Here is a 144,179-nt window from a genome sequence, read left to right as displayed (position 1 = left end):
CAGACAGCGCGGTTACCCCAGCTCCAAGCACAGCAGCTACACCACCCCCAGCAACAAGTACAGTTGCTACTCAAACCACAGTGATAATTACTGCAGCCAAACCAGAGGACCAATTCGTACCAATATCGGTTGTCCCTGTACGCAAGAGAACAAGCAAAAAAGAGGGAAGAAGGGTGAAGCGAGATGAAGAAACAATGAATTAACTACCCAGTCTAGCATCTGATCAGGAGTCATCATCACATGACGAAGAAGAAGAAGAAGAGGTAACTTCTCAACCTCGGACCTCAACCAAGCTACGGAATATGAAAAAAAGATTTTACCCATCAAATAGGGGAGCACATCATCACCTGGTTACTCCGATGCTGGGACAATGGGGCCGATGGTCATGAACTAGAAGGTACAGAAGTCGAGCAGCTGGGATCACTTGCTAGAGAAGGGGGAATTGACAAAGCAATTGCAAGAGAGAAAAAGTCCCTCAGTCTTCGGAGGTGGCTCTTGGCAGCTGTGAAAGAAAGGTTTCCATACAAGGGTGATGTTATGAGTTGTTCGGCCAAGTGGACTACTATAGACAAAGGCATCCAGTCTCTGAGGGAATCGGTCATCGTAGAGATGCTCTATCACATCAAGCCGAATAACGGGGATACACCTATAGATCCAGATGAAGTTGAATGTACATGACCCATGTGGCGAAAACTGACACGGAATGCACCGTCATCATATGCCCATTCATTGGCAACAGTAACCTGGAATGGCATAGTACCACTAACAGTGGATGAAATGGCTCATAAACTCCGAGAGTTCGAAGACAACCTCACCCCTTCCATCATCTCAGCTGTGGAAAAACTGTCCCAGGACCTCAAACAATTGAGGGACGATGTATCTGATTTATCCAGCTCCTCACGTGTACCAACACACGTCTCAGCTAATAACAAAAGGCGTCCTATTGTTCAAGAGAGGAGATACAGGAGGTATACGCCACGGGGTACCCTATGGTTTTACCTGCGGGATCACGGAGAAGACATGACAAAGTGGGATGGAAAACCTACTTCAGCTTTGGAGGAACGGGTGAGTGAACTGAAGAGGGGAGCAAGGGCCAAGACTGATCGTCCCATGAGAGCTACGGCTTCAGCCTCTGATGAGCAGTTTCCCAGACGGAGCGGAAGAGCTGATTTTACTCCAGCTCCTGTGATAACGAAGAATAATCCTTTTTACCATGACTCAAGTGTCGAATGCTGTGATGACCATTAGAGGGGCCCTGCCTCCAGCCAGGTGGAGGTAGGGGACAATCGGATTTATTGGACTGTGTGGATCAGATGGCCTGGCACATCAGTCCCACAGAAGTATAAGGCTCTAGTAGATACCGGTGCACAGTGTACCCTGATGCCAACAAGCTGTCAAGGGGTGGAACCCGTCTATATTTCTGGAATGACAGGAGGATCCCAAGAGTTGACTGTGCTGGAGGCTGAAATCAGCCTGACTGGGAGGCAAAAGCAACCTACTGTGACTGGTCCAGAGGCTCCATGCATCCTTGGCATAGAATACCTCAAGAGAAGGTACTTCAAAGACCCAAAAGCGTACAGGTAGGCTTTTGGTATTGCTGCGTTGGAGACTGAGGAAATTGAGCAGCTGTCCACCTTGCCTGGTCTCTCAGAAGATCCTTCTGTTGTGGGGTTGCTGAAAGTTGAAGAACAACAAGTGCCAATTGCGACCACAACAGTGCACCGGTGGCAATATCGCACCAACCGAGACTCCCTGATTCCCATCCATCAGCTGATCCGTAGGCTGGAGAGTCAGGGGGTGATCAGCAGGACCCGCTCACCCTTTAATAGCCCCATACGGCCAGTGCGAAAGTCTAATTGAGAATGGAGACTAACAGTAGACTATCGTGGCCTGAATGAAGTCACACCACCATTGAGTGACGCCGTACCGGACATGCTAGAACTTCAGTATGAACTAGAGTCAAAGGCAGCCAAGTGGTATGCCACGATTGATATTGCCAATGCATTTTTCTCAATTCCTTTGGCAGCAGAGTGCAGGCCACAGTTTGCTTTTACTTGGAGGGGTGTCCAGTTCACTTGGAACCGACTGCCCCAGGGGTGGAAACACAGCCCTACCATTTGTCATGGACTGATCCAGACTGCACTGGAACAGGGGCAAGCTCCAGAACACCTGCAATACATTGATGGCATTATTGTGTGGGGCGATACAGTGGAAGAAGTCTTTGAGAGAGGGAGGAAAATAATCCAAATTCTGCTGAAAGCTGGTTTTGCCATAAAACGGAGTAAGGTCAAGGGACCTGCACAGGAGATTCAATTTTTGGGAATAAATGGCAAGATGGATGTAGACAGATCCCCACAGATGTGATCAACAAGATAACAGCAATGACTCCACCAACTAATAAGAAAGAAACGCAAGCTTTCTTGGGTGCTGTGGGGTTCTGGAGAATGCACATCCCAAATTACAGTTCGATTGTAAGCCCTCTCTATCATGTGACCCGGAAGAAGAATGATTTTAAATGAGGCCCGGAGCAACAACAAGCCTTTGAGCAAATTAAATGCGAGATAGTTCATGCAGTAGCCCTTGGGCCAGTCCAGACTGGGCCAGATGTTAAAAATGTACTGTGCACTGCAGCTGGGGAGAACGGTCCTACTTGGAGCCTCTGGCAGAAAGCTCCAGGGGAGACTCGAAGTCGACCCCTCAGTTTTTGGAGTCGGAGATACAAAGGATCTGAGGCCAGCTATACTCTGAGAAAGAGATACCGGGAGCCTATGAAGTGGTTCGAGCTGCTTCAGAAGTGATTGCCACTGAAGCACAGCTCCTCCTGGCACCCTGGTTGCCCGTGCTGGGCTGGATGTTCAAAGGCAGGGTCTCCTCTACACATCATGCAACTGATGCTACATGGAGTAAATAGGCTGCACTAATTACACAATGAACTCAAATAGGAAATCTCAGTCATCCAGGCATTCTAGAAGTCATCATGGACTGGCCAGAGGGCAAAGATTTTGGAATGTCACCAGAGGAGGAGGTGGTGCGTGCTGAAGAGGCCCCACCATATAATAAATTGTCAGAAAGTGAAAAGCAGTATGTCTTGTTTACTGATGGATCTTGCCGTATTGTGGGAAAGCATCGGAGATGGAAGGCAGCTGTATGGAGTCCTGGACGACAAGTTGCAGAAACTGCTGAAGGAGAGGGTGAATCGAGTCAGTTTGCTGAGGTGAAAGACATCCAGCTGGCCCTGGACATTGCTGAACGAGAAAAGTGGCCAGTACTTTACCTCTATACTGACTCATGGATGGTGGCAAATGCCCTGTGGGGGTGGTTGCAGCAATGGAAGCAGAGCAACTGCCAATGCAGAGGTAAAACCATCTGGGCTGCTGCACTGTGGAAAGATATTGCTGCCCGGGTGCAGAACCTGGTGGTGAAGGTATGTCATGTAGATGCCCATGTACCCAAGAGTCGGGCCACTGAGGAACACCAGAACAACCAACAAGTGCATAAAGCGGCTAAGATTGAAGTGGTTCAGATGGACTTAAATTGGCAACATAAAGGTGAACTATTTTTGGCCCGGTGGGCCCATGACACTTCAGGCCATCAGGGCAGAGATGCAACATACAGATGGGCCCGTGATCGAGGGGTGGACTTAACAATGGACACTATTGCCCAGGTTGTTCATGAGTGTGAAACATGTACTGCAATTAAACAAGCCAAGCGGTTAAAGCCTCTTTGGTATGGAGGACGATGGTTGAAGTATAAATACGGGGAGGACTGGCAGACTGACTATATCACACTGCCACCAACCCGCCAAGGCAAGCGCCATGTGCTTACCATGGTGGAAGCAACCACCGGATGGCTGGAAACATACGCTGTGCCCCATGCCACTGCCCGCAACACTATTCTGGGCCTTGAGAAACAGATTTTGTGGCGACACGGCACCCCAGAGAGAATTGAGTCAGACAAAGGGACTCATTTCCGGAATAACCTTATAGATATTTGGGCCAAAGAGCATGGCATTGAGTGGGTATATCACATCCCTTACCACGCACCAGCCTCTGGGAAAATTGAACGGTACAATGGGCTGTTAAAAACAACACTGAGAGCAATGGGTGGGGGAACTTTCAAGCGTTGGGATACACACTTACCAAAGGCCACCTGGTTGGTCAACACCAGAGGATCTGCCAACAGGGCTGGCCCAGCCCAGTCAGAACTTTTACATATTGTAGAGGGGGACAAAGTTCCCATGGTGCATATGAAGAATTTGCTGGGGAAGACAGTCTGGGTTATTCCTGCTTCAGGTAAAGGCAAACCCACTTGTGGGATTGCTTTTGCTCAGGGACCTGGATATACTTGGTGGGTAATGCGGGAAGATGGGGAAGTCCGATGTATACCTCAAGGGGATTTGATTTTAGGGGAAAACAGCCAGTGAACTCAATTGTATGCTGTTGCCTGCTGTGTAATACTTTTATAGCTCATCAACTAGATGTCTCCAGCTCACCAGCGACTGGCCCTGACTTCCCTCCAACCATCATCCCAACAGAGAATGAACTTTGATAGAACCGGATGATTTCCGCAGTAAAGGAACAACCAGCATCAGCAGGCAACGATCCAATACTGCACACAGCCTTTCCTGCCCTGAAAGATTGTTACAAGAGATGGAACCTGACATCATGGACCGAATGGACTCGGCAGCATTATAGGGATTGGTCCATGCACTAAGAGAATGACTTTTTTCTCTTGGTCTCTGTGTATATGGATGTATATATGTGGGAGAGCGATGGTGTATTGAAAATGTGGGATCTGAGCATGACATGAATGGTATGGAATAAGGGGTGGATAAGGTCCTGGGTTCAGCAGTAGCAGTCATGTTTCTCCTTCATGGTAGCTGGTGCAGTGCTGTGATAGAATGCACTTCACAATGATACAGTGGTTTTAAGCAGGGTTACAGAAAGTAAGCAACCAGACTTCTACGCATTCCTACTAAACAAATGTGCACACAAACACTAGAATAGATGGAAAAGAGGAGAAATAAAGCCTCCCTATCAGTACTGTTCCTTGATAGGAGGAACAATATGAGCAATTTAACACCAAATTAGCTACTAGGAGAACCTAGTAGTTAATTCTTTAGACAGCAAATGAGAGGGGGGATGCAGCAATTATTCAATAGAGTCATATTTAAATAGATCTGAAGAGCATTATTAATGTCTAAACTATTTTTTTTCATTTTTGTGTAAAGAAAATCTGTGAAAAAATTAGATTCCTCAGCTGACTGAAATACATTATAGAGCCCTGCAGAAAGCTAGAATAGAATAAAAAACCTTTAAATACCACTAAGCACGAGAGGAACACAGTACAAGCTGGCAATCTTCAGAGCCCTCCAAGAGACACTACTCCTTCAAACTCAGGAGCTAAGTCAGGAACATTGTCCTTTATTGTTCAGGTGGCACGACAATCCAAAAATAGCCACTCTTTGATCAACACTTTGGGTGACGCATTTTTGTCTAGAATAAAGTTATAAAGGTTTCTTTTTAAACCATGTTAAATTTGATACTTCTAGACCCTTCCTGACACGTTAATCTGCGCAATTTCTTATGGTAGGAAAGACAAATTCAGAGAGATGTAAAGAAATCCTAACAGCAAATTTGTGCTAAGTCCACTGTTATCATACAAAGATAACAATTTTTCTAAGGAGGCTGTCTACAGTGAGATAGGTTTACTCTAAAATTTAATATCAGCTTTGATGACTGAAAGAGAAAACTGAAATAAAACATGAGCACAAATGAAAGAAATTATACAAAAATTACTATAATTATGAACATAAAGTTGCTTATCAAAACTCCATCTTCTTTATGCTAATTATTTTCCCAACAGATTACTCTGAATAGGATCAAGCCATCTCAGTTATGAAAGAAAACTAGTGTTTTCCCGTTCCCTGATAATTAGTCATTCATATTTAGATAGCCTTCATTCACTGCTGCACAGGTGCCTCAACCTTTGCCACACAATGTTGAGCTGCATTTAAAGGAATATTCTTTGAATACTTCTATAGGAATAATAAAAAACTGTATTAGCAGCTTAATCACCCTGCATCTTTCCAAACAAGAGATATGTCATGTGAAATTCATTTTTTTTTGTTAGAAACATGCACAAAACTGTTCTGACAGACTAAAATATGACAACGTTGTATCAGCAAGCCTGCTTCAGCAGCCCTGCTAATTTAACACCCTATTCAGTAGATATTCAATTTCCGTGGCTGCTGGCCATGAAGTTTCAGTGAACTTCTATGGCTTGGCACCTGCAAAGCTTAATTCCAATTCAATAAACATGAATTCCTGCCTTGCTCATTGCAGATATGTTAACCGCTGACTGTGGCTATAACTTTCCAGCAAAAGCATGTCCCATTCACATATCTATATATAGAAGTCAGCATTATATGTCCATCAGACTTGTGAGCATATGTTTGGGTAGACCACAAGTAATGACATATGAGTGGGAGGAAAGTCCATGAAGAATGCCAGAAATACAGATGTGCTCAGAGATGTCAAAAGGAAAGGTTCCTGGATCACTGTATTCCCATTCTGAAAAGGTTATTTACTTATGGCTATAATAAGTACTAGAAACAATTTTATATTTAAAAAAAACCCGACAAAACAAAAACAATCCCTCCTCCCCATGCCAGTATCTTCTGAGCTGCTACATAAACTCAACCTCATGGGTAAAGCAGTTCACCTGCATAACCTATTCATTGTTCCATGAGCCAGGATCTTCTAATGAAGAGCTATTGCTAGGATGCTCCACTGCATCACTACAATGCACCTTATTCTGGCATTAATTTTAGGCTAGGCAGGGAGTCTACAAAAGATTCAATTATGAAGAATGCTTCTAAATGCTAGGATGTCTGGTTGTGCCATCTCAGCAACAAACTAACTCAAAATCTCAAACCTGACTTAATAAGAAATAGCTAAACAGCACAATTCAACATTCCCATGGAAAACTGTCATGAGATATCTGATTCACAAGATAAAAAAGTCATTATTTTTACTATTTAAGCTGATTCGGGATTAAAATCTAGCAAAATAACCAATGAAATAGCAGTCTGTTATTTCAATATGTTCCTTAAATAAGCATCATCCCTGAAGAGAAAAAGCAATTGTTAATTGTCATCACTACTTTCAGTAAAAAATTAGACAAGGTTAGCTGTATCACTGCAAACACATAATGTGAATGAGCAGATCAGGCCAATTTACAATGCAAGGGGTAGAACTGTATGAGATCTACAGTGGTGCTCCCAGTTCAGTGCTGCTGGTTCTTTGCAGTTTTGAAGGCCACTTAAAAATATTTTAATATATTAAAATAATAAAATAACTATTTGGTTGCCAGAATAAGAAGGAGAAATATCTACTGTTTATATAGTCCAGATTCTTGAATTCTGTTGGGCCTGTTCAACAGTGTGTGCATAGTACAGGTTTTATGGTTGTAGAGATACTTAAATTAGCTTTAAAACAAGCTGTTTTGAAAGCTAGAAACTATCTAGCTAAGGCAGAAAATCTGTCATGGTCTAATTTAACCATGTAGAAATAAAAGCTGACATGTGGCATTGATCAATTTATGTATCTCGACTTTCACAAAGACGACAGTGAAACATCACTGCAAGCATCCCTACTGATGATCCAAAATGGCACCCTTTTGGGTGATCAGACAAGTCCCAATTAACTAAATTCTCATAGCTTTAAAGCCGGGATAACAAAGAACTGCATGAATTACTGCCTTTGGTAGTAAATAATGAAAGGGATGAAAGATTAATGTGCTGTTCCTAAACTGATCTGGTTTTATCTCCTTAAAGAAAGAATATAATTTTTGAATATACTTATTTTTATTACCCCTCTAAATATAAGAAGCATTTGTATTCGATTCCAATAGAAGATGGTTACACACAGAATATCTACACTACTTTCTTGACCATTGCCCCTGAATCACATGCCTGGCTGCTGAAAGACAAATGACCATCAGAACAAAAGCGAATGACTGGAAATTTGTACACCACGAATGCTGAACCATGACTGCTCTCTAGAAGATTACCATCCGTTTTGGTTTGCCAATAACCATTTGTCTATCTGAAACCTTTTGTTGACTGGTTTTGCAGTGGGTTGACCCTGGCTGGATGCCAAATTCCTACCAAAGCTCTATCATTTCCCTCAACTGCACAAGAAAGAAAATGTTATGAAAGGTTCACGGGTCAAGATAAGGACAGGGAAAGATCGCTTACAGGTCAGACAGACTCGACTTGAGGAAATTAGCTTCTTTATTACCAGTCAAATCAGAGTAAGATGAAGAGAAATAAAACTGCATCTTAAAAACACCTTCTTGCCACCATTCCCTTCTTCCTGGGCGTAACTTTACCCTGGATTTTCTCTATGTCCTCTCCTCCAGCAGCACAGGGGGATGGGGACTGGGGATTGGGGTCAGTTCATCATGTTTCTGCCACTCCTTTCTGCTCAGAGGACTCCTCTCATTCTTACTCTGCTTCAGTGTGGGGTCCTTCCCATAGAAGCCAGAACGTTACCAATGTGAGTCCTTCTTAGTATCTTAGTAAGATAAGAATATTATAGTGGACTGTCCAAAGGACTCTTCAAAGCTAAATTCGTATTCCAGTTCTGACTGCTGTCATTGATTGACATTGATTGACATTGATTGTCATTGATTGACATTGATTGATATTGATTGTTTTTTTTAACCAAGACCCTATAAGAATACCAGTAATCTTAGAGCTGGTAAACCTCACCATGGATGGGATCTGCACAATTTGCTGTGCCTTGACCACAGGTCTATCTAATACCGTATGCTTGGGGTTCCCAGCATCAGAAATAAGATTTTATAACTGGCTATCACCTTTTTTTTGCTACTAATAAATAGCTATCTTCTTTGTAAATGCTTGTGTATTTCTTAAGGGATGTGGAAGGAACTGGCACCTCCTCAGTGCAAAATGCCCTTCAGCTTCCCATTATGCGTACAAGAAAAATCTGACCTCTATGTTAGTAACCTGAACAAATTTAACCATTAAAGGTATATGTTATGTTAAAGTTATCATTAAAAACCACTTTTTCAACCCTCCCACACAGCATGATGAACTCTTATGATGAATTGCACATCCATAGTACACTTTTGAGCAGCACACATAGTAATATTGAACTGTAGCAAATACTGCAGTGGGGTATTTCTGGAACCAGAAAACCACCTCCATTTTCCATTGCACTTCAGTGGAAAATTCACAACCAGTCCTTCAGTCTTTCTTTCTTTTATTTTTTTTTTTAACTATTTGAAAATGAACAGCATGCTGAAGCTCCATTTTAAATGTTTTTCCTCACTAATTTGGCCTCATTTCATGAATGTAGACTGCTTGTGCCAAGATTTTATATACTGCTTTTTCCTTCTCTCTCCACTGTGCCAATAAAAATGTTTTTCATTTGAAGTCTCATATTTATTACTTTCAGTGTCACTTAAAGGAATAAATCTATTACAGAGTAAAGTGCAAGTCAATAAAGTAATGTACATACATCAAGCAAACTTTTTATCAGCTAAAGTACTATGGTACAGAAAATAGAATTCTCTGATATATATTGCAATGTTTTTAACTGTACTGTAAATTCCATGGTGAGCCAATAAAAGTGTGCTAATAAGTGTCAGTTTTTAAATACCCTAAGATGACTAAACCTGTTTTAACCTCATCCCTATAGAATTCCTCCTTTAAATTAGATGGGAAATATATTTTATCTATTTTTCCTTCAAAAATAAAGAAAAAAAAATCTGTATAGTTATTACAGCTTCCACAGAAGATCTGTAACGAAGACCTCTACCTCCTAATAGCTTCAGACTTACTGCAACTGTATGGCTACATAAAATAATTATCTGGAAGGCATCTGTAGAAGTAAAAGAAACATCCACAGCTACTCATGGAGTGTATGCTCTCTTATTTATCTGGACAGCCCACTGAAAGCCAGAATGAGCTGCGTTTGGGCCAGAACCTTACCTTAACAGAGTGATCTTTTGACTACCTAATGCAGTTGGCAGGAAGGTTTAATCATACATTTTTCAAATGTTTTGGTGGTAAATTAAAAAGCCCCAACAGCCAAGGAATCCATTTGGTGGACTAAACTCTCAGTGTGTGGGCTGACTGGTTGGCCAGACAATCTTCAGGCTGGCTTCTACCAAAAATATTGATGGAACCATCATGCTGTCCGTGGGAACACAATACAATCTGCAGTGGCCAGTACAAGTGCATTTAAAAACAGGCAGATGAATATGTATACATATAGATTTCTAAACTATTATTATGGTCAAGAAGATTCACCTTAGTTCACTTCCATTTTCAGGCAGGCATTTTCTGTTCGTTTTTCATATAGAACCTCTCCGTGACTTCTTTAAAATAGAACATAAGGAATGCTAGGCAAGACTTGGGTATTGCTAATAGCTTCTCTCAGACAGACCATATGTCCGTGCCACACCACACTGATTTCAGGCTTCTGGGGATGCTGTGAATCAGTAACTTTCTGGTCAAATGTGCTCAGTTCACATGCAAAATGGTGTTTTATTTACATTTTATTACTACCAGTTCTGTCAGATCATCCTTAAATCTGAAAGCCAAGCTACTTTTTTTTTTCCAGCTCATGCATTTTCCAGGAGAAATGAGGTCTCTAATGATCTCATGGCTTGAAGAGATACTAATTTTGTACTAGATAAAGTCTGCAACCTGTGCAATTATACAAAAGGTGCAAGATGAGGACATTACAGAAGTGAAGTTAAATATATTATGGCACTGGATTTACACAGGTGAAACAGTGTGTCAAAACAACACCCTCCCCCCCCCCCTTCAAAATTATGGACATAGCACATAAGAAAGTAAGAACTGACAACCAGATGTAAACCATCCTCCTTTTGGATGGGTATAAAGATCAAAAACAACAAAAAGAAACTGCAGAGCTTGCAAGACTTGCTCCCTTTAGATGTGCAACAGGAATACTTAGATAAAACAAAATCAGAAGTCTTTTTACTGTCATGGTTTAAAACACAGCCAGACAACTTGCTCACTCACTCCCAGTGAGTGGTGCCAGGCTGGAAGCAGTCAAGGCCTCCCCACCCGGGGGCTCTCGCCTTCCCCGCTCCCGGAGGGATGGGGAGGAGAATCGAAAGAATGCAACTCCCATGGGTTGAGACAAGAACAGTCCAGCAACCAATGTACAACACAAATCACCACTGCTACTACCAAATACAACAATGATAAGAGAAAATAACAAGGGAGGAGAATACGATACCACCGGCCAAAAAATGAGTCCAACCCAGAAGACCCTGTGTCCTTCCAGGTAACTCCCAGTTATCCCCCCTGGGCATGACATGCTGTGGTATGGAATACCTCTTTGGCTAGCTTGGGTCAGGTGTCCTGTCTCTGCTTCCTCCCGGCTTCCCCTCCTCCCTGGCAGATCATGAGTCTCACAAAGTCCTTGGTCAGGGTAAACATTACTTAACAACAACTGAAAACATCGGTATTATCAGCACTGTTCCTAGGCTGAAAGTCAAAACACAGCTCTGCACCAGCTACCAAGAAGGAGAAAAATTGACTGCTACTGCTAAACCCAGGACATTTACCCCGTCACTTTTCTGACAAAGTCTTAGTAACAGTTTGTGTATTTTGACAATGATCTGTGTACGTTCATCAGGGGTTTTTTGTTGTTGTTGGGTTTTTTGGTTCTTTTTAATATGGCATTTAACACAGTGCCTCCTTTAGCACAGAACATACTTTATGCCGTTACCATTTCTAGTCTTTCTGAACCCTTTAGGTTCTTTAGACTGATGTACAAAGCCTATGAGTACAATATACAGTTCTTCAAAAAAAAACCCCAAATAACTAAAATTCATTTCACTGGTTAGCGTTATGGTAAGAGCTGAGGTAGTAGGCAAGTGACTACAGATATGCGAATACTCAGCAGCTAACTTACAAATATTATAAATACAGAGATTTTTCAATATTGAAGACAGTAGAAAACCAGAACTGTTTTTTACTGTCTTATCTGTCAGCTGAAAATGCTGCCAAGACTTTCAAGAGCCTGATGAGATCCCAGTAACACAGGTCAGAAGATTAGCCAGCCAGACCAAATGGCTTTAAAAACAGACATTTTTCTCTTTCAGGAGAAAGGAGGCTGATTAATTTGCAGATGTAATTTTCAAAAGCAAGTATTCTGCTCTAACGTTCTACTTCAACTATATCAGTCAAGCACAATTTGCTAGCAAAGACAATACACACAAATTGCTAGTGACAAAAAAGAATCAAAAAGATCCTCAGAGTCTCTACACAAGCAGATACTCATCAGCTCTTCGCTAGAATGATTTGTGCTCAGCATTTGTGCTGCTCAGTTGTGCTGCTCAGTTGTCCAGAAGCTCTGATCATCATTGTTACCACCTTTGTTAGTATGATCCAGAAGGAAATCATGCCTGCTTCAAACAGCAGACTACTTTAAAAAGAAAATATAGATAACTGATATAAGATCAGTATGATTAACCTCAGTTTACTGATTGTGATCTGAAGTACTACCAAATCTGTTTCAGGATGTTGGAAAAGCTAGAAATGAAGCCCATCTCAAAGCTCGGTCTGGGTGACAAAACTACCCTCTCTCATCAGCTTTTCTTTTAACTGTTGTTAGAACAAGACTGACAACTGAAACCATGCTGACAGCTGCATCTGGTCTTCTGAATGCTAACATACTGTTATTACACACTGGGGAACTGGGTAGCTAGTTGGCTGGCTACACATTTCAAATTATTTGATCCCATACGAACTTGCCTTATAAGCCTTCACATCAGAATAGGGGAAGTTTGGGTATTACCAATTGATTCGTAATTAAAACAGAATATAATTTATGCAGTGCTACTGACTTACTCTGATTGCATACACTGCCTTAAAACTTCCACTGATGACACCAGCTTACAGATCACCAGCTGACTTAGGGAAATAGCCTTGTTTAGTGGATATAAGATGTTCACACTTTGAAATAGGCACACAGATACTTGCCAAAATATTTGACACCCATCTTCACAACTGTTCCTGGATTTTGACCTTAGATGCAAATCAGAACCTCAGTAGAGTGCTGGAGTTCGAGGGCATAAGTGGAGGGGAAATGTGAAGAATAGTCTGACCCATTCTGCCCTGCAGGCTGGGATGCTTTTAAAGTGCTGAAGCACAGATTTCTGAGAAGAGAGACAGGCTGAAGACAGCATATCCCTAATCCTCATTTCAACCCTCAAATTCCAGACTGTGTCCACGTAGAAACAAATCTAAGAAAAGGGCTACTACCAGTCCCAAGATAACTTCAGCTTTATATAGGATCTCTCCCTTCCTGCCCTCCTGCAACTTGTCTGTGTTTAATCTTTCTCATAATGTTGTCCCCTGAATTTGGTCACTGGCAAAGGTAGAGGCTTAGAAATTGTCATTCACTCCTGGGAGGAAAAAGTTCACTTGTTTTAATTTTCTTACTAGATGACTCCAGTGCAGTGTTCAATTTCAGGTTAATACTTCATTTTCATTATGAAATAGAAGTAAGGTATTGATCAGATCTGAAATGGACACAAACCTTTGTATTATACATTTACAATGCTGTTACTGCAGTTATTGGTCTTGAATCTTAATTTTTCTTTTTAGGATTTCCAGTAGAAAAATTAGATTATTTCTCCAGATGGAAAATTCTGCTTTCTGATCAAGTTTATTTCAAATTGTCAAAATTAAATCCACAGCATGCAGAGAAGTCTGTGTTCCAGAAAAGCACCTTTCCTAACTCAAGTACTTCTAACGACCATTTAGTTCACCTTTGTTCTCTTCCTCTATTTCATGAAGATGACGTGAGTAATGATTATTATATTAGCTCTGGTACCATGAATGCTACAACAGACTTGCAGCATAATTCTCTTCCTCCTTAGGGAACTGATATTTTTATTCATAGCACAAGAAAACCTAGTTTGTGGACAGAATATTTTTTCCCCGTTTCTGTTTCTTTATATGGTGTTTAAATGCAATAAATTGATTAGATAGACTAGCCAGCAGTTTCATAATCCTGTTCTGAGCCTACCAGAATTAATTACTGTTCACATAATACTATTCAGGAAGCATGTTTTAAAAAGCAGAATACTCATTATGGTATAATTTTCAAGGATGCCATCCACATGTTATAATTCCCAACAGTTACGGAGGTGGATGCTTGCATACTGCAAAAGGGCAAGATAGTTATCAGGTGAGGAGTTATCCAGTAATGCCAGACAGTGAAATGTGTGGTCCTGTGTGAGGCAGAGTTTTTCTCTGACCTTAAGATCAGATTACACCTGCCCTGAGTGTGAGTATCAGTGTTATGCCAATGAGTGCAGATGAGGCTAAATAGCTGCAGAATGGATCTGAACCCAGTGAAATGAATAATAGCGTTGCCACTGGCTTCATGACATCTTGTGTCTGGCCTTCAGTGTAGTCCTTTGCACAAAGTTTTGATTCAATTTCCTTGCCACAAATAATCCAAGGTTCATAAAAAAGGCATATGAAAGTCTATCAATCTGGAGACCCCTTTATCAGCTTGTTTGCTGTTTAGTAAACAGTTCTTAGCATCCACCACTGATGGTTGGATAGTTTGATAGTCCGATAGTTGCACTTACAGGTTGCAAAACTAGGGATTCCTTTTTCATCTTGTCCAGCTTACTTTTAATACTGCACTTTTCTGTGGTCTCTCCCTCAACTACTGAAGAGGGAAATCTCAGATCTTGTTAATAAACAAATACAAACAACTTTTGTAAGAACTTATTAGCACACCCTAGATTTCTTTATGATGGCTAAATTTATTGCCTAGATCAACACTGACAGGTTTTCTTTCACTAAAATCTCTCTGAGCTCTAAAAGTTAGCAAGTGCTGACTCAAGTCCTTTCTATTACGACAGCCTCACTGGGCTTTGTAAGTTTATCAGTGAAGCAAAAGGGTACTTAACCTACTTATATAGTACAAAATTTGGAACATGGCATCCATAGCATCCCTAAAGATGAATTGTTTGGATGACCTTTCAACGGATGGATTTCATGAGTTCAGAGAACTATTTCAATCATTGTAGAGATAAATGTACTTAAAGCAAGAAGCTTCGCAAGCAAGAAGCCTAGTAAACCATTTTCTAGACCTTACAGAATTACAACAATTACTTAATTTGTATTTCTTATACAGACAAGTGATCATATTTGTCCTTATACAGGCCTTATTGTCTTTGCAACGTTACTCTACTTTTCACTAAACAAACATTTGCAGATGATGTCTGGGTGATATTTGGAGAAGAATACACACATTTACAGAGACAAAAAAAAAAGCCTTGAAGTAAATCAACATTTATATTCCCTTGTCGCTTTTGTTTTGCACACTGCAACGATAGTGATACCCTTGAAAGAGCATCTACTGCACACCTGAAGAACTATATAGCTGTTAATGACCAAAACACATTAATATCATTGGAAGGGGTAGGGAATATAAAACACTATTACAGGAGAAGAGGTTGCCACAGTAGTGGTGTATAGCTAAATGTGACAAGATCTTCAGAGACTATTAGGTTGATGCTGTATCATATTGAACAAAGTGAAGTCAGCCAGTGATGACTCATGTCCTTTCCATCATAACTTAATAAATCGGTACAGAAATTGTATTGATTTTCATTGATAAGCGAGTAAATCTGAAATCTGAAAACTCAATGAAATATAAATTATGAAATCTGGACCATTTGTGATGATCTCATAACAGGGTGAAAAGTTCATCACTGCAAAGATTCGTTTCGACACATTATCACAACAGGTTTGGGTTCTTTTTCATTAAATAAAGTTTGGCAAATTTCTCCTTGTGACCTTAGGATTCTCCAAAGCCTTGACACTAATTATGGAAAGTTCTAATGTGGAATACCTACTTTAGAATTATAGAATCATAGAATAGTTAGGGTTGGAAAGGACCTTAAGATCATCTAGTTCCAACCCCCCTGCCATGCGAGGGAGGGGCACCTCAGACTAAACCATCTCACCCAAGGCTTTGTCCAACCTGGCCTTGAACACTGCCAGGGATGAAGCATTCACAACCTCCCTGAGAAACCGATTCCAGTGCCTCACCACCCTAACAGGAAAGAATTTCCTCCTTATATCCAATCTAAACTACCCCTGTTTAAGTTTTAACACGTTACCCCTTCTCCTATCACTACAGTCCCTAACGAAGAGTCCCTCTCCAGCATCCCTATAAGCCCCCTTCAGATACTGGAAGGCTGCTATGAGGTCTCCATGCAGCCTTCTCTTCTCCAGGCTGAACAGCCCCAACTTTCTCAGCCTGTCTTCATATGGAAGGTGCTCCAGTCCCCTGATCCTCCCCTTGGCCCTTCTCTGGACTTGTTCCAACAGTTCCATGTGCTTTTTATGTTGAGGACACAGAACTGCACACAATACTCCAGGTGAGGTCTCACGAGAGCAGAGTAGAGGGGCAGGATCACCTTCGACCTGCTGGTCACGCTCCTTTTGATGCAGTCCAGGATATGGTTGGTTTTCTGGGCTGCAAGCGCACACTGAAGCCAGCTCATGTTCATTTTCTCATCGATCAGCATCCCTAAGTCCTTCTCCGCAGGGCTGCTCTGAATCTCTTCTCTGCCCAACCTGTAGCTGTGCCTGGGATTGCTCCAACCCAGGTGTAGGACCTTGCACTTGTCACGGTTAAACTTCATGAGGTTGGCATCAGTCCAGCACACAAGTGTGTCAAGGTCCCTCTGGATGGCATTCCTTCCCTCCAGCATATCAACCGAACCACACAGCTTGGTGTCATCGGCAAACTTGCTGAGGGGGCACTCAATCCCACTGTCCATGTCAGCAATGAAGATGTTAAACAAGACCTGTCCCAACATCGATCCTTGAGGGACACCACTCGTTACTGATCTCCAGCTGGACATTGAGCCATTGACCACAACTCTTTATGTGCGGGCATCCAGCCAGTTCTTTATCCGAGTGGTCCATCCATCCATCCATTCATCAAACTGATGTCTCTCCAATTTAGAGACAAGGATGTCATGTGGGACAGTGTCGAACTGTCGGTCAGGCAGGATTTCCCCTTAGTGAAGCCATGCTGGCTGTCATCAACCACATTGTTGTTTTTCATGTGCCTTAGCATGCCTTCCAGGAGAATCTGCTCCAAGATTTTGCCAGGCACAGGGGTGAGACTGACTGGTCTGTAATTCCCTTGGTCATCCATTTTCCCCTTCTTGAAAATGGGGGTTATTTTTCCCTTTTTCCAGTCACCAGGAACTTCACCTGACTGCCATGATTTTTCAAATATGATGGCCAGTGCCTTAGCAACTTCATTCTCCAGCTCCTTCAGGGCCCGCGGATGGATTTCATCAGGTCTCATGGGCTTGTGCACGCTCAGGTTTTTAAGACGGTCTCGAACCAAATCCTCTCCTACAGTGGACCCAAGGTCTTTATTCTCACAGTCTCTGTGTCTACCTTCCAAGACTTGGGGGGTGCGGTCAGAGCATTTGCCAGTGAAGACGGAGGCAAAGAAGTCATTCAGAACCTCAGCCTTCTCCAAATCCTGTGTAGCCAGTTCTCCTGAGAGCTTCCTGAGGGGCCTATATTGTCCCTAGTCTGTTTTTTATTTGCTACATACCTGTAGAATCCCTTCCTCTTATCTTTAACATCCCTAGCCAAGTTTAATTCTAACTGGGCCTTAGTTTTCCTAACCTGGTCCCTAGCTTCCCGGACAACATCCCTGTACTCTTCCCTGGTCGCCTGTCCTTGCTTCCACCTTTTGTAAGCCTCTTTTTTCATTTGAATTTTCCTCAGCAGCTCCTTATCCATCCAAGGAGGTCTCCTGGCCCTCCTGCTGCACTTCCTTCTAGTTGGGATACTTTGTAATAAAGTAGAAAGTATTAATATGAAAGGAGTAATGTGAAAAGGGAAACTTCAGTCAATACTACAGAATGAAGAAATATGAAAGAAAAGCTAAGTATTTGCTGTTTTTAAATGAGACCTCGACAATCAGCTTCCAGATTCACTGCAATTAGAATCATTATGTTAAAATTGATTTGACCTAAAGAGATTTTTTTCAATAGTTTGCTCTGAATTTACTTTGTAGGGGATTTCAACCAATATGCCTCCACAGACAGATGTTTCTACAGAGATTTATTCCTATAAAAACAATTTTCATTTTTATAAAGCAGAACATTTTTTTTTCAATTTCCATCAATAATGATTTTATTATTTTTTTAATAAAATTTGTGCCGTGGATTTATTCACATTCACTACAGAGGAACCCATCCCTTTCCAGAAGGCTTCCTTCCGTTCTTCAGGACCTTAGACATTTCAGACAAACATGTAGTGTGCATGTACAGGGGGAGGAGCACCAGAGAAGATATGTGCAGAATATGACTTTTAATACTTTACATCTGCCAGTTACTCACCCCAGATTAAAGTAGACCACATAATTAAGTCCTGCATGCTTTCCTGCAAGATCACTAGCAGTTTTGGATGGATCATGTAGCTCAGGACAGTACCTAAGGAGAGGCAAGAAAACAAAATTTAAACTAAAAATGTATTTCCATTTAGATAGTCCTACAGCACTATTTGCAAATAATTTGCAAGTTCTCAAACATAACTTGCTGTTATTTTATTTTCCTTAACATGAATAGGAGAAGTATTTTACCCTATATGTAACTTAACTCATACCTTTTTCTGATGATTTTAACAATTAGACAAAACCAATTTCCTGAACTAATATAGCACCACCACATATCTATAGCCAATTCTGCCAACTAAGACCACTACTTCTAGGACAGCTCTCATGCAGCCACTTGGCTGCAATCCCTTAGTCCATCTTACTAAGGAACACTCTCAGGTCTTCCATATCAGGCAGCTGGCACAGCCACAAACACTAAGATGTTTTGCATTTAATGATTTAATCAATCTTTCTCCCTGCTCAGAGACCAGAAACATGCATCTTGTATATTCAGAATTACTTTCTTCTTTCAACTATGGCAAAATAATCCTACATTGCCAATGCTTTTCTAAAGGAAGGTTCTGTTATTAGCATTCTCTCTACAGACAGGAAAGAAGACCATGTGTAGAGAATTGCACACAACAAAAATTGGTGGAGTAGAAGTCAGGACAATGAAGAAGGGTAAAATGGAGGTAAAGCAGTATCTAAAGATAGAACTAGTGAGAGATTATGACACACTGAAGTGGATTTATCTCTATGAATGGGAAATTTAGTCTGAACATGAACGTTTAAACAAGACATATGAAAGAAAGAAAAATCAAGAAATCCCTGGATAAAACTGGATGGTTCTGTTGGGAGTGGGGTTGCTCAACTTCAGTGCAAGACAGGAGAGCATACTGGTCTCATGTAAAAATCTTGGCAGGAGGAAAAGGAGAATCTACAAAAAACAGAGGGGAAAATAGTCTAATATTCATATTTTTGAGGAAATAATAATAGATAGGAATAAGAAAGTAGTAATTATGCATTTTTAAGTGCAAAGGCACTTTCCTGCCACCATCCCGTGATTTCAAACAGGCACACTCTTGATTTTTTAATAATTTTATTAGTTATATGTATGTTAAGATTTTAGTTACCAAAAATCCCCAACCCGATCAAAAAAGTACCAATGACCAAAAAAGTACCAACACTATAAAAAGGCATGACTACCTACCATTAACCACTTGGCCAAAGTATAAGCTAAAATGCTACGGCAATCTAACGTTCCTGACTGTATCAGATATATCTCTAAAACTCTCTAAAATTCCAGAAAAAAAGATGGATACATGTGACAAATAAAATGATCAATTATTTTCAGTTTTATGACTGAAGCAGCTATATAGAAGACAGGAATTACAGGTTTTTGCATTTTTTTTGAGTCAGGTAAACTCATGCTTACAGATAGATACGGCCTACAGATAGATTATCATTTGACATTCAACTCTAGAGATGTGAAGGCATTCCAAATTCAGAAACTCATGAAGCCATGAGCCAGCTTGTGCAATATAATGTTTGACAAGAATCATTTTAACAAACAGATATCCTTAAGGTATTCCACTTATTTAAATTCAAAGTATGTTTTGTTTAAGCTTATTACATAGAGCTTTCATTGTAGTAAGTGTAACTGGCATTCTTGCCATGATGAGTATTCATTTTGCTTAGGTTTAGCTAAGACAAAATCTCCTGGGTGTTTTTGAAGTAGTATCCCGGGAAGTATATCCTCTTGCAGTAAAAATAACCTTTGCCAAATGTTCTCTAGGAACAGAATAATTTCCCCTTTCCTTTTATAAATTTACACACATTTTTCCAGGTTTTTACTAATCAAACTTTTCATCTAGGAATTCTTATTTTTTATATTTCTATATTTATTTTTGTTCTGCAGATGTCAGCAGTCCTCTTTCCTTCCTTCTTGAACAAAACTTTCCACTCCTGAAACAATTGAAGCTTTAATTCAACAATACACGAGATTATTCAGTCTTCTTTGTAAAGATGAAGTAAAAACTAGTGATAGAATTTCCGGAGAGAATGATATTGTATTTCATGCATGCTATCCATTAAACTAGCTACTGTGAGGTTTTGTGTGTGCATTGACTTTCCCCCTTCTCAAATGGTCCACTTCAGGAAGTTGCAGGGAGAAGGGAATGAAAAGAAAGGAGGAAAACATAACAATTTGGGATCAGTAGCATGTTCAGGCAGTATCAGTTGCCAAAGCTCAGTTTTGGGCAGAAGCATGAGAGCCAAGCCATCAGAGTTCCTGGCATTCCTAATATTGATTAGACCTCATTGTGAATGCAAGAACAGTAGTTGTAACTGGCATTCCTGCTTCTGCAAGGTAGGGAGGATCACAAATAGCTTAACTCATGAAAAGAGACATGAGTATGTGTCAACAAGAAAATGAATTCTGTTTCCTGCTGAATCAGCCACCTTATTGCTGCAGAGCTGAATTAGCAACAATTGACATCTGCAACTGAATTAATCCCAGCTCTCCAGGAATTAGAATTATGAAACAGCGAGGAGTCGCTGGCACCCTGTTATCTCTGTCTGCATTACTGAAAGTCATGAGACCACAGTAGTTCTTACTGTGAAGGGAGATCTGTGATGAAGCTACCCCTTGTTAGAGAAGCAATCCCTCAAGGTGTAGGGAACCTTAACAAACTTGCACCTGGAAACCACCACCATTCATTTATTCAAGAAAATAAATCCATGGAGATCACTGGTTTAGTGTTACATTACGTTAGAACAGCGGTATGATATTTGGTTTAGCTTCTTCTGGAGCTTCAGGATCACAGCTTATTTGACTCCAGCCAGAGAATTAGATCATGTTAATGAGCCATACTGTCCAGTCTTTCAAATTAAATGCTAAAAGGCCAGTATACAAGGCATGGAATATTATAAGTATAGTAATGCAGGATACGAATGAAAGGTGATTATTTTACTGTGCAAATCCTGAGCATTTTCCTTCACTGGAATACTAAAGGTTAGCCATGCTTGATCTAACAGGTCCACGCTTTTGCAGGTTTTGCTTTATTTGCAGTTAGCTACCTGCCGCTGAGCTCCAAGTTTTTCACCACCTCACCCTATTTCTCTTTCTCAAACTGTATTTATACAAGCAAGCCATCTTCATTACAGAAATCTTTTACTTTAAGCTGTATCCATCCACAAAAAGTGCAAATGTACACAAATCTGAAACACTTTCCGCTCAAGCAGAAAGGCCAACATCCAGCTGCCCTGGGATCCAGTTACCAGCAGCTAGCCAGAAAGACAGTAGGCCAGAAATGTGGAATTTTACAGGAACACCCCTGATCACCACCCCTTGTGCTTCCAGCAAGGGGCAGCTTTTGGGAGCCTCTGATTTGCAGGAGTTCTGGTTGAAACAAAGGCAGAGCTGTGAAGGACTTCTTTGTGCATGAAACATGTTTGTTCGTGGGGATGAAGGAGAAGACAAAGGCAGCAAGGGCAGCAGCACATAACTGTTAATCCTCCATGCTGAAGCCTGAGAATTAGGATGATTCCTTCTTTGAAGGAATTTGATGATTATTCTTTGAAGGGAGATTATAAGGATGCTGAGAAGGGACTCTTCATTAGGGACTGTAGTGGTAGGACAATGGGTTCAAACTTAAACAGGGGAAGTTTAGATTAGATATAAGGAAGAAGCTCTTTACTGTGAGGGTGGTGAGGCACCAGAATGCCCAGGGAAGTTGTGAATGCTCTATCCCTGGCGGTGTTCAAGGCCGGGTTGGACAGAGCCTTTGATGACATGGTTTAGTGTGAGGTCTCCCTGTTCATGGCAGGAGTGTTGGAACTAGATAATCTGAAGGTCCTTTCCAACCCTAAATATTCTATGATTTTGTGATACTTATAGAGAGGAATTAAAAATCTAAGCCACTGGATATGAAGTCCTCAGTGATCCTTCCGTTTCCTGTGGCTTTACTGTAGTGAAACAGCCTGCAAGGTCTCATACCTTGGCCTCTCTCTCCTCATATCTGGGTCAGAGAGCTCATACTACAGAGTATCATTCAGGTTGTCCTCCCCCAGACATAACTGGAGCTTTTTCTTAGTGGAAACTTGAACTAGGATCAGATCTGGTGCCTGCACATGAGGATGCCATGAGCTGGGAGGCAATGTAAAATTTTCAAGCAACAACTCTTTGCAAGGCCAACAAGGAAATGCAGGTCAGAGATTCAGGGATTTTTTACTTCAGTTTGTGCCCCAAGGCGACAGGCCTTGCCAGCCAGGAAGTTCAAGCAAGGTTGGGAAGCACCAGTGTAAGCTAACCTTCCTGTGACAGACCTTTTGTTCTAGCGAACTGTGGAGTGGCCTTGAAAGAAGGATAACAATTTTCTCCCAGGAACTATATTTTCTGTTTTGAGGTTTTCTAAGTAGTATTGTTAATACTAGCAAGAATGGATTAGAATGAGTTAGCCAGAAAAATTTGAAACATCAGCTGCTGACATCCAACAGCCTGTGGAGCAACCCAAGACAATCTTGCTCCTGTGTATTTCTGATGTCCCTTTCCCTCTGCTCTTGCATTTCTGTTTCAGTTAATCATGACTCCACTTACTGTCCGCACAGTTCAGCCAGCAGAGGTGAAAGACATCATCTCTGCACACACACTCATGTCTTGCACTGCAGTTGTATTCCTGAAAGCCAGGAGGAACAGACTCAAACAGTTACTTATATGAGGTAGATCTTGAGTAAAGTAGCCAGCATCCACATTGACTCTTTGTTCTTGCTAACAAATTGCATGATTTGATCTGAACACATTAAGAAACAGAATAAGATTACAAACCAAAGGTGTTATGTTATGCTACTTTACGTTACATTACCTTGTGTTGTTATGTTATGTTATGTTTGGCTTTGTTTTCTTCTACTCAGTGATTTGCACTAGAGCTACTTAGGTAATCAACAAGTTGAGACACCAATGAAAGCAAACATTGAATGACAGGCAGGACTCCTTGCTCTACTTAAGAATCATTAAGTCCATCCCAGAGAAGGAGAGAGAAAGACATCCCTACCACTCACAGCTGCCAGAGAACTCTCACCTCTTTGGCTGACACGTAGATCCCATGTCTGAGCCTTAGGAGGCAGTGGAACCTGGAAAGGAAAATAGACTTACTGGTGAATTGCGATGAAAAAGAATGGTGTGGCAAGGTACAAAGAAGGTTCTCTATGTGGCCATATCATTGCTATAGGAGATCAGCAAAGAGATCTCAGCAGCACTACAGAGTTGATTTCACAGCATTACAGGGCTTACGGAACATGATTCAAACTTATCAGGAGGAGCATGTAGTCCTCACTGCCAGCAGAGTTAGATATTCAAAGAAGAGGATCGAGGCAGGGTAACATAGCAGGTTACTTGCAATAACGGTCATAGAATTATCAAATTGGGATAACAAGGTAAGGAGTAAAGGAACAGGATAAGCATCGGTAGAGCTGAGAAAAACTGAAAACTGAGAGACGCGTTGCAAGAAGGTGCTTGGAAGGAAACATCATCCTCAAAAGTTAACATGCAATGTTTGCTTTGCCTCTGACAGCCTAGATGGTCCCCTTCTGCGGGTAAGTACAAATACCTCCAATGACAAGAAGAAACAGGAAGACACAAACCACAGCTCAGATTTCACAGGGAAAGGAAGGATTCTGTCAGGCAGCCTCTACTGCTGAGCAGACCTCGTAGTCAACAGTATTGGTTATCACATCTTCTTTTCAAATGTCTGAAAGCAGCTGAGAATGAAATAATGTGTGTCTGTGCCTAGTAGTCATACTTTAAGAAACAAAGATTTTAGGAGAAAGTAACACTTTGACTAAAGAAGTACAATCTGTACTCCCTCTCACATGGTTAATGATTCACCAAAGCACTTGATCAACCCTCCTAGCAAACCTCTCCTCCTAGTTGTCGAAGTAGTAGTTAAGAGTAAGCAGGAAAAACCCTATTTGAAAAATTACTGAGTGAATCTCATGACATTCTTGAACAAAGTCTGTCTAGAAAGTCTATAGAAAATTCCAGACTGCAAAGATTTTGATAAAATATGTAAGCACAAAATAAGATTAGAGAATCACAAAGGTCACAGCAGAAAGTAAACGTTCAGTGCATCTTTCATGTGAGGTACAGTGGCAAGGCTTACATAAATACTGCTTGTGTTTGTAACACATAGAGACCTCCACATCCAAATGAGGTTGTATCATCACCTCTGGTAGACAGGGAAAACAAATGCCTGTGCTCCCGCAAAGATATAAGTTAATGTCCTGCAGTAGAGGCCACCTAGAATTTGAAGCTGGGCATACATCTGATGAGAATATCACTGTGCACTCGCTGCTTCCCTGAGAGAACAGAGAAAGAAGTGGCTAGAAATTTGATTCAGCTGTGAATTCTGGTGAGCCACTATTTTTACCCAGAAAGATTAAGTTTCTAAGAGCAGTTGTTTTCAATTATGTCCTTGCCTTGAATCTGTTTCTGTAATAAAGCTTTAGAGTTGTCAAAATGCTCATCTTGGCAGTTGTGTTCAAAACACAATTTACTTTCTCATTTTGGGACAGAATTGCTGCTCACTTTGAATTAGTATTTTACATCTGGTTTGAGAATTAGGCTTAATTAACGCACAGTTTCATTCTACTGATTAGTCTGATCCAAACCCAAGAAATATTAATAAATTGGTCTGTAGCCATGAAGATTTTGATGAAGAACTAGCTTTAATGGGATTTTAAGGGGGGAGAGAGGGGGAGGACGCATCATGTTATTTTAGTAGATACAAGACAGTACAGTTTAAGAATGCTTAAAAAATCTGTGAACTTACAATTTTTGTGCTAATATGTAAAAAAATGTCCTGTGGCCATTAAGAAAAAACATTTCTCTAAAACATTTTTTTTTTTTGTTCTTTTTATTTTAAAGCCACTTCTGCTATATGTTACATTTAAATGGATTATAATAGAAGGAAATTAAATTACTTTGGCCTTCCTTGGCAGAACTTGGCGTAACTGTCAGTCACACTGCATTGCACATACAGCCACAACGGCTTTTTGCACTGTGCAATGCAGCACTATGCAGAAATACCTGAGTTAGCACTGAATTAGCTGGCTTCAGAGCTGGGCAGATTAAGGTGGGAATCATGCCATTCTAATTGGGGTATTGCAATTCAAGCAAGACCACTAACTTGCAAGTAGTTTGGGAATCTCTAAGGGGCATCATATTTTACAGGCTAGATACTCGTTCTTAGACACTTGGATAATGAACAATGGTACATCTCCTTCCTTCTCTCCTCTCTCCTCTCTCCTGCTCCCCTTTTTGTTTTGACTTCTATTAACTTTGTGGGTGGATGGTACCTTAGATGCTGCTAAAGAAGGGTGAAGTAAGCTTAAAATTTTCCTAATCACTTCCCTCCTCTAGTGCATCTTACATCTTCTCAAATGCTTTAAGCATCTGTACTGAATCCTTTTCCACAAATACAGAATAAAAAAAAAACATTAAAAATATAACCCTATTATAGTCCCATGGAAATTGGCAGAAGCTAAATAGCTTAAACTACTTTTGGAAGCCAATAAGATACCAAATTGATAGAGCTCTACCACAGTTATTTAATAAATTATCCATGTGCAAGCCATTGCACATGATAAATGTATAAAATTCCTTTTCCTGATTTCCTACTTTCAGTTGTATAACAGGGAGCTTCAGAGAGTGCATCATCTAGGCTCATGGGCAAATGACATAAGAGTTTTACATATGAGTGGGAAAACTATAAAGAAAATTAAAATAATCGTTGCTGAGAAATGAAGTGCACAAACAGCTGTAACTGAGATTTTAAACAGCACTTCATGAGAGCAATGTATAGAGCCCTATCACTCTGGTGAATGGCAAAATAGAGCCTAAAGGGCAACTATTACAACTTAAATTTCTTTTTTTCCCTTCTAGGCTTGTTCTGGAATTGGCTAGTGACACTAAATAGTAATCATATTTCAGACTGGCCAAAAGTGATCTTTAAAGTGTTTAAAAAGCAATAATGAGAAACACATCAGCATTTCATGATCATATTTATTCACAAATTGATAGGCTAAATACCATTAAGTTATCCAGTGATTCAGCTACCTTAAGGAACTGCTCAAATTTATCCATTTTCTTTTGTGATTTGGCAAAAAATTTGCCTTAGACTAAAAATTACCTCTGAAAAGCACCTATCACTGATTTGAAAATAACAATATGATATAATTATAATAATATAATATTTTTATTATAATTATATATAAATAAAAATATTATATAATATAACAATAGGAGAATAGCAGAACTATTCTCCTGGTACTTTTGTACTCTTCAAATTAGGAAATAAAACTTTGCAATGTGGCTAAATTATGATGCTAGAGAAAAGACAGTCCACTTTTCAGAGTTCTTTCATGGATGTACGAGTTATCAGGATTTTGTGATAAACATTACAAAACTTTTAATGCACTATAAGTTATTAATATTTTGGGTGACAGAACCCTGAATTATGCATTGCTGGGTTGCAATACAATTATTATAATTTGTTAAAATTCTAAGTTATTCAGTCGCTTCATAATGCCACTGTGTCTTATGTTCATACATTGTGGATTATACCGCACTATCAACAGAGTGAATGTATAATAAAGGCCATAAACCCAGTCCCAGCACTGAGTCCTGTTTCCATCATTTAGAAGGCCCAGATGAACAATTGCAAATTATGCAGTTGCCAACTCTGGGAAGCAATTATTTTTAACTGAAAGTGAAATCACCATTTCCTGAAAAAATAAGTATATTTCAACTATGAAAGGGACAGGGAGAAGCAGATTAATAGGTAGCTTCTTAGCTGGCACTACAGGAAGCACCTCTTAAGCAGCATCACAGGGCTCTGTGTTTTCTTTCTTCAGGACAGAAAGCAGCAAGTGGCTGCAAGTATGGTGAAGACAAGTCTGGAAAGTTTCTGCAGATAATTATGAAAATGCAGTTTGGTCTCAACACAACTGCACTTACTCTTTTTTTTTTTTTTTTTTTTTTCTTTTTCCCAAAAGACTTTATTGATGAGATGTGCAGCAAAGATCAGCAGAATGCCAGGAACAGTCACTCTATGTACAATTTTGGCGAATAAACCAGCATAAAGCATGTCAAAAAAGTGCTGCGTAATTTACTAAAGACAGAATTTGTTTTGTTTCCTTCTGCATGCTGTTAATTCCATGGCAAAAGAGATGGTGTTGTGGGTGACAGGAAAGTTTAGCAGTGTGAATATATGAGTATTTTATTTCAATGTGGCTTTTGGAGCTGGCAAGCTAACAAAGTTGTGCATAAAAAAAGACCTTTTCATTGCCTATGTGTGGTATTCAACATAAGATTCCCACCTATTTGGAGGGTTTCATCCCTGACTATCCATATGCCATTTTTGAGACAGGAGGAGGCTTTACACTTGGGAAAACTTGTAACATCTTTCTAATTTTTCCCATCTTCTTTTGGTGGGAAAACACTTGGGATCCAAGATGATTCAGACAAACTTGAACTCCCTCATATTTACAACACAGGAGCAAGTTACAAGCATATAGAGCTGAAAGGCTTTGATTACTGAACATGTTTTAAACTTCTCATTGCATTCATTACAGGTTTTGGTCATGCTCTTCTTTTTCTGCATACCATCAGCTTTACATGAAGAAAAGGTTGAATTTCAGGTGCCATAGGGATTTTCTCTGTTTCAGAATGTGTTGCTCAGTACAACAAGTTTTAGCTCACAGCTCAACTTACCTACAAATGTAGAAAAAAACTAATTATTGGCTTGGAAGCCTAAAGCCCACATCAAAATAATCTTTATCAGTCACACAAATGAATAACTGCTGTTAAATCGAAAAAGTTGGTAGCAAAGCACAACAGTGTTTGAAATAATTTCCCATTGCTACCTGAAAGTTTTTGTTGGTAAAAAAGGTAGCTATGAAATTCATCAAGTGTTTTGAAATCCACAGTAATCTGGGATGTACTGACTTCAAAATATGGCTATAAACATCTAAAGGGAAAATATCAGTACATCAAACATATATATATATATATATATATATATATACATGAATTCTAGTAGAGTTCTGAGTGGCAAACTGTTAAATGCATACAAGATGTCCTTTAAACCTACCTATAATGATCTATCTCATTTAAAATGAAAGCATTCACAAGTACACAAGTAATAAAAGAAATCTGCGAACTGTATTTGTAGAAAGAAACCTTAACAACATGACTTTGAAGAACAAAGTCTTCAAAGTGGTCCTTTGAAGAGGTCCAAAGAATCACCACAACACATTTTCAGTGACAGTAATGTGAATTTGACTACAGTATCTTCTAGGGCAGTGAGAGAAGGGAACTTTCCAGTACATATAGCAGTACATATACCTGTATATATGGCTATAGATTGATACATTAGTAACTTGGCAGTAGAACATTTCTATTCTTGCTAGGGAAAGCACAGACCAGGAAAGCCTATAGAGCCTTTGGCAGATAGAAAATGACAGGGACCCAGGTCTTGCTCGCACTCACCAGCCGGTAAACTACTAACCCAGAACGACCCGACAGCATGGGGCTGGACGGCAGGCGCCGCTCCGACAGCCTCAAGCCCAGGGCTGGAGGCGCTCGCCCTGACGGCAACGAGCCGGCTGCCGCGCTCCGGCACCTTGGCATCCCCCTTCTCAGCTCCGGCGGCCGGCGAAGAGGGGCGGCCGCTGGAGGGACACCGGTCCCCTCTCCCCCTGAAACCAAGCTGCTGCGCGGCAGGACCCGCGCCCCACGGCCCCCACAAGGGTGGAGCCCTCAGAGCCCGTCAGAGGCTCACCTCCCGGGCGGTATTTCCCCCCCGCAAAAAGGCTGGGGCTGGCTCCTGTCTCCGTCGGGGCCTGTCGGGGGGCGGGGGCGGGGGCGGTCCCAGGCGCCCGTCTGGGCCGTCCCTTTGCTGGGGAGCAGATATAGGCAGGGGCACGGCAAGGAGGAGAGGCGGTGGCGGGAAGCTGTGCGGAGCCCAGTGGGCGCCTCTTACTGGCGGGCGTCGGCCTGCCTCGAGGGCTTCTTGGAGGGGAGCGGGACAGGCGCTATGGGGTCCGGAGGTGGGCTGGGGCTAGCGGCGGTGCTGGCTGCCGCCGTGCTGTGCGGGCCCGGGGGTCTCGCTGGGCGCGTCCTCAGCGGTGAGTGCTGGGGCTGGTGTGCTGCGGGAGTGGGGCTTGGCGTGGAGCCGGGTGGTGTCCGGGGCCGGTGTGGGGGATTCATCGCAAAGAGCAGCAGCCACGGAGGGGAGCACCTGGGAGCGAACCCACTCGTTAAATGGATCCACTTGTTAGAGGCAAGCTGTGAAGTCGCTGCGGAGTGGAGCCGAGCTCCGGGCGCACCCCCTGCGCCTCGGCAGGTCCCGGGAGGCTCTGGCAGCAGACCGGGCATGGGGCAGCCTCCGCCGGCCCCGCAAGGCCCTTCGGGGCTAGGGAGGTAGATGTGACTCTTTGGGGCAGGAGCTCTGCAGCAGCCTTGGCTCAGCTCCCACCGATACGGCTTGCTTTCTTGTACAGGCAGAGTTTGGGATGTGATTGATCGCCTGCATAGTGTAGCTCTGTTTTAATTGTTTTAAAAGAAAAGAGCGTGTACTTGCTGCAGCGTCTTTCTGAGGAACAGCTATACATTGAGCTTTGTTTGCATCTATACAGGAATGTTTCTTCTTTGTTTATAAGACAGCTAGAAGGAAAAAGCAAACTTTTAAGGGCATACATTGTAAATAGTTTTGTTATGGGCAGATGTGTCTACACCTGTCAAAACTGAGAGGAAGACAGAACTTCAGAAATCTGTATCTAACATTTGAGCTTCGGTTTAACTGAAGAGCTGTGGGATCACATTGTGTGTTTCCAGCACACAGGTGCATATGTTTAGAAGCTGCTGAATATTTTTTTGCAAGTTGTGCTTTGGAGCAAACCCTGCAAGCTAGAGCTGACAGGCTGCTGGGGAGGCACATTGTATGTGCAAGCACATCCGTACATTTGCCTTGAAACAAAGATTTGCACACTTGACTGCACTTGTTAACAAATTGTGTGTATAAATCTTTGTGTGTATGTAAGAACATGCCTTTTTACAGACTGATTCCAGGGCAATGCACGTGATATGTATACAGTTGTTTCAGAGGCTGTAACGGTAGTATGTTGAGAAATTTTTTGTAATTATTTTAATTATTTTTTTATTATTATTTTTTCGTAGCAAACATTTGGTTCCTGCATTCAGATAATTTTTGTAGTTGCTGTTGGAGTACAGTCACTGACTATTTTGGTGATGTCTTACTCGAAGCAGGTTCCTGTGCAGAACTGAGATGTGCTGTTGGACTTTTGGTGAAGCTGTATCTTCTAGGAAGCGATAACTAAGTAGCAGTGCCTGAAGTGTATTCTGGAATATTTCATGTACGTCCGTTATGTGAATTATATAGCCATATATGATACAGCAAAGCTCTTAGTTTAACAATTTCTATGGATACTATGTAACACTGTTACTTCAGTGAAAAGTGAAGTTTACGCATCCACAAGATGCATTTTGCATTACTAGCCTCAGCACAAGAGTCCATGTGTGGCTGAGGAAGTCCCGTCCATTAATCTTCCAGCTGACACAAACTGAGCAGATGTGCAGCTTTTTAAACAATGTGTAGTATATGTATAGTGCTTAGTCAAGCTGTTCCTAGATGCATATAAGGCTTTGGGATTTTGAAAGGGTACAGGCTCTACCCCATATTTCCCTGAAACATTTCAAAGCATATGATGAGTCTCATGTCACTGTATTATGCAGCTTATACTTGGCTGGTAGAATATAGGAGAGGATTTTTAGCATCTTACAGAAGGAACTATGTATGTGCTATCAGGTATTAGCTGAAATTGTATTCACTAGATAAAGATTCTTTAGATTATAACAGCCAAAGATAACTAGCATGCTTATGCCAGAATATCCTGACAGACTGACAGGAGGACTTCTCCCCAACCACACACTCCTCCCAAGGACCACATCCCTTTCCTGTCACATGCACATGGATGGGTCTAGCACTAGTGGTAGCAGGTATTTTTCAAACAAGAAATAGTAGTTTTGAATCATTGGGCAGTTTTTGCTGTCCACCTGACTCCTGTCTGGCTTATCTTTCTATATTGTAGAACCATCAGTTTGGATTTAAGCAGGTTCTCATTTCAGATTTTAAGTCTACATTTTAACAGACTTGTTCCTGACAAACTGCTGGTTTATGCTTCAAAGATAATCTGGAATAAATAGAAATCTCACTGTTCTCATTCCAAATAAATTAAATGTGTAATTCTTATTGCTCACATTAAAAGTATGCCTGAAATTGACCTGAGTGCTGATTGGACCTTGTGGAAAGCCCATTTACTGCAGAAAGTTTGTAGCAGGCCTAAATGCAAAATTTCAACCATTTTAACCACAGTGTCAAGAGAGCAGAGAAGGAAAGATCTAACTTTTCAAAATTCCATTTCCTTAGGTAAAGATTTTCTGTTTCTTTTTTCAAAGTTTGTTAATTTTCCTAGGTTGTAATTTAGATGGTTATTGGCATCAAACAATTCACATTTAGGTGTTATTTCTTTGTCATCTTTAATTTGGGAATTGTTGGAGAGAAGCAATACAAATGCCTTGTAATTTTTAGTGCAGTTAGATAGATGTTTTGAGAGCAGTGCTCACAAGCCTCCCCATCAGAATATTTAGTGTTGCCAGAGAATTGATTCTTAAAGAAAAAAATCAAAGCAGGCTCAGGAGAAACTGCTGAGTCTGCCTTGCTGTCCCATGACATCACAATGAACATGAAGTGATGATAATGCAATTTGCAAAGATGCAATTACTTTAAGTATCTATTGGGCAGGAAAGATGCAAGCTAATATTATTACTAATCATTTAACTGCCTATATATTAATCATAGATGTTATAGCTTAATGACTGCTGTATGCTGTCTTTTTTTATTTCTATGGGTTTTAAAATTGGCTCTTTGTTACTGTTATTCATCACTGGCAGATTAAAAACTGATACATTATTTTAAAGCAATAGGTATCTATTTTGGTGTAAAGTATTTGTGTGAAGTATTAAATGAAGAAAAACATTTGGTGAGCCATGAAACAGCAAGAGTTGCCCCTAAACTATAGTTGCCTTTAAGGATGTGGATATGTTCATTCACACAGCTTATGACCAGATTTGAGTTGGTCATAAAATATTGTAAAGTAAGATAATTAAAGAAGTATCTTTAATGGTAATGAATTGAATAGAGATAACAAACCCTCTCTCAAAAAGCACAATTTTATTCAGTTCAATTGGCTTGGCCTGCTTATTACACCTGAGTTTTGTCTGTCAGACTTTCAGTATGTTTGTGGATGAAACCTTCTACCGTTTTTGTTCAGTGGGTTTTGTTTTTTTGTTGGTTGACATGGACTGTTAACTTTTAGCTACACTTACATTTGTAGCTCAGAATCTGAGAAAGTGTAATTTGAAAGCACACTGCTAGTCTTATCTACAGGATACATACACATTGTGCATTGAACGTAACATTTTGTTGTGAATGCCCAGCATTAATTTCCATGCTAGAAAAGCTTTTAATGGACATGCATAGCCACATGGTACAGGATCGTTTTGTTCAGTTGTAAGTCTCAGAAATCATTAAAGCTGAAACTCTGATGACTGCTGGGGAAGCTGGGCACTTAACTCCCCAGGATGTCTTCATTAATTCGTCTCCTTATACACCTATTCTAAGCAGTGTCTGTCTGGGGACAAATCAATGATCTAGGTTCTTAAAGTGAAATAAAGTGATGACTCTTGGCTATAATACATATTTCTGCTAAACACAGCTTGCTGCTAACAGGGAAATTCCATAATACCCTGTGGAAAGACACTTCATATTAGGTAAACTGCTATGACTCTTAGATAAGAATACAGTTTTGATAACCAGAGATGCATGATGGTAGATAAATACTTGGAGGTATTGGAAGACTGCTATGGGATCTCCCAAGAGCTTTCTCTTCTCAAGCTTCAACAAGCCTTGAATATAAGACTTTTGCAGGAAAACATGCTTTGGTTCATAAAGTGCTCTGTACAGCACTTTGAAACTGTATCTGAAACTAACTCTCATAATGACTTTCTACTTGGAAATCTCTCATGAATCAGAAAAGAATGTATAGTACTAATGTGAAATAAGTAAGGTGAAGTAATGCTTTGATAATTTCTACACTGTAATCCCATATTCATACCTGTCACTCATTAGTTGGAAATTATTTGAGCCTCTTGCTGAAGCAGTCCCTACTCTCACCACTCAGACAGTGGGACCTTCAGTTCCAAGCAGTCTTAAGAAATAATGAGTCCTAACTAAAAAGTTGGCATGGCTTTAAATCTAAATGTAGCTGCAGTAAACAGCTAATCACTCTTGACTCACTTTATAAGTAATGAAGGAAAAAAAAAAGGGTCACTTAAAAATAGGTCTGGAAAATACTGCAGCTACACCATAAAAATGCCCATTTCTTTCAGCTGTCTACCCAGTGAGGTCAGGGATCCAGCTCAGCTATAGAGAGGTACATTGTGAATAAATTTTGGTGGGGGTGAATCCCACTGTATATCTCAACAGTTCCATCCCATACAGGGTTGTATACATGTTACGTGAATTAACCAATTATGCTTTACCTTCATTTGAGTTTCATAATAAAGGATCATTTACACGAAGAAAAAATATTCTAACTTAATTCACTTCCTCTCAAAGGTCCCTTCTGTTTTTGCCTTAAGTGAACTGTCACAACTTCTAGGATCCTATGTGGATTGTTTTTTTTTTTTTTCCCCTAGTTTTTTAGTAGAAGGTGAATGCGCAAGAATTTGCCTGTTGTTTTCCTTTGAGCTTGAATTGTTGAACCGTTGCAGAAAGACAGGCACTTTGTTGTAATCATGTACTATGATGCATATAACTTGTTCCATCCAACTTAAGTCCATAAACCACAGAAATAAATATAATTTCACATCAATATACATATATTTTACCTACATCTCATGGCAAATACAGGTATCTTGGTAACAAATCCATGAAAGTACACTTACTTGGAAAAAGGCATTCAAATTCCACTGAAAAAGAATAAGAGAATGGATGATGCTTGATGAAGAATATTTTAATGACTAAAGTTCTATGAACTATTTTTTTCTAGAGACAAGAAATGAGCAATCAGCGGGAACTGTCAGAAGTGCTTAAGTTTATGCCTGTGAGAAATTCTGTTGAGGGAGTTTACTGAGGTATATAAAGTTAGGTACGTGTGAAAATGTCTGCCAGTTTGGGACAGGAGAGTAAGAATATTCCCTGCTCCCCTAGTCTGGTACACATTATTCTTAAGCCATTCAGACTTGACAGTTTTTGTCAAGTCTATTCCACAACATGCTAACAACAATTTACTAGCTGCCGTATTATGTCTGTCTTAAAATCTGGGAAGCCTGTTCTGGTCTTTACAGCTACACAGAAAGCTACTGATGAAGGGGCTTAATTTGCCAGTTTTGTCAGTACTTGTGTCAGTATTTATGTATATATATAGATATATATATATGTACATAAAAATACAGCTGAAATGATGGAACACTTGTGTGTCATTAGGCTATGATATATAGAAAAATTATATTAGTCTTTGTGTATATAAGACTTTTGGTTTTGTTTTTTTTCAGTCCTGTGTGAATAATACACGTCCTGGGGTAGTCTTGTAGATGTGTAGATCTATCTAACACATCGTATTTCATCTTATTTTGAAAAGGCTCAAAGAGATTCTGTTCACATTTGGGTTTTATCATTGACTTGTCTGCTTGGATCTGTGGAAGTGAATAGTGTTATTTACACCCATGAAGAGTGTTATACTTTGGGTAGTTTTTCATATTTGTTTTTAACAAAATTTGTTGTCGGGGAAACTGAAGTCCTGAGTATGTATATTTTTGTTCCATGTCCTATGCTCATGGTGACTTTTTTCCTCTTGCAAGTTGAGAAGATGCAGATTGTACCATGTTGAAATGCAAGTCTATCATCTCTGAGGATGCCAATGCTAAGGAGCTTGCATTGCTCACAGTGACAATGTTGCTAGACCTTGCAAAGACAGATAGGAGAAAAATATAGCTCTGACACCAGTCTTAGTTTCTTTTTAATATGGGAAAAGAGAAGGCAGCTTGCTGTTTTTAGGGTGTTGTCTTAGCAACTATGTTGGCACTTTTCGTGAACCCCTAGGACAGTGCAGTTGTGGACTGGCCCCTTATAGAAGCAAGTGGCTCTCTGCCATGATCAGCCCAGTGATAGATATATATATATACCTGTAAAGTTCACATGATCAGAAGAATGGAAAACTGCTGTTACAGGAAAAGCTAAATGGATCTCGGGCTTTAAATTTATGATGTGCTAGATACCTGAAATGGAGCTGCTGCCAAAAAGTGGGTATTTTTCACGTAGAAGAAAGGAAAACTGTCAGGGTTTTACTGATCTGACTGGGGAGAAAAAAACTAGTACTTGGGAAACACTTTATAGTTGGGCTTTTTTTTTTTTTTTTGACACTGACCTATCACTTGAGTTGGTGACTAGAACTGTTTCATAAAAATGAATATTTATTTTCCAGTTGAAAACACCCTGTATTGATTTACATAATTGAAATCGTATGTTTTCCTGCAAGGGTAATTGAAGTGTTGATTAACCTCTAATGAGATTTAGACATCAAGCTACTTCTTTACAGCTCCATTATCATTGGCCTGAGATCCCTGCCATGTGTGCCAGGGCTGAGAAGCTAACTAAGAAATAAATGTGTGTATTATTTTCTTTGTTAAATGACTGAATAATCCTATCACTGCTTGGTGAAGATGGCAGCTTTTCATGTGGGCAGGTATTCAAGTTGCCAGCACATCAAGAACAAGCCTTTATCTGAAACCCCACATCCCTGATTTTAAAAATCCAGACAAACTTGTCTGCTCTGGGGGAGATAAATCCTCCCAGCACTTTATTCAACATAACGAAAAGCTTACCTGTGTTTTGCAAGACAAGGATTCCTGGCTTGCATCTTCCCAAGACCTAGAATAGTGCAGGTTCTGAGCACATGGAGGCTTTGACAAACCTCCACCAAAATAATCTATTTAGTTCAGTACTTGTCATCAGTGTTTATATGTAATTTTTTTAACAGTCTATTTTAGTAACCAGCTATCTTGCAGCAATATGCAGGGAAGCTATCAGCTTTCATTTTAATTGCATTTGCATTCAGCCAGATGGCAAAACCTAGGTGTTAGTGATCAGTGATATTAACATTTAAATTAGCACTGCCCAATGCTCCTTCACAAACAGGCTTCCCTTTCTGATCACTTGTTTTTTGTAAAAATGTAGCTGCTCTGGATCTATTGAGAACAGTTTTGATTCGGAAATAACCAAAACAGCTACTTGTCCTCAAAAGCACTTGGAAACACAATAGCATAATTAGCTAGTAAAGACCAACATACAGGTGAAAATTTGCTCTATTTCAGCAAAAAAAAAAAAAAAGTGAAAATCGATTCCCATGGCAAAAGAGAAAGAAAACAGACTGGACTGGGACATGATTCTTGTCTAGCTTCATATTCTGAATCACTACTAAATCTATGTATGAATGGTTTAATGCAGTACTTTCTTTTTACTTAAAACATCCATCGTGCCCTGTTTTCTCTCTGCAAGAGTTGCATTAATCCTAGAGATGGTTGTTGTTTGGCTGGTGTCTGAAGATCTCTCTCATAATCTTTGCTAATTCACAAGATATGAATGGTTAATGGCTAAAGATAGGTTATCTGGCCTGTGACTGAGAGAGAATACAAAGAATTTGCTTTTTACCTATGATTTCACACATGCTGTCTATACATCTATAATTTTTACATGTTAATTCCTAAGAATTTATCGAGAAAGGGTCTCCCTTATGTTAAGTATTGTAAGAAGTCTGGCTGTGGATGAGTTTTGCTTAAGGGAGTTTGGAGCCAGCCTCTATTAAACCATCTTGGACATTGTCTACATGCTAATGGCTGTATGATAAGATGCATACAAATTGTCTCTACACATGTATACCTTAAATAAAGCTACTTAATAGGCAAATTTGGCCATCAGTTATTTTATCTAACCTCTTAAAAGGGACTTGGAACCTTTGAATGTTTTTCACAAAAGAAAAATAACTTTAAAGAAACTGATATGACAATTGAGCATAATCTCTAATCCAGAAAAAGTAGAAATTGATAACAAATGTATCTTCTCTGTTCGGGCTTGGTTACTAGGAGGTTAGGAGGAAAAAGGTGCCTATTAAGGTATGGAAGAGTTAGCTATGAAGATAGAAGTACAGATAGATACAGGCTAACACAAGATCTGTATCCCAGTTTGTATTTGAATGGCAAATTTTTGAACACAGAATTCCTTAAGCTGTGCAGAAGTGTGAGCTGAGCAACATCTGTGATTTGAATATTGACTCAACTGGAGAATGATGTGTCTTCAGTATTACAAATTTTGGTACAGAAGATGGCAATTTGCTTTTGTCATAATTCAAAGCAATATAATTATGAAATCTTATCACAGTAGTTTTTTTAAAAACTCATATGAATCATCAGAAAAAAAAAAATTTAATTCAGTAGCTGGATACAAATATGCAGTAGAATATCAACTGCAGTAACATAATACAGCAAAACATGATCAGCGGCTAAACTCATAAAATCTGACTGGATGATACAAAGGTCAATTGACAAAATGCATCAGCTTTGAATCAAAATGTGATTAGGAAAATGTAATATCTTTTAGCCTCTTACTGACCATGTTCTGAAGTGCATTACTGGGCCTTGGCATGGAGCATCCAGTGACACAAAGGTAGGTGTAAACAAATTGTGCCCAGTGTCCTGTGTGCTGGCTATACAGCCTTGGAGGTTGGTGTCATCACACAAGCCCAACACCAAGGCAAGCAGAGAATAATTATCATAATGCAAGCAGAGAAATATTATCTGGCCAGTGAAATATTTGGTTAATTCACATAGATTTATGTCTTACTATTATTTCATGATCACTTTCACTTAAGCCATCTTATTTTGTTACTTTATTTTCAGAGGCCTCCATCAGCATTATGCTGGCCTTTGGGACTCCGGTTAGTGTTAAATATTTCACATTTCTTTGTACCAAATGCTCCTCTGTTTTCTGCTGAACCCTTTATTTTAAGAAGAAGAAAGTTGCACTGTGAAGACATAATGGACTTTCCTACATTTGTGCATTCCTTATCTCCCCACATATGCTTTGCACATGCAGCAGCTATTCCCCTCTAATCTAGGTGGATGCTAATGGTAGCGGACCCTGGAGTGTAGGTTATTTTATGAAGTTGAAGAAGGATGGAATTTAGCAGCAGGGAGCTTATCTTCTATCTAACGTGTTCAAAACTTCCAGCTGAATCATGTGTATTACTCAAGATAGCCTTTGTGCCCCCATGGTTCTTGGGGATGTAGTAGTTAGGACTGAGTCTGATGCTCTTAGGGAGATGAGTCTTTGAGCCTGGATACTTTATCAGTAATTTTGCTTGGAAATAACATTTTGTTATAAATTCTGTCAAGACAGACCAAGGAACCTATCTATCATTTCTGTTTAATGAAGCATCATTATTAAAACACAATGGAGACATAATTGATTGAAATAATATATGAGAATTTGCTCATTTCTCCTTTTCTTGAAAGATTTTTTTTTTCTTCCTGCAGAAATGTTTTAACTAAGTATCCAGTATTTCAGCTAAAAGCTACCTTTGTTTTAATGTTGATATGAAAACATTCTAGTATGGAGCAGCTGTGTGACATGCAAAGACAAAAACTAATTCATATAGATGATAGCTAGCACTTCCTAGAGCAAGTACTGTACACTTGTTTTCTTCAGCTAATGGGATGATGAGACAAAGTGAGTGCAAGGGGTTTTCAGCCAGATCAGGTTCTCTGCAGTAGGCAGCTAGAGCTGCTAAGGCTGAGGGAAATGACCAAAGCTATGTCGTTTGGCTGGTGTTCACAGAAGGGATAGAAAGAACAGACCTGGAGACATTTCCGTGAAGGACACTGGGGAGATCCAAATGTGTGGTTTTGGAAGCAGGAAATACAGTAAGAATATGTTCTTAGCTCTTACTAAACTAAATTTTTGGTTTCGTGCTGAAGGGAGAACTAAATACAATAACAAGCATTTTCATTTCTGGGTAACCTGTGGTGAAACATTGTTTTCCTTCATGTTTTCTTCCATCTCAAGCATCACAGGGCAGATTTTGTGGATGGGTTGTAAATGCCTAATTTGCTAATATTTATTCCCATTGTGTAGTATCTTAGCCTGATTCATTCTAATAATAGACTTGCTTACAAACATAATTTCTATTAAATTGTGACAGGGAAAAAAAAAAGAATTCAATTTATTCAGTTGAAATAGCAAATGTTGCATTAGAATTAATGCTGGAGTGTTGTCTGCTGCAAGATGTTAGAAGGTAAAATAGTTAATAGTAAATGTTTCCATACTTAGCTTGTCTACTGTACAATGTGGTCCATTATTTCATTTTTCATTGTCAAATTATTTCTGCTTTGTAGTTTACAAATTAGTAGTGCAAGAAAGCTGTAAAAAATGAAGCTTGGAAACTTGACATCTCGATGTGTTCCGAGAAGAGCACTAAAATGTCAACTGATTTGCCAGCTATTAAGGCACAACTGCAGATTTCCATTAACACATTGAACTAGCTCTGCTACAGCAGATGAAAGTCCCCTTCAAAAGAAGAAAGAAATGATTCAGACTAGGTCACTGCCTAAACATGGGGACTAAATTAAGTAGAACAGAAAGAAAATCACAGCTTCTTCCAGAAAGCTTACTACTCTGCATCACATACTTCATTCACATTGGATTAATGCCAAATATTTCTTGGTTTCTTGCTGGTTTCCCTGTTGTTTTGTAGAGGTATATTCTTGCACAAGTGATCAGCCTCTAAGGAAATAATTTCTGTTGCCACAGGTATAGAGAGCAGCAAATGAGAGAAGTCATTTAGGAGTTAGATTGTATGCAAATATTCATTTGTTCAATTCTTTCACTTTATAATACTTGATTTTAGAGTTTGGGCCTTCACATCTGCATTCTGGATGACTCCAGGAGGGCTTCCTGTTATAAGTACACAACAGTCACAAGCTGGGCATGTATTAGAGACTGCAGTGACACCTACTGAGCATCTCTGCTGCCATTGTACATCACAAGTGCCTGTCCTCCTCCCTGCTCTGTACAGTCCCACCTGGTTTCCTCAGCTTGTTGTGAGTGATGGAGTTGAGCCTTAAGGCCAATGCAGCTTCCATACTGGACCAGTATACAGCGCAACTTACGGCTTACGGACACAAGCCTTACGGCAGCTCAAACAGCGCATGCCATTTGGGACCATGAGTCTCTGTGTGGATGTGTGTGTTACGGATGGAAAACTAGCTATTTTCCCATGAGTTGGAGGCAAGCACAAGAACTGAGATGGGTAGTGGCCAGCCCACTCATCTCAGTGGATTAGACATTCCTGCATAACTGAAATCATGACAGGGATACTTTGATACCTGAATTTGCTCATAGCTTACTACTTGGTGTCAAGGAGGAGTGTGTGTACAGAATAAAAGGACTCGTGAAGAGTTTATTTCTAAAAATTGCCTGGGAGATAAAAAGAACAAGGCAGTGGATAAAGCATTCTCCATAAATCTGCATACAAATCTTGAATTACTGTTCTGAATCCAATCTTTAGTTACATGGAGAGGTGTGGTCCCTTTTTCTTGTAAACAATTAGTGTCCTACATAATTCAGTGCTATCCTTTGGATGTTTGCATTGTCATGTGTACTCTGGCAATAAGCCATTGTCACTCACCCTGTTGTGAAGATAAAAATGTTGATCAGCTCCATTTTCACTGTGCTCTCTATCCTGTCAATGAGACAGAGGTCCTGGGGAAAATAAATGATCATGTTAACAAAACTGGAATTGCAGCATTATAGATGAAGTGAATGAGCTGTGATTTCACATGCAGCTTTCATTCTTGCACTTACTACTTTTGAGTATTTTTTTATCACTGTTTCTTTGATAATAGGGATATTTTTTCTTTTTGTTTAAATAAGTCTTATGGAGAAATCCACTGTTTTATATACATCTCTAGCAAAGGGTCTTCCTTTGATTCTTCAGCACCGTTGCTCAGCTAAGGCTATGGCTTTTACTACATTAGACTCATAAAACCATAAAATGGTTTGGTTTAGAAAGGACCTTAAGGTCATCTAGTTCCAACCCTCCTGCCATGGGCAGGGACATCTCACATTAGACCATGTCACCTAAGGCTCTGTCCAACCTGGCATTGAACACTGCCAGGGATGGAGCATTTACCAGTTCTTTGGGCAACATGTTCCAGTGCCTCACCACCCTTACAGTAAAGAACTTCTTCCTTATATCTAACCTGAGCTTCCCTGTTTCAGTTTAAATCCTACTGCTACAGTCCCTGGTGAAGGCATTCATTGATAGCAAGACTTTAACCTATATGGACAAAAGGAAATGACAGGAGAGGATCTGGGACATGCACAACATTGCTAGGACATTTTCAGAGGAAGTCCAAATAGGCGCTGTCTTCCTGATCTCAGATCCTGGCTTTTCCATGGTTATGTGTGGCACAAACTTGTCCTTACATTAGGTTATTCTTGTTCCTGTATTCTTTCGGCAGGTTAACTACCTGTAAGTGACTCTTCAGATATCTGTCTGCCTAGCCTAACTAAGAATGAGATGGTAAAGACACTTCTTACTGACATTTTCCCAGGTGAACTTTAATAGGGTATCATAAAGAATGGGTTTCAGAGGTTTTTTTTATTTTTTCAGCAAGATTACAAGCATTGTAGGAACCACTAGAAAACTAAGTATAGTTAATCCCTACTGCCCCATAGTTTAGCTTTCCATGATAAAAAGGATGCCCAAAATAAGAGTTACTTTCAGATTTAGCTAAGTCTTTAGAAAATCTTGGTTTTATGTTCCTGTATTCATGCAGCTTTGATACAGTCTCCTTATCCTCTGCAAATTCTTGAAACTATGCTCTGTGCAAGTATGCTACTCATCATTAGTTACAAAAATGAAGCAACATTGAAGCAAGAAGAATTAACTTTATTGTATCTTTTAGGCTTTTCTTTCTTTTTTTCTTTTTTTTGGTCCACTTCTGTGTTTATGTATAGAAAACACTGGCTTAAGCAGCTTAAGTACAGTTTAAGCTATAGGATGATGTTGCTGTTTCCCAGTGACAAATAACTGCTCCAATTATTTCTATTTTTACTTCTTTTTTTTTTCTTTTTTTTTTTTTTATACTTTTAAGGTAAAGCAGGGTAAAACCCATTCAAAGGTAAAGCCAAAGGGTTATTTGCATGAGTTCTGTATTGCTTAGGTATGGTTAGTTCTGGTTTGCTTAGGAATGGGAGATGAATGCAAGATTTTCAAATGCAAACCTGACATGGTATGAAAACATACTGTCCTTGCTGAATTTTCCAGTCAAATGATGAAATTTGTTGGTTTCTAAGTAATCTAGATAATGCCTGATAGTTCCTATTACTTTGCTATCCTTCAGTAATTCTTGGTTTACAAAAGAAACTCTTCCTCTTCTCTAATGACAAGTTTGCATCCTGAAAAAAAAATGATTTTACTTGATAGTTAGCTTATTTCCTTGTATTTAGAACCCTTCCCTGTCTCTAAATAAACAAACTGGAGTTCAGTTGCAGCTGATAGGTGAGTTTGTTCATTCCACATCTTGTATATGTTGAATAAACTCTAGAGACTCCCGCTAGTTGAAGATTATGATAATTTTTCCTTTTTGGGAAAAAGGCATGTGTCTTTCTCATCCAAAGAACTGGAAGGAATAAACATTACTTCCTCTTTTGGCTTTTGATTCTTTCTACAGACATAACTCTGAAAGGCAAGGGGAAACTGGTGTGAATGCAGTAATCTACTGCTTTCTGAAAGCATCACAGGGCTTCTTTACCATACCCAGTATTGTGATAGCTGCTAGTATCTGGAGTTGTTTTCTGTTTTAAGGGATGTTAAGAATGTGGCTGCCTCTTCCAGCACCTCCAGTCCCAGGACTCCCTCCTGTCTGGCTGCTGGTACTCACCATCATACCCAGGCCCCCCCCTGAGCGGAGGAATGTGGATGCTGCTTTTGCCTTTGCTGGTTCAACCAGCAGCAAAGCTGATCAGGTATCACAAGAGCCACATGCACAGGCATCACACAGATTGCACAGGCAAGGTGCTGCCTTCAACAGCACCCAGGTGAGGATCCCACGTAAACAGACAGCCAAAAGCCAAATCCTCTCCTCCTCATCAACTGGCAGAGATGGGTTGTCACTAGGAAAGATGAACATTCAGACACATACCCTGTTTTACATGACTGGCCCCTTTCTCTCTATTTCTGCTTTGTTCTTCCCCATTCCCTAACTCTGCATAGCCTCTCACCAGACTGCATAGTCCTACCAAACCCTGAACATCCTTATGAAGCTGCAAAATCCTGTTTGTCTTCAGTTTCTTGATAGCCCACCAATTAGTGTGTCTGATGAGTTTTTTTCTTCTTTTGGGGGTTTGTTTTTTTTTTTGTTTGTTCCCCCCCCCCCCCCCCCCCCCCCCCCCATGTTTTTCTGTCTGGTTTGTGCCTGTACATTTTGTTTCTTTGTATTCTTTTTTGCACTGAGAAAGCCATTGACCAGATAGCTTACAGGGGCAGACACTCTCATTCCACACACCCTTAGAGACATGATAGCAAAGAGAGCTGTGAGGTCCTCCTGAATACAGTCTCTCAAGATTAGGTACCAAAATCAAGAAACTGCTTGCATCTTGATGCCACTAAAATTGGGAAATTTAAGTACTTTTTTCAGATCAAATAAAAGTGAAGTTGGTCCATTAATATGAAATAGTTAAGAAAATACCCTTCAAACAGATCCTGGCTTTAACAGAGGGGCCTGATGGTACAGTCATTAAAGTCAAGAATATTTTTCTAGAAGTTAGTGGGAGTCTTTAGTGCCTTTCACAGGCCTTGGGAAGAAAGCCATGGATTCCTGTGAACTGTATGATATTTGCAATTTCAATTAACACTAAAGTTTTCAACAGTGTCAGCATCCTAAGTCCTTTCAGACAGGGGCATAAGAAAAAAAACTACTGTCCTCCATCACTGTATACGTGTTGTGCTGTATATATGTATTTTTTTTTTTCCCATTTGTGATATTTGTTACTATATTCTGAACACTCTTCTATTTATATTTTTCAGGTCAAAAGGTGTGCTATGGTGACTTCAAGCGTTCTTGTTACAAGTTAGCTTATTTCCAGGACTTGTCTAGACGTGTGGGCTTTCAGGAAGCCCGCCAAGCTTGTGAATTTGATGGCGGGACTTTACTGAGCTTGGAAAGTGAAGCTGAACAGCAACTAATAGAAAACATGTTGCAAAACCTCACTAAATCAGGCGCTGGGATTTCTGATGGCGATTTCTGGATTGGGTTGTGGAGAAGCAGTGATGGACTAGCCACCTCAAGTGCTTGCCCTGACCTCTACCAGTGGGCTGATGGAAGTATTTCACCATTCAGGTAAGTGTGTAAAACTGCTTATTGAGAAGGTTTCATGGAACAAAAGGGAGAGTGAAATGCCTAGCAAGTCAAGTCTTCTAGGAAGAAGCTTATAGACTTGCTGTCCCACAAAGTTAGTAGCATCCCTCCTTGACTTTTCCAGATAAAGGGGAGCTGGCAACCAGGGTTTTGAATTTGAAGTGGTGAAAGTATGTCATAATGTTGCTTCAGCCTACAATTCTCTTTACTCACATCTCATGGGTTTGCTTCTGAAAGGCTTTTGGAGTTTTTTCTGCTACACACAAGAGTCCTCAGGATGCGGTCTGAAAGCAGAAAGACAAATTGAGCAAGACTGGCCACCTTGAATCAGGGTGTCAGCCACCAAGTAAATTGTGCATGTTACTTAATGTAAATTACTATGTTTCTGCACTGTGTTTTGAAAAGCCTTTCATTTTCTGAGTAAGCGAAAGGCCAGAGTAGCAGCAGCTCACAGGACTTGGGACAATGGGACAGGTAAGAGAGTCAGATAAGAAGAAAAACAGCAGAGCAGCAGGGTGTTATTTCTTCAGAGGTGCTTTGACTGGACAGAGCTTTTGGTTGTTAAAATTCAGAGATGTGGAGCCCAGGCCGTAAACTCCTTTCACAGAGGAAATGCAGCATGTCTTGGAAGAGGATGGAGCCATTGGGGCTTGCACGTCTTCTCTGATGTAAACTCCTTTCCTCGGTGTCCTGATGAACTTTACTGTCAAAATTTGAAAGTTTGTCTTTGTGTACTGCTAGAAATTGGTATACAGATGAACCTTCCTGTGGAAGTGAAGCCTGTGTTGTGATGTATCATCAGCCAACTGCAAACCCTGGTCTGGGAGGGCCATACCTTTATCAATGGAATGATGATAGATGTAACATGAAGCACAATTTTATCTGCAAGTATGGTCCAGGTAGGTGAAACTAAAGTTCTGTTTCACAGGTGGGACACTGTCTTAGAAAAACAGTTGCCCTTTCTATAAGGGAATATGCAAATGTCTTGTGGCCTGTTGTACCGATTCTTTTGGTGTGCAGGTGCCTGAGCTAGCATTAACAGGGGATATAATATGTAAAATCTAGTGATAATTTAAACAAACCTATCTGAATCCAATTAGAATGTTTCAAAATTATCTTCACTATCATGCATTCCCAGGTTTACTTTGACGTAACTCATTCACTAGTTCTTTTATTCTCCACAGAGTGATTTAACTGGCCATTTTCTACTTCCCTTTCTTGCTGTCAAGTAGGATGACCAAGACATCTTTTGGTCCTACTGTAAAAAAAATAAAAAAAATAAAAAAAAAAAAAAAATGAGAGGAAGAAAAAGACATTGTCCTTGTAGGTGCAGACTTTTGTCATTTTATACCAACTTACGTTTGTAACGTAATTTGTTTGTTTCAACTTACATTTGTTTCAAAAAGTTTTGGCTTTAGGAATGAAGTTCTGAACAGCTGGAAGAAAATTCTGCATTTGTGCATGCATTTCATAGATATGAAAAGCAGATGCACACTAGTTCAGATGGTGACAGAAAAAGCTAGATCTTAGGCAGTTTGGCTGTGCTTGCAGACATGACATGGGTTCTGTATATGTCAGTAGAGGAAACGTGAACTGTAAACTAGAACTATGTGCAAACAGAAGGACCTGAAAAGTAAACTTTCAAGCTGGGTCTGAAATAGCTTCTACTTTTGGTGGTACTTATGGTAAATTAAAACATGTTTTTCAGCAGGATCATGAAAATATTTTCAAATAATTTATGGTGTGTCTGCTTTTAAAAAATTGAGCTGGAAGTCAGAATGCATGTGAAATCCTACCCTTAGCAGTGATTTGACCTATATAATTCTGCAGTTTCATACCTGCTTTCTCTACGCTCGTGATCTAGCAATAACCACACTCTCTATAGAGATCTGTCTGTCTGTAGAGGTCCAGGCTATTTTCTTCCTTGAGTTTTGGTGGGTAGATAGCTTTCTCACAGTCTAATATCTTAATGGAGATATTAATGGTAATTAATATTGCAAGTAAATATTAAATAATTGGAAGGCTTGATATACCTACACATTTTACCCCCATGCCCTAAATATGTTACTAGTGACTGTCACTATCTTATGGTGATCGGTAATTATCTTAGTCACTGTCGTGGTTTAAACCCAGTCAGGCAACTTGCTCACTCACTCCCAGTGAGTGGTGCTGGGCTGACAACAATCGAGGCCCCCCTCCCACACCCCCACCAGGGCTCTCCCCTTCCCCGCTCCCAGAGGAACGGGGAGGAGGATCGAAAGAGTGCAACTCCTACAGGTTGAGATAAGAACAGTCCAGCAACAAATGTACAACACAAATCACCACCGCTACCACCACCGACAACAATGATAAGAGAAAATAACAAGGGAAGAGAATACGATACCACCGGCCAAGAAACGAGACCCACCCGGAAGCCCGTGTCCTTCTGGGTAACTCCCAGTTACCCCCCACCCCGGGCATGACGTGCTGTGGTATGGAATACCTCCTTGGCTAGCCGGGGTCAGGCGCCCCGTCTCTGCTTCCTCACAGCTTCCCCTCCTCCCTGGCAGATCATGAGCCTCACAAAGTCCTTGGTCAAGCTAAACATCACTTAGCAACAACCGAAAACATCGGTATCACCAACACTGTTCCCAGGCTGCTACTGCTGAACCCAGGACAGTCACATAGGCCATTCAAAGAACTGTAACATATGCAATTTATTACTTTTGCAACTGACCACAATTTTTTTGAATAAAAACACAATTAAAATGTTTTAGGCTGTTAAACTAACAACATTTTTGTATCAGAAATATACAGGTTTGATTAACTAAAGGGCTCAGTTTCAAATATATTTCATGTCTTTAAAACCAAACAAATTTAAGTGAAGCAATCATTCTGTAATACCAAGTTACTTACCATTCTAGTTGAGATATGACAAATAATTGTGTTTTCCTATTGCTTTTACAACCTGAAAAAAAGTGCCAGGTATTTTGGATTTGCAGAAAACCAAGTGATAAAAGTAACAATGGAAATGAATTTTTATTTCTTTCACTATGTATAAGTAGATTGCGAGGGTGTAGTGGCACATATAAGGCAAATAACATATAGGTAGATTATTATGACTGGCATTGTTATGCAGCTAAATACAGTACTACTGAATTGTAGCTATTTATTTCTCAAGTTGTTGGAATTTCTGCTCTTTAGCAAAACAGACTATTCTCTAGAAATTTATTTTTTTTTATCACATGGAGGAGTAGATGCATTAATGTATATAAATAGGTACATGGTATCGCTTTCACTGCCTGAAGAAAGTTCCATAATATTTGTAAGCAAATGTAATTTGCTATATAAAACCTAGTGAGACTTACAAATGACTTTTTTCCCCTGCCCCAAATAACTGTAATGGCTTCAATGTCAACCATTTGCAGTACTAAATGCATCCATTTTACTAGGAGTATGAAAGTGCCACATGCATATTAAATTTCACTTTGTTACCTGAGTATATTATTTTTCACAGCTTTCCTGTCCATTTTAAGTATACGGTATACCAGGCACAGGCCAAAACACAGAGGTTGTAAGTGACCATGACGAAATTGCATCTAGTTGTATTGGTGGGAAGTTGAAGAGCAGTGCTCATTAGGCAGTCTTACTGAGTCTTACTAGATTTTTCTAAGCCTTTCTTATAGTACCTCCCTTGACAGCATTTACTGTTGCAATGTTCAGTCTGGCTTTAAATCATATTAATCATTCATCAACCTTAAATTTAATTATAGGTTGGTAATTGCAACCAGTTAGTTCCTGACCAGCTCCTGTAGGTTTGATTATATAACCAAATAAAAAGTTCACCTCCTCTTCTGCTGTCTAGAGCCAGCAACTCAGTTCTTTGTGGTATTTTTATATCTTCCTTTATGTATGCCAAACATAGTTCTTACCAGAGTAGATGAAATAATTGTCTTTGTTCTAGTAGTCTTTATTCTTTGATTTCTCCCAGCATTCTATGTTTATCAGGACACTTGGAACTGCAAGCTCATAGCACTATTATGTTAATATAATCCTACGGTAAAGGAATGGTATTGAAACAGTCATTCAGTTTCCAATTGTATGCCCAAATATGAAGTAATGAATTCTGTTGCCTTTGTAAACTTTTAGTTGTAACAATAGCCATCAGTAAACTTGCAAGCCTCTGTAATATAGCTCAAAGCCATCAATTGGTTCTCCAGTTTCTGATGCATTACAAGAAATGATAGGATCATTTATCTTCTTGTGATTTCATTTCCTTATATGATGTATTAGAACCAATTGCCCATGATTTGTATTTTTGGCTGCCTATTGCAAACCCAAGCTGCATGAAAATGACCTTTAACCTCACAAACCTGTGCTGCTATGTTTTGCTTCCTAGCCAACATTCTGCAAGCATTATTTTGAAAATCTGAAAAAGATTTAAGTATTCATGAAGAACACTTCTTTTCTTATACTGTTTTAGGACTGTCTGCACAGATGAAACTTTGAATATGTTAGGAGTTTTATTCAGCACGAGAAATTAAGGGATGGAGTGATTTAATCAGTAACCTAGCACAGGTCACCAAGAATTGGAACTAGAATAAGCTATAGTTGTTTTCTAAGGAGCACAAAAGTATGAACTAGAAGTGATCTGGCACTAGTTTGCAAATAAGTGTTTGGTAAGCAGATTAAATGCTGAAGAATTAAGCAATTATTGACTTTGGGAATGTATCTATTTCTGTGATACTGCATGCAAAATAATGAAAATATCTGTTTTAATACAAGCAGTTTTCATTCTTCAACAATCCATTTCAAATATTGATTTAACAGATATTGTCTTAGAAAAAGAGTTAAGAGACAGAGCGGAGCCAGATTACGGTAAGAAATTTTGAAACATTAAGTTGAATTGCAATGGTAAATACATAAAGTGATGGCTTACAAGAACCTCAATTACTCAAGTTTTACAGCCCATAGTTTAGAACTGGAACATAGGAAAAATGAATCCTTTAGAGAGCAATATCAACAAATATATGGCTGGTGTTCAGAATAGCACTGCTCATAATTCTTGTTCCAGATGTACTCCCAGTTTTGCAATAAAATGATGTTTACGTGTTTATAGCCAACAGTAAAAAAAAAAAAAACTGTTTGCTTTTCCAATTTAAATTAAGATGTAATTACTATTAATTTACTTAACAACATAAAAGCTGTATTTTTTACTCACTAAAATATCTGGTATCCTTTTCAGATATTTTTCCAACAGTGCCAGCAGGAAATCCTTATGACACAAGCAAACCAGAAGATCAGTATCATGTTATTGCTACTGAAACAGGTAATGTGATCATATGAGTTTAGTATTCTGGTAAAAATATTAACAGTGGACTCAGTTAAATTAATCTTTGACAATTTCCATTGTTGTCAGGGGGAAGAAGCAGTCTATTTCCCCAGGAAATGCCCTGAAAATTTACACTTTTGAATAACATTTCAAGAGTTTCAGTCTGTCCTCTTTGTAATTGTGGAAACAGATCATTTCCGTGTCTCTGCAGACTTTGATATAAAGCTACAGTCTAGCAGTCCTTGAAATCTGCACTATTGTCTCTGACCTGGTTAGTCTCTGTCAAGATCCAAGATTTCACCAGTGCTCACCCAGCTGTGGGGCATCTTCTTCTGGGCTGTGGTAACCAGTGCTTTGCCTCTCCATCTCCTTCCCACCTCTTCCCCAACATGTGTGACAAACATACAGTGCATCTCTTTTATATCTGATAGCCAAGGCTCACAAAAAGGCACAAATTAATCTTTCCTAACAGGGCATGAATTTTTAAGTTATCTGCAGGATAGGTATTGTGCTGTACCTATCCCAAGTACCCTGTGTTTTAAGGAACACCTAAGAGAATTTAAGTGCCTTGCTGAAATTTCTATCAGAGATGACACTTGGTATTTTGAAAGTGGATACCCACTGCCTAGGAGCCTGCTGTAATACTCCTAGCTACTTTATTTAGCAATTTATGTCCTGAGTGGAGTCCTGAGTTTCAAGGGTTATAGCATGGCCTTAATTCAAGGAATTGAACATCTCTAAGGAGCTACTCAGGATTTTACAGGATTACACCATGGGATTATGGAAAGGTGATGCTCCATTTTCACACTGGTTGGTTGGATATGAGCCAGTTTCCCATTGTTTGTAACTCGAGAGGAATGGATAAACTGATGAGCTGTATTTTGAAATTAATAATGATATTTATAAAAACCATGCAAAGACTCATAAACAAAACGAACCTGAACATTCAGATTTAGTCTTGCTAGTGAAAATATATTCAAACAGGACAATGTGTGAGAAAGTCTCCACAATTTGCACGTTATATGAATACTGTTAAACATGGGCATATAGTTATTGAAAAATAGTCCTTTTGTCAGTTTCAGACATCATCTATTGCAGGCAGATAACAGAGTCTCAGCTTGGACCATTTCCCATTCCTTTTGTCCAGAGACCTATAGAGCCCTGGCTTTAGCTCTCTCCTGGTTAGTCAAGGAGAGTGTATGTTTGCCTTTAAACGGTAGTAGGGAGACAAGAGCAGGGTTTGTTCCTCTTGTGGTCCTGCATGGGTGGAAATCCAACATGTAAGGGCAACTGAGTAGACAGATATATGGACTGTAAAAATAATAGGCTGTGAAATACACTCTTAAAATACTTGAATTTTCAATTACAAAATTGTAAGTCTTTCATGGATGCATACTGAAAAAGTCAGAATTCATGTTTCCTTAAGATATGTTTTGCTTGTCACTGAAGAAGTACTGTTTTATTCTTGATAGTGCCGAGTTATGGTTTTGGACCTCTTCCTATAGAAGGAATGTATAAATATGCTTTTGTTTAAGTCAATGTATTTCTGATATTTTACTCCAGAGTTTTACTCACATGAATACTCTTAACTCATGTTAAGAGTATTTCAACATGGGAGGCATTAATGAGACCTTTTGTCTTGTAGGTATAATTCCAAATCTAATTTATGTTGTAATACCCACTATACCACTACTGCTGTTGATACTGGTGGCTTTTGGGACTTGCTGTTTCCAGATGCTTCATAAAAGGTAAAAGATATTAATCCATAATAGTTTTATATCACAGAATTCATGTTTCCATTGGCAAGCTATTCATACTGAAAGACTGCTTACATCTGTCCGCAAATAAGCATCTTTTCATCTATTAAAATCCAAGTAGTTTACAGCTGTTACAGATGAATATTCACCTTCAGGCTTTTCCACAACATGCTGAAATAGTTCCATGTTCTCAAAGTATATTGCCATTAGGACTTCACCCGTTTCTGAAGAAGATATCTTTGCTGACCATTTGATAGGCTGAGCTACTACCAGCACTTTTACTTACCCTCTTCCACCATGATTACCACCGATAGAGTATGTGGGCTCTGGGAAATAGTACTGGGGTCCTCACTGACACAGCGCAAACTCAGGGACTCGCCTCACTTTGACATAAAGTCCAGTTTGTTCCAAGGATAAACCTCAGGGGCCTGCAGCTGCTTAATGTTGTTTCAGTGTGCATACCATACGAAAAACAGATGGACCGCTGGAGCAAACAAATTGAAAACAAAAAGCAAAAATATGTTTTGAGCCACACACCAGTGCAACTCCTTTGTACGTCATGTATCTGCCAACGAAAATGTGTAAATGATAAAAAAATAGATAAATATCAAACAGATACATATAGGAAACACTTCAGCGTATGAAACAGGATATGTATTGATCCATGCTTTAAAATTCTTTTTCTTAAAATATAATGTACCAAGATATGACAACATACTTTTTTTTCCTCCGAACTCATCTTTCTGAAACTTTCAAGGGTGCTTTTTACGCTGCAGATTTTTTTTTCCAGAAGCATTCTCGAGTAATATAATCCAGAAAAGTTTAAACTTAAATATATTTTATGGATAAACAATGTTTTGGCAAAAAAGCAAGATTCACAAACTGTTCTTCTTCTTGAAGAGCAGGAATATTAGTAAGGAATACAATATCACTTTTTTTAGGAAATCAGAAAATAAAGTTTCCTCCTTACTTTTAGTCTTTTTCTTTTTCTGCGTGCTTTTTTATTTAGCATTTTCTGTAAACAGCTGAAACACATTTCAGGTGAAAAAACACTCTAGATGTCAGGTCATCTTATATCTTTGTGAGGGTATAGTGATCACAGCACTCCTTAGTAATATGTCTGCTTGAAATGAGTAATTGTAAAGAAAAGATGTTATGAAGTCTGCATCATAAACTAGATTGTGTCTTTATTTAATGCACTTTCCTATAAAGAAAAGGAGAAAATGTGCACTTTCCAGTGTGTTTTATGGCAGACAAATTCTTGCTTGTGAAAGCATGCCCCCTCAGCACTGGGGCTGTAGAAGGCCAGAAACTCAAAGTAGTAAAGGAAGCATATGTATAACAGTAGAAATTATTTAAGTATTCTAAATCTGGAACCATTATAACAATGGACCTGGATTTCTTGGTAAGTATGACAAATGTGTTCATGCCTTTTCTGGCAGCTCTTTCTCTCCCCAGAAACGGTTCAGCTTTCAACTATTCCTGGGAAAACAATGAGAGTCGTGGCCCACTGAAATCAATAGAAATAGTAGTGTTGACTTCACTGGGCTTTGATCAGGCCTATTTGATGCTATAGCAGGTCATCCAGAAGTAATTAAACTGAACTTCCAAGACTTAAAAATTATATGACACATACTGGAAATTCAGCTCTGAAAATTGTATGTTTTCTGTTAGCCGATTAATTTGGTAGATCAAATGGTACAAAAATCAGAGAGAAAATTATTTAAATCAAACCAGGTTTGGTTTGTGGTTGTGGATTTTTTAATGTGTGTGTTCCCCCTCCCTTCCAAGTGTTCATTTTGGGTTGCACCAGAGTTTTTAATCAAAGAAAAACAAAATTTACTTTAAAATTCATTTAAGTCAAAAGATGATATTTTGGTATCACCAAAAATGAAGTATTTTCTTTTTTATCTGTTGAGAGAGAACTTTGTTTTTTAAAAAATATTTCCCCATCTGTTTTCAGTAATATTTCTGTGTATAACCTACCTTGTCAATCATTTTGGTTCACCACAGATGCCCAGTTCTTGGGCAAAAAGCAAATCAAAAAAAGAGGCAACCACTTGAACTTATCAGCTGGATGCTATAGAGCTTTAGGAAAGGGATTTTGTCCTGCTGGGGAAGGAGGGATCCCCAACTGTCAAAATGAACCTGACTTCTCATTCTTTTTTAGGCTTCCACAACATGGTGACCTTTCCTCTGAAAGCCACAATCCATGGCCAACCAGGACATGCCTAGCTTGAAAGGTCATGACTAATTTTGCCTAGTGTTGGGCTCTTAAAGGGTAGTAGTAAGGAAAAGCAAAACATCACCCCTGTAGCTAGTAGAAATGATCAGCTCATTCATTCTTAGATGCTCTCCCTTTCATTTCTTCCAGGGAAGCAAGGAGAAACTGCTTCAAAGACCCATCTCCATTATCATCTGAATGCCTTGCAGAAAGTTTAAATTCCAACCTGGTATATTTCTCAGTTTTATGGTTGCATTTTATGGTCAAAACAGCAATATAATCAAGCTATTTGATTGCATCTTCCTTACCTTTCTTACTAAAACCTATTTCCTGAACCATATGTATAGCTGTTGAAAATAAGTGTAGGTTTGCTGAAGATAAGCTCATTTTGTACAGCTAAAGTTCTGATCCAAGGTATTTAGAAACTGTTCCTGCTGTATGGCAAGGAATCTCCATTCAAAGCATTTCATCATTAATCTACACAATATGCCTGCTTTTGCTGTATTGATCTGGAAGGAAGTAGTGAATTTGTTTCATAAAGAAAGAAGTGCCGAAACTACTTGATTCATTGCAATTGCTTTGTTTATAGCATTGTGGCCTGATCTAAAGTCCACTGAAACCAATGGAGTTTTTTCAATTACTCCAATGGGCTCAGGTACTTAATGCATTACTTCATAGGACTTCAGAGGTAAGTCTGGGGGTACTAGAAATTACTGTTCTGTCCAGTTCCCTCAAAGTATATTTAAAATCAACTCAGACTCACATTTACAACCAGGGAAAGGAGTAAAACTGAATGTGTAAGACTGCTGGAATCTTGACTCTCAGGTTTACATCCTACAGAATTATGTAGAGCTACTTCTCTGGTTTTTATTTAATTGGGGAAAAAAAAAAATCACTGTGAAATATTCTGGCCAGAGACTAAAAGATTTTGATTAAAATACAGCTGCAGTTGCTCACAAAGCTCCTCTTCAGTAGACTGCAGTGCACTGTCACCTACCCTCTCTAACTGAGGGGAATGGGTGTGATGTACCTGTCACAGCAGAGATGCTAGCCATATGGAAAGACTAGCATCAGTTTACAGGGTGCTTCAGGGCTCCCTGTAAAGACTGGAGTGAACACTCTTGCAGTATCGCAGAGCAAGTAATTTTGTAAACAGTTTAAGCTTTTTTTTTTTTTTAATTAAAAAACCCCAAACAAACAAACACAGAAACTACTATTGACAGTTTTGAATGAAAACTGGCCTAAGGAAGCTTTCTACCAGTCATTCATTGCCAGAAGTCTGATTCATGTGCCATTACTTCATTAGAAGCTAGGTCAAGCCCTGAAGGAAGCTATACCAGTATGCACTGGAACTCATGAGCGTACTGCAGTCATGGCGTGCAGCTCCATGATGTGAATGTGCAGGGTTGCTGTAGCTCCCTGGGGGTGGGTGGGCTGCACCCTTGGCACATCCGATGTTGGTTCGCATGCTCCTGTCCCATGTACATCCCTCAGATGAGGGAAGTGCCCAACCTTCCACCACCCTGGTCAAATAGTGTCTGCAACCATCTCGTGAGAAGACCACCATGTATGTAAGTGTGGTTGAACATGCACTGAAAAACCAAAATGTGACAAGTCAGTTGTGTTCCTGGGAGCAGCGCAGCTGAGCAGGGTGGTCTAGTAACTTTGGTAATAGTTGCTTACCTCAACCCACCACCATAGTGCTATGCTGGGTGCAGCATGGGCATGACCCTTCTGTTGTTCCCACATGGGGAACCTATGCAATGAAAGCAACAAAGATGTCCTTCAAATAGGGGGTGGAATACCCAGGTCTGATCACAAACCTGAATCAGGACTGCAAAGGCATGCATGCGCTGAAAAGACTTTATATTTTTCCTTTTCAGTAAAGGAAGAACAAAAACCAGTCCAAACCAGTCCACACTATGGATTTCAAAGATGCCTAGGAAGAACAGTAGCATGGAGGTATAATGACTTACTGACTGAAAACAAGCAAAAATAACATTCTGCAGTCAGGCTGTATTATATTGTCAAAGAACATTAGCTTGGAATGGCTTGAAAATGCAAAGGATCTACAAGAATGAACTGTAAGCTCCCCCTTGAGGCAAATGTTCAGATCGTTTTTATATAATGTTTGATTATTAATTCAGTAACAAAATATGCCATGCTAAATAAAGGGTATGTGTTTATTTTGCTAAGAAATGTAAGTTAGCTAGTTGTGAGCAATGAAATGAACAGAGTGTTTGAAGTTTTTATGGGGAAATAGCTACAATGTATATCGGGTTTAAGACTGTTTGTAGTTAAACAAACCCTCTTTGTTTCCTTTAGTCTTTCATGCATTGTAACCTAGTTGACGTACTGTAAATGGAACTGACAATTTTACAGTGTAACAATTATTTATCTTTGCATAAATGTTTGATACAAAATATTTGTTTAATATTTATTCACACACTTAGCACCGTTTTTGAGCCTCAGGCACACAAATTATTAAGTATTAACATGGCCGCTAGCCATGTTGTGACAACGATCTGATGTGGCAAAATTCAAGGATTCATGAAAGTCATTTGATGCCATATAATGAATTCAGGGAATGTCTGTAACTTTTTTGACATAGTGGCCCAGGGTTAACATAAATGACTTGGCAAGTGATACCTCATTAATGAGGTGTTCTTTGAAGACAGCCATTAGTTGTTATTTAAGTAAAATGCTTTTTACTTTTACAAAAGAAAAGAAAAATCACACTGGACATGAGTTTAAGATGAAAATTACTGGTTTGAGTAAATCTGTAAAAAAGACATTAAGGTTCATTTAAATACAGCTAATAGTTTGTTAGGAATAATGTAAAGTTGGATCAAAGAAGACAAATGGATGTTCTTGGACATGGTACTAATAGATTGATCCAAACATTACTGAGACTTAGCTAGAAAAGCGTTAAGTATGTTAATTGACCGACATACTTACTGGTAACCTTGATGCACTGAAGGTTTTAAAAATTATTATTAACATTACTAATGTCCATTCTCTTTGGTTCCTTAAGAGCTTTCTGAGCCATAAGAGAGGTTTTACTAGTCATTAGGAGCAGATCTTGGGGTGGCAGCAATAGCACTCTGGCTGATTTGTTGGTGACAATCTGGTGCTGTAGCAGAAAGTTAAGAGGTTTTACTATTCATTAGGAGCAGATCTTGGGGTGGCAGCAATAGCACTCTGGCTGATTTGTTGGTGACAATCTGGTGCTGTAGCAGAAAGTTAAGAGGTTTTCTGCAATTGCAGCAAGAGTTCAAAAGCACAAGTTCAAGCCAGCTTGTTTTACATTAACACAGATTCAAAAATACCACTGGGTGGAAGTTGGGGAGAGACAAACAGAAGCAAAACTGTATTGCTCTTTGGATTGCCTAAGCTGTGCTAGCTGATGCTGATCACAGCTTTGACTTCAGAGACAAATGTGTATCAATTTCTCTGAGTAAAGAAAAAAAATAAAATGTAAAGTTCAATACCAGTAATACTAATGGTATCCATGCTATTGCTGAAGCATAGCATTTACTGTTATGCCCTGTTTCAACTTGCTTTTTGAAGAAGCTGTCTTCTGTATTCATTAAGTATTGCTATTCCTATGTCAAATATTCTCTAGTTTTTCCAGTCAATCACAACTCCATTGCACAATCCCCTACTTCAATATCTTTTGTAGTGATTGTAAATAGAGAGAAAATACTATGATTCTGTACCAAGACCAGAACTGGTTTTATCCTGATTTAAGCTTTGCTTAAGTCAAGTGAGGGCAAGAGATTCCTCTTTTCTGGGAACATTTGTGGTAAAAAACTTAGCTCTTTTTACAGTCTTGAAGGATTAACTCCCTTTAACACATTCCCTTCTCTGAATCTCTTCCAAATGACAGCAGTAAGTGAGGCAAGGAACAGAAGGATGAACAGTAAACCATAGCTAGTCCTCGGGTGGCATGGCTTCACTTTGCTATTTTACAGACTTTATACTCCCACCACCCCTATTTTCCCATGGGAAGAGAATTTTTATTATTTTTCTATTGTTTTTCTATTGTGCAAGAAGCATTTGAGAGAGCAACTTGAGTCCTTCTTTAATCTTTTAACCTTTTTGGGTGCAAGCAATGTAAATCAGTATCAAGCTTCTGACCTCTCTTTCAAAGCATTTTGGAAGAGCAACTTGTGGGCCGCATGGATTATTTTCATGTTCCAACACAGTAATGACTGGTTTCTCCACAAGTTAATATGCAAGCCACTGAAGTCATGGATGCTGAATGAAGGCCAGAATGAGGTTGATTGTTATGTTAGTTTTATGTAGACGTAAGTTAGATGAAATGAAAAATTTATTTTTAGTCATACTAGTCTATATTACATATAAATTTCTATACCAGTTTATAATAGGAATTTTTTTAGTCTGATGGGATGGTTTATTAATGTATACCTCAAAATACATTGATGCTTTGCATTTTGCGAAGCAAAAATATGTGTAAATAGAATTATATTACTGTCTTTTTGGGAAGCATGTTTTCTAGTAACTGGTTCTGCTTTGAGTTGGCTCTCGTATTTCATTAACAGACTGAAACACAATTTACAATAGTGATGTATGGTAAAGAATGCAGAAATCATGTCACATTTTAATTAAGCATTTTAACGTTAATTGCCTTATCGTAGAATCATAGTGTAGTTAGTGTTGGAAAGGACCTTAAGATCATCTTGTTCCAACCTCCCTGCCATGGGTAGGAGCACCTCACCAAATCAATTTACAGTGATAGCAAAATGCACTTGATTTTCAGTGGCTTTTTTCAAGTGAAGGAGAGTAACAGGAGAAAGTCCACCGTGAAAGCTAGGATTAACAGCTTTAACATTTTAATGTTAAAAGCTGCATTGTTTATATAAAAGAAGGTGTCTAAAATACCTTTTATTTTCTTTCTGGCTTAATCACAACTGTCTGTCTTCCTTGTGGTCACAAATGTATTGATAAACATTTTGGTCTGGACCTAGTCCTCTAATGCTTATGAAGACCTGAAAACAGTTTGGGACTTGTTAATTATTTTATCAATGACTGCCAACCTGTGTTTGTAAGCTAGCCTTTTGTTCTGAGCACTTCATATCTGCATTTAGTGTACTACTAAGTACTTACAAAAAAATCATACGTCTATATCTGTAGTTACATATACACGCTAAGTTAGAATGCATTTTGTATTTTCATGTAGTACTTTGGAATTAAAAATATATTAAATATCCTACACTACTCTAAAACAGAAATAAAGGAAATGCATCATATTGCACAAACATTAAAACATGATTACATTAAGGCATTTCAACAAATAGATGTTTATATTTTAATAGAAACCTATTTAGAAAAGAGCTCAAGAAGATGAAACCATTTCCATTGTATTCTTTCCTTTTTGGATAGTTCAGCTATCATGATAGTTTTTATACAAAGCACAAACTCAGTATTTAAAGTCATCACTACAGAGAAGCATATTGAAGGAACTCTATTACCTTTTATTCACTAGAAATAGCTGGTACTCATTATTGTCAGATGTTTTTAAAAGACATTACTGTTTGTAAGAGGACGTTGTAGTATTGTGAGTCTCTGCTTGGATGTACACAAGCACATATCTGTAATTGCTTGAATAATTGCCAAAGCACTTTCTTAAAAAGAAAACTAAAAAGCTATGTTCAATCCTTATTTAACTCTTATTAATTCCAACACATTACACAAGAGAGAACTTTTGGCTTACATTCAGTTTGTTCATTAGAAAGCAGTATGATATATGATCAGTTTTTGTGCACAATCCATAAACCTCATTCCAGAGCTTTTTGTAATAGACAAAACAGAAGAAATCCCATGAGCCCAGTTTAAACGGATAACATACCTTTGTTTTGATGAGTGGTGAGATTACTGAGAAGAGTTGACTATTCATTGGAATGAAAATATACATTGAAAAATACAGTGTAAAACATAAAACTGTGTATTGTTTGGCCTGGAATTAACTATCTAGACGATTTTTCAACAAAGCATTTGCAGTTTACAAACTTTTTTTATTTTACTGCCCATGGTTTGTAAAGCCCTTCACTATGCATTTAATACACTCATGTTCAAAGAAACTGTTTCCTCATGGTCTCATAGAAAAAGTAAAATGATAAAACTATTTGTTAAAAAAATCATAGCATCTGATTTGGAATATTACTCTCAATTGGTAATGGAGTTCTCAAATAGTAATGTTTTCCTCCCTGAAATTTAAATATTTATTCAGTTTCTCTAACTGTAAGGTTGAAATGCCAGTCTGGTTTACATTGTTATCTAATGGCTTATTTTCAACCTTGAAGTTCTATTTTTATCATTTAATAATATCATGCTAATAGATAATGTCTTTGATCCAGTCCACAAACATGGTGACTCGAACATACACTCCTGGTCGTTTGGAAAGTGCACACTTGTAGCCAAATGATGTTACACCAACCAAAAACCATTTGTCCCCATCTTCAAATGTCATAGGGCCACCTGAATCTCCCTGCAATATGAAATTCAGAAGTTAAAAGTGAACACTGTGAATTCTGAAGCACAGCCTGTTTATGCTGTTTTGTTTGTGTTGATCCTTAATTGTACCTGTTTGTCTTGGGCACCTGAAGCGAGATCAATATGAATACTTGCATGTGGAAGAATTCTTGAGATAGATAATAGATTTCTTTTCTTTTTTCTTTTTTTTTTTCTTCCTTTTTTTTTCCCTTTTTTTTAAAAGAATATGAACTTAAGCTCTTACCAGTTTTTCAGTACAGGACTGGGTTTCAAATTATTTTTCTGCTTCTTACTTTTAAATTTAGCCTTTCATCTTTCACAAAGCCTAGGTAAATGTGTAGGATTATTTTTTAATTAAACCTATTCAGACAACATGCAGTTATATTCTTGGTCACCCCAGACTTTCTGAACTTCAGATTTAGAGAAAAAATTGCAATATTACCAGAATAGGAGGTGTCCTTTTCTCAAGGACATCTGCTGAACTTCTCAATAGTTTAGCAGATGTAGCATTGCAATTGAATGTGGAAGACCAAATTGATTCATCCCACAGCCAGAGCAGGTGATGAGTCAGCCATGAGTGTCTTTGTTTTGATGAGAAGGAAAGCAAGGACTATTTTTTTGTTGTCTATCAAGTTAGTTGGGTATTGTCTATCCAGTATTATCTCTGTCTTTTCATAGCCCTGTGAATGGATCTTTATAGGAGAGATCTGCAGAGACTTGAGCATTAAAAGACTTCTGCCTGTAACTCTAGGGTGTCTGCAAATGTTCAAAGGCTGTGACAGCAGCCTAAAGGCTGAAGCACTATTAGGACTTGTTCATCTTTGCTCATGGTTGAATGGTCGTTGATCACAATGCTGGTCACTTGTACTCTATGTCATCCTGTGTGCTAAGCTGATTTTTTTTTTTTTTTTTTATTATGAGGTTCAGAAGGAAAAAAGGAAAGAGGAAAGCCACAGAGGCTGAAGGAATGGCAAGTAAATTTGGGCTTGCATACACTCCTTCTAGACTAAACTAGCCAAAGCCACTGTACCTGATGAAGTCTTAGGTCACCAGGGCAAGGCAGTTGCAATTACATGGGAGAGCTCATTAGACTTGATGAGACCCAGCCAGTCTCCATGCCACAGACTCCATATTGTTGGAAGAATTATGTGACAGCTAGCTCTGACTAAATCCTCAAAGGGAACAGTGCGCTGTAACCAGAGTTGGAATGGATAAAACTAGGTACCCAGGAAAAGAACAATGCAGAAAGGCAACCTCTCCAAAATACTGTGGCTTCCACCTACACAAGGTCTCCAGAGTCTACAGATTCTGGGGAAAGGCATCATTGATCTGTCCCTTTGGGAAACATTTCTGAGATTTCAGTTTATTTGGTATTTGTTTCTCTGTACTCTGCTTTTCCTTAAGCATGTCCTTTTTTTCTTCATGGAATTACTAAGCAGGAATTATTCAAAGCTTAGTGAAAGCTTAGTACAGAAAATTTCCAGTCCTCATATTTATCTTCCTCCAAGGCTGTTTATGTCAAGATGACCAAAAATTGCTTTTTACCTTTTCAACTTTTATCCTGATAGAGTATCAAATGGGAAAAATACTGTGAATAGAAATTACATTGGTGAAGTGATTGTCCTGGTTTTAATGATTGGAGGATTAGGAAGCATTTTATTCAGTAATGAGGTGTGGTCTATGCAAGTACGAAATGAGTCACTTGTATTTACCTGACAAGAATCTACTCCTCCTTTGTCATATCCTGCACAGATCATATTATTAGTAATATGATATTCTGGCATCTGTTGTTGGCATTTTTCATTTGAAATGAGAGGGACCTCTGCTTCTTGCAACATATCTGAAGTGGGACCTGATGAAAATACAAAGTACAGTTACCTGCTGTAATAAATATGTACATCCTGCTCAGAATTCTGATGGCTTTTTTTCTGTTCCAGCATGCTGGGCACGCTATGGAGCAGCAGGAAACTGCCTCACTGCTGTACTATTCAGGTTTATAAGCCTGTAACACAGTCACTGATTGAACATTGCTCATTAATTGAATCCTAGCTTTCACTTGTGTAATGGGACTGAATTTGGTTATAATTAAATCAAGATTACTAAAATCAATGACTATGAACTCACTGTGGGGAGATATAAGGGATAATAAAGGGTTTAGGAGCTTGAATTATCCTCACTTTGAGTATTTAAACTTTTAAAATTTTAAATGCAATTTTATTCGGAAAATGTAGAAGTGAATGCATACAAGTAACTGTGGAACTGAAATGGCATGTTTATTATTTCATAGAGACTTCAAATCTGGAGCATATGATATACAAACAGAACATAGATTTCACAATACAGTCAGTGTGCTTGGCTTCTGGGGAAAACTGTTTGCCCATTGTCAGAAAGACTAATCTTCCTCCTCCCCCACCCAATACCTGGAAAAAAGATGTATGTATTCCATGTTGAGAAAAGTTGTCATCATAAATTCTAAGGGGATGCAACAAGGTTTTTTCATGATTCAATTATCTTAGGTATGTATATATTTTTGAACAAGTAAGTTATAATTTATTTTGCTTTGGCGAAGAAGCAGTGGAGGGGGATAGTTCCCAAATTTTTATATGGGGGAGTATCTCTTTAAATTATTTTACTTTAGCAACCCCTGTGGAATCAGGAGCAAGCTTTCCTTCATGACTTCATGCCTATCATAATTTTCCGAGCAAATGACCCACCTTCACTCATAATAGTACCCCATCCAGCAATGGAGCAGTTAATTCCTGGTAAAAAGTGTTGATTTTTTTCTGGTAAGCAGATAGGTTGTATATAATCTGTGAATAAGAAACAAGCAATCAATTTCAACCTTTTCCCTGTATTCAGGTTTTTATAAAGTCACATAAGAAAATATTCATTAATTCAAGCCTGCTTTTTGGGCAAGATAGCCAGGAAGTACTGGACTGCCTCCAGAATGATTAGATTGTAAAAAAATGTACGACCACCCCATCACCCTCATGTGCTTAACACAGAGTTTTGCATAATAGAGTAAATCTGCTTTATGGGAAAAGAGCAACTCACCTGTATATTGCACTTCGTATTGCAAGTGCATGAGAGCAATATCACTATCTTTTGTAGATCTTGTGTAATGAGGATTTATAATTATTTGATCAATGTTTTGAACTACTGTTGAAGGCTGTGTCATATCTGATTGGTCATACAAGCCAAGAACTGCTTTCCACTGAGATGGTTTTAATTGCCTCCTAGAAGTTGCAAGGAATTCACAATTATGAATGATTAATGAAAGTTTTGAAAAATATGTTAGGTAAAATGCTAATTTTTAACCTCATGGTAATTCATAGCATTTGCACATTTTGTCAAAACAAATAGAATGTAGCAGAAGTGCTTAAAATTTTGGCATAGTAATGCTATCTTAAATATCCAGACTCTAGAAATACATGGTCAATTTTTTATGTTAGGCTTATAATGCATTATGTATGAAGAATTAATCAGACAGTAGTGCAGAGGAGGAAAATACATTAACTAAATTACTCTGTCTTTTTAAACACTGTGAAAAATATTGCTGACTGCCCACCAGGCAATTAATATTGGTCCCAGTTAGAAAATTATTATGGAATATCCAAAGAATAGTAGGCATAAGATGTCATTAGGAATGCTGCAGCTCATAGACTCAGAAAACTGATCTTTTATTTTTTTAATCTAAATAATAAAAAAGTAAAAATATGATATAATCTGCATTTTTTTGCTACACTATGCATGCTAGTTTGAGGCTGCATTTATGTTAGAGAACTTACTTATTTGCTATTTGTTAATCAACTGGTTCATAGTTCCAAAAATATGTTTTCAGTCTGATTGTTGTACTGAATTGGTTTGACACCAAGAGGTTATCTTGTTCTAAACTACTAGCATTTAAGTTGAATGCTCAGGATTAAGGTCTGAAACTACAAGCTCCCACTTGGGAAAATGCCAGTAAAGTCAAGATGATAAGATTTAAGTGAAAATAGAAAGGTGATTTAAGGGAAAAGGAAGTAAAAAGACAGGTGTGGATTTATTGTGTAAAAAGTAAGAGGGGCCTGATCCTTCTCATTTCAGTGTCTTTGTGTGGAATATGTCTCCTTGGAATATAGCTCCTGTCATGCAATGAGGCATCATTAATGTATCGGCATAGTCTCCACTGCCGTACTACTTAGTTATTTATAATGAAAGTTCAGCTGTAATTTTGAATGTTAATGTATCTTTTTTTTTGCCATTCCATTTTCTAGGTGTCTCAGCACTTGTTTTTATTATAGATGTTATGGAAGCAAACCCTAGAAAATATTTTCATATGCATCACTTCTCACTTTGAATAGTACAAATAACACCATCTAGAGGATATCCAATATTGCCTATGGACATAAATCAAGATTCATGCACAGTAAATCTTATCAATCTGTGATAATGTACAGTAGGAACAGACAATACTCAGTTTACCTTTCTAAGATATGATGTCATCCTTTCTACCACTGGCAGAGATTCAACTCATTAATGGAACATCACATTAATTATGGGTTAAGTGCAAATGCTCAGTATTAAGACCATATATTTAAAGTGCAATTCTTCACTGCTGTTTAGTTTCCATGATTCTCTGCTTTTAAGTAAGGACTAAGGGTTTACCAAAAAGTAAAGAAGCCTTTAGCTGAGCCCAAAAATGATTCAAACCAGCAATTAAACAGTGAGCTAGTTGTTTATTTTTTATATTGGTGTCAAAAATTATTCATAATATGATGTCTCGTTAGTGAACCTGCACATAAAATAAATGTTTCATTATCGTTAAAATAAAAAAGACGTGGCAAGGATATCATATGTCTGTCTCAGCTAGTTGGAAAGATGCCCTAGATTCAGTGGAGAGAAAGCAGCACTTGTGAATTTATAACCATTTCATGCTAAAGTAAACATCTAGAAAAATGCCTTAAAAGGTGTCACACCACAGTGATTTCAGTATGATCCTTTGAAAGAGTGTTTTGCTCTATACAGGATTGATTGATGGCTCAGGTCATACTTTAACCCAGCCTTACTGACAACTATCCACCACTTGGATACTTGAATGCTGTGGGAGTATCAGAATGTGTTAACTTCTGAGTGCAATGAACATTACCCATATACACAGTGTGCTGCTGTCACCAGCCATTCATCACTGACAAGGGAAGCTCCACAAACAGGTCTGGAATTAAAATGGAGTGAAACTATCCAAGGCCAAGCCTCTCTTCTGGCATCACTTCCACCTACAATTCTTGTTCTGTAGCTCTGAGTTACCAGGTGTTTTCCGCAAGCTAAAAAAACAAAAAAAAAATAAAACAATAAATTAAAAAAAATGCAGCTTTTTAGGGGGCTATAGCATGTTTTATTAGACTAGCTAATATTGTTGGGAAAATTGGCTTTGTAGTATCTAAACTGCTATTCAAAAATATTGTTACTGTGGAAAAAAATTGAGATTTTATAGCTGAAATCAAGATACAACTTTATAACTTGGATTTAGATGTGTTCTTTCCTCAGACCTTCTGGATTTTTTATATGTGTTTTCAGAATACTACCATCTCTAGTGTATACTTAACACTGAAAACAAGTGAAGACTTTAAATTTTCCTGTGTTTATATCATTACGAGTATAGCTTTTATAGTCCATTCCCTAACCTTTCAATTCAAACTATAAACATTAGGCTTTATGGACTGAACAATTTGATTTCTATGTGAAATATTCCCAGGGTATGTCTACTTACGTTTATTGTTGCATTGCAGATGAACCACCTGGTTGTTCAAACAGAATTCTCTAGAATGAAAATGCAATTAAATCACAAATATCTGCACACCAACAAACACTATATGACTGTCAAGTATACATACGTAGACATTTATATATAAATGTCTATAAGCATATATCTACTTACACACTTCTCTATATAAACACATTATCAGTATAACTGTTAAATATATTTATCCAACATGTTTTAATTATATTGTAATTATAAATACACAACATTATATATTGTACTGTATGTACATATTCCTCTTCAATGGACACCGAATTCGTATATTTTACAAAAATAAAAGTAGACACCTCTTGCTTTTTAGGGAAGTGAGTCATCTGTGACAGATTCTCAATTAAATTGTAACTGTGTATGGTATTTTTTCTATATTTTGAGATGTTTTTAATACCTTACCACTAGAGATCAGTGTGACCAAAGAATTTAAGAGGATAGTTTGATATCGTTGTATCTTTACTAAGGTTATAATGCACTGTCAAATATATAGCTGCATTTAAAAGGTTAGAAATTATTTAGCAGAGATATAAAGCCAGAGTCTGAATAGCGCAAGACCACAGATCAAAACTACTCAAGCATTTCTGATACCCAGAGGTTTTAAGATTATCTTCATAACTTGTAATGAATCTGAACACTTCAGACAGTATGTGTACTAGCAATTTAAATCTGATACACAGAAATATATCAAAGGAAAAAAAAAGTCTGCCAATGGCTAGTTTACAATATGCATCTCTATATGATTTTTAAATAGAAAAGGGGAAGATATTATAGGTATTATGTATCCCTCATTATGTTTGCTGTAAAATTTTATTATAATGCATGATGTAACCCAGCATTTTCACAATCGCATAGTGGTGCAAGGACAAGTGGAAACTATAACCACCCCCCACATTCCCAATTAAAACTTCACTACAACAGCATAAGAATGAGGTATGCCTCCAGCCCTGAGAGTCCCAAATAGCAATTTTCCCCTTCAAGATAGATTCATAATTTTAAACTAATTTAACAAATTACAATTTGTAGTCAAGTCTATATTGACTTCATAAGGGTGTCCCTTGGTAGCAAGACAAACGTTAAAGAGGACAACCAGAAATGCATAAATCCACAAGAAATCAATACCATTTTCTGCATAACATAGGAACTAAATACTCTTGACCAAGCTCCTCCCATAGGCTCTAAAAGAATGGTTGGTACTGTATATTAGCTTTTTTATCTGATCCTATGTTTTCTCTCAGGTAGATGCATAAACTAGCCAAAATAATATCCAATATGTCAGATTTGTCCCCATTTCTTTTTACATGGAAACAGGGAGTCACATGTATTGAGGGTCTTTTTCCCACCACCAATACCTACTGACTACTTTAGTAGAAATTATGCCTCTCTGAGTGCTCTCTAAGAAGCAGCATGCTGGCCAGAAATCTAGTATAGCTGGGAAATCTGAGACTATGATCTTCGCTTAGGACTGACAAAAGCAATTATACCTGTGAAATCTGCTCACATACATCTGCAAGGCAGGATTTCTCCCTGTTACAAAACTATTCTGCCAAGGATATACATTGCCTAAGGACATCAGAGAGCAGTTTTGCTGTCTCTGCCACCACAGCTTTCAAGTTTCATCATATAAGTGCCCTCCTTTGATTCAATGATAGTTACACTTGAATAAAGACCAAAGACAATGTGAGAAATACATTTTATAATTTGATGAATTTGGGGGTTTCTTAATTATCAAGTATGTGTGATCTTTCTATCATTCATTATATGTACAAAAAGCATGTGAATCTCTAACAGTTTCACCCTGTAAAATGATTCCTACCAGCTGTCCAGATGAAACATGGTAGAAGATACCTATTTTTGCAACAGAAATACATCTAAGATAAATGAACTTATTCTATTTCCTCCTGAATTAATCACTTTTTAGTGTTTAATAGATATTTACAGAAGACATCTTTAAATCATTACCACTTTTTAAGATCTCTTGTGGCAATGCTGGTTTAGCCATCCACTCAAGAGGAAAAGAAAAATAGCTTGCAATGATATTCCATTAATTGAAGATACTTTCACCACCAGTGAGAATGATAAATGTTTAGGATTAACAGGTTATAATAAGAACATAAACTGTACCCCTTTAAAAATATTTTTTTTACTGTAGATAAAACATGGCATAGAAAATTAAGAATTCTCTCCTGCTTAGTTACTACATGGTATGTCTATAAAGGAAACCTGAAAGAACACAGACTCTTTCCATCCTCAACATAGTTTCAGCATTTTAGCAATTAGACAGTAATTTTCTACCTCAGTGCTTTTGGTAGGATTCCAGAAAAAATGTGTATAATAAGTCCTTCTATAAGCAGAAAGACAGTAATTGAAGTAATTGTGTATATTTTACTTTTTAATTTGATGATGGCAAGCCTTTCTGCTTTTGGAGGTAAATTCCAGAATTTCCTGAGAATATAATCCCGTGCAAACATTACATTTTCATTTAATCTACAAGAAACTACAAGTCTGTAGGACACTTCAGAATCACTACAGATGTTATTTGGGTTGAAAGAGATCAGAATATAATTGACAGTATGCTAAAGTTCATTTCATGATGATTCATTTCTAAAGGTGGAGACACATTGAGAAGTCATTTATGAGTGGGACCAATTTGTCTAAATAAAGATACCTGTCTGTTAATTGCTTGCGTTAGCAATCCACATCAAGTCCTAAATCCAATAAAGTCAATGGATTATAGAGTGTGACAGTATTTCAAGAGATGCCTTGATGGAATGCTTATTTGTCCTCTGTTGATAACAGAGTACCTAGTATGACAACTACTACATAACTATGGGTATATGCCACTCCATTTTAATTCTCCCACTATATTACATATTTATAATTTAGAGACCACTAGATAAGAAATGATGGTTTTTTTTTAAATAGCAGTATTTATTGTTTCCACAGTAAATATATAAAGACTTCACATAAGGTTGTACTGAATGCTAGCTAAAAATGTAGCAACTACCTCTCTTCTTTTAATTATACAATAGACGGGCAAAAAAGGAGGGGGGAAGAAAGAGTTTCCCAATGTTACACAGAACTCAGTAGTAGAAAGAGAATAAAACCTAGGTATGTTTATGGTCCAGACCTCATGCAGAATCATTATACCTCTTGGACAAACTTGAGCTAGAAATCAGTATATAAATGATTGCCACCACACTTTAAGTTGTTCTTTGTATGAGGAAGAAACCACACTCTACCCACCTTTTTGTAAATATTAGGCTGTTGTTAGTTGCTTTGGCAATGTTGACAAACGGGCCATCTGCAGTGAATAATACTGTCGATGACACGTTTGCATCCCTGGAAGGAAAATACATACATGCATATTTTTAGATATTTGGGAAATTATTGCAGTACCAATTCTTACATATATGGAGCTAAAACTCAGTGTGCAAAACAGAACAGAAATGGCTGAGCCTTGGAATATCACAGTTTTGGGTTTTTTTGAGGGGGCAATTACATTGATACTATACATCTGTGTCTAGAGAAGAAATTAAGCTATATTTTATATAAAGAAGAATCTAATGGAATAAATACTACCTTCCTTAGAAGTGAGTTTCAAGAGTTATGGATCAGTTGAAATAAAATAACTGGGGAATAAGTCAAGCATACTATATTTGCTAGTGAACAAGAAACTTCTTCTGAAGTGGGGGGTATTCCTTGACTATTTGTTTTTTGCAAGAACTGCCTTTTGAACAGCAAGAATTCTGTGTACTATTGCTGAGAATTTTTTTTTTTTTCCTACACTTAGAACCCATACCCAGATTTACTTTATAGCACATTCAGCATCATATACTTTGTGATACTGCATATGACCAGCTTGGAACATACACCCAAGAAACCTTTGCTTTCTCTTGAAGAAATGGGGGTGGGTGGGGTGTGTGGGGGGGTGTGTGGGGGGATTATAAATGCAGACTAATTTTTTCTGGGGGGGAGAAACAGCCTATTCTCATCTGACTCTGGAGCCAGACATCTCAGGAGCAAGAGAACCATTTGTGCAGGTTTAATACACAGAGAGTACCTGTCTACCAACGAAGTACCTTCTCTTCAAGTGCAGTACATCTCATTCTCCTGTAAAGTATGAGGTCCAGAATCTGCCTGCAAATCTGCTGTGTATGAAGAGTAAGACTAGACATAGGAGAAAGGAGATGTTCAATAGCCCTGCTGTGGCATTAAGGGATCTGTGTGACCCACCATACAGGAAAAGCCATTACTGCAGCATTGCTCAACCTAGAAATGACAAAGTCCACTTAATTCTGTCTCTAGATATACAGACATATATAGACAGTCTGGGCACTCTAGTCTAGTGTACAGACTTTTTTCAATGTAAAACACTAATATGTACTTCAGAGATTACCCTGGAACCTTGGGGTTCCGCAGGGAAGTTTTTAAATGGTCCGGGAGAGTGGTAAAGTGCCAACCCAGGTAGGTAAAGTGAAATTCTACTATGAGGAACTTTGCTGAGACCAGTCTAATCACTGATCTATGAAAAGTGCAAATGTGTGAAAAAAAGCACCAAGTTGTTTCTTGAGAATGTTAGTAAGCAGAAGTTTTAGTCAATGTAAAAAATGAACATGCTACCAGGAAAAGCTTAGAGTATGTACATTTATGAATATTACTGGCTTATATTTTCCATGGCACATTATACCAGGAAACCTTTCAATTCATAGCTTCCACCATCCTAATTTATCCAACAGATTTTTTTTTTTTTTTTTTATTATGCATAGATTTTTGGGAATCATTCTTATCACTTTCAGGTCCTATGTTTTATTCTCAGCACACTGGAGAACCTGGGCCTGACAGCCAAAGACAGGATTTTCTGAGCTGCCACAAGGAGCTTAGCATGTAGCTACTACTTACCATACATAAGTGGGGAGCATGAAAATCTAATTGACCTGGAAATCTCAAGCAAAACATTTTATTCTAATGAACTCATTTCCTTCTCAAGAATTTTGTGAGTTCATGAAGAAAATAGACTGCAGAATTGAGAGCAAGGCCTATACTCTCAGTCCTTGTTGGACTTTTGGATATGGCAAAATTGCAAGGTCTACCCCCATTCCCAGGTACAATTCAATAAACACCTGGATGGCTCTGGTTCCAGAGAGACAAGCTTGTTTCACACCACACCAGTATAATGCTGAAAAGCTCAAGTTATTATTTTGTCAGTTCAAGGAAAAACGATGCTAACAATACTCAGATTTTAAGTGCTGTCAGATGCACACAGTTACAAGTCTACGATGAGCAAAGGAGCTTCTTCAGGTTTCTCAAGAGCATCAATTTGTGTACCTGGCACCCCAGACTTATTAGGAATATTTGTAAATTATTTGCCTCAGCTATATTTTGTGGCTGAACACATAGGCATACCTCCAGATTTGCTTCCTGTATAGCACACACCACAAATGTGACAGTCACATATTTGAAAAATGGAGGCAAAAGGATTCACATGTGTGACGTATTGGAATCTGATTGGAACATTGCACTTTCTAGCCCAGCTACATAAACAATCAGGATATACTACAGAAGTCCTATCATTTCAGTCCATTTCATGAATTAAACAGTAAATGAGACTAGCAAATGTACAAGCAATTGTGCAAATTGTCCTAGATGAACTTTAGCTTCTTTCTCTAATAAGCATGATTCTAGATAATTATTCAGTATAGGTGCATGAGCTATACCCTACTTGAGACCTGTTATTATAAACATCAATTTAGTAATATTGTGTCACAGTTATTAATAAATATGCTGCTACAGGAGGATTCATGGAAGGCAGAAATAGAATGATGCTTACAGGGGTTTTATATAGTTGTATATATGAGAATTTTATCCCAGAGTGTAGGACCAGTGACAACAGTAGCACCCAGGATATGACAATATGATGCAATTTCAGTTTAAAAATACTTTCTCTTGACAATGGAAATATGTAATAAACTGAGAAGTTGAATTAAAAAGAAGTAACTAGGAAACTTAATAGGAATATTTTTTTAACAAGTGTATCTATTTTATAGATACACACAAAAATGCATTGCCACAAAATGTTATGGAGACAAAAGCATAAGTAATTTTTAAAAGGTAATAGAAAGTACCATAAGAGACAAAGTTCACTGAAGCCTATCAAATATAAAAATAGAAAGGAAACCAGCAGACTACAAAATTACTACTGTCCAGAAGTTATAGAGGGAAAAGAATTAGGCAGAGGGGAGAAAGAATCGGAGGAAGAAGGCTACTGGCCACTGTAAAGGACAATGTGTTGACTAGAAGAACATTTAGTCATTAGTTCTTATATGCATGTGTAAATGAGATCAATACGTAGATAAATTACAAGAGGGATTTGTGCATGCAGGTATCTGATATTTACATAAATGCAGTACCTACCCAAAGGGACTAATCTAAAACAATGAGTCAGCACACATTCATCTAATGATTAAAAGTATTTTCAAATAACACTTGGATATTTTTCTAAGTCCTAATTCTGTGATTTCTATAATTAAATTATCAGAAGGGAATTTGCAGGCATCCTACTTTGGACAGAGCCCATCATAATGAATTACAAGCTTAGAATTTAATTTGATTATTACTCGGATGAGTGACATCCCCTAAAAACATCAGCACTGTCAGAAAGCTATTTGTTATTCTGTGGATGGCAGTAAATTTTCAGTTATATATTTCCCTCCTCCCTTGAAGTATACCTCAAGAGAAATACAATTTCTTCTCCCAATAGCTCATGTCTAATGATAGTTATGAAACATATTTGGGACCCAGTAGCAGCATACCCAACTGATTATCTTGAATTTACTTAAAATGAATATTAATAAGATGGCAGAACAGCCAAGGCTGCGGTTTACTCCAGCTTTACTCTTGAGTCATTCTCATACACGTGAAGATGTAAACGATGATGTAAAGTGCAAAAGACTAATATCTCCACATTAGTCTCCCAGTGTTTTCCAATATATACCTCCTCATGCCTAATCTGCCATATTCAGAGTCATCAATCCTCTAATGAATGCCATCAAAATAGGGTTTGCAATAGTTATGAAGTTGTTAGCACACCAAGCAGGTCACTTACTACAGAAAAATATACTTGCCCTTTTCTTGAATGGTAAAGACGCCAGTAAAATGATGAAGAAAACATCAATATGCAGACTAAACAAACCTGCAAATAAGTTACAAAGACAATGAATATTTTCACTCACCCTAACCCCAGAAGCAGGCAAACACTGTCTGAAATCTCTTCATTCCAACCATCAGCACATGTCAGGTGCCACATCTTCCCAATCCTGGCCTGTAGCAGCCCTTCAGTGCTTAGAGAACCATTAAACAATCTCACTGTAGATCAAAATGGACAGAAGCATTTTAGCTGGCTGGTAAATGACCCTCCCCCCTTCACACCCCCATTGCTCCTCCTGGCCCAAGCAAGCAGAAATGTAATATGAAAAATAAAAAAAAAAAAAAGAAGAAAAAGATTAAAATACATTACAATGGTAAGAAACCCAGCCTCTCCAAGATGTTGTGTTTCCACAGGAAGGAAATGTTATTGCTATCTCCTTCTATATTTCTGCCACAGGAGGGTTTCACACCCTGTACTTTGCAAATGCCTGACAAGTAGACAATAAACAGTATATTTTCCATCAAGTCTAACCAATGTTTTTTCTTAGCCAGCACTATGTAATTTTCAGATACTGTGCGAAGCTTTAACTTAGCTTAGTAAAACTGATTGGAAATGAGGTTACAACCAGAGCTGACAGAAAAATTGGATTTTCCAGTTCCAATTTCTTTGAGAATATTCACTTTTTTCATTGCAGCTTTAGTTAAAACACACACACACAAACAATAAAAACTCCCTGAAAACCATTTGTTAAATGTCAGTTGTCCAGAAAACCTTTTCACATCAAAATATTTCAACAAAAATGTGAAGCATATCCACTATAGTAAAAAAAGAAAAAAAAATAGATTGTTATGAATACCTCTTTGACACCCACAGTGCACGAATGAAAGAGATGATAGTGATTAATCAATGGTAACCCTCAGTCGTAAGAAATTTTTGAGCAGTCTTCAAAATCTCTATGCTACAAGAATTCTCCAAATTTCTTTTGACACCCGTTCTCCCTTCTTCCGCTTGAACTATAATTCCTTTTCTCCTCATCAGATCCATGTCCTCCAAATACATTGTTAGGAAGGAGTAAGAGAGTTATTTAGCACTCAACAACTGCTTCATTCAAATGCCATATATTTTGAGAATTTTGCAAGGGAAAAGGTATCCTATAATTTTCTTTGCAGTTCCGGGGAAGTTTCAGAAGATTTAGAATTTGAAAACATCAGTTTATCTAGTACAAATTGCCACTTCTCATAAGAAATTGAAATTGGATTAAGAAAAATGAGCAAGACTTTTGGACACTGAAAAGATTCAATGTGAAGATGTCTAATTGAATTTTCATTTTATTTTAAGGCTTAGATTGATTCAGCCAGAGTTTGAATTAAATGAGGTTTTGGAAACAATTCTCCCAGTTCTTTAATGTGAGGTAATTTGCTATGAAGTAACAGACAATCTATGGCAAAATAAATCTTTGGGAATATGTACATCATGTTAGTTTAGGTGATGGTTACCTTGTTCATATCTTCTTTAGCAATGACTGGAAAAAAAAACATTCAAGTTCTCTTTGCTTAAGAAGCATCTGAAGTCAATTTTATTCCATGCATTTTAAAGGAAGACTATCTTTGCAACAAAATAGCTAATTGCTCTATTGTGAAGAGTGAATCTGTGCCTTTGGACATATATATATAGGTATACATATATTTATATAGGTCATATATAGAAATATATGGGGTTTTATATATATATATTACATGCACATTTATATATGCATGTAAAAGATGTTTAACTCAATGAGAATTGTCAGCATATATCCAAGGACATATCTGGTCCCTAGCAGTCCTCTTTGAAACAAAGGAAGATGATGCTGTACTAAGGTAAAAAGCCCACTTACTGCTCCAAAATAAATTGCCAGAACCACCACATTGTCAGAAACATCAATTTAATTTCTGTGCTAGGCCCAACATGCTTTTAATGTCAGTTTTACATTTAACATTGTTGAGAGAATGCTACTTCCATGTTATGCGATATGAGGTCACATACTCATTGTACCTCTACATTTTGGAAATAACAGTTTTACATGGGGACTAAGCAGCAGCATCCATTTGTCTGCTTGTAGCAATATGCACACCTACAATGGATGGTGCTTTTGCAGCCATACCATCCTTTCAACCTATGTCAGTGTTTCCACAAGATAAAGTCTATGCAGGCTGGAGGGTGCCATGTGCTGTAGTTTGGCTTCACACTCACAAGACTGTCTGGGAATTTCCATCAAGGAATAGAACTTCACTGCAGAATTTATACTGCTTTGAAACTCAAATTAATTACAGCAAAAAGTGATAGAATTTGGGAATAAAAATGAATACAGGAGGAAAACATGTCATGAGTTTTCATTTCATTTTGGGCTGTTATAAGCAGACACAGTTTTAAGGACAGAGAACTTCCTACCTTTTCCAGACATCTTCATCAGCTTACATACACTCTCAGAAAAGCAACCTTGTTTTTTTGGTCCTGACAAACTCAATGAGCTACTACTGTGTAAACTGGCATGGTCTGCATGCAGCTGCAGTAGTTTACACTATCTGAGGTTTTGTGGCTGTTTTCCTGCATAATTCCTACTAAATAAACATGCACTCCTTCTCTTTGAAAGAAACCTTACTGCACTTTGCTTCATCAGAGCCATCTTCACACTGAGGTAGGTTGTCACAAAGGTTATGCAATGGTATACAATCCCCACTGCCACACTGATGCTCATTAATTGCACAAGCTCCTGAAAGAAAACAAGAAAGGAAATTTAATTGATAATTACAAAAAAGGTTGATGTTCATTGGAGATCATATGGTTCACCTGAAAGAAAAGTTGAGTACACAGAACCTTTGGTTTCCTTTCTTATCCATCTCTTTTTCAAAATAAAGATTATTTTGAGATAAATAGAAGCTAATTAAGAATAGAATCTATTGCATTATACTTTGTAGCATCTGGTTTAGTTAATATTGCTCCATCACTAATGTTCTTCTGTTACATGTAATAAACTTTGGAGGGATGAGAAAAATCAAATCCTGGCCAAATCTTGTCAAAAGTGACAAACGATTTCAAGTTTCAGATGTTGAGTACTTTCACTAGGGTTTAGAGACCATAAAGTATATTAAGTCAGACATACAAGAGGCACTGAAACCATGTATCATCTTTCAGAACGTGCCTGGGAAGAAAGGCGGAAGAGACAAAAGTAACAGGAATGAATGAGAAAAGCATCCACAAAAGTAGGATTAAGCTACTTCAGTATCAGTTATATAACAAAAGCAGATCAAACAGAGAGTAAAAATAAAGTTATATTTTTCCAAGGCCAAAGTGTATTTTTAATGGCTCCATTGCATACATTTACAGGAAATCCACAGTCATAAACTTAAATTGTGTTGAAAAATTATTTTCTTTATTTTCCTTCCTGGACTTACTAACTGAAACATTTAATCATCTAGAAATCTTATTTAAGGCAAGGTAATTGTTTTGCTTCTGAATTTTTAGTATTAATCTAAAATGATTCATTCATCAGTCAGCATGGCCTGTTGTACAATATGGAAGCAAAATGATATGGTTATAAAAGGCCTTAATCAGGCCTTAACCAGGCCTTCACAATATTCAGTGGTCATAACTGATGCCAGATTTTCCATAGAATTTATTGGTCAGGTTTTTTTTATTATATTGCATACTGCCAAAGACTATTAATGTTCAAATTATGCTTCCTTTTAAAAAAAATCAATATTTCATAGAAAATTAAAATATGAGGAAAAATCTGCTTTTCTTTTCACAATTACTTTATTTACTGACAATCCTTTTACCCTTGGGCCTGCATGCTAATGATAATAGTCTCTGTCCTTTGGCTGAAAAGATCATGAATAAGCATCATTCTTTTGCAAATGGAACTTCTTAATATATTTAAGAAGAACTGGCAACAGCCACTTGGAGAACTCTGCCTTAAGTTTAATTTTTGTTTCACAACAAAATATGGGCAAAGCTGGCTCAGCAAATATGCTGAACCAGCTAAAAAAAGGCATAGCATTGGACTGTGCATATGTGATAAGAAGGCGGAATAAGAAGCAGCAAAATGGTCTTATGTCTGTATAAATCTACCTCTCAGCCTTTCACAGCAGGATTAAATGTAGTTGATTTTACAAAGATAAATCAATAGTTAATATTTTTATTTTTAAGATTAAGAAAAATACTGTTGTTAATCCATACAAAAGACGCAGCTGGCTAAACATGCTGGGGGCCACTTGCCTTTATGATGTTTAAAGTACGAAAGAGTGTAGATTCTTGTTGACTTTCTGTTCATGTAAACTAATGGTATTTCATATATCTCTCAATACATACTGCTTTTTCTTTCTTTTATTTTTTTCTGTTGTCAGACTTCCATAGAGGTAATACAAAGCTTTTAAATAATTCCAACAAGATTTGCAATAGAGTTAGTGTAAGTATTTGTCCTGGTAAGCATATTGCTGTTCCATGTACTTTAGCGTTTGGCTTCATTTTGCAAGTTTTTGGAGAGCTGATTGCCGTATTACTTATATATGTGTCAAATCTAATTGCAGTCTCCAACAAAACCTGAGCCTTTTAGAAGGGGACTGGCTGGGACTAGAAACACTGCTATCCAAATATTTAAGTCTAACTCTTCTGAGATCCTTCACAAGCTGAGGATCAAATTTTGAAGGTGCAAGGAGGACTGTATTGCAAACAGTAATCAGAGTTACATATACATTTTTCTTTTCTAGTGGATGTAATTGATAATAAGTATTTCACAAATGCATTTAAAAACGCATTAGTAACATCCTCAAGTGAGTCACAAAGTGATCTTCTTTTCTGAGGCTTGTATAACGAACAGTTTGTCTTTGCATTCTAAACATTTGAATATCTTTTGGTCAAAATAGTGAGTCAATTTTTCACATAATATTACACAGTTTTTCGTAGGATACCGACACTGGTCCAGTTACAATAAAGAAACAAAAACATCACTTTTCATGCTAGAAAACAAATTACAGATGGGTAACTACCAGGCTTTTTCTCTTTAACTTTTCCATATTTCTGTTGACAAAGGACTGAGGGTCAACTTCCACTCTCCAATTTTTCTCAAATGTCTTTGAACAGCAGTATAACCTCTTAAATACATGGGTTCATATGCTTACCTAGATGGTAGCCAGTAGTAAAATTTGCAAGAAATCCCCTCTTCGTTGTAGATTTGTCCGTAAGGAGGATTACTGTCATCTGATTTGTTGTAGAGAAAACATCTGGCCGTGGGTCTTGTCCTGTATATACAGCTTTTCTCCAGGAGAACATGGATATATTTAAGCTACTTTTGTTCTTATGTATTTCAAAATGTTTTGGGTTCAAAAGCAAATACTGCTACCACATGAATAGTTATTCCCCAAAACACAACTGCTATCAGACTGCAATGATCAAAGCTCAACCCCAAATTTGACATATCATTATAGAAAAATAAGGTTCAACTAAGAGATTATGCTTCTGTTTGTCCACACAAATGAGCAGGCTTATTTATCAAGAAGTTAATTTTGTTTGGATTGCATAGAAAGCTAAGTGTGTGCAAACACTTAGGAAATATGATGTCACATAGAGTATGCTTTCTCAGGTTTTCCTCCTAATTTCTGAGATCCCAAAATATAAAGAAATATTGAATAAAATTAGAGAGTTACTTTCCTTTATGTTATATCCTACAGTTTGCTCCAGCTGTCTGATTATATTAATTTTGTATGCTATGCTGCTACTTGCCCAAAAGTAAGGACGTTGGTCCTCTGCCATCTCTGACTTCAACTACATCATAAATATTTTCCAGATCAAAAAACTGAAAATGAAGTTGAATGTTTTTTCCATTTTCAGCATTTAAATACCACACACCTAGAAAATAATAACACACACACAAAAAAATCACCTTTTCAGCGTTGCATTTACAAATCCTTCTGGTTGAAGGATTTGGGGGAAAAACACAACTCTGTTAAATTATTAAGATCACCCAAGAGGTTTAGAAGACTAAATCTTATCTTTAAAAGCAACTTATGCTGTCAAGACCCAAAATTCGATTGACTCTCATCTCTAAAACACTTTTGAAAACTGGATTTAGGCTCTTAAGACACACACATGCATTTTTTTACCATTCATTACAACTGTGAGTTTCCCTAAAGCAGCAAAGCTAACTCTTTTGTAACTGTGAAAATGTGACAGTCTTGACACTAAAGACTTATTTGATAGTAAGATAATATCTATAATCAATCAGTCACAGAAGCCTGCCTTTCAAGTTAGATGTCTTTTTTAGAGTAGAAGTGTTTCCTTCTGTTTAGCCTATGCTTTACAATATTTAATCTATGTAAGTGTGGATGCTATCAAAATCTTCTAAAGAAAGTAAGAAAAAAAAAAAGAAAAGAAAAAGAAATCAAACCCAATTGTTTTATAATCTGTTCAGGGAATGAAAAACATTTTCTCAGTAGTAGGAATCTCATCTGGGAACTTGTGAAATTAATACCTGGAAATGAGAGCTATAACTCAAATGAGACAGAAACACGAAATTACAGCCTTTGTGATTAGCAGCACAACACAGTTCTCTAGTGAAAGGTGAAGCAATAAATAATTAATATTTCATTAACAAGTAATGACAGAGTTCTGTTCCTTGTTTTATCCATCAACAGCACAGAGTGTACAACCTTGTAACATTTTCATTTTTGCCAGCTGTAGCTTAATCTATATCAAGTAGCATTAGTACAGTAATGATGTCTTTCTTAGAGCCATAGAATCATAGAATGGTTGGGGTTGAAAGGGACCTTAAAGACTGTCTAGCTCCAACCCCCCCCTGCTATGGGCAGAGGTACTTTCCACTGGACCAGATTGCTCCAGGCCCCATTCAGTCTGGCTTCGAGCACTTCAAGGGATGGGGCATCTGCCAGTTCTTTCAGCAACCCTCACAGTAAAGAATTTCTCCTTATACTTAATATAAATCTACCCTCTTTCAGTTTAAAGCCATTACCCCTTGTCCTATCAGTACTTATATAAAGTCCCTCTCTAACTTCCAGGTACTGAAAGGATGCAATAATTTCTCCCCAGAGCCTTCCCTTCTCCAGGTTGAACAAGCCAAACTCTCTCAGTCTATCTTCATAGGAGAGATGCTCCTGTCCTCTGATCATCAATATTTTTCACTAGTGTGTTAAGAAACACTCTACAAAGAGAGGATCCTTTGCAAAATGTACACACACATTCTTTGGCCCTAGAAAAGCTTAACTATTTAACAGAAGAGATGATGACATTAACCTGGCAGCTATATTGAGGTATAATGGTAAAATGGGGATGCTCAGCACCTTGTCTGTTGCTACATTGACATAAAGATATTTGACATAATAGTCATGACAGAACTGGCCTGTCTGAACCCATTCCAAAGGATTATGCTGGTCTTCATCACTTTTTGATCAACTGGAACATGATTCCTTAACTTCTGCTAAAAGCCATAGAGTTTTCAGTTAAAAGGTCCTACTGTATATAGCTTAGATCTTTTTGCTTGACAGCATTTGACTTAGGAAAGCAGATTTAGTATGCCTACTTTTTATATAGCTAAACTTCTTTTCAGAAAAGTTGGAGAAGAATGACTTACAAGAAGCTTGATTAGGATAATTGTTTGGAAAGTTTTCAGAGCTGAAGGTATTGTTTGGCTCCCAGAGTTCAACCGGCCCTCCACAGTCAGCTGTAAAAGAAAACATTTCAAAAACGTAATTAGCCTATTGCTTATTTTTGCAATTTGTTGTTAAAAAGATAGGAAGAAAATAATTTTATGAAGAGGGTATTCAAGCTAACTTCATCACTGTAAGGGTAAGAGTTGCAGTGCTATTGATATAGAGCCTGAACAATGAGTTGTGAGAAGCCAACACTCTGGTAAGGACACAGAGCATTGAAGAAATAAGGTTTCTAAGAAATTCACTGTTCTTATTAGTTACAGTGTCTAAGACCTGCTGACTCATGCAGTCAGTGCTGCAGTGTTACAGCTATAGGTCTTATACTGCTATTTGTGAAGTGCTAGTGCCCAGATGCACAACTGTATTCATGATCATGCCATGAGAAGTCTTCCCCGTGTAGTTAGGGGAAGGACACAGTCTGTCTTTCATTTGGTGATTATTGGTCTGCTGTGCACATGGCAGAAAATATAATAAAAGAATGTGATACATCCTTTAATAAATTATAATCAACTGTATAATTTACTATTACATTAATAGAAAAGCTAGAAAATGTCAAAGAAACAGATGAAAGTTCCCCCCCCAGTATAACTTATTTATGCACTTAGCTTTTATGCCTTGCTTATTATCTGATTCATCTTCTTGCAGCATTACCTGATAGCCAAGTATGAAGCACATTTTGTCACATAGCAAATAAGCTTTATAGCAAAAAACCCATTATACTGTCATTTTGATTTCATCAGGACCCAAAAACTTTTACAGTTAAACCCTCTAAATGGTAAAAGCGGCCATTTGCTTTTTCTTTGAAACAACTTCTCCAATAAGAACTACTTATTTATTATTTTCTTATTGACATCTTAATCATAAACATGTATATGCACTTATACATAAAAACAAATAAAATGTATTTATAAGCAATTATTGTAGATATGTATGTACAGATACATGCACTCACACGAAGAGCTGATTGTACTTTATTTACTCAATAGTCTCTTTCAATATATAGTTTAGATGGCAGTTTACATCCAAAATATGCAGCTTCCCATTCCAAAACTTCACTTCATGTTGAGAAATATTATTTATTTTTAGTTCAGCTGTACCATCTTAATGAACTTTGGTGTTTTCCCACTTCTTTTGTTTACAATTACTTTATTCAAAAATAAACAGTGCTCCTTCACCTACTTCAGGAATTAGGAGTTAAGGCGAAAGAAATTTACGTTTTAAATTTTGCTTTGTTGTTTGTTTATTCTTTGAATTAAAATATTTTATTTTTTTTTTAACTTTCAGAATTTGGCTAAACTTTAACAATTCCCCCTGCCCCCACATTATGGCTGAAATTTTGTGTTTCATTATGCCTTATCAGTGTTCCATAATCTGAACCACTTGGTTGGAGACCGCATAATCTTCGAGTCCTAATGAGTTTGCTCATTGAATCGCACTGCATGGAAGCTCCTATATATACAAGAAAGATTTTAACTTTATCACTTCATCATGACAACCATGCCACAGAACTTTCTATTTCACCACATCACTCCTGGCAAGAAAAAGGCAAACTCTTGTAAGGAAAAGGAACTGCTAACAACCACACACTAATTAACAAGTGTATTATGTTTCAGTTATAGCTCACAATGAGGACTATCGGTAAATACAATTAACAACAAATAAATATTATATTGGCTTTTTTTTTAATAGAATGTTATTGCATGTACAAATAGACACAACCATTGTAAAGCTGCATAAAAAACATGACTCCTAGTCAGCGTAATCTGATAATATGAGCAGAACATACACAACTTTCTTAATAGAAGAACAGGTGCAATTTATAATGAAATCTGCTCTCGTGTTGACCACATGTAAGCCACATTAATAATGATCTTTTTTTTTTCTTACATCAAAAAACTAGAAAGAATTTATTTTACTAATGCATGGAAAAATGTTTTAATAATTTCTGATGATCTTTAAATTCAAATTTATATGGAGTTATTCATATAGCTGTCATTTGTTAGAAACCAAATAGTAATCAGCACAAATGGTTTATCATTGAGCATAATAGACAATTTTTCTCAGCACTGAAGAAAATTACATATGACCTATTCATAAAGAAAATCCTCTGTGTATTGGTCAACATTTTAATTTATTTTGACATATACATCTTAAGTGTGTAATCTACATGGTAATTTCCACACTGTTGTTTGTGTTAAAAGACAGGTTATAAATGAATATGAAGATGAAAGCAGTCTTTGTTTTAGATGAAAGTGTAAGCTGACAGTCTTGTGCAAAAGACAAAAGCAAATCCAGCTTCTCTATCACACCACCAAAGATTTGGTTTTACTTTTCAATGAGCTTTTGTGGCACTGTGAATGATGCCAGTGCCTCTTACTAAAGCTCTAAGTCTAGCAGAAGAAATTGGCTTAGCTCACATTCTTTCATCTCTTGTTTATAGACATGATGTTTGTATTGAAACCATTAGTGTTAGAAAGCTTGCACCACATCCATCAAAGTAATTTCATGCTTCTTTGAAGATGACTGATAACATTCACTATTTTTTAGCAGGTTACAGGCAGCATATAGATAGCACACCTCAATAAAGTTATGAAAACAAGTTAGTTTTTCCGCAGCAACAGCTTAGCCTGAGCTATTCTATCATATAGAAGAACAGTATGGATCCTCTCTAATCTGCTTGAAAAGGAGTTATATGCTATGTGACCACTTCCTTATTTTGAATATTAAAACTTGATCACCATATTTGGGGTAGAGCCCTATAGTTTGAGTGACATTTCTCTTGTGTTTTGACAGCAGCACCCAGCAACTATTTACCACAGGGTCATAATACCACTAACCATTAGACTGATGCTAACTTGCGAGGTGTTTACCCGCAGCACCTGAAAGACAGCTGGAGGTAGCAGACATCAACACCTCTGCATTGTATTACTTTTATGAAAATTCCAATTAAATTCCAAAACTGACTTTGATGATTTATGACTGAAATTACTAGTGTTATTAAAATTTAATTTTGCTGACAGAGGCATCTTATTGAACTCTACTTTCCCGTGTCTCAAGATGGAGCTCCAAAACCAGAATTTTGCTCTTATATTTAGAAGGTTTTGGTTTCTTATCTGTCCTGATGCAGTAGATTTAAAGGTGATAGATTTGATAGAATGACAATATTAGTACACAGTACTTCAACATAAATACAATGCAAACAGTCTTTTTCTATTATTTCAATTTTAGACCATTTTTATTTACTATATGCTGTCAAAACAGCAACTAATTGTGCTTTGTAAGTGACAGTAAATCCAACAGGAGGCAATCCTGAAACATACTCACTGTCTGTTTTGATTATTTGAAGCCAGCTGTGAGTAGGTCTTTTGTAGAAATCTCTTCTTCTTTTACATAAATTACAAGGCCCTATTGGATCTTTTAATGCTTTCCACAGGTTCTATTTATATTTGTACCAGTTTTTGCTTTGAATGCGTGTGGATCTGGTTAATATTGTATGCAATTTTTATTCACCATTTTAGATATATTTTCCAGATGTATAATGATGGCAACAGGTATTTTTGTATATTTTTCTCAGTGAGATTCTGCTAACTAGCTCAGTGAAACTGGCATGTTTTGAGGAAGCTTACATGTCTGTGCTTTCCTCTAAATGACTCTGCAATTTGATGGGTCTGGATCAAGCTATATAACCTGTTTGGAGAAGTGCATATGCACTTTAGGTAACAACATTTCATGTTCCATTAATTTCTACTTGACTTGGAGCTGATGGCAACTATGAATAAACAAAATAAGCTCTCCTCCTATTTCCTTCTCTTTCCCTGAACCTGGGATTTGGAAGAGGTGAAAAGTAGTGAGATGAAACGAGATCAAGCAGAAAAAAAGCCCTATCCATTATTACTAGGTCAATCACTTATTCATCACTGCTGCCTTACCACAAGTAGTAGTTACCAAAAGCAAAATTGAAGAAATCAGGCTTTGGTTTTGACAGATTCAATAATTTATGCATATAGTGAAATCTCTCATTAGATAAGAAAGTGGAAAGAGTCCCTTGATTGTTTTCTGGGGTTTTTCTTTTTGGTCCACTCATTTCCTCCAAAACCAGAACTAACTGCCATTGTGTCCTTTCTGTTTCCCTATTTAAATTTTTTTATAAAGCAAATATTGCTTTATTTTATGTCATCAGATACAGTAGGAATAACTATATGGCCAAATATATATTGGAAAGAACTCATTCATTGTGATAATACCTCCATTTTGGGTATTAGACATTCACATAGATCTTGCTCCACTCTTAAAACATTCTTGCACTATTTCATAGACTCATTCCCCTAAATGTGGGAGTTTTCAGTGTGTGTGTGTTCTCAGACCTTGGTGAATCAAGACCTCTAGTGATATTTTCATGTGACTTTGCTCATTCTCTTGTTATCCTGCTACATTGCTTATCATTCAAATAGAGAGGTTATAATCTTCCTTCTTTTTCATCTTCCTTTCTCTTCAGTGGCTTTCTGGCAGCTTTACTAATTAAAGTTTTTAGAGACATTTTTTTAATTATTTCATTATTCTCCAGGCTTCAAGTTTTGGAAGATACTGTACTGATAATAGCTTAAGCTGTGAATCTACCAGACCTGTTACTATCAACAAAGTTATAGGCAGAGAATCTGACCCCAAGTTTGTTATCCTGAAGATAATTTTATAATGCTGAAGAGAGATTTTTATAAAACTGAAGGCAGAAAATTCTGAATCGCTCATACCAAAATACTAATAGGAAATGGCAGTCAACTAACTGTAATTTAGTGTTTACTTACTAGGACCTGAAGGGACGGCAGTAATAGATGGAATCACAGTTGGCTCTACATAAATACTGTCATTACACTTCCCCTTTGTCAGGCCAATGTCATCCACGGCAATATCACTGAGACCAGGTCTTTTAAAGGCATCAAAAATAACCTGAAAAAAAAAATAGAATTTTATATTTTAATTAAACATTTTTGACCTTCCTATGCTGAATCATTTTGTCTTTCTTGATTGCTCTTATTTCCACTGTAACCTACACTGGTGCATCACTCAAAGAAGGGCATCAAGGAGAAAACAGAATTCCTTGCAAAAAAAAATCCAGCACCATGCCAACCGAGTAGATATTTCTTAAGACTGCAGGAACTCTTCATATAAATGATGAACATGACTCAGTAACTTTACTTTTTATATATAAATACATGCAATTTTTGAAATGCAAACTCTGTATCAGCCGTCAGTCCAAACTTCTGATCCAATGGCATATCTCCGTGAAAAATTGAAATTGATCTCATTTGTTAATATCTACAGATCTAAAGTAACCCTGCTACCAAGGAATTTGTGCTGGTGAAATACAGCTAGGTACAGTACTCTTCCTGAGATCATAAAACACACATTTGCTGGAAATCCGGTGCAGCCAGGTCACAGATGCATTTACTTTCTCAGATAGTAAATGCCTCTTTCTGGCAGCGCTTTTGCATCAATCAAAACTACTATAGCAAGGCAAGCCATCCCAAATACCTATAAAAAGAAATTGTTTTCAATAGAGAGTTGCTGAAGGAATTACCTAGCAGAAGTCTCCTCCTTTTTGTTTACAGATAGATCGGGTTGGTTGTTAACCATGCAGCGCCAGATACATTTTCATCTGGAACACACTTTCAGTGTGTGATTCTCCAATCAATTAGTGAAAGTACTGCTTCAGATTCTGAAGTCATTTAATTTAAATATTCTCATGCCTAAATGCTTTACATTGCATTCACTATTGAGATTATAACCTCCACTTCAGATTTTGATAGGTTTTAAACACCCTTGTTTTGTGGAAAGCTCTCTGTTGTGATAACACTGATTGTCCCATGACGTTAAGGTTTTCTGTTTTCCAGAAAAGTAATACTTCAAATTACTTTGAGTAATGAAGAAGGAGGGGGGATGGCAACTCTAATGGGGACTCTAGTCTTCTGCATGCTAGCATGTATTAGTAAATAGTACTAGATATTATCTTTGGAGCTGTGGATTATTGGGTTAATTTGGCAGAAAATTCTGATATCAGTTTAGCTAAAATAAATTTTAAAAAGAACTAGTAATATTACAAACCTTAAAATCAGATGATTCATTTAAAGTTATTTGTCCATAATTCCAGTTTTTCCCATAGTTTCCTTTTTTCTCGAAAATGATCTTTTCCAAACCATGCACATTACTTATGCTCACTCTTAAACAATAAACATTAGCACCATACATGAAATACCTAGAAGGATAGAGGTAATTTTAGTGTTATTAGAACAAAGTGAGTTTTCATGAAAAAAAACCATCAAGCTTCTTATAAATGGTTTTATGGAATTAGGACAAATTTGTAGTTAGCATGAAAATAAAATTAATCATATGTTTAGATTATACCTGGAAGTTTTACTTGGTACTATCTATATTTTCTGCAGAGGCCTTGATAAGCTTCATGACAAGAAATATTTCAGGGATTCTTAATGTAATTTCTGTATAGACGTGAATATTTGATCCAGGGTGAAAAAGAAAACATATTAAAATTAACTGCAAGAATCAAACCTATAAAGGAGTCAAAGTTGCAGGCCTGGAGTTGAGACTGACCATGGAAATCCAAACAGAAACAGGTGTGTATTCCTGGCACACTGATTTGTCTTAATAATATATATGAAGAAAGCTATTTGGTTTTATTTTTAAGCAAAGTATATATTTAGATATTATGTAGGAATACCAAAAGCTTAGACAAGATAAATCTGAAGAATTCAAAGGTAGACTCAGAATCTGGACTCTCTCTTCTCTGAATGTATGTCCTATGGGTGTTGAAATATAAAATCCTGCAAGGTAATGAGGACATTTTAGTCAGAATTACAGACTTTTTTTTTTTTTAATGAGAGTTTTTACATTTTACAAATCAAGCACAAGTAGTGTTCCATGACTTGGAAGATTTCTGACACAATAAATGTGAATGTTTATCACCAGTTATATTCATCAGTCAATGACAGATTAAAATGAGCTTTTAAGCTTGTTGGACACTCCACAGAACTAGACATGAAATGGGAAACTAGTCTTTTTAAAGTCAGTGAGAGATCTGGCTTTTATTTAGTGAGGGCAGCAATTCACATGAGCAATTTCTATTTAGTTTATAAAAATGTCTCCCAGTTTGCATTGCTTGTGATGTTACAGAAGAATTTCCTGGCATTTTTATAATTTTTTTTACCCATACAATTTTTCATGCAAAATATGGGTTGCATATTGAGGGGGTGAGAGAATGACTGAATGAATATTTCATACCAAGGTGAAGCATTTTAAACAAGAAAATTGGGGTTTTAGTTTTTTTCTGAGTTAATTCCTTGCAGCTGGGAATTTGGACTTCTGCTGCCATATGGAAATATAATGTGACTCCAAGCTACAGAAGCATCATGATTTGTCACAGGAAAAGCAAAATTAGGCAGAGTTAAAAGACCTAAAATAAGATCCTTGCTTTATTGACATCATGGATTTAATCTTAGATTTTATTCTATAGATCTTTTGATTGGTCTATCACATAACATATGCAAATATTATATTTACAGAATCTAAAAATAAATGCAATGATATAATTTAAATTATATATACTCTATTCTGTAATTTATACTTCTAGATTAGCTAGCTTTTTCATGTGGGATGTTAAAGTACCTGACAATTAGTCTGAAATCTGAATATGGCCTTTTACTTCATGTGCTGACTTAGAAAGTATGCGTTCTTGGATAGAATACATATAGCCATTGCAAGAGCCAAATTAATTTAATTAGTTTTAGCTGGACTGACAAATCAGCTGAGACAGACTGGGTTTCATTTTGAAGCAGAAAAAAACTTTTGGAGTCTTATTCTGGGATAAGCAGTCATGATACACATATAGTCATTATATGAAATCTGATTCATATCATCAGTATGTCTCTAAGTAATGCACATGTTTGATATGATCACTTACAATGAAGCTGTTTCACTATGGCAGTTGCTGGAGTGTTTGTGTTTTTTATACATGTTTTAAATTATTTTAAAATAATTTAATATTTTAATCAAATAATTTATTAAATAATTTAATTTTCTTTTGTATGTGTTTTAAATTATTGCGTTTGGTGTGCAATTCTAACTGGGGACACAAGTGCCCTCTGTACCCTGAAGGTCAACTTTCTGTTAGATCACAATTATTCTGTGACAGCCATGAGGTTGTCACCTGTAGACAGGGATGAAATAGAAGTGATTTCCCTTGAAGGTAACTATGCTTGCTTTTTTCCTTAAGGTAAACATGCAGTTATTTGACTTATAAAACTGTTACATAACAGAAATCCCTTTCTCAGATGAGGCACTTTGTCATACTGTTAAGATTGACAATTTTCAATACTTCACACTTTAATCCCTTTATATATTTCTTTATTTCTTCTTTTAATTTTGGTACATTTCCACAAGATGGCAACCAGCAGCATAAAATATTTTGTCTGGTGGTCCTGACTCACTTTTATGGCAGAATAAAATTACATCTTGATAATACCACTATGAAAAATCCATTGTATAGTGATATAACATAAGCTAAATCAAGCTTTTCCTTTTTACCTGCAAGCAACTTGTATTTGATCTTACCTGACATGTTGCCAAATGTATGATCAAAATCAGGACCACTCATAGGGGGAAAAGTAGGACCCTGAATTCTTTCCCAGTCTGAATCATCATCTAAATCTTGTATCCAATAACAAAAGCTTTCTTCAAAAGTGCAATTGATTTTCTCATAATCTGGGAAAAAGAACCGCTAGTAAATAAAAATGACAGAGATGTGAAGTATTTTCACAGAATTATGCAAGGTGACAAGTATTTTTAAATCTGTTTGAAAACTGGAGCAGTGACTCAGTTTTGTCTACACAATGCAACATAATTACTCAAATAAATTTGCCATTCGTACTTGTTAACAAAGCACTATTGCTGAAGGTGGCTCTACATGCTCTTGCATTCATTCATCAACCTTCTTTTTTGATCCTTCACCAGTAGTGTGTTGTGGGAACAAGAGAGGACCCTTTGCTTAGTTAACACAAAAGGCTAACCCTGTTCTTTTCCTCTTTTCTTTGCCAAGGCCTGTATTGCTTCAGCTGAAAGGACCCACCACCAGAGCCAAGTGCTCACATGAGTGCTATGCACCAAGGATGCTCCTCTCCATGTCCTTCTCCTTTACTCCTTCTTTGCTCACATGTATTTACTGCAACATCCTAATCACTTTACTTGTCATGATATTTTGTTCAATGTCTTTTCATGGTGCTCTGGAGAGCTGGTCTGCTCCCAGTAAGGGCTTCCACATGACAAGAGCTTGCTGGCACTCTGGATATTTCCTGAATCATATCCCTTCCCAGTCACATCCCCTATTCACATCCTTCTCAAAATTTAGCAGCTGAAGAAGCCTTCACTTCTCCAATCTGCATGTAAATTTTTCCTCAACTACCAAAAAACGCTAATTCATGAGTCACATTGTTTTTTTTTTTGGTTGTCACTGTAGATTTATTGCATGTGGACTTATTTCCAGTGTCCATTTACTGAAGCAGGAATTTTCCTGAATGTTAATTTTACCTTTTGGAACTACTACTCCTGGCAACAATTCAGGCCATCAGAAACCCTGGTGAGCAGGTACTGTCAGGTGATAACAGAATAATGATCAGTGTCAGTGATTCAACAGTGTTCATTAGTGAACAAAGTAGCTGAGAAGAATCTGATGGAGATATGGCCCAATTAACTTTGTAAGGCATCACCCTACTGCTAGATACAGGCCTGTAAAACTGTGGACTGAAATCAACAATTTTATCTTTAAAATAGCATGAAATTTCACAAAGTGGATCTAATTAGTAGACTAAGGCCGGAAAATACTGCTTCCCTTTTCATCTCCACTTTGTCAAACTAAAAATACACTTTCACCAGGCTCTCGGGATAAAAATACCACACACACACTGAAGTGTAAAACCATACAAAAAAGGAACACTTACTGTTTAGTTCATTTGCATTAAATGTAGAGTATGTTGCATTAAAGCCGCTGTAATTTTCAGAATAATCTGATATGAACTGTGCTGTAGCCTCATGAGAAAAAATGTAAATTGTCTCAGGATTAGTCCCTGACAGAGAAGCTGAGGACAAATAAATAATCATATAGTCAGAGAGAAAACAATCCTATGCACATTAAAATCCCCAGTGCTGTCATAAAAATATAGTGGATTAGCTTTTTGAGTCTTAAAGAATGCTTTCCCTCTTCTACTGTGATCCTGCCTACAGTACCTTCAGAACTCTGAAGGCATTTAGTTGTTTGGCTACCATATAAGTATTCTGCATATCCCATCTCTCATACCTCTTACAGTACACATATTCAATACTACAAATTTCATATCCATACTTATTATGCTGTAAAAGTTTTCAAAATTTACAGGTATGCACTCTGAAACTCTAGAATCACAGGACTGATCACATAATTTTGTTATGTTATGCTTGTAATGAATTTCAAGGAGTATCATAGTACTCCCATTTCAGTATAGATGCTTTCATTTTATGTTAATGTGTGTGATGTTACATGTTCTTCTGGCAATATACTTCCCACGAAAAATGGACACCACAAGACCATGGCTCTGATCAAGTTATAAAATTGTTTAAATAAGATTTAAACCCAAGCAGATTTCTTAATATATTACAGAATCACTTATCTGGTCACTTTGTATACTAAATGTATACTAAATGCATACTAGATGTACACTAAATGTATACTAAATATATACTAGATGTATACTAAATGTATACAAAGTATCCAGATATGTATACTGAGATCAATTGCCTAACAGGGTAACTTTACGCAGATGCATTCTTCTATTTAAACCTACGCATGCCGTTTTTTTTCACTTCAAAATGCTTATTTTACCACTTAGATTTTATTAATGGAAAATGAGTATTAGCTCAAAAATAACCTTACCTCTTAAAATCTTGTTTTGTCCTATACCTTCAAAAATATTTAAATTGTCTGCATATTTTTGTGTTTCGAAGGAAGTGAAGTTCAGTTTAATGGATAGCCCTTGAGGCACCCTAAGATAACAAGAGAAAAATAAACCTCAAAACTGAAATTCATGTTCTATTAATATTTATTTTTTTCTTTGACTGCAGTAAGCTCATTGTGTGATTCAATGATGTTAAATTCAGAAACGATGTGAAATTACATTAATCAAGATTACTAACCTATTTGGTTAATTTCTAGTTTGTAAAATTACCAAAGGAATGGGGCATAATTTTTTGGTAACATTATAAGTACTCCTTTACTTACTGTAGTTAACTGTATATTAGGAACTGAATCTTCTAAACTCTAGAATGAGATATTCATCTGAACAGCCAGCTTTTTATGTTTGTTTTTTTTTTTTAGGGTTATTTTTTTCCCCCCTTCTGCATTTCATTAATCTACAGTTACTTTTTAATACATTACTAATAGATTACATCTCACTGCTCAGGTAGACTTCCTAAGGTCAGAGAATTTATATCATGGTATCAATAAGAACAACAACAAATTAAAATCTCTCTCCTGAAAGTACAAAATAATATTTCTCATAACAAAACAAGGATTTGCATGAAGATTTGAAGATCTCAAACCCACTGTTTGGGAACATATTATCAAACTTAACCATCACCCAATAAGTTTAATAACAAAAGTCACTTTAACTGAAGTATAAAAATATGATGGGTTTATTTTGCAGATGCTATGTTCTTTCCATAAGCTATATTTAAGCAGCTCTCCCATTGCCTTTCCAATAAGCATATATGGTAGTCCAAATTCTGTCATCACAGTCCATTTCCATTTAGCTTCCTATACCATGACTTCTTGTTTTCCGGAATTGAGAGACCCAGTGAAAGGTAGCTTTTCAACAGCAACCTGCTGATGCTTATCAGTACCAATTAGTACAGGAGCATGAAGTAAATATCTGGATATTTCTATTTGCCCTTTTTTTTGTTATATATTTCTCTATAGGGAAACAGTATCTGTGGTTTGTAAAGGGTAAAACATAAAGTTGAAAGGAAGCTAATGTTTCAAGGAAATATTAAGCATACTGCTCCTTTAAAAGGAGAGGAAATTACATCTTCATATGGGGAGGCGTAAAATGGGATGAAAATATACAAGCTTTTCCTAAAGGTAATGGGGAAATCCTTCTAGACAAAGAAAGGAACAAGAGAAATAAAATCTTGGATGTAATGTAGGATGACTCTTAATACAAACACACTTTTATAGGGATAATAAAAATAATGGGACAAAATCTCTCCTATTTATTAATGGAAAAACCCAAAAGTTCCCTCATAGACACAATTCTGTTTAAAAGTGAGACAAAATTTGAGTGCCGCATGGAATTTTTTATGCTTTTACTGTCAGTTGCCAGATTTTTTTTGAAAGCAGATAACTGGAAAATAAAATCAAATGGAGGTTTTTGCCATTAATCGATCTGCAATAACACATATTTGCAGCACTTGTACTATATTAGTTGCATGATTCCTTACAAAATTAAGTTTTTGTTAGCTACATGCCTGGTGCAGCTATCTACGTAATACAATGCTTCATGCAGCTACAGCAGTATTTTAAACAAAATTAACATCTTAGAAGGAAGTAGTACAATTGAGACAATTAAATTAGCATGCTTAAATTCTGCGACCACGAATTGAGGAACATGCTTATATCCTGAATAATATTTGTGTTTTTCCTGTGACACACCTATTTCTCAAAACCCAGTGTACCCAGTAATAATTGGTGAACAGTATTGCTGAAGGTGAGAAGGAACAAATGTATTCAACAGAAAGAAAACCATGAGTTTTTTTTGAAGATAAAAGACCTGAACAAACTCAAAGACTAGCACTTTCAAAGGAGCCTTGGAAATGAAAAGTCCAAATTTTATCCAATTTTAAAGGCATTTCCTTAATCTCCTTTGAAACTTTTCTACCAAACTAATAGTTCTCAGAATCAAAGAATAGCCAGTGTTACAAAACCATCATAAGAATTACTGCCTTTCAAAGCATTAACTTCTGAATTGGCAGTCATTGTAGGGGTTTTCAGGAGCTTCCAGCTTGCAATCATCTAACTTAATTTAGATGTGTACTTTAGAATGAGATTTATCACATACTATGGCTATCTTTTTTCTCCCTGGTCTATGAAGTAGATCTAGAGTGTCAGTCAAATAGCTGTCTTTTCATGTAGGCATATATTCTCGATTAAATCAATTCTACTTCTTGTGTCTAGGCTTAAAAGGCATTTGGTGCTATTATGTCAAATAATACTCATGCACTTTTAAAACATATTCTTAAATTACTTAGAAGTGAAGGTGCTGTTAACTCCCAGAAAAGCATACCCATAAATAACAAGGGAATTCTTGAAAATTCCATCTATTACTAACAGTTATATCATATAAACCCATTATCTAAAGACTAGCATTTACTCTAATACTTTGAAACAAATATCTTGCAATTATTTTGAATTATGTGATTTATTTTGAGCTTACAAATATATTCTTGTGCATGTATACAATACACAAGATTTTTCAAAATCATACCTAAGAATTTTTGTATGTGGGAAAATTATTGACATATTTGTGGGGTTTATTACGTATTTTCCATACCGGGTGTTTGGGAATACAAACAAATGGCATAAATTTGATATGCAGGAAACAATATCACTTCATAATAAAAAAGCAAGGTAGAAAATTATAGGAAGATAGCTTACAGTATAATCCATTGGCAAATGATGTTTGAATTATATGGTTTTGGGTAATTCATAGAGTGAAAAAACCCAGAGGAATCAGTCAACATAAATTTTCCATCACAAACTGCAGCTGTAAAGATACAGTGAAGCACATTTGTCAAAATGCTATTTGAAAAACAGAATCAGAACCAAAGTAAGAGTGAACTTAGACATTGGTTTACCTGTATTACCTTGGAAATGATTTGTAAGCAACAATGGAAAGACAAAATAAAACACACGACAAACTTACTCCCACTTAAAATTCCTATGGCTATTTGATCTCAAAGCACTATAGGAGAAGAAAAGCAGTACAGATAATTTACTTTTAAATTAGAGACAATCCAATTAATCCAAACTAGTCCAAACCAAATACTTCAAATTCAACAGTTAGACTCAATTAATCCAAATCTCTTTCTTTGGTTTTATTTTACACATGCATAAGGAAACAGGACCTTGCCTTTGCAGTTCTCATCTACAGCTACTTTAAATCAGGAAACTGTGTTTGCACTACCAGAAACAATATGATATTATGTGAATAAAAGCAAGAAAGGATATGGTTGACTATTGCTATCTCTGCTTCTGTGATCTTCCTTGTCCCTTGCTTTATATATTACTGAGTACTTTCCTGCCAGCTATCAAATTCATTCATCTGAGGTAAATGTCATCCATCATCATATAGTTTTTCAAAAGCTTTTATTAGTTTGGTTTCCTTGGTGCTGCTAGTCCATTCTATGCACATTTTTCAGTTTAAAAAAAAGTTACTTAAAAAAAATATCTTTTTAAGCCTCAGCAAGATTGGAAACATTAATTCATGTAGAGTTGCTTTTTTTTCAGCAGACACAAAGGCACTGCTGAAACTTTTGCTGCATCTCTTGAACATTACATTAGGAATAAGTCTAATATTTTTTCTTCAGTTATTCAGAAATCATAATACAGCTTTCAAATAAGAATAAAATCAGTACCATACATGATTATCTGGAGAGGTAAGGACAAGTTCATCAATTTGAGGCAGATAATCAGAAATTAGATAGAGTTTTTCATTAACATCAGGAATGAAATCATACCTATAATGACTATCCAAATTATGACTACTCAATCATATTGATAATTAAATGGAAATTTTATTGAGTATAATCCTCCTGTGGGAAATGCTATATAAAATGATAAATTGGAGCTCCTTGTCTGTTCATTTTCTAAGTGTAAAATTCTTTCTGACTACCACTGTAGCAAACACAACATAAAAATCAAGCTTTGTTTTAGTCAGGCTTAGGCATGTACTGTTAATAAAGACAGTGCAGAATGAACTTTATTAATGATGATATGTCTAATGCATGAGCTGGAATAGAAACATATTCCCTTTTGCAATCTTCATGGCCTTCAAGAGGAAAACAGAACACATAAAATTTTAAATACATAGAGAAAAAGGCCCATGAAAGAGAGTTACTATTCTATATAACCCTTTTTTTCAGAAAAAGCTACAGCTTTAGAGCTGGGTATTGGTATAGAAGTATTTTTTCTGTCCATTTTAATTCATATGTTTACCAATGGACTGATATTTGCAACCACTTCCCATTGAGAAGAATAAAATCAGTGTAAGAAGGAAAGTGCCCAGTTTGTTATTAATGAAGTATGCAAAAAAGTGTTACTGTTAACAAGTGGTTAGCAATACACATCCTGAGCTAAAAAGGAGTTTATAGCACTGGCAGTAATAAAAATAGATATAGCATAATGCTGTAATAAAATTAATGATAGAAGTTTGCTGTTGTCAAAAATTCATTTCTGCTTTTCTTGTTTCATCTTATTTGTTTCTTCTTATATCTTAAGAGACAGTAAGTAACTTGCAACAGGACAGCAAGATTCAGGCAAAGGTCCTTAGGCTGCTCATCCAGAGTCTAGCAATAGAATGTCTCAGGAATGAGCAGGAAGATAGCTGGGACTGGCATTACATCTCTCTGCCTTTTTCTAGAAGGTGTATAGAAAGAAAACATTTGTTCTTTACCTCCACTCAGCCTTTTTGAAAGTAAAAAAAACACCAAACCTTGGCATGTTACCCAGGTCTTGTGGAGATCTGTGTCCCAGGTACATAAGGCCAGGTTGGTTGGGGCTTTGAGCAACCCTGTGTAGTGGAAGGTGTCGCCGCTCACGGCAGGGGAGTTGGAACTAGGTCCCTTCCAACCCAGGATTCCATTCCAGGTTTCTATGATTCTGTTTCCCTGAAGAACTTCCTAGAAGTTCCTTGTTGCAGAAACAGGTGTGGTCTAAGAGGGGCAGAAGTCATTATACTTCTGCGTCCTCCTGGAGCCCTGAGGAAAAGCTTATTTGTTCTGCTAATCAGACAGGAGACATCTTTTGTAGGAACCACTTTCCCTGCTTCCCCATCATGCACCTTGCTGTACATTCCTGTTTACTTATGTTACATACAGTGCACATTAGGAAGACTTAATCCTGTTATCCTTGAATTGCAGGGAGAAGCTCCCCAAACTGCTCAGATCAAGCCCACATATTTCACTTGACAGGACCTTTCTCTGCCAAGGGCAGTACATTTCCTCCTGACTTACATATGATTGATCTCTTATTACTGTAGTGCTGTGAGGTAGGTAATCACAAAATGTTAGCCTAGACATATGATAACTGCAAAGAAAGTCTGCAGAGAAAAACACCTCCTGGGATCGGCCTCCAGTCTCCCTTTCCTCACACTTAGGTTCTTCATGGCTGTTTTCAGCAATGCTAATCATTATTAATAGATGCTATTCAGACTTTCACATTTCTCTGGAGATCCTTTCATTGAAATTCCCAACCGCACTTTTGCAATACCTTTTGTTACTGCACTGCATTGCAGAGCCACAAAGAAACCTTTCAAGATAATTTTAATCAATAAACCCAAAGAAATGAAGGTTTTCAGTTGTCTGAATCTCTGCTGAGTATCTGAGATTATACTGAATTCAGTCTAATGCAGGAAAAAAAACCTATTAAAATTCATCCTTGTATCCTATATTTTAAAGCCACTAACATATTCTAAAATCAGAATTACTAGAGGAAATAATCATCAAGATGAAAAAAAAAAACCCAGTTGTTTAAAGGGCAGCAACTTTGTTATGTGCAAGAGCACTTATAGCACGAAACATGAATTGGCTGTAAATCTCATTGTGAAACTCTGAAACACTCCTGAAAATCTAGGCCATTTTAGCTTTTATATGACTGTATTGTTAGTCTAGGGTTTGGACATAAATTAAATATCAAAGAGGTGGAAAAATTGGCAGGTATCCCAAACATGCATACTGCTTATTGCCACTCATTCCACTGGTTTTGCGAAGTCTGCTAAAAAACTTAAATATATAAATTTAGAAAAGCTCTGAGTTTTTGGATGGAAAATTTTAAGACTGAAAATGTAGGAGTCATGGAGCAACAATCTGTCCTCCAGCCAGAACTGCGTTTCTGCAAGGTTATGAGCTGAAGCTGAGAAACTAATGGTAGCTGAATGAATTGCTTGGAAATACCAGGCATCAGTGAAGGTGAACACAGGCACATCATCCAGCTCCCTGAAGTGGACTGTAACTGTAGCTGGTTTCCTTATGTCTGAGTACTTTTATTTGTATGCTCATTCCTGAAATTTCCAGTTCAGTTGTGCATATGCTTTAATGACCGTTAAAGTGCTGATTAAGAAATTATATCCTCAGTTACAAAGGAGCAAGGCATTCACAATTTATATATGGTAGACATTCAGGGAGATACCTGAATTGAATCCAAAAGCCATGAGCTATGCCTCAACTGAAAATGTCTACTCAAACACAATTCATAACTTAAACCACTGTGTAGCCTCCAGGGCAGAGCTAAGTCATATTTACAGAGCTTTGACTGCAAGTAGGTGAGCTTATTTTTGTCTGTATCTACCAATGTAAACAACAGTTAAATCCTTTCCTATATAGCAGGCCTGACTGTAACAACTTTAATAAAATGTGAGCAAAACTTGTACCTAAAAAGCATTAATTTTGATGAGATATATAATACTACTTCTTAACTATCTGGATATGCACTTTTTATTTAGCTTATCTAAAATAAAATAAAAAATAATCTAAAATCTATAAAATAAATAAATAAATAATAATTAAAAAAAAAAATACCAAGCAAAATCCATGTCTCAAAACAACTGTATGATGGTAGAAATGAATGAGTAACTGTGGTTGTACCACCTTAATGCTTGCAGTGGGACAAAGGTCTAGCTGAGTTTATTTTAGCACCTTCTGATTTCCTCAGCTGTGAAGGGACCTGCTCAGAGCCCATCGTTGTTATCTGGCTGGATGTGGCTGTTATGCTAAATAAACATTTGGATGTGTTTCAGTGGATATTCTACTGAAGTATTTGGATGGATATTTTCCCCAAACTTTCAGCTCAGTCACCCTTCTGAGTTGGCTGCACTCAGAAAAATGCAGGTAATGGGCAGGTCTGCGATTTTCTCTGAAGAAATTTCCACTTCTGGCAGAAGGGGTCAGTCTGTCACCAGCCTTCAGAATCGAGCTTGCAGCTTGTTTAAAAAAAAATGGTCTTTTACTTGCTTGTTTGTTTTTAAACCAGAGCCCAGCATTTTATGTTTTGGAAAGCTCAGACCAGACTGCCCTCACCATTATTCTCAGGAAAGCTCAGAAGGCACTCTCACAGCAGAAGGGAATAAGCTTTCCAGATTTCTAGCAACAAATTCTATAGTTAAAACAAACAAACAAACAAAGAAACAAAAAACAAAAGAACAACCCCCCCCCCCCAAAAAAACTACCAAATAATGCACTCAGGGAGTTAATTGCCCCATTGTCTCCTAAAACATCTGCGAAGTTCTCTGCAATAAAACTTTACAGGCTTTTAACCGAGGCTGTGAAGATCAATACAGACAACATTAACATACAAGCCTTCCTGTGTACCAAAAAGCTGCACACAAGCTTTGGTAAGCAGCAACGTAGATTGCTTGGTACAGCTTCATATTATTTACACGGAGCAATGGCTGCTCTGCACAAAAAGGTGCTCAGGGAAACTAGCCAATCAGGTATTCAAATAAACCCACTGGCACTGAAGGATATAAACTTTTTCTATTAAAAAAAAAATCAGGTGTCAGATTTGTAAGGTTTTCACAGATTTACAGGAGGGTTGAGGTTGGAAGGGACCTCTGGAGGTCATCTATCTCAACCTCCTGCTCAAACAAGGCCACCTAGAGCTGCTTGCCCAGATTTTTACATCATCATCACTGAGGTGACAGCAACTCAAACATTTGCGTCAGTCATATAGACACTCCCATTTCCTGACACTATGTAGTGAGATGCAAGTGGGTAGCCAACACACAGAGTTATCCTGCCAGGGCTACATCCTGCTGTGGCAGCAGTCATATTCACCTGCTCTGACGACAAAATGCTGCCAGGACCTGACCCATCTAGTTTCTGGATGTACAATATCAATGTAGCTGACTATACACAGTAACACAGAAAAAGCTATTTGCAGTGTTTCATATGACAATATTAATGCTGGAATCAAAAAAGAAAACTCTCTTCTGGCTCCAAATATTCAATTAGGGGGTTTCTGATACTAGGTAATGTGAATTTGTATCTTTATAGGGTCATAATTTTAATTTATTTTGTATGAACATTATTTGATATTACTGGTACACAACTTTATATGAAACGCCTATATTATTTTATCATTTTTGTTCAATTATTTCATTATTTAAAAAGCATATTCTTTATTAATGAGAAGTTAAAGAAATTTGTTTCTATTTACAACATAAAGATTATAACAATCAGTCTTGTTAATATTTTTGTAGAATTGATTTTGTTAGAAAACACTATGCAATTTATTGTCTATAAACTATTTACTAACTACTGACAGGTTTAAGCGTGTTTAAAAGACTTATTTACAGGGATTTACATTCTTACCACATCTTTTTTCAGATTCATCAGAACTATCTGGGCAGTCCAAGATTCCATCACAAAATAAATCATTTCTAATGCAGGTTACACCATCATCACAAAGTTCAGCAGGTAGCAAACATTCAGCTGAAATAATAAAGAAAATAGCAATAACAGCAGAGCAGTAATGCTGTTTCACTACCAAGGAAAATTGAATTACCTCTGGTTACTTTAGCACAAATCAAATCACCCACTCTATTGTGTTTTACAAAACTGCGTTTTCAGAAGCCTGGAGTGAAATATCACACACTAAAAAGATAAATTTGGCACAGAATGGAGGAAGTTCTCAGAACTGACATATTTTTTGAAACTAAGCTTGAAGTAGGGCTGGCAGAAAATTTCCATGAATTCCCATTTACTTCCTCTACAGAAATAGACTATCTTATGCAATACAATAAATGATATTTTCCTCTTGAATAACATGAGAAAACTGTACTTTGGTTTAAATACGAGTGAAAATCTCTGGGTCTAGCTGAATACAATTTAATTTCTTCAACTTTCCATTTCTTCAACTTATCCTAATGTTGCACTTTGTCATGTTAAATAATTTTGTTTTTTAACCAGCATATCTGGAAAATTAAAGACTTTAAGACTGGATTTCAAAATACTAGGATTATCAGAAACCCTATTCTTTTCAGATTTTCAAACTAAATTTGTAAGTTAAGAGCAAATTTCTTCAAAAATAATACATGGGCAGGTCCTTAAAATTGTGGAATCTTAGTATTAGTGTTTTCTTAGAGCATAAATGTTCATCCACTGCAAACATCATCTTTTAGTCTTTAGATTTCTTTGGTCTTAGACATCTGTAGAATTCAAGCAGGTCCTATTAAAGTGAACAAAAATATGCAGCTAAAATGAGCTTTGTATAACTACTAATTTCAAAATTCTTGATAATTGCATTAAATTCCATGGAAACTATTCACCTGGTATTATTCACATAGTTCCTTTTCTTTACTTTGGTAAATGCTAACTGGAAAAGTTCAAAATTGCAAGTATGAATACACTCAAATTGCACTTGCAAAAGTAAAAAGGAAAAATATTAATATGCAAAACTGAAATTGAAGCCTTTAAGCATTATTGCTTGATTTATTTTTTTCATAAAACTTAGTTCTGTTATCAAATTAACTAGATGTTTGTATAATATTGTATATCAGTGTAAGTGAAAAAGACTGAAATTGGTTTGGATGTATTTGGAAGTATTGTAGCATTTCAAAATGCTTTACAAAACACTTCCAGTGCTAGCAATGAAAACAGTGTAGAGAAAAAGAGCTGCCATTCTGCATCCAATTGGTAATCAAAGAAAACCATACTTTAGTCAAGTGTTGGAGACACAGTGCCAATGAATGAATTGCCACATACGAACAGAGATGAAACTGTGCATTCTAGACCCAGAGCAGAAACCCAGACAATGAGCAATGAATATGTTTTGCACAAGCCCAATATGCAAGAAAACATTGTTTACATACAACATGATTGAGTCTAATTTATTCTTCAACTGAGAAAGCTAAACAGTATTGCCACCTACTGGATAAAAAGAAATTAACATTTGCTAGTTAAATATTTAACTTTTTTTTTAAACAGCAGATTACCCTGAAGTGCAATGTAATTGCTATACTCAACTAAAAATGGCAGTAAATATATTAGATCCATTTGAAAATGCCTATAAATAACATATAGTTCGCCATTTAATAAGGATAAGGGAAGTTTTCAAAGATTCAAACAGCTTTTTCCTTTTTTTTTTTTTGTTAAAGCCTCAAGAAACAACAGGAAACAAAAATGAGTATGAATGTCAATATATATATATATCAACATACACACACATATCATTTTTGTAGAATGTACTCTTAGAATTTCCTTCTCTTTGAAGAGGTTTTCTTTGTCAAATCAAAGGTAAACCTACATATCACGCATTTGTAGGAATGGGATGTGAGAACTGAATGACGTAAGAAGAGGTTGTATGAAACCAGTATATTCTAAGTGATTCTAAGGTCTCAGACTATTTCATATAACCTCCCTGCTTCTTCCCATACACAGTTACCTACCTGCACTTGTTGAGGGCTTGCTTGTAGTGAGCTGTCCTGAACCTGGGAAAATACAACCCAAGTTTAGGAAGAACTAAGAGCAGCTAGTCTGCTCTTATATCTACACTATTTGCTATATCCCCAAATCCCAGCTTAGGTAATGGTACAGTAGTGCCAGCTTGAGTGGCCTTGATCCTGAAGGCCAAGTGTCATAATAAACATAAGAAAAATAACATGGAATCCAAGTGTATTTTAGATTTCATTCTTTTATCTCTAGTCACATGCTTTTCACTAACTTCAAAAGACCTTTTTTGCTTGTCTGTTAGTTTTTTGGTTAAAATGGCATCATAGAATCATAGAATCGTTAGGGTTGGAAAGGACCTTAAGATCATCTAGTTCCAAACCCTCTGCCGTATCAACTCTTTCTTGTCTTCCTCTGGTATGTAAAAGTTCTGACCTGAAGTTGGTGTGAAGGAGCTTGTAGTTAGACTCTGAATCTGAAACTGAAAAGTTACAACAACTTCAATATTAGTACTAAAATATATATTTTCTTATAAATAACTCCACAAATTGCTCAACAAATCAATTATTGCAGTGTGAGGAGAGGAGCCTCAAACTATCTAGTCTTTGTATATTTACATATATACATGCATAATTGCACATGAACAAATACCTAGGTACATAAGTAGATTTGTATTAGTGATAATAAAGTGCAAAACACTCTGGAAAATGGAATGCTCATTTGTGATGGCTCCAACACAACTTCCATTTAGTGGTGCTTTTAATAGCAATTACTGAGGATGCCCCTGGTGTTTCCTCTTCCAAACAGTCTTTCTTTTCCTCTGAATTTGCATTAGCATCCCTTTTTACTATTTTCACTTTCTACATTGACTTAAATATGAGAGTAGGATGGTGATGTACTCAGCTCAAAAAGATCCCTATGTCACTACAGTTAATTCATCTTATCCCTTAGTTCATAGGATGAAAGGCAAGAAGGAATAAAGTGAGAGACATAGTAAGGCCTCTATAGTTTGTTTTCTATCAGTTTTGCTGGCAAAAGTTGCTGATCATCAGATATCATGCTTTTATTAGATGCTCCTGCTCTCCCAAACCTAGAAGTGCACAAACCTGTATGAGGACTTCCTACCAATTTTCTATTAAAGCATGCTTATCTAGCAAACACCATTAAGTTAAGCTAGGTCACTATGTATTAAATGGATTACAAAGCATTCTATGTCAGCAAGTTTAAGAACACAGTTCCTCTGACAGAGAGAGAGGAGAGTCCAGAAGAAGGTGCAGGGAGTGTGCAGCTGGACAGACTGTTCTCAGTTACATTCAGAGAAGGAAGCTTCATACATACCTTCACAGTAGTTGTCAAAGTGTTATATACATATACACAGACATATATGTTATATACCTATATATGTGTTTAGTTACATATCTGTCTAAACAGTGTCTAAAGATCACTATTTTGGAAGGAATTAAGCATGCAAAGATCTAAAACATGGACACCTGCAGAAGCAAGCAGCTCTAACAGAACAATTAACAGGTAGCTATGTCTTGAAGACTGTTGAAAGAGATCTGGATTGTTACAGGTACTCCCAATAGTGCATGTACAAGTTGACGGCAAAAAACATGCAAGGAAAAGCACAGGAAGGTGACAGAGGCATCAGTGGTATAAGCACAAACAGAAAATGTTCAGTTACTGTGCAGTTTCACTAAAGTAACACGTGAGGTGGATAAGGATGGTTTTAGGGTCAATAGAGCCAAAACCCAAGCATCCAGGAGATGTAAATGTGTTAATACTTGGGTATATTGTGGAGTGAAACAGGAAGAACAAGGAAGCAGACATTATTAGCAAACACACAAAAATGACCCCAGGCAAACCCAAGACCAAAGGGAGAAAAAGGAATCCACACCAGGAACATTTTCCTTCCAGCCTGGGGTGCTGACAAATCCCAACTCCCTTCCTCCGTCCTTCCTCTGTCACTTCTTCTCCCCCCCCCCCCCCCCCCCCCCAATTCTTCTTGAGGATAATTGGCAACATTGAACTTATGACTCACGGGAGCATCGAGATAGCACACCAGAGGCAGGGATAAATAGGAGAAAATTTGTATGTTAGCAGTTTTAACTGTATCATTCAGAATAAGCTGCAGTAATTATACACTTTGGACTGTACATGTTCGTAGGTCCGTAACTAATAACAATTCTTTCTTCGTTATGGTTGTAATTAGACTATCAACAAGTACTTGGCTCCTATAGTCACAGGTGCATATCTTTAGCTCACATAAGTTGCACGAAGCTCCTGGTCTTGCACCCTGTCCTGGAGAATTCATACACGATAATTTGTATGCAGTTTGAACATGGCAACCCTATCTGTATCTACAAAGCACCTACTGTATTATTCAGCTGTCTGGCTGACTTTTTGCAGGTTTGCACTCTGTGAATTTGTGAGATCAAGATGTGTCTGCTTCATATTGTCATAAGACTTCCAGTAGTAGAGTGGAAGGAAAATCAATCAATCAATCAACATTTCCCAGTATATTCATAACCACAGCATAAGAGTAGCTCTCCCCAGTCTCATCTACCTGCTTAAATCCACAAAAACTTCAGCTTGCAACTCAGCTGGTTGGTGGATACTCAATTTTCCTTTGATCCAGTAATTAAGCTCTTAGAGCTTTTGTACAGACTCCAGGTGTCTGCTTTCTCAAATGGTCAAAAATGATGGGGAGTGGCTAACTATCACTGAATCGACCCTCTCTTTCAAGACCCAACTATAGCCAAGGCACCTTTACTAAGTTATACCAGCTGAACAGCAAGTTTTATGTTTCTTCATGCTGTACTGGTGACAAAAAAAAATAGTTTCTATTTATTGAAAGATACTGACCTGAAGTTAACGGCATCATTGTAGTAAGATTTTCAGCAGTTACTGGAAGAAAGCAAATTCATTATAAATTCCTTTCATAGCACTGTGTCACCATTTGTACAACTCAAAGAAAGGAAATTAAAAAAACAAAATAAATCAGGTGTGACTATTTCTTTTGAATAGCTAGCGGTGTCCCAACGTCCTCATTATGATCACCTTACCCTGTTCCCAGTCTTTTCTCAAAATCTATGATATTCCTAAGGAAGAAAGGTTTATATCAACACCTTTCAATCCTCAATCCCAGTTCATTGTATTGCATATAAAATGTCTTCATCTGGGAAATATCTGTCTTGGCATTTTTTATACTGTGCAAATTTTCAGAGCACCTGTGTCTTACAAAACATTATTTAGATCAGATAAATGAGTTAAAATTAACCTGGGATAATTTGCAAGAAAGTAAGCTACTTTTAATCACTGTGCAAACCATGATTTCAATCAAGCCACACCTGTGTTGCAGTTCTCTCCCTCTCTGAAATAGGAATAAGGCTTGAAGAACACATTGAGATATAGGATGCAGAAGTGCCATATATGATTATAAATGTTAATTAGTTATGGTTGTCGTTTCATTGAAGCACTGCAGATGGAATGGACAGATGATCTCTCAAATGAAAAGGGGATTTTAATGATCCACAGCAAGAAAAGTTTAACTACTCCAAATTTCATCAATAGATATACAACCTTTTAAAAAGCTCTTTATATTCTTTTTGGTGGCATTTTTAAAGTATAATGAGCAATCACTTTCCACAGTGATGTGCAGGTATTCACAACAACTTTGGAAATGTGGTACAAATAGTAAAGAAAAATGAAGATGTCAAGACTCTGGATTTAGCTTTCAAACATCTGATATACTAAGCAAAAAATGTGCATTTTAGAATAGAGTAACAGACATTGTACATCAGAGATCCCACCCCTCATAAAGCAATCAGTTGCTATCAGTTGCTACTTAATAGCATCACCAGCATGCCTTCAGATGTCAGCTAATCAACTTCCACTTCAAAGGATTCAAGTTATTTTTTTATCCTCATCCTCAGTAAAGGTCTGGTTTGAAGCTTTAGGAGATAAAACCAAGGAATCCCATTAATCTTGTTTGCAGGCTTTGATATATTTTCTAGTACTTACATAAAATCACTATATTTGTATATCTGCAAAATTTAAAACTACTTAAAAGCCACATTCCTTTTCTTCCATTTACATTTTACATATGCTTTAGAGCAATATGAGGTCAGTTCCTTGGGCATGCTTCTCCAGAAGCCACACTCTACTTGGTATGTTTTGACTGACATCTTTTCAATAAATGAGTCTTCACTCACTGTAAGGCTGAGCCCTTTTTCTTACTCTTTAGAGAAACAAAACTGAATTTACTTATGAAACAACACTGCTGAGGCTTAATTGCTTTAATTTGAGTGATAATGAAATCACAAATGTTATACTACATTAAAGAGATGAAATCGAGTGGTTTTCACTGGGAAATCACTTCTTTTTATCTTTACTCCCTTCTTAATGAGCATACACCATGCTGACATACTTTCCAGCTGACAAAGTTGTAAATGGTTCATTTAGCTGCTACTGTAAGCTCTCTAATGGTGAAGGAGGGCACCCATGGCCATAAGTAACAATCTCTTTGCTGGTTGGGAGTGTAAATTTTCATTCCTGCTACCTGCAGTTCTCAAGAATTTATACAGAGGCAAAAAATGTTTACCAGTCTTACCTGTGACTTGTATGCTGTTCACATCAATTTTCAGTGTCTGAGTAAGATTAGTTTTATTTGAGTTGATATGCAAAACCAGCTCATTTTTTACTTTCTCAACTGTTACCATGTGGCTAAAATAAAGGGTGAAGATCACAACAACACTAGCAATACAAAAGAAAGAAGGTTATTAGTTATGCAAGCTGATGAAGTAAATTTGCTATATGACTTATCACCTAGATAATATTTCATTCCAATGCAGGTTACATTTGTAAAGTCAGACTATCTTTAAGTTTTGGCTGGCAAAGATCACACATGAAGAAACACCTCTTATCACTAGGTTTGAACATTGAAGAAACAGGGTTTTTTTTTCTTTATCTGCTCTTATTTTCACTGTGGAAAAAAACCAAAACAACATTTATATCAACTGCTGCAACAGAGATGAATTTCGAATAAACTGAAGAAGTAGGTTTATTGTTATTCAACAGGTCTTCTAGATTAAGCCCTGAAATATTTATGGTAAACCTTGAAGTGTCATGACAATTATGTAATATATTCATGTTGCAAAACTATAATACAAAGTGAACCACTTCTATAAAGCAAACATCATCTGTGGATTTTGCATCTGTGAGGATCTGCTGTATGACTGCATAGATTCTCATAGGGAAACAGTAATGGCTAAAAGCACAGATGTTTTTAAATCAGTGATTAAACTACATTTGACTTCTAAGGCACCTGAATTCTATCCAGAGTGTTTTCTGTTTGCTCTCTTCCATTCCTTCTAGATACTATTATTACGTTTCATATTTGTAGCTAGACTAAAGTAGTGTCAAAGTATGATGCTTGCTATTTTTCTCCATTTATGTAAGTATAGGTACAAACTTTGAATTGTTAAGCATGTATACTACCCAATGGCAATTCACTCAGGAGTGGTTTTGATAAGAGGAGATTAATCCTGCCATTTTGCTGACCATAGTTCACAGTTTGCAATATATGGCAAAACTCTCCTCTTTAATTTCTTACATGTTTCTGATAATCTCTTGGCCATGTGAGCAAAAAAAAAGCTTTTATTGCTATCCTTGTGACTCAGCAGAGTTTTAAGGGTGATGTAACAACAAGATTGCCCAAAGGGGTAAACATTTTGAATGAAGAGTCAACTAGAAAAAAACTTCTGAGACAAAATAATAATTCAAGTATTATTTCAAAGAAGAAATGAAGACAGATCCTTACTGGTGTATTCAAAGCCATATCCAACATTCACTGACATCAGATTTTTCTGTGATTTCTGTGGTATTTGTGTCAAGATATTGTGTGGAATTGATTTTACCCAATACAGATGTTTACAGTGCAGATATCTACATTCCGGTTGTAGATGATGGAAAAAAAATAAGCTATTCTTTGGCATAATCTACCTCCTCCTAAAAAAGGCATCTAGATTGACCAGATGAAAAAATTCTAGAAACCCATGTCTTGCATATAGAGTCTTGATCAACTAGCTCAGAGATGTCTCCATCTTTGATGCCCAGATTTTAATAGGAATAGTCCTATTCTGTGTGCAGAAACTAAATTGTGCACTACTCCAATAAAAAGATTGCTCTAATTCAAATGCACTTCCTATTTTCAACATACATGTATTCATGGTTGGCTAATACCCATTTTTGTTTTGCAAGCATGGTCATTCAAATGAACTAGCACCTTTGAATATTTATCCATTTTATGTATTTACATAAAACATTGATATCACAAGAGCAGCTGGTATCACAGAATTGCATCATCTGCTGTCACAATAGTGTATACTTCTTTAATTTTGTTCTCTCACCTATAAAACAACTAATTATATCATTAATTTCTTGATGAATTCCAGTTCTACAGTCTTAATCTTTTTGTTCTCTGTTTTGTTTGCCTATCATAGTGTGTCATTAGGCCTTCCTTTAATAAAACTTAAGTTGCTAATGACAACGTGAGATCTGCCCCTCAATCTATGCAACTTTTCACAAGCAAGCTCAGTACAAACAGATACTCTTTAATTTCTAGCTAGTTTCCTACCTACTTTCTTGTCCATCTTTCTGTCCATCTTTACTATCTATCTTTCCCATTTTTCTTCCTAAATTGACAGTCTCAGAGACTATAACTTCTTTCTTTTTTTTTTTCTTCTACTCCTAAAGGATGTTTTTGGAGGAAAGATTACATCTTGAAACTTCATGTCTACTTTAGAAAGCCTTGTCCAATCTCTAAAGATGTATTTTCATATCTATTCACTGTCTACATAACTTTCTAAATTAATAGCATCATTGTCTCTTGCCCACTTTGTCATTTGCCGTTACCGAGTCTCTGACTTCTTGAATCTTTCAAAGCCATCTTCAGATTTCCTGTAGAAAAAAAAAAAAACAACCCAAAAACCTGTAACACAGAACAGCACAAAAGCATACAATTCCCCTTGAGTTTATAATGTTGTGGATAATGTGGAAGCATGTTCTGAAACTGTTTGATAATAGAAGACAACATTTCAAATGTTTTGCTGAATCAGGACTTTATTAAGAACAGACATCACTGAATATACTGGTCTTTTTTTTGCCAGCTGACATTCAGCAGGGCAACAAACATAATAGGATAATGAAAAACAAGGTCAAACAAGATTAAATAAATAAAGCAGATCTTACTGTACCTATTTTATGGACACTTTAGGATTTACAGGGTATAGCTTTACCTGTGTCAGATGCTTGCCTCACTTGGTAACACCCTAAGGAATATAAGTTAAGTGAATACAGGTCCATAAGGACACATGTGTATTTCCATTCATTTCAGCTTATGCCAGCAGATCTCTAACCTGAATTAGATGCAAGGGCCAGTAACCCTGCAAACATAGCACAGCTAATAAGTCTTGAGGGGAGGGAAATTTGTCGATTCTCTAAAATACAGAAATTTTGTGAGCTGGTCTTGGGGTTCAGCCTTTCTGGTTTGGTCAAGGCACAGATATACAGGAGTCTGTGAAGAAAGTTTGCTCAAGGAAACACAATGGTGTCAAACTTCCCACAGTAGCACTTGGAAGACATAAGACATGAAAGAAATAATACCGGATGTTCCCAAAGACCTCTTGAAAAGCAAGGTATTGGTAAGCACTCCTGAGATAAATAGCTAAGTGAGGATCAAACTATACCTACTTGAACTGGGAAATTTCACATCTCTCAAATTCATTTTTCAGATCACTTGTTTGAAAAATGTCTTGTATCTATATGGAAAAGAGAAATCTTGAGCAAATACAGGAATTAAAAATACACCCAATTGTACATTGTATTTGTGGTTTTAATACTAAATAAATTTTCCATCCCAAATCTAGACTACAGAAGCAAACTTCCTCTTTGATGCTTCACTAATTTTCACAAATAAGGAATACACTGCAGTCTGAAGGGTCCTAAACCTGAAATATCTCATTTTAGAGAGGGAAAAAAGCCATCAACAGCAGGTCACGTTAGGAAATTAATGTACCTACAATGCTTTTGAATTAACCAGAGACCAATAGGTTCTTACCAGTTGTTCAACATCAAAGGCAAGGACTTTGAAATCAGCTGATGATCTGTTTTGCAAAGCAGGAGTGAATGATGTCCCAGAGAGTATTTTAAATGTTCCCATGTAGCCATGTGTACTCCCATTTGCCTTGGCTAGATAATTAAAATAAAATTCAATGTTTTGAATTACATAGAAATGAATTAAAAACATTATATTAGATTTTATTCTACACAGATCAACAGTACAATATGTTTTAGCTTTCTGTTTTCTTTGCAACCAGAGATGTTTTACCTAGTGCTGATTTCAAAAAAGTGATAGAAGTTTTTCAATGTTTACAATAGTTACAACTGTAAACATGTTTTAATGAATACTATTTGTCCTTAGTTCTCATTACTTTCAATTCTGTTTCAAATGCTGTTTTCCAGAAGCTGTGTAAATGGGTAAAGGGGACAATGTTATGCCCCGTTGTGTCTGACACAAGGGACAAAGATACATGGGAAGAATAATACTCAGTGAATTATGAGGGGGTTTTGTGTTTTGGATTAAAAAAGCTAAGAACTACTACTCCACACTTCCTTTATTAAATGCTGTTCACTTTTTATATAAATGTATGCTGGTTTTGATGACAACACTGGAAACACTAGTATCAGAAGAGTTTGAGCTGACATTTCTTACCAATACAGGCATGAAGTGCTAGGAGGATTTATAAGGAAACTAGATAACTGGTCCTTACAGCAAACTTCATCTTGATTTTTAATATGCTACAGCACATGAGATGTACATAAAGCAATTCATTATACATTAAAAATATTTCCTCACTATGTAACACACAGGGAATTTTCAGATAAGGCCTGAATTAATGTGGTTGGTTGATTGATAGAAAAATGCTTTTTGCATACCAGTTACAGTACCATTGGTATTTGTAGATTGTGAAGGCATTAATATCAAGTGGTTATCACAATTTTTAAGATAAAAGCATATAACTAATAAATACTGTGATAAACAGCTTTTAATGGAAAGCACAGCCTACTGACACAATTTGCTATCAACTAGTAACAGCAGACTACTTAGAACTTCTTTGAAGGTCATTTATCCTTCCAACGATTGCAAATCTGTTTAAACAAATGTTTCTAAATAGCAAAGACCTTTTTTTCCATATAAGTCAAATATTTTTTTTTATTTTTTATTATTATAATTTATACATTATTAAATTATTGCCTATGCTCTAAATAGACAACATACCATCATTACCTTTAAGCTCATTGTGTTTTATTGTGTGATAGTATTCTGGTAAGAGGGGAAGAAAGTCAGTAGGGAAAACAAATTTTAAAATCTGGAATGAAAATCAAGAGCAATTGAAAGAATAAACATGAGTATTCTGACAAAAGTTGGTTTGGTTTTATTTAAATACGGTTTACAGTAGTTTAGTCTTCTTGTTCTTCGGTACGAAATAGTATGGACTTTTGGTTAATGACTGCCCCAAAAATTTCCTTCACACTGTTTCAAAATATCACTTTGCTATTAGCTGTGAGGGTTTCACAGACCTGAATATATTTCCTTCCAAACAAAAATTTAGATCACAGAAGGGCTGAGGTTGGAAGAAAGCTCTGTAGGTCATTTGATCCAATCCCACTGCTCAAGCAAGGCCACCTACAGCCAGCTAGCCAGGATAATGTCCAGACAGCTTTTGCACATCTCCAAGGATGGGGAGCTCCACAATCTGATCAGTCCTTTACTGGACTCCAGTAACTCCATATCTCTCCTATGCTGAGGAGCCCAGAACTGGACACAATATTCCAAATGTGGCCTTACCAGGACACAGCTAATATATATCCACAAGATCTTTAAACCAAAATTTCAGTTCCATTTGAAAATCATGACATTTTATAGATAGTTTACTTTGAGTCTTAGTAGCTTGATTCTATCATGTTCTAAGTATTGGCTAAATATTAAGAGTAACTATCTTTACTGTCTAATGTAGGATCTTTCTCACGTCAATAGACGACTTTAAAATATTGTGGGTTTTTTATATAAAAAATGAAAGATGCCAAGAGATGCAGAACACAGAGAATTATCATTGTCTTTCTGAACCAAACCCCATAAATGGTTGTCATATTACCTTCTGCAGTTGATGATTACAACTGAATAACCAAAGCTTTGTAGCTTGGATTGCATTCCAGGGGTCTCACCCAAATTCTAAACCATGAAAATTATTTTCTATGGTTTCGAGACATGCTTCAGATGTTTATATTTTTGCCTATTTTTTTCACATTGATTTCCAGGGGAGGAGAGGAGGAAAACAAATATCCCCAAACTCTCCTCCCCCTTCATTAAAGGCATGGCATGAAATATGAAGAATAATGACACCACCACTGACTTCAAAGTCTGAACGTCTACTGAAGAACTCCTAGAAAGATTAAAGGTTAGCTGCTTACCTCGTTCTAACTCCCGGACTGACAACCATGAGAGAACAATCAATCCAACACAAACACACACAAAACCTGCAATGAGAGAAGCAAACAAAATTTCATAGTAACTAAGAGAAACATATTTCTTGTCAGATGCTTTTTGCAGCTTCATTTCTAACTTGAAAGCTCTACAAATTAAGGACTGTCAAAAGACAAAACCTAAAACGGAGGGTAATAATCCACAAGAACAGATATTTATAGGAAACGCTTGTAAACTAATTACACCATAAAATGTCACTGACATAGGTTTTTACAACATTCCTGAACAGTCATACTCATGCACAAGATATGCAAATGTGAAGAAATCACTTCAGAACAGATTGACCTATGTCTCAGATAAAGAATAAGCAAAACCACAGAAATGTAAGGTTGATCACTGGATTTGCGCTATTTCTTGTAATCTGATATATTTAACTGAAAATTCATATAGAATACCAGTGTCAGATTTACTTCTTGTACAGGTTTTTTGCTAATTCTTCACAAATGCAGTTATGAGGACAACAGGGAAAGTCATATCTTTCATCATTCTGATTGAAAAAATTCTTTAAAAGTAATTTGCTTTATATAGGAAAGTCTGGCAAATTAGTTGTTTAGTACTGTGCCAATAGCTGAGCACTGAACAGTAATTCAGCAGTAAAAATCTGATCTGCATAAGGCATGGTTCTTTGACCACATACCTGAAGAACTAACAAAGAAGACATTATGAAATATATGCTTCTTTTATATTTTCTTGCCAGGCATAAAAGTGCCAGGGGATGCAAGCCCTTGATAAAGTTAAAGCACTGTGGATGGCCAGTGCTGCATCCTTAATAATGGAAAAGTAAATTAAACAAAAAATGTACTATCCAGTCCAAAACTTTTAGTTACAAATCTAATCTGTCAAAATTTTTGAGTAAATCAGCTCCAGAAAAGTAAAATCATACTGATTTTATGTTTCATATCCTGTGAGATACTGTTTGTGACTCTGGATCAGAGATCCTAAATCCAGATTTATGGTATGGCATTCCTCAGTTCTCACAGAGCTGGAGATTCTGAGCAGACCAGCCACATTCACAATCTTTGGACAAGAGAGGCTCTAGCTACCAGTAAATTGACAGAAACTGAGATAGTAAAAATTGGGAAGAACTTAGAAAAGATCAAAATAAGACTCTTGGATGACACACAAGTTCTTTGCCCAGTCTTTGAGAACTGGGATGTTTGAGAGCATCTTCCACACAACTGATCAGATTTAAAGCACTCTAAAGCACAATCAAAATCTTGGCCTGACAGTAGACGCTTTAATTTAGTGCATTATCATCACACAGTGTATGAAATTCTGTAATATTTCCCATTACTAACAATAAAAAGTGATTTATTTAAAACCAAAGCTTTTGAAAGAAAACTTTTAGAACAAAATTCGGCGCAGCTAAATCATACTGCCCTTGCAGAGCAAGAGTAAACGAACTCCTGCAGATGGATGCAAGCTTGGAGTCATCAGATGAATTAGAGTAAGAATTGCTTTTCTATATATTGTGTATGATACACATATATATGAACATAAACGTTTATCTTTTTATACCTATACATTGATGAGCATATAAAAGCAGACTAATTTCAAACTCCTCTGTGAGGAATGGCCAGGGTTCCAGCCGGATCCAATGGATCCACCGCAGGCACTGTGCCCAGGTGTGAGAGGAAAAGCTTGAGAACCACACTGTGAGCACCGCGGGGAGAGTGGCAGGAGGCAAAGAGGTGATCCAGGCACCCCAGCAGGGATCCCTGGCAGCCCCTGGAGTTACCACACTGAGGCAGATGTTTCCCTGTGGCCCATAGAGAGACCATGGTGGTGCAGTAACCCACACTACAGTCATGGAGGACCTCATCCTGGAGCGGGAGCATATTTTGTGAAGGAAATGCAGTCTCTCGAGAGCCCAGGCTGGAGCAGGTTTATTCTGAAGAACTGCAACCCATGGGAAAGATCTACAGCGGAGCAGGGGCAGAATGTGAGGAGGAAGGATTGGCAGAGAGGACCTCTTATGAACTGACCATAATCCTCCCAGTTGCCATTTGCTTGCACTACTTGGGGATGGCAATAAATTAGATTACTTTTCCCCAAGCTGTCTGTTTTGCCTCTGATGGTAAACAGTCTTTACCCCTGTCTTTATCTTGGCCCATGAGCTTTCCTTTCCTGTTTTCTCTCCTGTTCTGTGAAGGAGTGGAAAATGAAGAAAAGGCAGGGTGGTTATCTGGAGGCTAGCCAAGGCTGTATCACTGCAATCATCCATGCTGAATGAAACAATACTAGTCTTATTCCTAATAGGTCATTTTCTATTACAAATCTGAGGAGTTTTGCACAGATGGATTTTGCATTCTTTTATCATATTTTGCATAATTTAACTAGTTATATCATTGACATTGTATATCTCTAGTAAAAGATACAACACTATTACTCAAAGATGTCACCGCATTTTGAAATTCTGAATTTATGCCCTAATGGTGAATTGATTAACCAGAGAAGTGAAAGTTGTGGACATTTACAGTTCAGTTCTTTTTCTAGCACTGGCATGTGATAGTGAAGTCGTACATGCACTCATACATATTGATTACACTCTGGCCAAGGACATAATAACAGTATGGGTAGTCTCCAGTTGAATTTGGGACTCCAAAAATGAACTCATTTGCTAAACAATTCTCGCTGGTAACAAGGTCATGGTACTGCTCCAGCCAGGACTAACTGAAATTAGATGAGGCTGTTCAGGGCCACGCCCAAGCAAGATCTCATTACCTCAAAGGGGAAAAACCACCTGTTCCAGCATTGACTACCTGCATAGTGATTTTTTTTTTTCTTTCCTTCTGTTTTATTGCAATTTCAGTTGCTGCAATTTGTATTTACTGCTTCTTGGGCTTTCACTATGCAATTCTGAGAAGAGCCTGGCTTCATCTTTTCTACAATCATAGAATCATAGAATCATTAGGGTTGGAAAGGACCTTAAGATCATCTAGTTACAACACCCCTGCTGTGGGCAGGGACACCTTACACTAAATCATATCACCCGGGGCCTCGTCCAACCTGGCCTTGAACACTGCCAGGGTTGGAGCATTCACAACCTCCCTAGGCAACCTATTGCAGTGCCTCACCACCCTCACAGGAAAGAATTTCCTCCTTATATCCAATCTAAACTTCCCCTGTTTAAGTTTTAACCCATTACCCCTTGTCCTGTCACTACAGCCCCTAATGAAGAGTCCCTCTCCAGCATCCCTATAGGCCCCCTTCAGATACTGGAAGGCTGCTATGAGGTCTCCATGCAGCCTTCTTTTCTCCAGGCTGAAAAGCCCCAACTTCCTCAGCCTGTCTTCATATGGGAGGTGCTCCAGTCCCCTGATCATCCTTGTGGCCCTTCTCTGGACTTGTTCCAACAGTTCCATGTCCTTTTTATGTTGAGGACACCAGAACTGCACGCAATACCTCAGGTGAGGTCTCAAGAGAGCAGAGTAGAGGGGCAGGATCACCTCCTTCGACCTGCTGGTCACGCTCCTTTTGATGCAGCCCAGGATACGGTTGGCTTTCTGGGCTGCAAGCACACACTGCTGGCTCATGTTGAGCTTCTCATCAGTTAACACCCCCAAGCCCTTCTCCACAGGGCTGCTCTGAATCTCTTCTCTGCCCAACCTGTAGCTGTGCCTGGGATTGCTCCGACCCAGGTGTAGGACCTTGCACTTGCCATGGTTAAACCTCATGAGGTTGGCATCAGCCCACCTCACAAGCGTGTCAAGGTCCCTCTGGATGGCATTCCTTCCCTCCAGTGTATCAACCGAACCACACAGCTTGGTGTCATCGGCAAACTTGCTGAGGGCGCACTCAATCCCACTCTCCATGTCAGTGATGAAGATGTTAAACAAGACCGGTCCCAACACCAATCCCTGAGGGATGCCACTTGTTACTGGTCTCCAGCTGGACATTGAGCTATTGACGACAACTGTTTGCGTGTGGCCATCCAGCCAGTTCTTTATCCACCGAGTGGTCCATCCATCAAATTGATGTCTCTCCAATTTAGAGACAAGGATGTCGTGTGGGACAGTGTCGAACGCTTTGTACAAGTCCAGGTAGATGACATCAACTCTCTACCCCTGTCCATCAGTTCTGTAGCCCCATCATAGAAGGCGACCAAATTGGTCAGGCAGGATTTCCCCTTAGTGAAGCCATGCTGGCTGTCACCAAGCACCTTGTTGATTTTCATGTGCCTTAGCATGCCTTCCAGGAGAATCTGCTCCAAGATTTTGCCAGGCACAGAGGTGAGACTGACTGGTCTGTAATTCATCCCTTAGGCAGCTGAAGGCAGAAATTAGACACCCATACCTAGACGCCCCTACCAGCTTCTCAGCCCCAAGCCAGTGCTGATACATACAATCATTCCATCTCCGGTTTAGGATTTTGTACTTATGGAACTTGGTTGAACTTTATGGGGTTTGTGTCAGGCCGTTTCTACATCTCAATGACAAGTACATCCTGTAACTGAAAACTTGCCTCTAGCCATTGACTTCACTTGCTTCTACTCTTTTATTTCTCACTTAGTTACTTGTTTTCTGGTTCATTCTCCTTCTGAAGTCTTGTATGTATATTCTTTATTTTGCTTGTAATTCTAAAATTTATTTTTCACCTTCATTTCCTCTATATACTGATAAGACTTTCGAAAGTTGGATTTGGTTGGTTTGCCAAATGACAAAACTGATGAAATGGTATGATCCATTCAGGAAAATATATTAACTGATGTTACTACCCAATTAGAAAGAATTGCCATCTACTGCAAGTTGTGAGTATTCACTGGTCATGAACAGCCTGCAGTACAGAAATTATTCACTGCAGAAAATAACATAAAATTAAAAATAATAAACTGACTTTTAAATCTATTGGCAAAATTTGCAAATAGAAAACCAATGAAATACACTGCATGTTATTTTCCAAGCTCTAGTATGACGATACTGCGTGTGAGCTGCACGATAAAACAATTAAACCATGATTTAAAAACACTTTAAATGGTACAAAGGCAAATACTCTATTAATGTCTTCAAAAACCAGAGAAATATGGCAACTTATTTAAGTCTGGCCAATTGATTTTTTTTAATTATTACTGTATTCATACTAGTGAGATATGAGATTAGATAGTTCTTAAAGACATAGGTTATTACAGTGGTAGAAGCCTAACAGACTCACATTTTAGTTTATATTGCATCCACATCTGCAGCTCCACAGGTTTTATAACATTATTGGGCTGTTCTTACTTTCTTCTTCAATCAATCTCCAGCACAGGATGAAAAGACTGATATAGAAAGGAAGGGATGCTGTGTTCATATAATTCCTCTAACACCCAGTCTATCACAAACACACCTAAGGCCTGACATTCCATTAATAGTTAGCTGTCTGTGGGAAAATGTTTTGGTTACCCACACAGACTTGACCACCCCTATCAAAATTAAATGAAAATCAGCTTTCTTATGGCAGCTGTTTTCCATTGTTTAAGTGATTGGTCCCTTTTGCTATGCAGACTTCTACAGAGGAAGGCGAAAACCAAATCAATGGATCAGCAGTGAAAGTGCATGAACATACTATGAGCTTATTTTCTTACATCATAAAGAGAAGTTAAAAAGGGAATTCATATGGAAACATAACTTCTCACTAATGCAATATTTAAAAATTCCAAACCCTGCATATTGATTACCTTTAAGTCTTCCAACTGCATGTACTGATGATGAAGAAGATAGATGGTAGTGGTTAGTCAGCTGTCAAACTTTATATGAAATGAAAGACATGGACTTAATATGCTAAATTAGTCATCAGAGTTTTTAGTAGTTAAAAATATATGATTCTTTGTATAACCCCTTATTTAATATTTCTTGACTTAGTGACATAAAATATATTACTAATGTGTTACTCTCTTTTCAAATATCTCCTCATGCATACTTGACCCAGCAAGACATAGGCTGTCAGAGGAGTCATGACTTAGCAGAGGACCACATAGTCCTTCTATACACCCTATTTTCACCTGTTTCCAGGATGATCCAACTTGCAGGACTTGCTGAATATTTAGATTTCCAGGATGGTATTTCTTATTCTGAGGTTCTTATACAAGATCACAAAATTTTAAAGTGCTTACAGTATTAAAGATGCAAGTAATGAGCAATTTCCTTTTCTTTAAATTGGACTAGAGCTGATGAAAGAACAGTATTGTAGAACACAAAAATGTGTTTTAGTTAACTGAAAGTTGTGAAGGAATTATGTCTTCGCTCACTCCTCTGAAGTCATACGTTTTGAGCTAATTAAAAAAAACAACAAACCAAACCCCTCCAAAAACAAACCTCAAACCCAACCTCTTTTCAGGGTCATGTAACAAGTATAACTGCTCAAAAGCTTAGGTAACGTATGTCCCTATTTGGCTAAGGTATGTCAAAGGTGGGAAGATAGAAAATAGAACAGGACACGGATACCATCCTTCAGTCCCTAAGCATTTCCCAGAATGGGGCTCTAAATATATATTGAAATAACAGTTCTTAAAAGCTCTGAGTTGATGTCTGGTAGGGCTCATCACATGGAAAAGATTTAGTAGTAGTGGGAAGATTTGCTCATAGAGTCATCTGGGAAGGGTGTTTCCTCTAAGACACTACCTAAGAACTTTCACATGCACACCTGACAAGAAATGTTTCCTAGGGATGATCACTAAGCAGATGGGATGTGTAATGTACAAAGTAATGCAGTAATGGGTAACTGAATGCAATTAAGTAATTGATGCGTTTATTTTACATGGAAAACCATACTGAAACATTGACAAAGCTTTCTGAGGAATTTTAGATTCCTACCACATGAGCTAATATCTATGCTGTTTTGTGCATTCACAATTTTAATTAAACTCTGACTTCCAATAAGTATACAACAAAAAAGAAAAAAATAAGCATGAACCCCCCATGTATTTTATACAACCCTTCAAGAAGGTTCAGAAAGATGGATTAAAATTAAGTATTCACTAAAATGATACAAATGGATTGCTGGGAACTAATCTGTCTCCACATTAATTAATCCATATCAGGAAAATAATAATAAATGTATTGCTGTTGTTAGGAGTTGAAACTCTTCAGACTGGCTTGGTGAAAAAAAAAAAAAAATCACAGAAAGCAGAAGGGGAATATGTTACCTTTCTCACAATTTGGAGGAAGACCTCCATTTTTAAAAAGCAACAATACCAAAACCTCACAAAAAAAAAGCCTGCACCAACAAAATTGTAACTTCCCTTCTTTAGACACATCCAGAAGGACTCCACAGGACAGCACTAATGTTCTTTTCCACATCAATCAATATCTTGTCTGACTTTGGGTAGATGCAGGTCAACAGTAACTTTTGCAGCAGTACCCACCACAGAATAAGAGAATGTTTTTTTCAAGTCAGAATAAGAAAGATGTACTTATGAAAGGGTTATAATAAAAAGTGGGGTAAATTAAGAGTATCCAGAAAGGAAATCTGTGATGAATCCAGTTTACTTTAATAGAAGTGATCACAGAGTTAATAGCTAGCACCAAGAGTAAAGGAAGTCTTGCACATAGGGTCTAATGATGAGGGGAAGAATTTTCTTCTGGAGGCAGTCAATCTTTCTTCACTGACTAAAGAAATATCATAAATAAATATTTTAACATAAATGTCTAATTTTTAGGTAGTTAAAATTAGGTGAGCTGAGTATAATGTGATGCCTTACATTCAGAAAATAAGTTACTTAGTCATGTTGAATTAGCTGGTTTTGCACTCCTAGATGCATGCGCTTCCTTATATTCCCTCTTATTATTGGGAGAAAAAAGGTATAAATCATGGGAACAAACTGAAGAGAATAGCAATCAACAAATAAAACACTAGTTAGTGGAGGCTGATGACAGAAAACAAAATAGCATGAATTATCTGAGTAATGAAAAAAAGCATGTTAATGCAAAGTTCTTTGTGACAAATAAATAGGACAAGGCAGAAACCGATAGGGCACACATGGGAAAGAATGTCTTAACTCAGCTGATAACACTGCATGGTAAAGTAAGCAGGTAAAAGACAAAGGTCAAGAGGAAGTAGCAACATTATTGCTGCTGTGGTTGATTTAGTGTAAAAGCCAGTGTGGAGCAGTAGCTGAAAACAGCAGTAAATTTTCCACAATGTAATAGTTTCTATGAATAAAAGCAATTACAGCAACAGTACTGTGCATACAGATTTGTGCCTTACAGGCCAATATGGATGCATTGAAAAGAAAAGTAAAATGGCAGGAGAATGGCTCTCCTCTGTCTTCCTTACCTTTTATTATAAATGATAGAATAACTGCAAACTTTTTTTGCTATACTAGACACACAGGTTTTGTTAGTATATATTTGTTTCTAAAGAAGATTTGGAATAAAAATTTAGCATCTGTTTGCATATTAAAGAAACACAAAACACAGAAAAGAAAAAAAGAAAACGACTTAGATATGGGGTAGTCTAACCTCTTTCTATCCTATATAAACCATTTAATGATATTGATAGCCTCTGCAAAGTATGGGGGAAACCACTGGTTTTAAATATTCAGCAACTGTCATTAAAATGCATCTTCATCTTGTTGTGTAGTCTCCAACAATCTTTCCCAAGGTTGTTCATTGTAATTAGCAAACTGTTACTCTTCATATATATTCAAACATAAGTGTTTCTAACTTGTACAATCAATACTACGAAGACCAAGATAGTTTGTCCATAAGCCTTTGAAATGATTTGGGAAATTTGTATGTGAAATCCAACTTGGTTTTATGAAACATTTCTACTTCTGTGTAGCTGCGTTACGGATTTGACAGGACTCTTAACTGACTGAAACTCTGAAAGGCAGACTATAAGAAACACTCCCTCAAGTATCTCCATTATTATGCCATTTGTTTCCACCTCATTGGGTTAATTATGGTTTACAATATCAGCCAGAGCAAAGAAAAATCAGATATACAGAAAATACTCAGTTTAAAGGAGAAGCAGTAGTGTACCAGAAATCCTTGGAGTTCATAGTGCAGAAAATGAGGAGAGAGCTGAGACAAAAGAATCACAGAATCATAGAACAGTTAGAGTTGGAAAGGACCTTAAGATCACCTAGTTCCAACCTCCCTACCATGGGCAGGGACACGTCATACAAAACCATGCCACCCAAAGCTCTGTCCAACCCAGCCTTAGACACTGCCAGGGATGGAGCATTCACAGCTTCCTCAGAGAACCCATTCCAGTGCCTCACCACCCTCACAGTAAAGAACTTCTTCTTTATATCTAACCTAAACTTCTCTTGTTTAAGTTTTAACCTGTTACCCCTTGCCCTGTCACCACAGTCCCTAATGAATAGTCCCTCCCCAGTATCTTTGTAGGCCCCCTTCAGATACTGGAAGGCTGCTATGAGGTCTCCACGTAGCCTTCTCTTCTCCAGGCTGAACAGCCCCAACTTTTTCAGCCTGTCTTCATATGGGAGGTAAAAGAGCACTGATAAGCATTTACCTAGTGCTCAGTGTGTCAAATGTAAGCATAAGCTTGCTCTCTCTAAATACACGTATTACAAAGCATTTTGACAGCATGACATTTTTTGATATTAAAATTACTCTGTGCATCCTTCCAAAGACATTCAGTGTCGGTCTTGCTCCTTTCCTTTTGAAATTTGTGGTAAAGCCTTCAATAGAAGCTCAGCCCGACTTGTAGAAGGAATACATCAGTGCAGAATCCTTTGAAAAATGCCCCTTTACACATAACATAACAGTAGGACAGCAATTATGTTTGTTTTGGAGGAAAGGGATGATCGTACTCCATCTTTCAAGATACCACAAACAAGATAACACATATCAAAAGTTATACCACTCTTAATAAGAGATCACTCTTATTTTCTTGTCCTCTGTACTTGAGCCACAAAATAACTCTTGAGCAAAAGATTATATTCTTTAAAATACATGTGGAAAGGCATCCAGGCTAGACCTCTGTGACATTTCATTTAGCTTCTTGCAGCAAATTAACTTTTCCTGTGGGATATTTGACAAGATGTTTGAGAAATAAAATAATGTACAATAGGTTTCTTATTTTTATTTTTTTCATTATAATGATTTTAACAGCAACTGACAGATAACACAGAAGGACAAGGAAAATGCTCTTGGATATTGAAAATGAGGTCAACTAAGCATGTAATTACTTTCTCAAAGGTTCATATAGTTGGACTTGTCTATTTGAACAGGAGTTCAAATTTTGGTCATTGTGTTCATATTGTTCCTCCTTACCCATTTTAAGTGCTACAAAAATAAGACTATCTCTTTCAAACTAATTTAAATTCTCCCAAAATGTTGGATCATAAAAGGTTTTATAACTTTCTACTGTTAAAACTATTGATAACTTCTTTATTTTAATGTCTATCCAAAATGGGAAGAAAACACTTGATAACAAATAGAACACATGAAATATTAACAATGATATCTGAAAGTGTATAACTTTTTTGTATAACAAGCTTTCAGCCTCAATTTTTCTCTATTTAAAAATCAAAATTGCCACTAAAAACACAATAAAAACCAGAAAATTGAGACACAGAACTACTATGCACAGAGGATTTACATACAAATGCAAATCAACTGACAGATTTTATATGCTGTGGAGGAAAAAAAAAACAACAAACCAAATAATCAAAACCTCAGCAAAACAAAACATAAAGAGAAAATCAGTCTGAAATGTGGCAGAGTAAAAAAAAAAAATTACAAGAAACTGGCCAAAGGACAATGCTGTCAAAAAACAGTCCTTAAAAAATTCCCTATATATGAGACCAATATTTCTGATTTCATACAATATTCTTTCCCTCAGGGGAAGGGAGAAACAGGGAATGGGAAAGGGATGCTTCAATATAATTCTAGAAGAAAGTATTTTAAAGTCCACAAATACATCAGCATTTTAGCTTGTATTGATCTTTCTTACTTTTGCTATGCAATTACATAAGAGTTTCAGCATTTCCAGCTAACAAAGATGTCAATTATTACAATAGAAACATCAAAAACCTGTAATCATTATACACTCTATAAAACCCATGATTTTTCCCAACTTTTCATAAGGAACCCACTTTGAATCAATTTACCTTTAAAAAATATGTTTTATTAAGTATTAGCCTTGCAAACGGATTGGAGATCCTCTTCTTCATTTACATATAGAAGCAATGAAAGATTACAGAAGTGGAACCAAGCTGGTAATTCTGTTGATAAAAAAGAATGTAATTACCTCTCTCATACCTCTGTCAATTCTTTAAACTATAAATGGGAAACTCAACTATTTTTAGTCACAAAATAATCTTAAATTGGGGGATTAAGTTGAGTTGCACATATATTCTAAGGCATCATTTTTTTGCATACGATATTGCAAGTTTGCCTGTTTCTACCAACTGTAAAAATAAAAAAATAATAATAAAAAAAGAAGAGTCCATATACATTTAAAGTTACTGGAGTTATTGTCTTGGGAAAAAAAGCATTTTAGAACAGTCTGCTAGAAACTGGCCTCCAAGGCTACTTTGGAGGAATAATGACCCATAGCTCCAACATTTTTTCAGAGATTCAGAATGACAATTTAGGTAGGCAGGGCAACAGAGATGTAACATTCAGAATCTGGAAATGATGCATTAGCGGAGTCCCAAAACTTTTATAACAAATATTAAGCTCAAGTTTCTATTTTTTTTCCCAGAAGTAAGAAAGAACAGTCATGATAGATGAGTGCTTCTGAAAGAACAGGCATGAAAATTAAATCTGGTTTATTTAATTTTTTTTTCTTATTTCTTAAATAAAATGTTTTCCTACACTGTAGCAAACACCTGACTTTCTTCAATAAGCCTACAGTATGACTTGGGGGCACAAATGTTCTGCTTGTATCAGTATGTGTTTCCTTCCCTCCCCACCCCTCACTCCCTGTAATATTTATTCTTTGTTATCTTTGAAAATTAATCTTTGAGATCACGTTTATCCAAGAGAAAAAGGAGGTCATAAATTATAGTCAAATTGTGGTATCACATGCATTTTTCTATTTTTTTCAAAAAAAGAGCATGTAGGGGCTGAAAACAGCATAATCTTCCAGAACGATTTTCACTGCAGGTACATGTGATCACATGAATACCCAAATACAAGAAAAAGGGCAATTTTTCAGGGTGAAGTGATCTAGTAAAATTACTCTTAAATGGTGTAATATAATGCAACTATACAAACAATAATATTTATGCAAACTGCTAAAAGGTGAAAAATAAGAGGATAATGGAATTATAAATAGCATTCATTACTATTGTATAATTTCAGCTGTTCTGGCTAGAAATTATGTGAAACAAATTAAAATGCTTAGAGATATTTTTGTTTGAAAATTATTTCTAAACTCTTTTCTAAAAAGGCATGAAAATAAGACACTTTCAAAACAGACGGGATAATTAATAGCATTTTTACTGCTAAAGCTGGGAGGAGCAGGTATAACTCAGAAAAAAGATCCTGGGAGAATTATTAGCAGTTGTCTGAAGTCTTCAACTCAGTGCATGGTGGAGGCTAAGACAGAAAAGAAAATATTGAAGGCGCCATTAGGGGGTTGATGGCAACAGTAAAGAGAACATCAGTAAAATTTACTTAAAAGGCCACTGAAAGCCCTTGGGGCATTCTCATCCTGAGTGCAGCTTCTGGTGAATGGGCAGTTTGCATTTTCTGTTTCTGAAGGATAACAGAGCAGACTCAGGGAGGGTACAAAGGAGGGTGACTAAAGTTATTCGGTTTGATAGTAACCAGGTTTCTGCATGCTTCCTAAACGGCATCTCCCATTAAGAGCTAGATTATCTGGATTACCTGGATAGATGGGTTATTTGTCTGACAAAGTTGCCTTGTGTTTTTTTTAGAAGCCTACTTTATACACATGTATTGTGTTGCTTTATTTTCTAAATACAAGTCCAGCAATGATCCCAAGGTTATACGTTTCCTGAGCCTTCAACAGAATTTGGATTATCCTGACTTCATGAAGAGTAAGAAACACGTTCACCTTTAAACTTTTGTATGAAGAACTTGATACAGCTACTAAATGTGTCAGAGCACTACATTTGCCTGTGATGCTTGAGCCTGGTTGCATTGATCTGGTCCCTTCTTAGTTCAGGAGTGACCTGCTTATGAAATGGTGCTCCAAATTTCTGAATGTGACTTTCTCAAAATGAATGCCACCTCTGCAGTACAGCTGCATATGAACAAGCAAATTCACTCCCAGTGACTCATCTTGACACAGAGAGGTGCCATTGCCCTTCTGTTGACACCTGCACTTACAAACAGTATCAAGGAATTACAAAGGTTCACGTATATCTCCCCAGTAAGATTAGTTACAAGTACTTACAATATTTTTTATTGCTAGACATCATATTATATGGCATGGAATATCCATCTGACCAGTCTGTATCAGCTGACCTGACTTTGTCCCTGCCTAATTTCTTGGCCACCCCCTCCTACTCACTGTGGGGTCAGAGTGCAAAAACAGAGAAACCTTGCTGTGCAAGCGTTGTTCAGCAATGGCCAAAGTGTTTTAGCTGCAAATACAAAACACAGACCCATACAGGCTGCTATGAAGAAAGTTAATTCCACCCCAGCCAGACCCAGTACAATAGATAAAAATAACATAACTTAGTATAATGATGTAATATACTGAGTAAATAAATAACCATGAAGTTGATATGACAATCATCACATCTAATACAGTGATATGAAGAATACACATTGCTGACAGTTGGTGACACTCTGGCTACTAAATGACAAGAAAAAAAGAGGAAAAAAGAAGATGAAAGTTATTACTTTAACAGTTAACACTATTCAGGTAGTAGGGAATTTTAATCTTCTATGGAGGGAATTCTTAACTAACAGCTCAATTCTGAAAAGTTTCAAGAAAATATGAACTCCTGCATTAACAAATCTCACAGTCAGACCAAAACTGTCATGCCAGATCTTTCTTTTATCATCTTAAGCACTAATTTAGAACTACCTAAATCTATATAGGGGAAACTCATAAGTTTATAGGTTGTAAATTATGAGGTACTTTGCAGTTAGGCTATTTATTCTGACCTTTTTACTTATGTAGAACTCTAGTTCACCTCTTTCTGATATCTCCAGTATTTCCTGATTATCTTGCTTCCAGTTAGCCTAACCTAATGGTGTATGACACAAGATTGCTGTTGTGTACTTAAAGTTGTGGCCCTTATATGTGCTAAGACACTCAATCAACCTCCTTATTCTATTTTACAGTATTTTGCATAAGATAACAAAAGTGTGGAACAGCAATGATGATATTTGAACAATATAGTTATCCTGAGTATAAAAATGATTGCATGATAGAAATTTCTACGTGCTACTACACTAAAGTCTACTAGACCTGCAGTAAAAAGTGGTGGCCAAGACCCATATCATGGTTGACATAAGTCCAGATATTTTGTTATTTCCAGGGTATTAGATCTGATTTTGTCTGAAAAATGAACTAGAGCATTTTCTGAAATTATGTTCCCATATGTCTTATTCTAAATAAGTTCTAAATAATTTCCATGATGTGCAAAAAAAGACAACATAGGGAAAATAACAAAAACATTATCAAATATCAGTAACATCTGAAAAGCAGATGATTGAAGTGCTTCAGGTACTCTTTATTTGCAAACCATTTTAATTTTAATGAGTATGTCTGCTTCTTAAGTTGCAGATCCTGTCAGAGTTGATATTTTGTGAAAATTTATGACTGTGCTACTTAAAATTATTTCACCTTCAATAAGCGCTGATTTTTCCACATGTATTTTTTAAGACCCTATAGTCAAAAAGACTTGTTTCTGGACTATGTTCCCTCTGCCAGTTTTCCTTTTTGTTTACCTCTAAGCTTTTTCCTTTTTTCTTTTTGTACTCTGCCAAAGTGGACAGTGAGCAAAATTTAGAAAATTATTTTCACATTTAACAAAGGATAATAGCATATTCTTGTATTCACAGGCTAACTCTGTTTAATTGCTTTACTTAGTATTTGAAGCATTCTTTTTGTTAATTCACATTAAATAATCCCTTTTTTTTCAAAGAAACATCTAAGAGTAATTACTCCTAATAAAGACAGTAAGAGTTGCATGATTTTAAAATTTAAAATGCCCAAGACTACACAAGTTATATATTTTGAAAGGAAGAAAGGCAGTCAAGCAAGGCTAGGCAAGGCAAGGCAAGGCAAGGCAAGGCAAGGCAAGGCAAGGCAAGCCAAGGAGATAAAAAAATAACGAAAAAGGCATATACCTACCTGGATCAAATTTATTCTCCAGGAGATCTCCCATTTCTGTAGTCTTAGCTCTGTGTTTCCTGAATGAAACAGGAGAGTATACTTCCTTCAAACAGTTATTTAGACAATTAAATTTTGACTTAGACATTAGGGCTTCAATTAACACAATACAATTAACACAATACAATATCCAGAAGAAAACAATTTAACATAATCTCAATAGTATTGAGGAAAATGGAATGCAGAACACAATAAAAAATATTTAACCCTAGTTTTGTAAATACATCGTTGTAATAGAGTGTGGCCAAATATTTCTTTTCTTGTCTGGATGTGTCACAGTAGGAATCTGAGGAAATACATATCACCTATTCCTAACACTTCATGTTCAATTTTATTAACATAAAATCTACACACCACAAGCTAGCGCAATCACCAAGCTCAAAATCTATTTTCTGGGAAGTCATAGGCTAAAATGTTGATTTGACCATTAGGTCAATATTAAAATCAACCAACCAAACACCCTCAAACTTACAACAAAATGCTCAGACAAAAAATAGAGGGGGTTAGTTAAAAAAATTTCACACAGGCCAGTATGTGTTACTGAGCGAATGGGACAGGGTGAAGATAATTTTAGGTAGCGAAGTATTTGCAACTAGAAACATTCTTACATTAGCACAGTTGGTGAAAACCAGAAAGCCCTTTCATCGTGTTCTGTTGTCGTGGTGGTAGCAGCAGTGGACTTCTGAGTGCAGTTGAGGTACAGACTAAAAGTTAATGGCATTATTATAGCTGCAGTTCTTATAGTAAGGAACTTCTCTTTGTTGTGCTGTTTAGAAAAGCTTTTGGAAATAACCTTTATTTGGGATGGGGTGTGAGAAAATAGGAGACTGAGTTAAAAACTGCTATAAGCTACTCACCCTGGGACAGAGTGAAGAATAGCAAGTCATGTAGAAGCTGCCTCTGGGTGGGCTGAGACACAAGAGAGGATACCACATTGTTGCATCTTTAAATAAGTGCTTCTCAGTTAGAATTCTTTCCCAAGTCTGTGGCTCTCAGCAGTTTCTTTCATCAAGGGGCCGTGGAATTCTTATTCCACCTGAAAAAAAAAAAAAAAGCAGGGCTATTACAAGCTCCGAATTTAGGGTTGTATTCCCATTACTGCACCAAAGGAAGAATCATATCCCCTCTCTTATTAAACCAAAATTAAAGCTGCAAGAAATTGCTGTACTGTTTGAAAGCTTCTGCTCATGTGACATATTCTTTCACTAGAGTCCCTTTTTGCATAGAAAGGCATATTTATTTATTCAACTGAACAATCTTCTGGGAGAAAATTCAATTATTTCATCTTATTTAGCAGAGTAGAAAGAACACACTGGATTTTCTTATTTTAGTTTTATTGTTGTGGGGTTTTACAAAGTATAAATTACTTAAACTTTTCTTCATTCCCCTTTACATACCAGGCAGAAATTTTATTACATCTCTGTCATTATGAGCAAAGTAAATGCATAATGCCAAGACCACAGTTGTAACAGTCTTTTTTTAGGGCTTGTTTATTTTAATGCATTGACTCTCTTTTTAGTTACCTGGATTGTTTACTGTCTTCCCTACGCAATAATCAGCTGTGAGAAGAACATCTGTTTATTAAAGCAGATTTAAATGTATCTAGACTATTTTTTATCTTCTGTACCCCCAGATGCTCTTGATAAAACTTTTACCTTGAAGTATTGATAACTAAAACTTAGAGGATGTTAAATTTGAAGCTAACTTTGGGTGACTAACTATAGTTACATATATATATATACTCAAAAAAAAAACCCCATAGAATGAAAAAAACACCAGAACTTTCTGACTCTGAGTGCATACTCAACTGAGAGAGCAGACAAAGCTACACCTCCCTTATTTTTCCTGAAAAATACCTGTGCCATCTATTGTGGGATAGGCCTCACTTTTGTCAATGAGTAAGTTCTTAACAGTTGTAATATTGGGTAATAAAACACTTTACTAAGGTTGTGTGGAAATATTTTTATGTATCTATATACAGAATATGTATAAAGAAATAAATCATTAAAACTGTATATATTTAAAATAATAATAAAAAGTATATATTAATAGTATTTATTAAAAGTCCATTTAAATATACTTTTACTTAGTAATCCAGTTTCTACTCAAACATTACCCACTATTAATTAGGACTGTAGAGACATGCCTTTCTTTCTTGAGCATATATATGTCATTTCAAATGAATTAAGAACAACAGTTATCTGCGTACAGATACACAGTATAATTTTTCAGCAGACTTCAGCAGTTAATCACATTTGCTGTGAGCAGAAAACTGTGTGGCCATGACAATGACACTATGCACCTACATAGATGAGGTCACTGAAGCAGAGCCTAAGATCTTGATTCAGAAGAGCACATAAGCTCACACCTATCTGCAAATATGTCCTTAAGGCTCACTGACACTGAAACAAAAAAGTTGAAGTTATTTTGTGACCTTGAACATTACAACAGACACAGCATATTGCAAGATAGAACTTCACTCATAAGATCTCTAGACATTACCATAATATAAGCAAGCAACTCTGATTTCAGACAATGTGTAGCAATTGCTAACCTACGATCTAACATCCTTCTTTTCAGGATGTAATTTGATCCGCAAAAAAAACAAATGCAGGAAAATGAAAGGAAGCCATCTGCACCTTCAAGATAGGGACTGATCTTGACATTGAATGTTTGTTCTTCTGGATATTTTTTCTTCAGGTATGTACACTCTTGAATACAAATGATAATTCTAGTGAGAATGAAAAGAAATAGATCTCTGAATAAAACAGAACTACAAAATTTGTCAGTAAAACGAGCTAAAACAGGGAAAAGAAAAATCAAGGGAAAGTGGTTAAGGTCTTCACGGAAGAAACTGTACAGTACAGAGCTCACACTGGAAGAAATATTATTACTTATAGAAGGAAGGGAAATGTTAGATAAAGGTGACTGAATAGCTTGACATGAAAAAACACCCAATGTTGTGTGAGTAAAATCTACCCACTTACTTAGGACTGATTTTGATGTCATCAACCAAAGGAAAGAAGACAATCAGATGTAATGAAAACGTCATACAGGCTTCATGTTACACGCTTTCTCTTTTAAAATGTTTCAAGTAAAGGAAATAAGTAATGCACAGGAATAAAGCCTATCTCCAAATTAAATAAGTAAAGCACTTGCAAACTTAGCCTTAAGTTAGCCAATGAGGAAAAGAGTACTCAGGCATTTTACTGCACAACTCTGGAGTAAATTTAATTTAAAAAAAAAAGAGAGAGAGATATGCCATGTCTCTTAGAAAATGAGCTATATGCTGGAAAGCCGATTTTATGAGTCAGAAACAGCACATAGAGATGAGTGAGGTTTGCCCTTTGTTAAAATTGTACTGATATTATTTTTAAGTTTATGTAAGGAAATAGGTGTTTCATAGAATCATAGAATAGTATTTGTCTTTAGCCTTTTTAAAGCTTGTAAATGATAATGCATAGCTTTAGTATGGTTTTTAATGTAAGAAAAGGATATAAGCTATAGCTCAAACTTTTGCTAGAAAACACAAAACTTACAGTCTTTCTACTGTTCTTTCTAAATTCCTTAGTCCACATGGGGCTTACCTGAAAGAGCTCAGGGAGCTATCAGTGATATACTAGAAGTTATTGGTTCGAGCTCTGAATGCCTGCTTGGAAAGGCAGCTAGGGTTCCCCCTGAAAAACTTAAACATTAAAGGTCATGCTGTTACATATGTTCTCAGTAAAGAGTGGATGAGTAGAAGGTCCTACAGGAAAGCACAAACAAGTGTTCCCCCATACTTTTTTTTTTTTAAGACGATCTTTCTTCAATCTTTGAAAACCAGGATGAAAACGTACTTTTCCCATAGGCAGATAACATATTCTTATAGAAATTTAAAATTTGGATTAAAATAAGAGCACAGCCAGCTATACCAACAATGTGTCAGTGGCTTTATAGGCAAAAAAAAAAAAGAAAAAAAAAAAATCAACCCATAGGCAAAACTCCTTCTCTATGACTTTTACAACTCACTTTACTGACCTAAAGCCAAAATGATGGCACACTTCTTAGCTCTAAACTTCACAAAAACTGTGGATAAGGATGCTGACAGACAGTGGGAATGAACAGAAATTCATTAAGTTATGTAGGATGCAAATGAGGGAGGAAGACTACTAGAAGTCAGTTGTACACCACTCACCTTTTTATAGGCTAGAATCCCCTTGGATCTCAAACAGAAAACTATTGCTATATTAATCAACAACACAACCTGCTTTCAAGCTTCACACAGGACCTGACATATGTCATATTCATACTTTAAAAAAAAGATTGAACTCTTATAAAAATTGAGCCCTGTTCTTGGACTGTGTTCCTCTAAAAACACCAGATGAGAGTTCAGGACCAGAAACTTTATGCAGAATAGAAAAGAAAAGCTGAGGATATTATAACAGTGCAATTTTACAGGAAGCTTCTTGTTTTTCAAGACATATTCAGTAAATTTGGAGAAAAAAAGGCATAGCATGATCATTCCCAGAAGTTCTGCACATTAGTGCAACTCCAGGTGAGTATTTAACATTTCTGGAAAACTAAAACTTTCCTATTTTTCAATTTCAGGGTTTCCTAGGTTAAAAATACCCCCCCTTGTTCAATTTGCTCCCCCTTGGAAAACATTAGGTATCAGGAGGCAGCCACTTTGTTTACTAACTTATTGTTTTCACATTATTCATATTTTAACTCACACAAAAAAGTTTTCTTGTAGGCTTATAGCTTATTTTCTGCAAGATTTTTTAGTCTTGCTGGTGAGGTTTTATACTACTTTGTGAATCACTAAGATTTCTGCATTGTGCTACAGTAGTTACAATGACAACCTCTTCTGTTTAACATTCATAGTGATGCTTCACTGCACAGTGAAGCTGATATTACAAATTTTAAACAGACACATGACTCTAGCAAGTATGCTCTGCTCACTGTACACCATTTCAGTGGCGACTATTTTGGAACCTGCCTGACAGCAGCCTGTTTTCAGACAATTTGAGATGTATCTCTCTAAAAGCCCTCCTTTATAAAAAGATGTTCAGCTACTCAGACTTTAGCCTCATGGTATGTCAAAGGAATTTTCCCAAGAACTTCTGAAAGCTTCTAAACCTTTTCTTCATTATCATGTATATATATATTAAAATTTCAGAGATTTTCCCCAGAAAAATACACACCAGAAAGCGTCAAATGCTTTTTGCAAATTTTCTGTATGCAAATTTTACTTGCTAAATTTTTATTATTTCTTATTCATTTCCCAATTACTTCAGTCTAGTTAATAATTACAGTTACTTCAGTGATATTATGCTCTTGTCTTTAATACCAATTAAAAATCAGAAATTTAGTCAATGCATTTATTTTTCATAGTACTTTATGCTGTGATGATTATAATTTAAGTAGACATGAAAATTTAAAAAATCTTTAATAAACAGAAAAAGATGAACATAAAATTAAATGTTAATTAAAATTATCCCTTATTTCATGGCGTAAATCTAATATTCTCCAAGAAATTATTAATTGATTTAATCTAATTTTTCTTATCTCTTCTACAGAGACACAGAACACAGCACGTGATCCGTTCATACAGACTACCAACATCAAAGTGTACCCAAGTAGGTGATCCAGGAGATTCTGGTGCTGATGAACAGATAGACAGCTTAAGTAGCATGGATAAAGGAGATAAGAGATAAATTCAGGATCTATATTCAGGATCAGTGCAGTGGATTATACAGGGAACCAGAGTTGGGCAGCCCTGCAAGCACCTGGAATCATTTGTTGTTCCCTTAAACTTGTACATCGCAGTAAGCAAAGTAACTGAACTAATTATAGAGGGTGCCCTCCAACTATAGTAAAAGACAACTTTAGCTTTCAATTGTTAAAGTGTTTCTGTCAGTCTTTCATGCTCTGTAGAGTCGATATGATATTAGAGCTAAATGGAAAGTTGAGGAAAAACCAACATTGTTGAATATTTTGTCTCTGTGTTGATCTCATTTGGTCTTGGCTTTTTGCCTGGTCATTTCTTGGTGCCCAGTGGGAAACATCAAGGAGGCTGATGCATCAGCTTTCACTATCTGCAAACTAAGAAGGAAAAAAAGAAAACCCAGACCAATTTCATGGCACAAAGTCCAAAGTGATAGTGAAGGCAAAAGGTTCCAAATGCCACTACCCGCTGTCAGAAATGGATCTTTAAAAGCAGATAAAAGCTGATCATGTCCCTAAACTAAAACAAACCAGGGGATGACAGGAAAGAATATTTATAGGGAATGAAAGGAAAGTGCTTTGATTTGGAATCAGGCCATAGGGAAGACTGCAGCTAAGGATAATTCATTTTACAAGCTTTCCCAGGTTGTATTAGCCCTCTAGCAATTTTAACAATCAAAATGTTCTTTTCTGGACCTGTGGGTTCAGCTTCATTAGGGGTTTGTTTGGTTTGGGGTTGTTTTGTTTTGTTTTGTTTTCACACTGGCATTTAGATAACAATCACCCAAAATGGATAAATACAGGTAATTAGGCTACCTGTTCTAGTATCTGGAAGGATCAGCTAAGCTTAGGAGTGTAGTTTCTTTAGAAATAGCCCACTGTTTTTTTTTAGGAATTTCAGCAACTTTTATAAATCCAGTTGGTTATAGTTGGAAATCATTAATAGGCCTGATCTGAAGCCCACTGGATTGGGGAGAAACGCATACTGAAATCATCATTGCTGCCATCACTGATGTCAGCTAGTTATGAAGTTAGATCCAGGAGACCACAGAATAGTGATTATATAAAAAAATAGTGATTATATAAAAAAAAAATCACATTTGCATTTGATTCACTGTGAATACTCCAGATTTCAGCAGTATTTTAAATCTCTCCAAATACAACTCCTCTAAAACATACCTAATTGAAAAAACACGTTTCAAAATAATGTTTCTAACACTGGAATGCCTATTGTTCAGTTCCTGTATTTATGAAAGTGTCAGCTTAATTTTTGAACTTTTTTCAGTATTTAAAAAGCAGCTGAACCACATTAAAAATCTCTACATTATTTTAACTAATCAATCTACTTAAAAAACAGTGAAGTTTATTTCCATGTTTTAAAAAGTGTTTAAGTAGGATGAGCTGGTGGTCAACTTGAGAAGTTCTGAAGTATCTTGCGTGTTTATGAATAATAAATTCAATTTTGAGGGAAACTTATTGCCACAACAGTTGGAATATCATCAAGGGAAAATTAAACTTGATGCATAATTTTAGCTTTGATTCAGCAAAGCATGCAAACATATGCTTAAAGCTAAGCATGTTCTGTCATACTTTGCTTAATCTTGTCTGTAACATGCAACCTACATGAATGAAAAAATTTAAACAAAGAACATGCAAAGAAAAGGGATGCTGCAGCATAAGAGTTCAAGTATGAGTTTACACCTTTGGAGAAGATGGATAGGGGGAAGTGGAAATCTGTCAAGAAAACTAAGGTACTAGTAGACAGCAATACACTGATGGCGGCCTTAAAGACCCATCTGAAAACGAAGATCATATGTGATGTGTTTGGTTTTTTTTTTTTCTTAATGTAAAGATGGCACCTGGAAGGACAAGAAACACAAGTTTATGTCATAGTCAGGGATGTCATGCACTTTACTACAGGCATAGACCTGGTAAAGCCAACCTAAGTGAAGAACAAAGGGAGTAAAAAAATTCTCACACTGAGGAATTTCTATTGAGCCAGGGAAACTATACACAGGTGAAAATAATGTTAGTGCTTGAAAAATACACTTGTAAGGGAAGACGTGCCAATGAAAAGAACAAAGGAGTAAATATTACTTTTTTATTAGAAATTCCAGCCATGGCTAAAGAAGTGAATATTAACAAGACAGGGAAAAGGCCTCAGTCTGAAATACGGAGGAAGAAAACAGGTTGTAGAGTAGTTCAGACAAATTATATGTTTCCAGCTAGCTGGATCTGAGGAATTTTTTTTAAGGTACTTAACCCAAAACACCTCTCGAAAGGAATTTTAAAACACAAATGCTAAATAACCACAGAAGGACTGCAATGCAAATAAGGAAGAAAGAACTGGCTAAACCCCACAAATCTATCAGTGCAGACTGAACTCCCAGGACAAACATCCAAAAAAGCAGTGGAAGAAATACTCCAAATAGTTGTAACCATCCTAAATGAAGATGTTAGGAAAACAGAGAAGTTAGAACATGGACCTTTCAAGAACAATTTGCTCAGAATAAACTCATAGTTTTCTTTTTTTTTCTTTCCCCTAGGATGGCAGAGGGTATAGATTGGGTCAGTCAGATATTTGGACTTCAACAGACTTCTTGTTCTGTTTTACAAGAAAATTCTTCATAATAAAGTTTTGCAAGGTGGATGCAAAGCTTTTGAAAATTCATTCTCAGAGTGCTGCTATCAGTGGTCTGGTAACTGGAAGAATGCCTGTGAAAGGGTTCCATGAGGGTTACATTTAAGAAGAATCAACTGCTTAATAGTTCTATGTAAATGTGGTTGTATATACATAAACTTAAAATACAGACATTTTATTCTCCTGCTTCTTTCTGTTTAGCTTCAAACATTTTTATTTTGCATTGATTTCTAATCTTGCATTGGAATATTTTACAGATTACTCTTAAACAAAAACCAAACCAACCAACAACCAAAAAAAAACCCACAAAAAAGCCAACAACAGCAAAACAAACCAACCAACCAAACAAACCCCAAGGTCCCAAATAAGGCTCTTCATTATTTATATTAAAACACTGACTTGAAAATTTCAATCCCATGCAGTATGTTTTGCTGGAAGTACAGCCAAGGCACTGCCCTGAAAATATGCCTCTTTCGAGTGCTGAAGCTAAAACTAAGCCTTACCTCTGTGAAGGATTAATCTGCCCACCGGAGGGCAGTGCTGCTCTTCACCAATCTCTTTTTTTTTTTTCCTCCGTTATTTGGATGGAAAAAAGAACGAGCGTAGCAAACCTGGGTTTCAGGGTGCAGCTCTGAAAAGTGCACTTTACTGCTTGCTGTTTTTAGTGTTGCACGAACAGTTTAGAATAGGGAAAGCACAGAAGCGTTCCCACAGTAAGCTGTGCTCTGGACGTAGTTAATTAACCAGCAGATAGGCAGCTATACATTACACACGTATGCTTTCTGGGGATGCTTCAACAATTTACAGTTTTGTCCTGGTATTGACTACATGGAGTCTATGCAGCTTTCACCGAAATAACAGATCACAGTTTGAGGCACAAAAAAAAACAGAGGAATTTAACAATAAACTATATTTATAAAAGTGACAGCTCCTGAGCACTGTTGTTGCCGTTCTATTGTTATTGTTACAGTTATGAAATTTTAGAAAGCTGCTGCAAATAAACTTTGTGCCTGAGAAAAGTTGCAGTTACCAGAAATTATTCTGCTATGCTTTAAGCATTACATTTTGCTGTCTGAGTAGTTGCCAAAATTGTTTGGTTCTTTCATTCACTTGGAAATTGACAATCACATATGCTATGCGAGACCAATTCTGCATCTTGATAAAGTGATTGCCTTTTCCTAAAAAGATCAGGAAAAGCAACACATGCCATATGGCTGGATGAACATCTTGGGTATGAATCTTTCAGGAATGCAAGCACCTATGTATCTGCAAGATTCACTTCCTATTCAAATCCTTGAAAACAAAGGAACATACCAACAAAAATTGAGATTATTTATGTTGCAATCTTTCTGTTTAATAAAAATAAAAAAGTATTAAGTTTTTTTCTTCAGCATTAATTCTCACCTTCAGTACTGCACATTAGGATAAGAGAAGCAATTCTTAGGTTCTGCTTTACCAGTAAGTGTGTAAATGCTACTGTTTTATCAACTTCAAATATGTGAATGGGGGTACAACTCAGGCTTTTCTGAAAAATTAAAAAAAATTTCTGTCTCAAAAGCCTTTCTAAGATGGTGACATCTTGTTGCCCAGAGAAGTTGTGGATGCCCCACCCCTGAAAGTATTCAAGGCCAGGCTGGATGAGGTTTGAGCAACCTGGTCTACTGGAAGGTGTCCCTGCCCATGGCAGCAGGATTGGAACCAGATGAGCTTTAAGGTCCTTTCTAACCCAAACCATTCTACCATTCTATGATCTCCAGTGTGGTGGTGATTTTATGCACAATTTAATGTAGTCTTCTCTGCAGGATTTTTAACAAAATCCAACCAAATTCATCAACAGTGGTAGATGGGAAACAAAATTGAATATGACAGAGATTTCTACGTAGGTCATTATTTCTGGGCAGAACATAATGAGAGCTGTCCTGGGAAAAGAGTTCTGGTCCTGAAACTTTGATCCAGTTACAAAGGTTTCAGAAAAGGATTTTAAGCTGTTTGTGAACTGATAGCCCTAGTTAGTTTGTTTGTTTAATTGCAAAATTAAATTGCTGCTTAAAAAAATGTCTAGGTAGAATTTCTCAAATAAAGATAAGTGAATACAGTTGTACTCTCCCTGCATCTGTTTGCTTCCTGTTTTCCACTCACTCCTGCTCATACTGTCACTTTTAAAAGGCTTTGGGTACTGAAACTGCAACTCCCTGTTAGATAACTGGAAGGGTCCCTCTAGAATTGTTGATTTTGTTTGTATCACCTGAGCTTCTTACAGGTGCAGAGGCAAAACATGGTCTGGTATTAAATTAGGACAAGTTTTGCATGGTAATGGCAAGGCTCAAGAGTCTACCTGGTTTATCACCCAGCACCTTATATTGGCCCTTTCCAGCCTGCTCCCCCTACCCTCATCTCAATTCTAATAAAATTACTGTCTCTTCCAAATGTATTGATTTCTATTTATTTTTAGTTTCACAAAAAAAAATCACTCTTATTTCCCATGTTTTTTCCATTTGCATGTTTTCATAATGTTGGACTACAATCAGAAGCCAGGAGAAGAAAGTCAGATACTTCATAAGGAATTCTTCTATTTCATACTCTTACTGAAAGGGGTTTTTAGCTGACAGGATCAAGTTAATTAGTACATAAGAAAAATTAGCTCTCTTCTTTTAACCTTTGAACAAGAACCATGGAGAAGTAAATTGCCACAAATTATCTGCAAAGTGTCTTTGATAACTCAGATGCTAGTGATACCATCAAGAGCAAGGGCTTTGATTTGAAGGAAAATAAGAAGAAAAATAGCTGTCAGTTTATAAATAGTATCCCTGTAACTCATGAGATCTACTTGTGTCTTTTTCTTACTCTCCTATTGCTTCAGCCTTATTTTAAATTAGGGTCTGATTTTCTTGAAATAAAGGCAAGTGGAATCTGTTGAGATAGCTGTAGGTTCCACTAGCACATAAAGACTCCGTTCTAAGGTTTCATGTACACTAATTTCCCTGTCTTCCTCTCTTACTGAATATGCTGTGCTATTCCTTGATTTTGCCTCAGAATTTGATGTGACTTGGAAGGAAATGTGTTAATCTTTTTTACTTATTACTCTGGATGCATGGAAATATACACTGTTAAAAATCTTGTTATGGGTGGAAGGGATTATATACAGACCTTATATACAGAGCCAAGAATTTATTGTTAGCCTCATAAAGTCTTAGCACTCTAATGAAACTGAAGCAGTAGTTAATCCAGTTACAAAATACTAACACTTGTAGTTCAAACTAGTAAAAAAAAAAAATACCCTCACTCACTATAATACCCTTCCAACAACTGCACAAGACAACTTAATAGTTATCTATGTCTCTAATGTGTTATGCTCACCTTTCCTCTGGCTGCTAGGGTCAATGGTGGCAGTTTTCTTAAAGCAGAGAGATGCAGAGTGACATCAGATCCCAAATTCCTCTTGAGGGACTGATAATGGTGGATTTTCTTTTCACCACCTGCTCCCCTCCACAGCTACTCTGCAGCCTCCTATGCCTTACAGGCCATTTGTCCAGCAGGGACTACCTGGGGATGTCAGCCACTTCCCCAGCAGCACTCTCAGAGCTGGAGTTCGGACAGGCTGGGCAATGGGTACTTGGCCATGGGGTGCCTGGTAAACCCAGCTCAGCCTTGCTCAGGCCAAGGGCAGCCCTGCCTAGCCCTGCACAAGCAGCTCAGTGCAAATAACAGCCATAACAAAAAGATACCACTCACAGTTCTAAGTGGGTTATGTGAGGTTTTCCTAAGGCCTGCCTAGTAATGACTGTTGCCATTTTTTGTGTGTGCTGTCTCTAAATATAATGTGTACTTTATGATAATACGTTCAGGGGTCATTAAAAAAGAATTTTTCATTTGCTACAGTAAGAAAATATTCTGTTCCAAATATAAATTATGCCTATTTTAATTACTGGAGTAATCATTAGAACACCAACCCACTCTAATGGTTTCTAGAAACCAGAAGAAAAACTGAAGAAACACCAGAGGTACCTCATTTTATATTGGAAAGTTGATTTTTGCTGAAGTTAATAGCTAAAAGTAGAATGGAAAAAAAAAAAAGTATCTTTTAAACTCACTGTGATTATTTACCTTTTGCAAAGGAGCAGGAAGAGCTTTTTTTCCACAGTCAGGCTACTCCCATCAGAGGAACCAGAAGATTTGCATATTGAAAATCATAGCTTATATTGTATTTTTTAAGAAAGTCCTTAGAAGACAAGATTTTGCACGTACAGTCAGTAATGAATCTAGAAGAATAAATTAGCTCAGACTGGAATGTGTTTCTCTTACTTAAGGAACACTATTTAACTTGGGAAATCTTTCTTTCCCTTTCCCTTTCCTTTCTTCCTCCTCCAAAATCATTCTACGAAGGACTACAAGTCATCCATGTAGGATTCCCTCTCTGATAGGAAGATCACTCACTGGGATACCACAAAGTCTGTAAAAAACATTTACTTTGAACAACCTTTGGCCACTGCAGGAAGAATAAAAATCTTTCATCTGCATAAATGCAGCAGGTACAAACTGCCTGTGAATATGTATACACTAAAAATTAATAGAAAGGTTTCAAAAGCATAGACAGAGAATCTTCCAAATATAGTCGAGATGACAAAAATGGACTCATCTTAAAATCAGACTGTGAAGAAAAGCTATGCTGGCACTGCCCAAGGTAGCACACACCTGCAGCTTCTGTCACAGAAATTATAGGTAGTCATCAACCAGCTCTTGTTCCAGCTTTCTGGGGTCAGAGTTTCCTGGGCCAGTTATGATACCTCAGTTACAGATTACTGTATTTGAATACTAGTTCTAAAATGGCTTTGTTTTTGAAGAGGATTAAGTGGCTATTTGACATTCTTTTAGACACTTCCAAAGCATCTGAGGTTAATGCATTACATATAGGCCCTTCTACGTGGTCTATAGAAGAACAGAATGTCCTTCTGAATTCCTATTTGAATAGAGAAAGCATTATAATAGCTAACAATTTCTTTGGCAGTTTTCATTTAATTTTGTTTCATTTCAAACCATAGATGGTGTTACACATGGAATTGTGTAAGACAGAATACTTTTCCCACTGGACTTTGGGAAGCATGGTACTTTAACTGAGGGACCACTGGAAGATAAAAGCTGTTTGTCTATCACTGTAGTAAAAAAAACAGAATGCTCTCTTAGGCACTCAGCAAGAATGTGCTGATGATTGAGCTATCCTTTGATAAGTACATTCCCTTATAATCTCCACTCAAAAGACCGTTAGCAATATAAAGTTCACATGAGGTGATAAAATTCACAAACAGCTACCTACATTTTTCATGCAAAATAAAAGATGATACGATACATCTTCTGAAACACTTGCTAACTATCTTTGGCTTTTCAGGTTGTGATATCTATTAATGTGAGCATTTTGACTTAATTACAAATTTAGCACAGTCTACCACTTACAGAATTTCAGGCATTTTCCCCCAGCTGCTCCAGCCAAACTTCTAAGCTGAAAGGTATAAATACGTCAAGTTAGCCAAGAAGCTTTTGAAGCAGATCCAACAGCGGTCAGACTGCTGAGGCTTTCATGCTTCCTGGAGCGATGAAGGGGAGGTAGAAGAAGAATGAGCACTCTTGCCATCAGCTAGGGAACCATTTTGCTTATAGATATGTGAGGTAGAAATCAAAGAACTTGTCAGAAAATTCATGAATATAAGAAATAATGAATTAAGTAATTCATGTCTTAGACTAGTCTGTATAAAGGGAATTGAGAAACTGTTTATCTTGTTTGGCTTTATTTTTGCTAATGAGTTCATAAAATAATGCTTAAATTACAGTGTAAATTGTCCTGTAAATTCAGGATATTCAAATGGACCATGACAATAATGCTCTGTAAAATAGGACCTCACATTCCTCTGCTGCATAGATGGTATTGTGTTCCAAACAAATAATAATAATACTATGAATTTTCATATTTTTATGAATTTCATATTAGTTATCATTAGTAGCAAGAGCCATGGGGTCAATAAAGTTGTTAATGATTGCTGCATTCATAGACCAGGTGCAAAGGCAAGATAAAGAGCCCTTGGAACAGCTGCATTCAGGCTGGTATTGTACAAATTTGAGCAAAGGTTGGCACATCATGTAAAATTCTGAGTGAACAAATCACACTTTCTCTATTAGTCACAACCTGGTTTTAGTCAAGACCAGCAGCTCAGAGTGAATTTGATATTTTTAGGCTGGGCCTGAGATGTATATTATTTATAAATATCTTGCTCAAGAATTTCTAAAGTGAACAAGTTTAAAAATAATGCTGGAGGTCTGGCCCACCCCTCTTCCCCCCCTTTCTCCCATGCACAGGTTACTATGTGATTTCAGAAAAGAGTGTGACCTCTTATCATATCAATATTTGATCAGGTAATAAATACAGCTCACTCAGAAACTCAAGTCTGTCAGAATTCTCAGTGATTATGTTCTGCATGTTAAAATAATAGCAAACCATTTTAATGTGTATTGGTGATACAACAAAAGCTATGCTGTTCTCTTAGTCCCTATACATTCTTCACATAGAACATAATATCTTAGTATCTCAGAGCACCTTTGATTTAAGTCTTATACCTATGAACAGTTATATTTCTCTCTTTCT

At 37.0% G+C, this 144,179-nt stretch overlaps 2 protein-coding genes across 5 annotated transcripts; one reads left to right on the top strand and one right to left on the bottom strand.

Annotated features, from left to right (window-relative positions):
- The first annotated feature begins 29,552 nt into the window (after positions 1 to 29,552).
- Positions 29,553 to 56,843, top strand: CHODL (chondrolectin). 4 transcript variants are annotated; one of them, XM_061453769.1, is made up of 8 exons: positions 29,553 to 29,696; positions 44,796 to 45,108; positions 45,868 to 46,025; positions 49,936 to 49,983; positions 50,351 to 50,434; positions 52,083 to 52,185; positions 54,569 to 54,647; positions 56,302 to 56,843. In XM_061453769.1, the coding sequence occupies exons 1-8, from the start codon at positions 29,606 to 29,608 to the stop codon at positions 56,302 to 56,304; spliced, it is 879 nt and encodes a 292-aa protein (XP_061309753.1). In that variant the 5' UTR covers positions 29,553 to 29,605; the 3' UTR covers positions 56,305 to 56,843. The 4 variants fall into 4 exon arrangements, with proteins under 4 accessions (XP_061309753.1, XP_061309754.1, XP_061309755.1 ...); XM_061453770.1 differs by lacking the exon at positions 54,569 to 54,647 and adding an exon at positions 54,365 to 54,437; XM_061453771.1 differs by lacking the exon at positions 56,302 to 56,843 and adding an exon at positions 54,365 to 54,437.
- Positions 56,844 to 60,473: 3,630 nt separating this feature from the next.
- On the bottom strand, positions 60,474 to 114,000 carry TMPRSS15 (transmembrane serine protease 15). Its single transcript, XM_061454422.1, has 27 exons — positions 113,856 to 114,000; positions 111,442 to 111,572; positions 111,075 to 111,142; positions 110,238 to 110,282; positions 107,935 to 108,077; positions 106,188 to 106,229; positions 103,322 to 103,363; positions 101,247 to 101,366; positions 95,317 to 95,425; positions 92,542 to 92,651; positions 91,574 to 91,711; positions 90,192 to 90,341; positions 88,303 to 88,405; positions 87,672 to 87,822; positions 86,375 to 86,516; positions 81,494 to 81,583; positions 79,630 to 79,755; positions 79,029 to 79,160; positions 76,511 to 76,621; positions 73,955 to 74,087; positions 69,969 to 70,064; positions 66,684 to 66,733; positions 66,063 to 66,237; positions 63,989 to 64,170; positions 63,649 to 63,744; positions 62,647 to 62,786; positions 60,474 to 60,929 (listed from the first exon to the last, which is right to left on the bottom strand). Exons 1-27 carry the CDS (start codon positions 113,998 to 114,000, stop codon positions 60,774 to 60,776), a joined length of 3,126 nt encoding a protein of 1,041 aa, XP_061310406.1. The 3' UTR covers positions 60,474 to 60,773.
- Between the last annotated feature and the right edge of the window lie 30,179 nt (positions 114,001 to 144,179).

This window comes from Pezoporus flaviventris, unplaced genomic scaffold, assembly GCF_033815535.1.
Source record: "Pezoporus flaviventris isolate CSIRO_AGI_PZ_B2104156 unplaced genomic scaffold, CSIRO_AGI_Pfla_v1 ptg000015l, whole genome shotgun sequence".
NCBI lineage: Eukaryota > Metazoa > Chordata > Aves > Psittaciformes > Psittacidae > Pezoporus > Pezoporus flaviventris.
This window is presented reverse-complemented; position numbering and strand designations above follow the sequence as displayed.

Coding starts and splice junctions, on each gene's coding strand:
- CHODL (XM_061453767.1), top strand. CDS start 29,606: ATGGGGTCCGGAGGTGGGCTGGGGCTAGCGGCGGTGCTGGCTGCCGCC. Junction 46,026..49,935: donor TATCTGCAAGTATGGTCCAG/GTAGGTGAAACT, acceptor TTGATTTAACAG/ATATTGTCTTAGAAAAAGAG. Junction 49,984..50,350: donor CAGAGCGGAGCCAGATTACG/GTAAGAAATTTT, acceptor TATCCTTTTCAG/ATATTTTTCCAACAGTGCCA.
- TMPRSS15 (XM_061454422.1), bottom strand. CDS start 114,000: ATGAAGCTGCAAAAAGCATCTGACAAGAAATATGTTTCTCTTAGTTAC. Junction 81,584..86,374: donor TGCCGTCCCTTCAGGTCCTA/GTAAGTAAACAC, acceptor TTTCTTTTACAG/CTGACTGTGGAGGGCCGGTT. Junction 79,756..81,493: donor TTATCCTAATCAAGCTTCTT/GTAAGTCATTCT, acceptor ATTATTTTCTAG/GTGTGTGGTATTTAAATGCT.